The following is a 122,039-nucleotide window of genomic DNA, read 5'->3' on the forward strand; positions in this document are numbered from 1 at the left end:
TCTTCTTCTTTTCAAAAGCTTGACGCGATTCTGGAGTAGGAGCAGTTTTCGCAGAGAACACGATGGAGATTTGAGAGATTTTGAGAGAGATTTGAACTTCTCCAGTGGCGGTTTTGAGGTTGAACAAGGAATGTTGTTTCATAATGAAGGCGCGAATATATGTTAAACGTTTCGGTGGTTTGGGCGTGTGAATACACGCTTATTTAATGGGATTGGATTTTTTTGGTGTTGGACCAGCTTGGATGGACTTAGGTGAAAAATTATATGTATGTGTAGTCCAACTATAATTTTTTTAAAAAATATTTGATAATAAAAAAAATTAATAAAAAAACAGTATGTTATTATTTGTCAAGTTATTATTCAGTATGTTAAAAGTTGATTAGGGAGCCTTTAGCTTTGTTATCAACAGTCTTCCGCTATATAAGTCTAATACTTATTGTAATCAATTAGCACTTTTTACTCATTGTCAATTTTGGTCAATTCAGTTCTTTTTTTTTTCATTCTTGCTATACTTTTCTATTTTCAAACTTTTTCTGCATCACTATTGCTTCTGCAATAACAGAAACTCTGTTAAGGTGCTTCTTTATGTTTTTATCTCGTGTTTTGACATAAACCTCATTATGGAACTTTATGAGTGTAAAAGCATAAAAAAAAGTCAAGTATATTTGTTATGAAAATTTTGGTGAAAATTGTGTTTTGTAGTGATTGTTTGATAATTGATACTTATGTAAATTTAATAACTTTGTTCACTAAGTTGTGATTGAATTGTGATTAGTCCAAGTTATATATTGAATTTATAATTCTTGATAATTTGTATTTTTGATTGGCTAGTTTTGAACTTTGAGAATAGATTCTTAAAGAATTAGTTAATTTTAACTTGTAAGTTCTAACTTAATTTTTACTCGGATGAAGATAGTGTTATGTGTTATTTTTTTATTTTGGTTTTCATTGTTTATATTTGCAGGTGTACAAAATTGATGCCAACATGTTAGACTTTATATTGACTGAAATATGCTAGAAGAGTCAATAATATAAATTCGATATGATATAATTTTATGTTAGGAAAAAATTGTGTTTAGTTGAATTTGTAGAACTTATTTTATTGTAAAAGAATCTTAATGACATGTAAAATGTTTTAATTATCTATATGATTATATATTATATAAATGTTGAGTTAGTGGGATTAGCAAATTAATTGATATATCAATTATTTAATTAAATATTTTAAAATAAATTTTCTTTTTTGTAACTAAAAGAATAAAAAATGTTACAAAAGCAAGTAGTATTTTGTAACAAAATATTATGATACAAAAATCTAAATTGTTACGAAGAATATTTTAAAAGTAAAAAAGTGTTACCACTTTTGTAATAAATTTTGTTTTTTGTATAAAAAAAATTTATTACAAAATATTACTTTAAATTGTAACAATTCTATTTTTTATTACATAATTTTTTTGTAACGGGACATATTGCAACGATTCCTTTTTTGTTATAAATTTTTTTATTTTAAAATTTTAATTTTTTATAATAATTTTTTTATTACAAATATTATTTTTTCTTATAATAATTATAATAATTAATAAATACTAAATAAAATAAATTCTGCTTAATTTTTTTATTTTCCTACCATTTTTTAATACATAACTTTAACTATTTCCCGAGTTAGTTCTTAATTTATTATCACTACTTGATTGTTGTCAACAGGCATTAATGTTTATTTATTCATCATTTGACTAGCTACATTAATGTTCATTCATTCATTCATCATTTGACTTACATTTAATGTTTGTTCAGGTAAAATATTGCATCAATACGAAGAATTTTTTTGAAGGAGTTAATTAATATATATCTTAAAAATATATGATAAAATTATTATTAATAAAAATTTGAATAAAGTAATAATTAAGTCTTTAAAGGTTATGATCTCGAATTAATTAATTTTTTTTAAAAAATATCAATTTAATATTTTAAAATAATGAACATGTTATGTTTTTTATCTATTTATAATGTAAAACTTAAAATAATGTTTATATGTACTATTAATTATGGTAATGTATATGTTTATAAAATATTGTCACATAAATAATAATTTTTTAGCATAAAACTTTACTTATTTGATAGAATTTGTAAGGTAAATAAAAAATAATTGATAAAAATTATATAAAAATTCAAAAGATAATGAATACTTTCTTATAAAAAATTATATTGTTTCCATGCTTATATGATAACAACAAACTACACGTTACTGTAAGTAACGAAATACATGACTCACTCTATTTCATTTTACATGATCTATTAATGAGAGGATATATATGTTCACCATTTACTATCATGAAAGACCTCATTAGTACTTTTTCCCCTCAAGGACTAATTAGTTTATTTGAGGTCAAAATTCTTAAAGATGTAATTATCACTTTACTCTAAAAGTTTTTAAATCTTTCTTTTACCAAATATAAAATATAATTTTTTGTATTTTCAATTCAAATTTTCTTAATTTATAATCTTAATACGTGTCTTTAGAACACAAGATAATTAAGAATGTGTTTGTTTATAGATACGAGACACTAAAATAAGAATACTAGAATACAAAATTATATTTAACAGATAAGATACAAATAGAAATATTATGTCTCAAGACACTAAATTAGTGTATTTTATATTCTTCTGGACAAAAAAGACAGAGACATTACTATACAAGATACACACTTTTTTATTTTTTTATTATTCTTATCAATTTTTTATAATTATATTTTCTATCATTATATTTTTCTTTTCAAATATTTTGTATGAAAAAAAGAGAATAAATTAAACTTTTATAATTTATTTTAATCTATCACCAAATAAAATATAAGAACACTCATTTTTATATCTTTATTTTTTATGTTTTATTTTTGATATCTTGTCTTGTCCTGTTTTTATAATTAATTATTTTTTTATATGATAGAATAAATTATCGAACTGATACTACAAAGTTTATGTTGTTAATAAAAATAATTTTTAAAGATATATACGATAATTAAATTTATGAATAATTTAAAAATATGAAAAAATAATAAAAATATATTATATACTTTTATAATTAAGAAAAAAAATTTGTATGTAGCAAATAGTTTGTGCATAAGAATCGAATTTTTGTGGTGATATTTGAATAATAATTTAAAAAGTGTATATTAATATAAAATATCAAAATAAAATTAAATCTTTATATTTTTTATTTTTTAAATAATTTGGTCATTCACATTATTCTTTTTTAAAAAATATACTTAATATAAAATTATCAAATTTTAAATATACAAAGGTATTATTTTTCCAATAATAATATCAAAATTTGAACTCTAAATTATTTTTTAACATATAAATCTAATATATAATTTGTCACATTTTTTATTTTTTCATAGACTTATTTATTAGTAATATAAAGTTTTATGTACCATTTTAATAGTATACCCTATATAATATATACACAATCTTATTATAAAATATAAGCAATTTTCATTATACATTTCTTAGCTTGTATATAAATAATTATTTAAAACATAATTTTAATTGAATAATTATATAAAATATTTTATATCGTACATAAAAATTAAACTACCTTTTTAATTAACAACAAATATATCTTCTGCAAAATATATATACAGATTATCATAATATTAACAAAAACTATCATGATATTAACAAGAATTGAGACATATTAAAGAACCAAGTTTTAAGAAATGTTATTTGCATATAAAATTTATTTCAATGTCATGATATTTCTTTATTTCCTAAATCTTTGATGGGATTAAAATATTTAAAAAACATTTAGTTCCGTAGAATATATATCATCAAATGCACCAAAAAAATTTATCTCTTGAAAATAATAAACAAATATAATAAAAATATATTTTTTTAAAAAATCATTCCCGAAATATATAAGTTTATAAACCTTGAAACAAATATTCCATTTGATCGATCGAAGAAAATTTTCCCCTTCTTTTGGCAAAAAATGATGAGTTTCATTAAATAAAGTACAGAAAGTTATAATGTGTGATGATATTTAAATGCCTAAATAAATATATATACTTTAATACTCTAACTAACACTCATTCCTTCGTTTGTATAGTGTATACTTCTTGTATGATTTTTGGTAGAATAATTGGTCAGAAGTATAATAATTTAAGATCAATATGATTGGATGCAAATAACTGTCTTAATACTACTGTATGTATTATACGTAGTGCAACCTGGTGTAAAATGAGACAAAAATCGAGAAAATTTGTGTCAATACTTAATAATTAGGATTAAGGAATTCAAAAAGAAAAAAAATGTAAGAAGAGTAAACTATATATAAAACTTTAAATCATTAAATTACTGAAAAAATATTTTTAAAATTTGTTAAAAATAAAAATATTTTAAAATTCTATAAAATCTGATAAAAATAATAAAATATATTTTTTATAAATGGTAAACGACTTTGTATTATTTGATAAGCTACTTTAGAATTTTATCTGAAAATATAGATAACTATTTAAAAGTCTATGTAAAAAATGGAATAAAAAGTCGATTTTTAGATATTTATTTTTATTTTTAAATTATTTTAGGGCACTAAAAATATGCAAAAAAAATTATTTTACACAAAATACCAAATTTTGGAAAAAAAAAGTCCAATTTTTTTAATTATATTTGTAAAAAATTACGTTAAAATGCAATATTAGAAATATATAAACGTATTGTTTTATAAATATTATTTAAATTTAAAATAAAAATAATACTACTTAGGAATTAATATTGATTTTATATACATACACAACATTCGAGAAAAGAGATTTTTTTTTTCAATTATTTTATATACATGTAATTTCTGAAGGATCAAATAGATTGAACAAATTTTTTAGAGATAAAGGATTAATTTAATTATTAATCTATATTTTTAAGTTGGACAAAAAAAATATGTAAAAAAATAGTGGATAGTAAAAAGTTATATTTGACAAAGTAATTTAAAAAATTAAGAAAATCAATTTTCTAACGTACGATAATGTCATTTGATTTTTTAATAATTAATATTATTTAAATGACTGCAAAAAAAAAATGATACAAAATGACCAATGTTATTTATGTAGAAATAATGAATAATAGAGCGTGACTATTAACTAGGACAGAGGAAAGTCAAAGTATTAATTCTTTTTGTCAAATAATATGTGTTATTTTAAAAATTTAATACAATATATTAGTAGTTTTTATTAATCAAGAAAATTAGTTAGAAAAAAATGCAAAATCTAACTTTTTAATGTAATTATTATATATTTTTTAAGTTATGGTGCATAAATTTCAAGAAATGATACCTAAACTAATAAGTCTTAACCAGAGTACTTTTATTAAAGGTCGACTTATATTCGATAATATTTTCATTGTCCATGAATACATGCATTATTCAAAAACTAAGCGACAATGTGACAGTAGAAATGGCTGTCAAAATTGATATGAGTAAAGCCTATGATAAAGTAGAGTAGCATTTTCTATAGTTTATGCTAAACAAGCTGGAATTCTATAAAAAAAATCTTAATCTATCGTTGTGGAAGGCCAACTTTTTAGCTTTTTCAAGCCAAATAGAAGTATTCGCTAAGGAGATCCTCTATCCCTTATTTTTTTTATTTTGTACAGAAAGATTCTCTTTCTTACTACACAAGGCAGAACAAAACAATACTATTCAAGAAATTCAAGTCACTAGACGATGTCCTAGAGTAAACCATTTATTATTTACTGACAACTCTATTCTATTTTGTAAAGCTTCTATAGATAGTTGTGATAATATTCTTAATTTACTAGCATCCTATCAGAGCTTTAGCGGGCAGCAAGTTAATTTAGCCAAGTCGACAATATTTTTTAGTAATAACACCCTGAACCTAATTCGAATTCAATTGGCATAGGCATTGAACATTAATCACATCGGGACTCAGGACAAGTATCTTGGTTTACCCTCTATTGTGTCTAAATCTAAAAAGGCAATATTCAGCTTCGTTAAAGAAAAAGTTTGAAACAAGGTTCAAGGGTGGAAGCGCAGCCTCCTCTCGGCAGGGGGAAGACAAGTCCTTCTAAAGGCGGTGGGCGAAGCCATTCCAATCTATACCGTATCTTGCTTCAAACTTTCGAATAGCCTAACCTCAGATATTCACAGCATTTTCACACAGTTTTGGTGGGGATAAAAAGGGAGTCAAAGACGTATGGCTTGGATAAGTTGGAATACGATGACAAGACTGAAGAGGAAAGGAGATCTAGGTTTTAAAGACCTTAAAGCACAAAATCTAGCCTTACTAGGAAAGCAATTTTGGAGGATTCTAACACAACCTAATTTTCTTGTAGCCAAAATATTCAAAAAAAAAGTACTACAAATATACGGATGCACTAAAGGCAGAGATAGGAAGCTCACCTTCATAGGGATGGAAAAGCCTTTTAGAGGGGTGCTCTATAGTTGAAAAAGGGATAACGTGGCAAATTGGCTCGACCTCTCAGCTGCGTATCTATGAAGACCCTTGGTTTCCTCCTTCGTATCCGTTCACTATCACGCGCAGCCCGCAACACCCAAATCTGGGACAACCTCTTTTCTGGATTAAAGACCTGTTCACAGAGAACCAACAGTGAAATCAGACATTGATCCATAAAAACTTTCCAACAGATATTGCTAACAAAATATTGATTATGAAAATTGAACCTGGAGATGATGAATTTCAGTGGGTATTGAACAAGGGCGAAAAGTATGACACTGCATCAAGTTATTCGGTGGCATACCAATTCAAGCACGATCCAATTGAGTTTTCCCTCAATTAATGAGACAAAGGGATGTATGGGTCACCTTGTGGAAGCTGGCTCTCCCCCACAAAATCAAGATTTTTTTTTTGGAAGAGCATCCACCAACGTCTCCTAGTCTGCTATCTCCTTCACCATTGCTTCCCATCAACATCTGGAATCTGTCCGTGCTGCTCAGAAGAAGATGAAACAGTGCTCTACTGCTTGATGACATGCAAATATGCTAAAGAAGTGTGGAACCAAAGTCCACTAGCATACCTGCTAGCAACCCCCTTCAGGTACCTTTACCCAATGATAGATATCATCAATGAAAACCCTCAAATCTAGCCCCAATTGACAGACCCATTCTCATTTTCTTGCTATTTTTTTCTGGTTTTTGTGAAAGGAATGAAATTCATGGATTTTTTAGCACAAACAAAAATTCTCCGTTGAAATCTTCTCTTCAGTTTGCAAGTACCATGATGAACTGCTGCGACTTTCAAGCTCCCTTCTTATCCAACTTTAATAATATTGGTCTCTATTTCTTGTTTAAGAAACGCTATTTTTTACCTTCACTTACTGAAGGCTTGTTTGGGTTATGACCCTCTCTTCTTTTATCTGATCTTAGTAGTAAGGGACTGTTGGAACCAAAATTGATACTGAAAAATGATTTTTTGCTACATATCTATTAGCTTTAGGTGGAATATATACACATACACATTAGTCTAACAAACTAACAAACTAGGCTAACAAACTAGTTAACAAACTAACAAACCCCTAATCTAATGGAAAAGATTCCTCTCTAAATAAGGCTAACTAACTGCGTGCAGTAAATAAATAACAATCTGCTAATACTCCCCCTCAAGTTGGTGAAAAAATGTTAATGATTTCCAACTTGCTGATCAAGTTCTTAAACAAGGTAGGTTGTACAGCTTTTGTTAAAACATCAGCAAGCTGATGTCCTGACTTCACATGCACCAACTTCACGGTACCGTCCTGTACACGTTCTCGAGCAAAGTGACAATCTATTTCGATATGCTTGGTACGCTCATGGAAGGTGGGATTCTCTGCAATGTGAATTGCAGCTTTGCTGTCACAGAAAATGAAGGGCGGATTAACTTGTATCTCAAAGTCCTAAAGCAGCCGCATAATCCATACAACTTCAGCCGTGACATTGGCAAGTGCTCGATACTCTGCCTCAGCCATGGACCTCGAAACGGTGTCTTGTTTCTTCGACTTCCATGAGATTAGAGAATCGCCAAGGAAGACGCAATAGCCGGTAGTGGATCGTCTGGTTTCGGTACAGCTTCGCCAATCAGCATCCCCATATGCCTTGACCAATAAAGGGGAAGAAACCGAAAAGAGCAAGCCCTGTCCAGGTGCAGCCTTTAAGTACCTCAAAACATGATAGACAGCATCCAAATGGGTAGTGCGAAGAGAAGACATGTATTGGCTCAGCTTTTTCACAGCAAAGCAAATATCCGATTTTGAAATAGTGAGGTAAAGCAACCTGCCAATCAACCTCCTATATTGCCCCGCATCCTCGAGCAAATCCCCATCAGTGGCAGTAAGTTTTATGTTTGGATCCAAGGGTACAGAGGCAGGTTTACGATCCAAAAAACCAGTGTCTTCAAGCAAAGACAGGGTGTAATTTCGTTGAGACAAACAAATGCCTTCCTTAGATTTTGCAATCTCCAATCCAAGGAAGTACTTTAAGGGGCCAAGCACCTTGAGTTTGAAAAGACCCTGCAAAGTTTGCTGAGTTTGGGCAACCATATCACCAAGTTTACTAGCAACAATGATGTCGTCGACATATACAAGCACTATAACAAGTGAATCACCTGTTCCTTTATGAAATAGAGAATAATCTGATTTGGATTGAGTGAAACCAGCACCAAGTAAAGCAGTGGAAAACTTGGTAAACCATTGCCTCGAAGCCTGTCTCAAGCCATAAATTGACCTGTTTAGTTTGCATACAAGCTTCTCCCCCTGCTCCCCCTTGCTGGCATATCCCTGAGGTAGTTGCATATACACCTCCTCATCAAGATCACCATTCAAGAAGGCATTATTAATGTCTAGCTGCAATAATTTCCAATTCTTCACAGCAGCAACAGCAAGGAGTAAACGAACAGTGGTGAGTTTGGCAACCGGTGAAAAAGTATCCTTATAGTCTACACCAGCTTGTTGAGTGTTTCCTCTAGCAACCAAACGAGCCTTGCATCTATCAACTGACCCATCTTGCTTGCGCTTCACCTTATATACCCATCGACAACTAATACAATATTTTCTGATCGGAAGCGGAACTACCTCCCATGTACGGTTATTCTCCATAGCTTGTAATTCCTCAGCCAAAGCTTGTTGCCATTAAGGATACTTGGCAGCTTGGTGATAAAATTGGGGTTCATAAAAATCGGAAACTTGCATACAATAATCCTTGTATGCTGGACTCAATCTCTCATAAGAACAAAAATGCACCATCGCCAAAGGATTCACCACATTGTTGCAATGGTAGTCTGTAAGATAGGTAGGTACCCTATGGAGTCGCTGACTTCTTCTCAACGGCTGTGGGTTCTCAGCTTGTGGCTGTGTCACAACAGGGACAGGTGTAGCTGGAGCAACAAGTTGAGGTGTATTAAGGGAAACTTCAATTGGCTTAGGAAGGACATGATCATCAAAAGGATCAGGTAAGGAAGAATAAGTGCTGCCAAGCTTGAAGGGAAAATTCAATTCATGAAAAATCACATCCCTTGAAATAAAGAACTTTCTATTCTTGAGATCATAGAGTTTGTACCCTTTGTAACCTCGTGGGTAGCCAAGAAAAACTGCTGGAATGGCTCTAGGTGAGAACTTGTTCCTAGAGGAAGGTAAAGTCGAAGCATAGGCAAGGCATCCGAACACCTTCAAGTCTTCATATGCGGGTGCCTTATTGTAAAGTAATTGATAAGGGGACTTCCAGCCAAGAGTAGAAGAGGGAGATCTATTGATCAAAAAGGCTGCAGTAGCAATACATTCACCCCAGAAATAAAGTGGGACACCGGATTGATAATACAAGCTCCTTGCCACATTCAAAAGGTGTTGATGCTTCCGTTCCACCACCGAGTTTTGTTGTGGTCGCTCAACACAACTGAATTGGTGAAGAGAACCTTTTGATTTTAAGAAATCAGTAAGAGCTAACTCAGGTGCATTTTTTCAGACCGAATCTTCTTAATCACAGTGCCAAATTGAGTGTGAACCATGGCAAAAAATTCTTTAATGATGGTCGTAGCATCAGATTTGGCTTTCAACAAATAAATCCAGGTATATCGACTATGATCATCTACCAAAATGAGAAAATATCGCTCCCCCAAATGCGTAGCAACATGATAAGGACCCCAAGTGTCACAGTGTATCAATGAGAAGCATTCGGACTCCTGATTATTGTTGGAAACAAATGGCAACCGTTTTTGCTTGGACAAAGGGCATATGTCACAAAGGAAATTTTTATTAGAAGATGAAGAATTACAATTCAAGGGCAAATGTTGCAAAACAGGAAAAGAAAGGTGGCCTAATCTATGGTGCCACAATTTTGCACTTATTGCATTACAAGAATCAGAAATGGCTAACGTATTGGCACAATCTGCACTATTACATGTAGGTTCATTAACATTGACAACTGGTGTGTGTGTGTAAACATACAATCCGTGTTTCAATTAACCTTTCCCAATCATCTTGGAGTTCAAGTGGTCCTGAATCACAAAGCCAACATCAGAAAGAAGAATATAAAGGTGCTGCTTTAACAACAAGGAACTCACTGAAACCAGGTTAATTTTGAATGAAGGCACATACAAAACTTCAGTGAGTGTGAGGGTTTGAGATAATGAAACAGAACCAGAAGCAAGCACAGGTATGCGAGTATGATCAGGGAGAACCACAAATTTATTTGCAAACCAAATTGAAGGTTTGAAATTGTCCAAAGTACAGGTCACATGACAAGTAGCGCCAGAATCTAAGATCCATGATTTAACTCCAAGTGCAGAAATTAAAGCAGCAGAGAAAAGTTTACCTTTCCCTGCGCTTGAAGCTTCAGCAGTGATAATAGGGGGCATTGTGGATGGGACTTGTGTAGATAGGAGTGATATTAATTGTTGATACTGTTGAGAAGTGAGCTGAAGAGGAATGTCCTGACTTGTGTCCACATGATTGACCCAAACTGTGGCTGGACTTTGCTTCTTGTAATTAGGTGGATAACCATGTAACTTGTAGCATTTATTCTTGGTGTGGCCGAGTAAACCGCAGTGAGCACAGAGCGGCTTATCTTTCTTCACTGGACGGATCTTGGAGTTATAGTGTGTGTTCTTCATGGCAAAAGCCAATTGCGTCTCATTGCATGTTGGAGGAGCAAGAGTCAGTCCTCATTGCCGCTCTTCTTGAACGATTAGCGAGAAAACTTCAGAGATGCTAGGCAAAGGCTTCATCAAGAGAATTTGGCTCCGAACTTGATGGTACACATCATTCAACCCCATCAAGAAGACAAGAACATATTCCTCATCAGCATGAGCTAAAAATTCACGAGCACCACCACAATTACAGCGTACTGAAGGCCGAAAATGGCATAATTCCTCCCACACACACTTCAGCTTAGTAAAAAACTGAGAGACAGAAAGAGAATCCTGTTTCAGATTGATTAACTCTTTTCGCAGTTCATAGATTCGAGGACCGTTCTTTTGCTAAAATCTGTGACCTAGATCTATCCAAATCTCATGAGCAGAACCAGCAAAGATCAAGCTCGATGCGATCTCCTTGGAGACAGAGTTGAGAATCCAGGTGCTGACGATGTCGTTCAGACGACGCCAGCGGAGCTTGGAAGAGTGAGACGCACCTTCCTCAGGCGGCGGAATCGTGCCGTCAACAAATCCAAGTTTGTTTTTGCCATTGAGCGCCATTTCCATCGATCTCGTCCATGAAGGATAATTGTCTCCGGTGAGCACTTGCGAGACCAAGGCAAGGTTCGGTTGATCGGAGGAATGGAGCAGAAAAGGATCGGCTTCATCAATCGCCGCCATTGCAGAAAGAAAATTGAAGGTTGGAGAGAAGGAAGAAGAGAAGAAATAGAAGAAGGTTCGAGAATAGAGGGAAAGTGAAAGGGGAAAAGAAGGTTCGAGAAAGAGGGAGGAAGATCAGAGAAGAACGCAGAGAAGTAAGAGAAATTCTTCTGATACCATGTTGGAACCAAAATTGATACTGAAAAATGATTTTCTGCTACATCTCTATTAGTTTTAGGTAGAATATATACACATACACATCAGTCTAACAAACTAACAAACTAGGCTAACAAACTAGCTAACAAACTAACAAACCCCTAATCTAATGGAAAAGATTCCTCTTTAAATAAGGCTAACTAACTGCGTGCAGTAAATAAATAACAATCTGCTAATAGGGACTGCTATACTTTTTTTTTCTATTAATAAAAGTTTATATCTTTAAAAAAATTATATATTTCTTAAAAAAACTTTTTATAAATAAAATCTTAATTTATATTTTTCTTTCACGTCAATTTATCACATTCAACTAACAGCTATTTTTATAATTCTTATTCTAATTCTTTAGTTCTTTGTTAACAGAATACTTTTGATTTTTTTTAAATTATCCATTTAATAAGTTATTATAATATACTTAATTTTTTCCAGTCATATCTTTTGTCACTATACTCCAACTAACCTTAGTAATAATGTCACCCTACGAAAAGTAAGCGAGACTAATAAGTCGGAAAAGTATTATAATTCAAAGAGTAATGTTTAGTGGTTTTAGACTTTTAGTAAATTTAATATGATTAATTTATGGTAAAGTATAAGAAGCCAATAAAATATTTATACAATGTGTATAATAGAGGTTTAGAGAGTATTAGAGATATAACCATTAATATTATCTTTTCCCATCAGTTGAAGCTTTTAGAATGAGTGGTATCATAACATGGTATTAGAACTTTAGATCCAAAAAGTCAAGAGTTCAATCTTTGGTGAAGCTCAAAATGAGTTTAAGTTTTTGGGAAGATGTTTATTATCCCTAGTACTTTGGATGAATGTTCATTTTGTAACTCAATAGTCCATTGTCTCCCTAATGGAACTCTTAATTTATTATTCGTTTAGTATTGAATTTATGGGACTTTTTTACCTATATACGTAGAGAAAAATCATTTATTCCTAAAATACGCATGCATGAAAAGAGATTTCAAATTGCACAGCTCCATTTCAGTTGAGGTACTCACGAAATGGTTTAACCCACCATTTCCATTCTGCTCCACACAAAATGGGAAGAAATGGACCTGTGCATGTCAGAGGCTGCATATCAAGCCAGCCAACCACGAAATGGAACACCTCAGATGGAACACCCATGAAGTGGCCTAATTCGTCCCTGACACCCGCGAAATACAGACCTCTGAGGAGCCAGCCACAAAATGTCCTAACAAATGACTAGCGCACGCGAATTGTTGCATGAAAGAAGCAATATCAGCTTCTCTAGTTCACAACAGGTTCCGTTGGAGGTGTCTCTGGTTGCTTTTCTTGTTCTTTTTCTATCTTAACAATAGGTTCCGTTGGAGATGTCTCTTCCAATTTGGGAATCATAGTCACTAACTCAGGAATCAGTTTCTTATTCATCAAATTCACATCTTGCAAAGCAGAATCATCCTTCTTCTCGTCTTCTTCGCCTGATGGAACCTCGTGGTGTTTCGCATCAGCTGGAGAATCATTAGGCTTTTCTTCCTCAAGATTGATACTCTTGTCAGTTGCTTCAGCTTTAACTTCTATCTTGGATAGAGGACTTGCTTCTTCACCTTGTGCATCATCAGTCTTGTCAGTTTTGTCATCACCGTCTTTGTTTGCTAAACTAGCTATCATCTCTGCAATGGCTTCGTTCTTTTTCTTCTTCACAATTTGCTATACAAGATGGTAAATTTTTTTTATCATTAAACAAGAGTGCTCAAGTGCTCAATGAGACAAGTTATGAAATATAGAAGAAGGATAAACAAAAAAGGTTAATTATCAACATAGTTCTAAGTTTTAAGTTCTAGGAGAAAATATTCTTAGTGAATCTTTGCATAACTTTAGTGGATGTACGATTTATCAATACTTTTTTTTTTGCATATTCTAACTGATTTGATCTGTCCATTTCGCGTCTGTTGTTCCTAATTTGGTCTGTCAATTTTGCTGCTGCCACGCATGAAATGGGATCTCCATTTCGTACCTGCTATACCTGATATGGTGCTCCCATTTCGGGACCGCCATACATGAAATGGAGCTGCGCATTTTGAGAATAATTTTCATCTATGTACATTTTGAGAATAAATAAATTTTTCATGCATATATAGGTAAAAAAGTCAATTTATAGAGTTATATACTAATGATGAGTATTTTAATTTTTATTAAAGAGTTATTTAGTTATTATTTTAATTTAATTAAATAAATAATTATATTAATTTATATAGAATATAATTATTATAATTTTTAATAACACTAAAAATATAATAATAATATAATAGCTAAGACTTTTAAATAAGAATTGAGAATAATTAATTATTCTAATTTTAAATTTTAATTTTAAATTTAGATGAAATTTTAACTGATTAAATTAAGTTGTAATATGATTTATAAAATTTAAAAAATTCAAAATTAAAAAAACAAGATATGATTTAAATTTAAAATATATATATATATATATATATATATATATATATATATTAATCAGAGTAAGAAGATATGTATAAGTTTTATTCTTTTTTTTTTATACATATAAATATATGTGAATTAAATTTTTATAGAAGAATTTTTTAGTGTGTAAAAAGTTACAAAAAAAAAAAAATTTTAGTTCAAAATTTCAATGATCAAGGAGTTGACAGAAAAAATTAATTTTAATATTTTTTATACCATTAAAATAAAAAAATTACTTTTACTAGCAGATATTTATTTTTAATTTACATTATTCGAATAATATTTAAATATAAAATAAATCATTAATATCATTCTATTACTTTCGCTTCGTATTATTTATGGGAGCCACTAAAATAAAGATGTCAAAAACGTATTTTTTTTAAAAATTTTTAATAATTAAAATTTAATACATATAACCGATAAAACTATGTTATTTTTATTAAAATTAGATCGGACAAATCAGTTTATCTAAAAAATCAATAAATTAAATTTTGAACCGATTTAAATTAATATATATTTTTATAAAAAATGACTACAATATCCTTATTATAAAAAATAAAAAAGTATTCCTATATATATATATTAATTTTGAAAACTCTAAATTCTAACCCTACGACGACAGAGAAGAAAAGGGCTATAGTAAGGGTATTGTAATCATTTTCTAAAAGATATAATATTAATTTAGATCAATTTAAAATTTGATCCACTATGTTTTCGGTCAAATTAATTTGTTTTACCTAATTTTGACAATAATAAGTACTTGTTTTAGTGCCATTAAATCGATAATTTTTTTTTTCAATAAAAAAGATATTTTTTAATGTATTTGGTAAATTTCTAATAATAAAAATAAAAATACTAAAAAAATTAAAAAATATTTAAAAAAAACTACCATTTATATTTTTTTAAAAGATTTTTTTCCTTAAAAAAATATTTTTTTTAAAATTACTATGTATCATAATAATATTATGTGAATAATATTATTTACAGAATACAATATCATATAGAATATGACATAATAAATACCTTATTTATAATATTTTGAACAGGTTTTATACAGTACAATTGTATTTTATCAAGCCTAACAAATGCGTCAAACGGACCATTAATTCGTGATGAATATAAACCCTATTTTGTACAATATTCATGAACCTGAAGCTAATAATACGGAAATAAATGTGCAAATGTCCAAATGACCTAATAAAAAACTTAAAAGAATAAGATTCAATTTACTTATATATTCAACCAAAAAAAAAGGATGCATTAAATTTTAAGAAAATAGAAAATGCAGCATAAATTTTCATCACACAAAAAGGAAATATATCTTTTGCAAAATCTTGAATAATAAATAAAAAAGACTAAAATAAATTAAAAAGAAAACAGAAGGAAATAAAATATTGCAAATAATTGGTGCATGTACAAAGTGTTGTTACTATAAATAAGGGTTTCAAGTTTCTCTGGTGAATGAATACTAAACCACACTACAAGCATACTCATAAGAAGTTCAATTCACTGATTCAGTGCTCAGTTTCTTGAAGTTCATAACATAACAACTGGTGAGTTCATCGTTCAGTTTCTCATAAGCAACAAGTTTAATATATTAAAAATGTTATTTTTACACAAAAATCTATTATATATATTTAATTTTACAGCAAAAAATTATTACATGACATATTCTTAGTGTATCTAAGTTAAAAATATTTTCCGCCTTTTTACTTCTTTTCGCTCTTTTATTCCAATTGCAAATCTTTAATTACAAATCTATTATCTATCATTTATCATTTATTTATCATATATTATATCTCTAATTTTACAATTAAAATATGTCACATATTATTTTTTATTACAATTGAAATTAAACCTTTTCTTCCAAAATTAAAGAATTTTCTTTTTCTCCTTACTAATTTTACAACCAAAATGTACCACATATCACTCTCTCATTATAATTAAAATTAAATCTTTCTCTCAAAAATTAAAGAATTCTTTTCTCTTCCTTACTAATTTTACAACTAAAATGTGTCACATATCACTCTCTCGTTGTAATTGAAATAAATCTTTCCCTCCAAAATTAAAGAGTTTTCCAATTCTCCTTCTTCCTTTCTCTATTTCTCTTATTCATTCAACCACTCTATTTATTTTATATATCATTATCAATATCAATGACTAATTACTAATTTAACAATCAAAATGTGCAACATGACATTCTTTAATTGCATTAAAATTAAAATTGAAATATACCTATATAATGTATCATATATTACTATCTAATTTAATAATCAAATGTATCACATGACACTCTCTTATTTAAATTAAAAGAAAATATTTTTTTCCAAAATTAATAAACTCCCTTCCTGAATTCCCTCATCTACCTCTCTCAATTTTTCTATTTCTCTCTACTATTTTTGTCATCCGATATTTTTTTACAATTAAAACAAATATTTTTCTTCTAAAATTAACAAACTCTCACTCTCACTATTATTCTTCATCTTTATCATTCTCTCTCTTTTCTCTCGTTCTCTATTTTTTTTTATCTTTCTCTTTTACAGAAAAAAATTAATAAAATAATATAATTTAAATAAAATTATTATTATTATTATTATTATTATTATTATTATTATTATTATTATTATTATATACATAGTTTTTTAGTTTTTTATTTAGTTTTAAATTTTTACCACTTATCTTTCTAATCTATATTTTTATTTCTCTTTTTTCAAATATTTATTACATATAATTTGGAGAAAATACTAATGTTATAATTAAAAGTTAGAATCAAAATTCAATTATTTTAAAAAAAATTAATTGAGTTAATTTTATAACTATCAGTATAATTTTTTATACTAATATCTAATTATATTTTTATATACACAAGGAGAAAAAATATTATTTTTAAATAGTAAATATAAAAATTATTATTTTTATTTGTATAACAAACTTAATAGTTAACACCTAATTAAATGTAAAAATATACACGTTAAATTATTTTAAATTTTAGATAATAAATGTTAAAATTAATTATTAATAAAAAAATTAGGCTTTTTCATATAAAAATAATAACTAAAAATCTTATTATTTAATTTTTTATGTACAGATACCTTGGTCTTCTTAACGAGAGACTTTTGTCAATCTACGACTTTTTTTTGTAAAAATAGTTTAATTTTATAAATATTTTGTGCCATACATAATCTATACTGTCAGAACAAAGTTGACCGTAGTTTCAAAAAATTTATATTCACGTAATGTTATTACGGGTAAAAATACTAGTAAACTACTAAAATCAGTTATTAATGTATTTGTGTATAAATACATGTGTAATTTAATTTATTTTCAATATGTATTTATATTTCAACATGTATTTTATACTGGTGACTGATTTTGGCGGCTAATTTTTGTTTAATATATATATCTCCACCTTTTTTTTTTAATATGACTCTCTTTTTTTGTGTTTAATTTCTAGGTTTTTAAAATGGCTCCAAGTTGGAGTGTTTCGAGCTTGGGTAAGAAGAAAGTGTTGTTCATAATGGGAACAACAGGATCTGGAAAATCGAAACTTTCCATCAACTTGGGGACCCAATTCCCCTGTGAAATAATTAATTCAGATAAGATCCAAGTGTATAGAGGGCTGGACATTGTGACGAACAAGATGGCACCTTCCCAACAAGGTGACATACCCCATCACTTGCTAAGCATAATTGATGATCCTGACTATGATTTCACGGCTAATGAATTTTGCAAACATGTTCATGATGCCCTTGAACTCATAACCGAAAAAGGGAACATACCCATCATTGTTGGAGGCTCAAACTCTTACATTGAGGCATTAGTGAATGATCCCAAGGGTGAGTTTCAATCCAAATATGATTGTTGCTTCATTTGGCTTGATGTGTCTCTCCCTGTTCTGTATGATTACTTGGACATTAGGGTTGATGAGATGGTTGATGCTGGTGTTGTTGATGAGATTCGTCGTGAGGCTTTTGATCCCAAGAATGCTGATTATTCTCGTGGGGTTAGAAGAGCCATTGGAGTCCCTGAACTTCATTACTATTTTCACATCCTTCAGAATGATTCAAGTGATGTTGATGAGGCTTATAAGACTCGGGTCTTCCTTCATGCAATTGATACCATGAAGATCAACACTCATAAGTTGGCTAAGAATCAAGTCACCAAGATCAAAAGGATGGTCAATGAACTTGGTTGGAAGATGACCAGAATTGACTCTACACAAGTTTTTGAGGCTGTTTTAAGAGGAGAAGATTACAACCATCTTTATCAAGAGATTGTGCTCAAACCAAGTGTGGAGGTAGTTCGGAGGTTCCTAGAATATTGATGATTGAGACAAAAATTGTTCTTCTTTCTTAGAGGTGCTCTTTGAATAATAAAATCTTTTTATTCTACTTCATATATTATTTGTCACATTTGATACAGTTTCTTTATTCTTTTGATGAGAAACTTGTATTTTTTATTGTGACGAATACTATATAGAATGGAGTAAAATATTTTGCTTATTCTTAGAGCACACTTGAAAAACAATTATCATGATAAAAAAAAAAACAATTTCTCTATATAATTAAGAAAACAAAGGACTATTTACTCTTAATGAGTTTGTAGTTCCTATATATTATTAAAGAGTGTATTATGTCAATAATTATAATAATAAAAAAATAAAGGGGTTAGTAGTACCCTATTTATATATATTTACATACATTTTTTTTGTTATTAATTTATAATTTTATATATTTGTTAATCTGCATTAATAGTGGTTAGAATTTGATGGGTTATATTTTTTTTTCTTTCTACAACATTTTTTAATATTTATTTGAACATGTAATGTAAACAATATTTAGAAAATGTTTTTTTTTACGGTATTATCCAATTCAACAATTTAAGTCTAATTTGTTGTAGATATAAATTTTATTTAAGAATTATTGACTAATAAATTATTAGATACACAAACAAAATTTAAACTCTTAACATTTAATTAAATAAACTAACAATGCTTAAATTTTTATTAAACTTTTCATTATAAATATAGCCTAAAATAGGTAAAAAAATTTACACTTAAAATTTGTTTCTTCCAAATATTTTAACAAAACTTACTTTTTTCCTCTTTTAACTTAATACAAAATACATCTTTCTAGTTCACATCTTTACTAACTCAACATTATTCATTCACATTTTTACTAACGTAGAAACAAACTTCAACCCTGATACACTAATGAGTTATAGTTCAAATGGCATAATCTTTTCGTACTCACTTAAAAAATCTTAGGTTCGAGTCTCTTTATTTTTGATAAAAAAAAAACTCCAACCCTTATTTTCAAAAGGCTTGAAATTCAATTATATATTGTTGGTGAAATCTAAATTTGAAGGATTTAACATTGAATTTATCTTAATAGTGAAATTTAATTATAGAGTTGAAACACAAATAGAAAAGAATTAACAGGGAATTGTCGAAGTTTCAAATTAAATTGGAAACGCATCTTGTAAAAATAGCTAAAATAAAAAAGAATTCAATATCTTAAGAAATATTCTAAATAAGAACACGCAAATTTAGTAGGTTTCCAAATACATGGTTTGATTTTGACCTTTTATATTTTTGTGATTTTGTAGTTTTTCTTATATTAGTCAAACATGCTCCATTAATTCTTGACTTATTGCTTCCTCTAATAGAAGCTGGTACTTTTGTTTCCGGAAAGAAAATTTATTGAAACTGTGTTTAATTCTGAGAACAGGATAATACAAAATATTGAGAATAAGATATAAAGAATAGAAATACAAAATTTTGTGTTTTTCTATTTTATTTTGTGATAAATTAAAATAAATTATGAAAATTCAATTTATTCTCTTTTTTTTTTCATCCAAAAAATTTGAAAAAAATATAATAATAAAAAATATTATTATAAAAAATTAACAAGAATAATGAAAGAAAAAATAAAAAATAAGTTGTGTTTTTTGTTAATGTATCTGTATTTTTTGATGGACACAAAATATGCTAATTCAATGTCTCTTGACACAATGTCTTTGTCCATGTTTTATCTGTCAAATACGATTTTGTATCTCTGTATCTCTGTCTCAATGTCGCTTTCCTATAAACAAATGCAGCTGAGTTCTCAAATAACATGTTTAATTTTCAGAATAACCAAGATGTTAAACTTAGACTTGGCTATAAAGTTTTTGAATAGGTTTCTCTTGTCTAATGCCAAACATGCATACTGCTATACCCTTGGTGGTTTGGTAGTATAGTAATTTCGGTGAAAACTCATATACAATCGACTTCACGTGAAGTTGATAGCTGAGAGCCGTCAAATAAGTCAAATCATCTAACGGTTCTCAGGTATCAATTTCACGTGAAGTCGACTGCACCTGAGTTTCTACCAATTCCAAATCTACCTCTCCATACTTATTGTAAAAGTTCGCTGAGTTACATAATGTTGTACCTCCAAATTTTTTTGTTAACTAATTTTTTATAATAAAAAATTATCAAATAATGTTACACATCCAAACTTTTTTGTTAATCAAATTTAACTAAATTAGTCTAACATTACAAAAATCAATTATGACTAACATTATTCAAAGTTTTATTATTTAATTTAGTTGAACTTGATTCATAAAAAAAAAACTTAAATTTATAGCATTATTCAAATTTATCAGAAATGTGACTAACAACCTAACTACCAGCTGTGACATCAGTTAACTTATGTTAACTAACTATTCTTCTCCACATCAGCCTCCTTAACTTAGTCTATTTACAATTAACAAATATATGAGAGAATAGCAGTGAATAGCAACAAGCTTCACTCTCAAGTAACACTTATATCCTTTTATTCTCACTTTTTTTTCATTATTCATATCCTCATTACCAGAGATTTCAGGCTTTCATTGCATTGATTAACTTCTGAAATCAATTCTATCAAAACAATATCCTTAAGAATAAAATAATTCTGTGAATATTTGTTCCTAATATAATCCCTATGGTAATGCTCTGCAACTCAAGAAACATTGTTAATTAGGTTTATGCTAATTTTTGAGTTTACTATTTGAGTATCTGAATTTATGTGTTTTCTAATTTAAAGTTTTTGCTTTATGTAGTATGTGAATTATTAATGTTAGGTTGCTGATGTGAAGAAAAACTTAGAAGGCGCACAAGGTGCTGATGATTATTCAGCTTCACAACAATGCTTATTCATCAGGGGAAAGTGCTTAAAGATGACACAACCCTGGGAGAGAATGAAGATGCTGAGAATAGCTTTGTGGTGATCATGTTATATAAGCTGATTACTGATGATTAGTGTTATACTGACATTTTTGGATTGAATTGTTTCCTGTGTTTGTTTAGAATGATGGAGGAAGGAGAGTATCCCTTCTTTGAAATCATGGTTTTAATTTCTTGAGGCTATATGGAAGGGTGCAGAAATTATAATAAAATGCAATTGACAGTAATCAGTGGTAAATGCCTCAAAATTGTAGTGAAATTGTATTGATAAGTATAAGGATTGAGTGACAGAGCATAAGTAGGAGAGGAAAAAGAGTAAGACAATATTATGAAGGTATAACAATGGAATTATTGAGGTAAATAAAAAGGGGTAGCAGCCATGATGCCCTGCTAGAACCTGCGAAAGGAAGAAAGGAGAGACTATAAGAGGGAAGGAAGGTAGAGAGAGATGAGAATTTAGAAATGGGAGAAAGACAAATACCACAATGATCTACTGCTCATGATTCTCCCATTTCCTACTAATAGTGCGCCTTCTGCTACTGCGTCTCACACCCTGTACATTCGAGCCTTGCTCCACGTGTCCAATTTCTCTAACTAACTCTGCCCTCTTTTGGTCATTTTGCCCCACTATAATGTTTCCCTTTTTTGCTACTGCTCCTTTGTTCATTACATTACCCCGCTCTTCAACTTCAACCTTGTCCTCAAGGTTGAAATCTGGGTAAGCTTGGAGGAATTCTGCTGCATCCTCCCATGTCCTCTCTGCACCTGTACCTTGTCCCCATTGTATCTGTAATTGCTGCACTTCTTGGCCATTTTTCAAGATGACTCGGCGGTTCACAATGGTATGCGGACTAAGGATAGGGCCTTCTTCACTCGACCGGAGTGGCAGTGGCAAGTATTGCTCTTGTTTCTCGCCCCTGAATTTCTTGAGGGCAGAAATATGAAACACATTGTGGATTTTGGCCTCGGCTGGTAACTCTAGGCGGTAAGCTACTGAACTCAGCTTTCTGCAGATGGGAAAGGGCCCAAAATAACGCATTCCCAACTTTTGGCTCCGACGTAATGCAACCGAGTGCTGCCTGTATGGCTGGAGCTTAACCAATACTAAGTCTCCTTCTTTAAATTCGACGAATCGCCGATGCTTGTCAGCTTGAGTCTTCATGAATTGTTGAGAGCGTAATAAGGTAGATTTAAGTTGCTCAATCAACTTATCCCGAGCTAACAATAGTTCCTGTAATGGAAGTTCATCCCCTGCAGAAATTTCATATCTGACCAAGGAAGGAGGGTCACGTCCGTATAGAGCTTTGAATGGGGGCATCTTTATGCTGTTGTGATAAGTGGAATTGTACCAAAATTGTGCCCATGGAAGCATGTCAAGCCAACGCTTGGGATTCTCAAAACAAAAGCAACGAAGGTACATTTCTAAAGTCTTATTCAAGACTTCACTTTGGCCGTCCGTTTGCGGGTGATAGGCTGAGCTCATCGCTAAAGTGGTTCCTTGAGCGTGGAACAACTGCTGCCAAAATTTACTAATAAACACTTTATCACGATCAGAGACGATCGACTTGGGAAAACCATGGAGTTTAACAATGTGCTTGATGAAGGCATCGGAAACTGTCTTGCTATCAAAATCACGACGCAGAGCAATAAAATGTGCGAATTTGGTGAGTCTGTCAATCACAACCATGATCACCGAGTATCCATGAGAAGGAGGTAAGGATGTAATAAAGTCCATGCAGATGTCATCCCATACCTGGTGGGGAATAGGGAGGGGCTGCAACAGTCCTGCTGGCTTGGTAGTTTCAGCCTTAGCTTGCTGACATATCACGCAATTCTGGACATACTTTCGAGTGTCCTTATGCATATTTGGCCAGTAGAATGAGGAACGGATCCGATCAAGAGTTTTAGCGATACCAGAATGTCCCCCGCCCGGACTATCATGGTGCTCATGAAGGATAAGAGGAATGAGGCTGCTGTTTACCGGAAGCACTACTCTATCTTTCCATAATAGAATACCATTTCGGACCGTATAGTGTGGATCAACCTGCCTGTTTTGAACGCATTGTTGCCACAATTCTTGTAATTGTGCATCTGCCTCAATTTCCGATTTAAGAGTCCCCATCCATTCAGCCTTGGGATGAGACCAAGCTGCAAAAAAACATCGTGACAGGGCATCAGCAACTGCATTTTCCTGCCCCGGTTTGTACTGTATCTCATAATCATACCCCAGAAGCTTGTGAAGCCACTTTTGTTGCTCAGGCGTATGCAGAGTTTGATCAACCAATGCCTTCAAACTCTGCTGGTCAGTACGAATGATGAATTTTTTTCCCAGCAAATAATGCCGAAACTTTGCTACAGCTTCCGTAATTGCATAGAATTCTCTAACATAAGCTGATTGTTTCTGTAGCGAAGGAGACAATTTCTTTGAGAAGAAGGCTATAGGATGCTTTTCTTGAATCAATACAGCACCAACCCCTGTCCCTGAGGCGTCAGTCTCAACTTCAAAGGGTAGCTCAAAATTTGGAAGAGCTAAAACAGGTTTGGATGTAATGGCAGCCTTCAATTTATTAAAAGCTAGTGTGGCTCCATCATCCCAAGCAAAGGCATCTTTACGCAGTAAATCAGTAAGAGGACTAGCTATGGAGGCATAGTGACGAATGAATCGACGGTAGTACCCGGTTAAACCCAAAAATCCTCTTAGTTGTTTCACATTGGTTGGTTGAGGCCACTCCATAATAGCTTGAACCTTGGCTTTCTCCATGTGAACGCCACTGTCTGAGATAGTATGCCCTAAATAATCAATTTCACTGGTTCCAAAAGAGCACTTTGAGAGCTTAGCAAAAAGGCATTCCTGTTGCAGTAACTTTAACACAGTCTCTAAGTGCTGTAAATGTAAAGTAAAGGAAGGGCTATAAACAAGGATGTCATCGAAAAAACCAACACAAATTTACGCAAGTAAGGTCGGAACACATCATTCATCAAGTTCTGGAACGTTGCTGGGGCGTTAGTGAGGCCAAATGGCATGACCAGCCATTCGTAAAGGCCTTGGTGAGTGCGGAAAGCAGTTTTGTATCTATCCTCAGGGCTGACCAGAATTTGGTGGTAACCCGAACGAAGATCAAGCTTGGAGAAAATGGAGGCGCCAAACAGCTCATCAAGTAATTCATCAACCGTAGGAATTGGAAAACAATCCTTAACGGTGATATTGTTTAACGCTCTATAGTCCGTACAGAAGCGCCAAGTACCATCTTTCTTTTTGACTAGTAATATTGGAGAGGAAAAGGGACTCCGGCTTGGTTGAATAATCCCGTCATCAAGCATTTGTTGGACCATGAATTCTATCTGTGCTTTTTGACTGTGAGGGTAGCGGTAGGGTCTAACCTTAACAGGGTCAGCACCCTTGGTTAAAGGAATACAGTGATCATGACGGCGCTGTGGTGGTAGGCCTGAAGGTTGCGCAAACACCCCTGCATAAGAGTGCAGCAATTTCATCACTTCTGGGTGTATGTCGTCAGATAGAGTCAAGGAAGAATGAGCAACTTCAACCTGAGGCTGCAGCTGCAATGTGAAAGCCTCAGCAATAGAATTGGTATGCACAAGTCTCCGGATGTGGTGGAATTCTGCCTGAGCTATAGCATTGGTCTTCTCCCCATGTACCGTGATCAAACTACCCTCATGCATGAATCGAATATAAGCTGCTTCATAGTCCACAATATGGGCTCTCAATCGTTTCAACCAAGTGGTTCCAATGACGAGATCACCACCAGCAACATTTAAAACAAATACATCAGGGACCAGCACTTTATAACCCTGTAATGTCACTTCTAGCAAAGGGATGCGACCTTCAACCTGCATAATGTCAAAATTTCCCACTACAACTTGGACTCCCGGAGCTGGCTCAATGGAGAGATTCAAAAATTTTGCAATCCGCGGCTGGATGAAGCAATCAGAGCTCCCACCATCAATGAGTGCTTGGATTTCTAGCTCACCAATGTGAGCTTTGATTCGAATAGTGGAGTGGCCCGATGCACCATGCATGGCATTGTAAGAGAGATGATGGTCTATCACCTCTGCATCCAGCTGTTGTAAATTTTCTCCTTCAGACACAACTATGTCCTCACTATTCACTACTACATCTACCTCATCATTCTCAACTTGCATAAGCATGAATTTCCGATTTGAGCACTTATGAGCAGCTGTGAATTTGTCATCACACCAATAACAAAGACCTTTCTCTCGTTTACTCTGAATTTCTGCCGGAGACAAATGGCGAATGGGATTCCTAGGTGGTGGGAGAGATGGCTTCTGAGACGGTGTAGGAAGCAAGGGAGGCAAGCTATTCCGTTGAAAGGTACGCACAGGTGTAGAGGAGCCGTGTGATGGAGACTTAGAGGTTGCCGGACCTGGAGCGTTCCGCGGAGATGTCGAAAACTTGTCTTCATAGAGCCTAGCCAAGCTTACGGCACGCATCAGTGAGGGTGGACATTGAGCTTTTACCTCACGTCTAATATCGGCCCGGAGACCGCTAATGAAACAGTCGCGTAATGCATCAGCAGGTTCGATATGAGTTCGATTAGCAAGAGCTACGAATTCAGCGTAAAAGTCACTTACGGAACCCTGTTGTTGCAGTTTGAACAAAAGCTCCCTGGGAGACTCAAATAAGGAGGGGTCAAACTCTAATTCAATAGCACGCTTGAGCTGCGTCCATGAACGAAACTGAGCGGAGCGCTGTGACATCTGAAACCACGGAATCGCGGAGCCAGTCATGTGCATCGCAGCGAGGCCGATTTGCTCTTCCGGAGGTACTCTAAAGAATTCAAAATACTGATCTGCGGAGAAAATCCAACTCAACGCATCATTACCGTCAAATTTAGGAAGATCGAAGCTCACCCTTCGAGGCTGTGACCAAGGACGCGAGTAATTGTCAACTCCAGAGTTCGAACCTAGCGGGGACTCGTGAGAGATGGAGTGTTGTCGGGACCGATCGGAAAGGAGCTGAGTGAGGGATGACTGAATCGTCTCGAATTTCAGATTCGTCGCCTCTTGCGCTCGAGTACGTTCTGCTCTGTTCTCCTCAGCCACCGTTTCTATCATTTGAGACAAACGCTTCAATTCCGCTTCCATCGTCTTCATGCGAGTGTTTTCCGCCATGGCCAATGAAAGCACCAAATGGAAGGGTGCAGAAATTATAATAAAATGCAATTGACAGTAATCAGTGGTAAATGCCTCAAAATTGTAGTGAAATTGTATTGATAAGTATAAGGATTGAGTGACAGAGCATAAGTAGGAGAGGAAAAAGAGTAAGACAATATTATGAAGGTATAACAATGGAATTATTGAGGTAAATAAAAAGGGGTAGCAGCCATGATGCCCTGCTAGAACCTGCGAAAGGAAGAAAGGAGAGACTATAAGAGGGAAGGAAGGTAGAGAGAGATGAGAATTTAGAAATGGGAGAAAGACAAATACCACAATGATCTACTGCTCATGATTCTCCCATTTCCTACTAATAGTGCGCCTTCTGCTACTGCGTCTCACACCCTGTACATTCGAGCCTTGCTCCACGTGTCCAATTTCTCTAACTAACTCTGCCCTCTTTTGGTCATTTTGCCCCACTATAATGTTTTCCTTTTTTGCTACTGCTCCTTTGTTCATTACACTATATGGGAAGAACAATGATAGGAAAGTAATGAATTTGTTGGAGTAATGACTGATAAAAAATGGTTTGATATGTTGCTTCTTTTGTTGATGAGGATGGAAAAAAGAAATATTGTTCATGTTGTTGGCTTGCTGTTAAAATGTTTAGGTGTGGCCCTGTAATGAACAAAGGAGCAGTAGCAAAAAGGGGAAACATTATAGTGGGGCAAAATGACCAAAAGAGGGCAGAGTTAGTTAGAGAAATTGGACACGCGGAGCAAGGCTCGAATGTACAGGGTGTGAGACGCAGTAGCAGAAGGCGCACTATTAGTAGGAAATGGGAGAATCATGAGCAGTAGATCATTGTGGTATTTGTCTTTCTCCCATTTCTAAATTCTCATCTCTCTTCTCTACCTTCCTTCCGTCTTATAGTCTCTCCTTTCTTCCTTTCGCAGGTTCTAGCAGGGCATCATGGCTGCTACCCCTTTTTATTTACCTCAATAATTCCATTGTTATACCTTCATAATATTGTCTTACTCTTTTTCCTCTCCTACTTATGCTCTGTCACTCAATCCTTATACTTATCAATACAATTTCACTACAATTTTGAGGCATTTACCACTGATTACTGTCAATTGCATTTTATTATAATTTCTGCACCCTTCCAGGCCCATGCAGAGTAAGGTATCATCAAGTGGAGCCTCAATGCATGTCTTGTCTCTCAAGTGTATATGTTAATAATAATCTGTTTAATCCAACAGAGATTGGATATTTAGGCATCTTTTGTTAAAAATCTAAACTACATAATAACATTCCATAGTTTGATTCCTCTCTTATTTAGTATATCATTATAATTATTGCACTATTATTTATTGTGTTGTTTCCAATCTCTTGTGACATAATTGTTTAGGCAATAACTCAACCTGCAAGTTCTTTGCCTGCCACTTCAGTGCTATCCTCTACTTCGTCCGTGGGACAGTGAGTTCATGTTTATCTTTCTTTCTCTCCAAGTTTCAGTGCAATGTAAAGTCTTTTTTTTGAATCATCTTGTATAATTGTCTATTTCTTATACTTTTGGTTTTCAGAGGAGTATCCAATCCTGAGAAAATTCCTGTTATGACTCCTGCTAGGTGAGTATTTGGCATTTATCTATTATGGTTTAATTTAACAACTATTTTGTCTTTCAATATAGTTGGTTATCTATCATGGCTCAGGCCCAAGTTGCTCCTTCTAGTGGGCCCAACACCAACACGAAGATATGGGATTTGATAGAGATCTTGTATTGGAGGTGTTCTTTGCATGCAACAAAAACGAGGACCTGGCAGCCAACTATCTTTTAGATCACCAGAATGAATTTGAGGACTAATCAAAGATTCTATTTCATTTGATTCTGAACTCTGGACAAGTGCCAATGTTAATATTTATTTACCTTGTTATTGTCCTTAGGAACCATAATGTCAGGTAGATTAGATTACTTCACACCATTGACTGGAAAATATATTTATCTTTACCTAGAAATCAATTAATATGTTCCTTTGTTACTATATGAATTGATTTAAATCGAAATTATATATGGTAAACAATATAAAAAGAAAATATTATACCCATGGTGACAACCGTCTGAAGATTATTGTTTCATATTTATTTAACCAATAATTCTAGACAATAAAAAATAATAATTTCTGATAAATTTTGTATAATTCAAAACTCTTTTTCTTTTTCTTCTTTGTTATCGTCATCATATTTTTCTCTTTCTTCTTTATCTTCTCTTTTTTGTTTTATCTTCTCATAATTTTTTTGTTTCATTCTCTTAAAAAGAATAAAAAAATAAATAAAAAAAGAAATTAAAAATATCGCAATAACATCAAAAAGAGCAGGAGAAGAAATAAGAAAAAAGTGCAACAACAACAATAAAAAAATAAGAAAGAAGAAACACGAAAAGAAGAAAGATCACGAACAAAAAGAAGTGCATAATTTACGCACACTAGTGAAGTAATAATTCATGATAATTATGTTAGATTTACTTATGTTGAAGGTTATTCTTACAAAATTATTGTTGGAATAAATTATTATCATCCGTATTAAATCACCAAAAATATTTCATAATGCGGAAGGATTTGGATGTTAGAACCAAAAACCGAAGGCACTATTTATATTTGAGCATGACACCTGTTAAACCCCTAAAACCCAAATAAAATAGTATCTAAAGTCCAAAAGATAATATATCTAAAATCCAAAAGATAATTATTTAAAGAACAAAAGATAATATCTGATTTTATTCTCATTTAATTTCAAATTAAAAATAATTATGACTTATTCAATTTAGCATCTATAACAATAAATGAGATCACCACACCATTATATAAGTCATTTAATTTGAAATAGCATAATTTGTGATTATAATTAATATATGTATTGCCCACAAACAAGTTAAAAAATTAAAATAATTTTCTAACAATTATTACTTAGTTAAATATTTTTAAAAATTAACCGTTAAAAGTATATTTGTTATAAATAAAAAATTTTAAAAATAAAATTTAAGAATATTTTAAAAATTTTAACAAACTTCAACCAAAATTTTACTAATTTTTTAGGAAACGGCATAACTTTATATTAACACACTTGCTCCAAGTTATGAGGACAGGTATATTCTTTGCTGGTTTGCCTTGCTTTCCTTGTTGCGTGTTTTAAAGCTCTATTTCAATTCTATCCAAAAGGTGAGAAGAATTTAGAAATTTCTTTTATTGATTTGTTTTCAACATTTCTTTTAACAATGAAATGGTTCGTTAGTGGCATTCTTTTTCAATTTTCATAATTCATGGCCATACAACACTTTTAATTAATCCCATTTTCAACTATTTTTCTTGGAGATTAAGCAGCTTACCACCTATTTAACAACCTATTAGTGTCTCAACATCTTCAACCATCAAAACTTTGAAAAATGATCATGGCATCGAATAGCCAAATTTCAACCAATCTAAGCAAATCATTTTTTTTTCTTTTTTAATAAAGGCTTCATATTCTGTGATATCAAAATTATATATATGAGGGTTTTGTGACCAATTCCACAAACACATAGTTTAAAAGCTACTGAAAATAAAAAAAAATGTTATATATATATAAAAAATAATTATTAAATTAGTCATTATATATATTATTTTATATATTTTTAATATATATAAAAAAATTAAGAATTTGTAAAATTTATTATTTTTTTATTAGTATTTTTAGTTATTAATCTAAGTTTTTTAATTTAATAATATATTAATATATTTTTAGCTTATATTTTAAATATTATTGATTAATTGTTAATAAAACAATAAATTTTATTAATTTTTTAATATTTTTTATATATTTTATATAAATGGTTGATTTGGTAATTTAATTTTCAGACGTAACACTTAAGAATGAAGCCAAAAATATTTAACGTATGTGAAAAGAAAAAAAAAAAAAGACTATCTGAGAGCTGCAAAACATTGTTGCCACGTGGCATGAATTTAAGTGTGATAGAGTTACTTTATGGTGTGGTGAGGTTCACACCGGATAACTCCCCAGTTGACATGGCTATCCCGATAAATATAAGTGCAACAGAGCTTTCCACACAAAGTTCCAAACTTGTTTTCCCCAAAAAGAAGCAAAGCACACAAAAACTAACCTCTCTCTCTCTCTCTCTCTCTCAGCCCTGCGGTGGTTACCGGTGCTCCGAGAAGCTCACCGGAAATATACTGCAACATGAAGATTAACGTGAAGACCCTTAAAGGAACTCACTTTGAAATCCAAGTGCAACCCCAAGACACGGTAATGCTCTTCTACGCCAAAAACATTGTTAATTAGGTTTATGCTTTTCCCTATTATGATTATTATTTTTTATGTCACTGTTGGAGGATTTGATTTTCGTGAACATATTTTTTGTGTATTTAGGGTAATTGACTACTTGAATATTGGAATTGATATATTATGTATATATTGAATTGATAGATATTTGGATTGTTAATGTTAGGTTGCTGATGTAAAGAGAAATATAGAGAGAGAACAAGGTGCTGAAGTTTATCCAGCTGCACAACAAATGCTTATTCATCAGGGGAAAGTGCTTAAGGATGACACAACTCTTGAAGACAATAAAGTTGCTGAGAATAGTTTTGTGGTGATCATGCTATCTAAGGTGATTACTGATGATTGGTGTTATTCTACTTTTGGATTGAATTGTTGATTTGTTTCCTTTATGTGTTGGACGAAAGAGTACCCATTCTTGGAAATCCTGATTTTAATTATTTGAATTTATTGGGGAGAAAGAATATTAATAGGAAAACAATGAATTTGTTGCAGTGATGTGTGATAGAAAACTTGATGCTTTTGCTTGTGGTTGAGGAAAGGGAACAAGAGAAACCTTTCATGCTTTATTAGTATTTATTTACCTTTAGCTTATAGCTTAAATATTTGTAATGATGTCATTGTAGAGCAAGGTATCATCAGGCGAAGCCTCAACTGCATCACCTGCATCCGCAAAACAGGTGAATACGGCTATTACATTTTCAGCATATGATTTGTCTTTGCAACTACTTTCAGTTTTCTCTAACGCACCTTTTTTACTTACTTATATAAGTGGACTCGTCAAACGTATTGACTCTTGTTAACTATAACACATGGTGAGTTGATGTATATATGTTCATTCATGTTTTGTCTAGTCCTCTCAATGCACGTAGGCGACATGTATAAATGCTTTTGTCGTGCTCTCTGGAAGAGTTTATGCTGATATGTTTGGTCAAACAGAAATGCCACTTTTGACGACATGTATAAATGCTTTTGTCGTGCTCTGTGTGGAAGACTTTATGCTGATATGTTTGGTCAAACAGATATGCCGCCTTTGGCAACATGTATAAATGCTTTTGTCATGCTCTCTGTGGAAGAGTTTATGCCGCCTTTGGCGACACGTATAAAATGCTTTTGTCGTGTTCTCTGTGGAAGAGTTTATGCTGATATGTTTGGTCAAACAGATATTGGACGTCGATGCCATTTTTTTAATATCACCAGACGTAATAATAATATTCTGCAGTTTGGTTTCTCGTTTATATATTATATTTTATAGTTTCAAAATTTCCATTGTTCTTAGCTTCTTGTGTTGTTTCATTTGGATGTGACTTGCACGTTTAGGCAGCTGAACCGGCGAGTTCTTTGCCTCCCACTTCATTGCCATCCACAACATCTCAACCTCCTGCTTCAACTGTAGGACAGTGAGTTCATATCTGCTCGTCTCCAAGTTTCAATGCAATTGAATATTCTTTTTTCAAGTCTTTATGTAAAATTCTCTATCTCTTGTTCTTCTCTTTGCAGGGGAGTATCCAATTCTGAGCAAAATCCTGTTACAACTCCTGCCAGGTGAGTACCTACCATTTTCTCTACCATGAACAGCTTTTTTGTACTTAAAGATAGTTGACCATTTGTGCCAACCTTAGCAATGGCTCCCCTAATTTTAATTTTTTACGTGTAAATTATATGTAAATTATATGTAAATTTCCGCCTCTGGTCTTCTGTTTCTTTGACACTGCATAAGATGAATATTTAGCTTAGTCATCATCAAATGTGGGTACTTAAATAAAGATTTTGTATATTCTGGTTGTTGCAGTGATGTGGCCGGCATTTATGGCCAAGCAGCATCAAACCTCATTTCAGGAAGCAATTTAGAATCGACTATTCAACAGATTCTAGACATGGGGGGAGGTAGTTGGGATCGAGATACTGTTATCCGTGCTCTTCGTGCAGCGTTTAACAATCCTGAAAGAGCTGTTGAGTATCTCTATTCGGTAAGTATTTCTCAAACTGTGGGTTTTTTTATTTGTTCATGTTAAATATGGATAAATGATACAACATTTATCTGTTAGGGCATTCCTGAACAAGCTGAAGTACCAGCAGTTGCCAGAACCCCCGCTATTGGGCAGGCAGCAAACCCTTCAGGTGAGGCTCAGGGTCAAGCTCAGGTTGCACCTACTGGTGGGCCCAACACCAACCCACTCAACCTCTTTCCCCAGGTATATAGTAGCCATTTAGTATAACTTAAACAATATGAATATTGGGTGGTAAATTGGCAATATTTTGAACAGGGTATTCCCGATATGGGTGCAAATGAAAATGCGGGCGACTTGGATTTCCTGCGGAACAGTCAACAGGTATTTTTACTTTCATTGTTCAGATATGGGTGTTATGTCACATCTTAAATTTATGTATTTATTATTTGTTGTTGTTGATGTTGTTCTGACTTCTGAGATTGTTTGGCATTTCAGTTCCAAGCCCTGAGAGCGATGGTGCAAGCAAATCCCCAGATTTTGCAGGTAATATTAGTGTTTGTTGATCCACTTGCAATATTATTGTTTAGGGTCTCCTCTAGTTAAAGGACGTTGTTAATTATTTTCTACTTCCATTGCAGCCCATGCTTCAGGAATTGGGTAGACAAAATCCACACCTAATGCAGCTTATCCAAGAGCATCAGGCTGATTTCTTACGCTTGATAAATGAACCTGATGGAGAAGAGTAAGATGATGAATTTCTAAAGTCTGCAGCTTTGCTTTTTTTTTTTTTTAAAGTTTTCCATTCATATTTATATTGTATGAGTAAACACATTCTATAATCCCCGCGTGTATAAATGCAGAGTCCCCAATGTATCTGGGATTTTATTGACTTCATAAGACATGGGTATGCTAAAGCTGTTGTTTTGAATTGTTTGATCAGGAATCTACCAAGTGAGTTGGCTTCTGCAGTGCCCCAGACCATCACTGTCACCCCAGAAGAGAATGAGGCTATTCAAAGGGTAAGCCATTGAGAATGCTCTCCGTTGAAATTTGTTTATGATGTACTACTTGCTAGTGTTAGTATCTTATTCTTTTCCCTATGTTGTTCTTTTGCAGCTTCAAGATATGGGATTTGATAGAGATCTTGTGTTGGAGGTGTTCTTTGCATGCAACAAAAACGAGGACCTGGCAGCCAACTATCTTTTGGATCACCAGAATGAATTTGAAGACTAAGAAGATGATTCTGTTTCATCTTCACCAGCTATGCTCCTTTGATGTCGTTGCTTATCATCTGAACTCTTTGGAGAAGTGGCAATGTCAATACTTATTTGCTTAGCTTTATTATTGATCCTCGTGAACCATACTGCCTGTAGATTATTAATTTCAGACCATTGACTGGAAAATATAGATGCCAAGAAATCGATAGGTGCTTTTATTCTTCTGCAGCCGTAATTTTTTCCAGCTTTGTTTTCTCTAACTTCATTTAACTTATTTTATTAAGTGAAGGATATGGAAACTTGAAAATGATGGAACAAATAGTTATGTTATTAAAATCTTAGAACGTGATTGTTGAGGGTGATGGATTGCGTCTGTCTTTCTCCATCAAATAAATTATCGTCAGATGAAAATATCTACCTATAATCATAGAATGTGATTTAGTGATTATCTAACTAGGTCTTTTAACAAAGCGGTGTGAATTCAAATCATATCTGGGTTCAGTCGCTGTGTAACACTAAAGCAAAGTTCTTTGTTGTGAGCAGTGGATAGCTGAGAAACAAAAAAGCTATGAATTGACAAAGAAAAATAATAACAAAAATCATTGACGGAGAGTATTTGCATAATAATTCACTGAAGTTTAACGTGAAATGTAAATCTATGTTGAATGATTTATGTGCTTCGTTTGGACATAACCAAAATAGGCAAAGACCTTGCAATGACCAACATTTAATTATTAGAATCCGTGGGTATTGTTGATACCTGATTGCTTAGGGAAAATGTAACCAAGCTTTATGCTAAATAATTATCTCGCTATCATCGTTTACTGGCGGTGCTCGTAGTTTGATTGATTCACACGCTAAGAAACCGTGAGCCAAACAACATTTGAGTTAAAGAAAATCTAAATCGCGTAAGCTTGAAGAAAAATACTAGTTTTTGCAATGGTTCTAAATAAGGGTATACCATATATATGCATCAAGTGCAATCACTAGCAAGTCACGTCTATTGGGAAAAAAAGAAAAATCATTGTACACTCAAGCATGCAAACTTGGTACGTTAGTACTTGCTCTATAATCCCAGACTAACCCAAAAGATCCAGACTTATTTCCATGTGTATTATGCATCTTGAATGTAGCAGTGGTTAACCATACTCCGAATGCATAAGTTATTTGCATGATGATGCAACCTTGATTGAACATAGGACAAAAATATAACTTCTATGTAACAGATAACACAACACTGATCCCAACTATAACAAATGTGGAAGTATAAGGGACTCAGCGAAAGGAAACGATGGATTCCAATATTTGTGCCTCAAGATTAGCTTCATCGATCCACATTGAGCTTTGTCGACGCAATAACTCTTTCTTTTCTGCCATCTTCTCACCATGCTTTTTGACCTTCATCCTCCAATTTTCAAGTTTCTCAGCTCTTTCTTTTAACTGGATTCATAAGAATGACACATCAGTAAGCGCATCAAAAGACTGTAAGAGGTTTAACTTAAACACATGAAATCAAGGCTGTGTGCAACAATAGGTCGAAGCATCTCTCTAGCACACCTGAAAGATTCGAAAACTAGACTTCCAAAATATAAAAACTATACCTCCAAACTCCATGTCAGCTGATTATTGACTTATTTTTATTGTTTCTACATGTTGCATAATCAAATATGAAACTAGTTCCTATTTTATTACTGGATTTTTTGACAGATTAGCAATGTAAAGTATAAACCAGAATGAACCAACTAACAGCTAAATACAAAACAAAGACCATAAAGGCAATAATATTAGAAATGTTGATTACGTAGCTAAGTAATGAACAATGACAATGAACAAGGGCGAATCAATAATGTGGTATACAAATGCAAAAGATAAAATCTAACCTTTTACATTTGGCCCAAGCAAAATTCAAAAGAATATCACAGAAAGGAAAAAAGGCTTAATTACTACGAGCAGAAGCTAGTTACTAATGCCTAAACACCCCAAAAGAAGCAAAATCAAAGCCAGATTGAGGCCTAGTCAATTTTCAAAAAAAGAAAACATCAAGCCATTGTGGCTCCAAAGAAAGAAAACAACACTTATTTCAAAAGTAGTTCAGTCATTAGATCAAGCACCTCGTCTGCGAGAACACAACATTGAGCACATATATCTACCTAATTATCCACTGAGACTAATTAACAAACATTTGACGTGCATATTAGCTCAAACCAACAAATAAGCAAACCATCGAACACTTGGCGTGCACAGCGAAATTCATAGAGGGGAGAGAAGAAGAAAAAGAAAAACGCACGAGTGTTTCTCTGAATTCTTGTTGTGCGATCTTGCGCTCCTGAGCCCTGATTTGCGCAGCTTCGGCCTTGAGCTTCTTGCGCTCCTCATTGGCAACTCTAAGGGCTTCTCTGCGAGCTTCGTCCTTGCGCTGCTTCTCGATCTGAAGCAGCTCCATTTCGTGGATGTACTGCTTCCGAACCTCCTTCATCTGCTTCGCGTAGTCCCTTCGGAGCATCGCCAGCTTCGCCTCAGCCTCCTTCGGGTCCTTCGGAGGCTGCCAGCTTCCGAGGAAGGTATTGGAATCCAGGAACTTGTGGTTCTGGCGGTGGTTGTTGTGGTGCGAGGTAGTGGCGAACGACCGAACAATGGCAGCGGAGGCGGCGGAGGAGGATGAGGAACGGAAGAGAGCGTGACGAGTCGCCATTGTTGCGAGCCGAGAGTGGAAGGATCCAAAACCTAATTACTATTAAAAAAAAAAAGAAACTGTATAAGGTGGTGTAAATATTATTTTATTATTTATTTATTTCTATTTATTTAATTTTTTTCGTTGCTTTTTATGTTAACGTAGCGAAATATAGGATTTTTAAGTTTTAACTTGGTTTTAACTTTTAAGAAAGGCTTGAATCCATTATTCATACAAAGAATGCATGGAAGCTTAGCATAAAAAATGTGGAAGAATAGAAAAAGGTAAATGATATGTTTAATTTTCTCTGTTTTCGGCTTCTGCCATTTACCAAACACGTAGGCTGCTACTCTTGACCACAGCCACCGCCACCACCATTCACCACACCTCATTACAGCTGTAAATAGTAATAATCTATTTTATTTTTTTTTAAAACCGTTAAATTAGATTAGATATCATATATAAATGTGGGTACGATAGATACATTGTGTACTAATTTGTAATCTCCTTTTAATTTCTTTTTCTTAGTTATATTTCATTACATGAGTACTATGCATTTTTGTTTGTGACTGCCTAAGAATTAAACTCTACCATGCAAGAATTATTATTGATCTATTTTACTTTAGTAGCAGCCAAAATGGCAAATAAAAAAGAATACTTAATGACATGGTAATGTAGCTTACCGAAGCTAATACTTCTTCAACCAAATTGGACTAAATAATAAATTATTATTATTACTACCTCAAAAACGCGAACTATTAAGAGATAAAGAGAATGATGCTTTTGAGGTTTTGACCTTTCAAACAAGTTTCAACTTTCAAAAGAAATTGAGAAAAGGTCGTATCCATAATGAGTCATGAAAGCTCTAAGAAACAAGTAAACAACTTCCTTAAAAAGAACCTATCAACTATTTCTAGACATCTATGAATTAAAAATAGAAAAAGAAGGACCTAAGTATACATATAAGAGCTACCCAAGTTCAAGACTAGACCAATTCAAAACTCTGAAATCATTCATATATATTAATATATATATATAAGTGCTAGCAGGTTTTGGCATTAACATATTCAACTTGAACTCTTGTCACAGCATCATAGTCATTTTTGTTTCACCAAACAACAAAGAAATTGAAGAGGAAACATCAAAGATGGGTTTGCTTGGAAAAAACTTCACTTCAAAAATAAGAAATATGGCAACACTTGCCGTATCTAGGATTGCAATCTTGAAGAACCACCACAAAGCTCGAGCTTCTTATGCCTACTCTGATGCTGCTCAACTCCTTCGCCTTGGTTACCATGACCGTGCTCTACTTCGAGTAAGCATCAACCTCATTATCCTTTACATGAAAACCATGGTTTCTGAACTAATCTTGAGATCTAATGTAAAATTCAACGCATGAAACGTTCATGTGAAATTTTCGTATCAGATATTCTATTATCGCTTGGAACTTTATAATAGGAAACCCAACAAAAATATGTATATCTCTACATATATGCCTTTATTAATTTGTGTTATTCTTACAAATAGGTGGAGCATTGGATAAGAGAACAGAACATACTGGATGTGTTTGATATGATAGAAAATTACTGTCACTACCTAAGAGAAAGTGCAGAACTACTTGAGAAGAACAGGTTCATTTTTTAGTCTTGTCAATTCTATGGTGGTTGAGTGAATATTTGGCATCAAACTAACTTGTTATTAATGTTTACATTAGGGATTTTCATAATGAGCTCAAGGAAGCAACATCTAGCCTTATCTTTGCATCTTCAAGGTGTGGAGAATTTCCAGAACTGCACAAGATTCAAGAGATTTTGACATCAAAGCTTGGGAAAGAGTTTGCGGATGAAGCTATTGAGTTGCATAGAAATAATGGAGTGAATGCTAAGGTGCTGGCTCTATCATGATATTGCTAGAGCATGATTTTAAGAGAATGATTGCAGCATTCTGATGACTTTTAAATTTGCTTGCTTTACACAGATGATAGAAAAGCTTTCAACAAGAGGGCCTAACATGGAAATCAGAATGAAAGCGCTGAGGCAGATTGCTGCGGAAATTGGTGTTACTTTGCATTTTGAGCAGGAACCTATATTGACAAATGTGGTAAGAAAACTGAAAACCTTTTCCATGAGAAATAACATGCACTGATTGAATAGCTTCATTTCAAAGTGAAATGAAATTTAATTTCTCTGGTAAAATTGCAGAACAAATGGCAAGGTGAAGTGAAAACCAAACAAGGGAGTAGTGCTAATGATCCTAAGCATGAAAATGTAACCGTGGAAGAGGGTTCATATGATAGGAACAAGGATAGAAGCAAAGAAGCCTTGGAAGAATTTCATTCAATTCAAAATCCAAATTCAAGAGATAGCATGAAAACATCATCAAGGAAATCTAAGTTAATTCCCAATGAAAAGGTCAAGGGAGATTCAAATCATGAAGATTCTGTTGAAGAAAGAACAAACCCTTCTATAGTAACAACTCATTTTCCAAAGCAGAATCGAACGCAGCATGATCATGTAGATTGGAAGATCATGTCAGTTAGGACAAGATGAACACAGAGATGAACAATTGTTCTATTTATTTTTGAAAAACATTTGTTGTTTCATTTGTATAACATTTGGAATTAAGATGCAAAAGTTTTTGGATATGGTCCTATGAATGAATAGAGAGAACGAAATTAGAACTATACATATATGATAGTTAAAGGTCTTGTCATCCTAAATGCACACACAATATACCATCTACAGCAGGGTCGGTTTTTCATTTAGAAATTTCCAAATCATAATAGTTTGAACAAAGTTGATTGATTTTTGAATTTCAAATGAAAATCCAACACGCATAAACACTTGGTTCTTCTTCCAATTTCAAAGAATAGCATGCACTAGTAGTCTTCTAATTATGAACTTAACCTTCCAAACTGCATTGCATGCACTTAGCTATTTTTTAAGATCCACCAAGTCCACATGACGAGGCTGGTGGCCGGAGCTGGAAACCAACGAGTTTTCCGGCGGAGTAGGGTAAACATCGTACTTGTTTGGCCGCCATTATCTTGATAAAAAAATTATTTTTTCAATGAAATAATTTTTTTTAGCGTGTTTGGCAAATTTCTAGTAGTAAAAATAAAAGTATTAGAAAAATAGTCACAAAAAAATACTAGAAAAATAAAATAAAACATCTTTTTTGAGAAGCTGTAATTTATATTTTTTTCTTAAAAAAAAAGATGTTTTTCATATAATAAATAGACAAAAAAAAATTTTATATTGTTATACCCAAATATAATTGATAGATAAAAAAACTTTTTTACATAAGATATCTAAATATAAAATTACTTTTTACTTTTCTATAAGATCTTTTAAAAAACTCAAAAAAAATTTTTTTTTAGAAACTCACCCAAACAAATCTATCGTTATGTTGCTCCTAAGTTATTTGAATTTTTAAATTAAATGTAAATTTTTTAAAAAAGAATATAATTTTAAAAGGTAAAAAACTCAATAGAATTGATAATTGAAAAAGTTAAATAATTTGTATGATTTGATTAAATTTTAATTTAACGAGTCACCAAAAAAATTTTAATTTAACGATTCTTAGATATAATTAAGTTTCCACCTTTTTAAAGAGTAGCCTTCTTCGTTTTCCGTTTTCGTTTTCCTATCCCTCTCGACAGTATTTCCAAAAACAATTCTGCTATGTTACTAACACCATTTCTGTCAATATCTGTCAATTCTTATTTATAATTGTGTTTAATGGAGGTGTCTTTGTGGATGTGTCTAATAAAAATATTTTTTTTATAGCTGTATTTAATAAAAGTGTCTTTATAGATATATTTTTTAGATGTGTCTCTTTATATATGTGTTCAAAATATAATAACTAATCATTATTAACAATAAGTTGGTAGATAATATGTTGGTACCTGTACTTTTCCTTCCAAAAAACCCTTCTGAGTTCTAAGAGCCTTCACCGTTTCCACTCCCTCGCAATTTCCATGGTCACATACCTCCACATAATGCGCCGAATACCAAAGCTTCTAAAGCCCTACACAACCCTTCAACTTCCCCAAACCCAACAACAACCCCTCACAACGCACCAACTCAAATCCCTCGTCCTCTCCCACTACTCCCATGGCAAGTTCAATAACATCCTCCAAAACGTCGTCGCGTTACCCGCTGTACTCCTCACCGCCTGCCACAACCTTTCCGCCTCCGCTCGACTGCCCGGTTCGCGCCCTCTCCTGGACTCGGTCTCGGCCCAGTTCAGCCTCGAGTCAATGTGCCGAGAGATCCGGGAGAACCGGTTCGACGTGGCGGGCTCCTGCGTCGTTCTAACCGGAAACGGTTCGCCATTAGGACCGTTGGTTCTCCCCAATTTGAAGCTGAATGTGTTGGTTGAGGCTGTTAGGATGGTTCTTGAAGCAGTGTACGATGAACGGTTTGTGACGTTTTGCTACGGTGGACGCGTCGGAATGGGAAGGCACACTGCTGTGAGGTATTTGAAAAACTCAGTTGAGAATCCTTCTTGGTGGTTTAGGGTTAGGTTTAACCGTCATAGATTTGGGAATGAACATGTGGAGAGGCTGTGTTCTGTTATTCAGCGGAAATTGAACGATGTCGTTTTAATTGGATTGATAAAGAGGTTGTTTGAGTGTGAGGTTTTGGTGATTGAGCTTGGTGGGAATTGGATTGGGAGAGGGTTCCCTCAGGAATGTGGATTGTGTTCTGTTTTGATGAATGTGTACTTTGATGAGTTTGACAGAGAGATTCAAGAGATACGGCTCAGGGAGAATCGAGAGAGTCGCGAAATGGAGCCAAAGCTGGTTTGTTCTAGCGATGGTGGCGTGTATTACAAGCCTGTGAAGGTTTATGCTGTGAGGTATTTGGATGAGATACTTCTTGTGACTTCTGGGAAGAGGATGATGGCAATGGAGCTGAAGAATAGTTTGTTGAGGAGTTTGGAAGTTGATTTGTGTTTGGATGTTGATAAAGTGAACACGGCGATACATAGCGCAACGGAGGAGAAGATTGAGTTTGTTGGGATGGAGCTGCAGGCTGTTCCGCCGTCGGTGTTGCGCCCGCCTATGATGGAGAAAGCAATTAGGGCGAGGAAAAAGTACCTTAGGCAGAAGGAAGTTAGAGCCATGGAATTGAGAAATGCCAGACAAAGGAACAGAAGGATATTGGGGTTGAAGATATTTAAACATGTTTATAAGAAGACAAAGCAAAGTGATGGGTTCAAATTTGACTTCAGCATTGAAAATGAGGTCCGAGAAATTTTTAAATCTTGGGCTGATGAAGTGGTGCAAGAGTTTCTGGAGAACATAGATGAGTGTCAAGAATGGCATCGAAGGTTATCGGGTGGTGATTTCCTTTCTTTAGCACACATTAGGAATCAGTTACCGCCTGAGCTTATTGATGCTTATGATAATTTCCAAGAGCAGGTGGATAAATATTTAAATCCGGTAAAAGCTAGGAAGGCAATAGAGGAGGAAGCGGAAAGAATAAGGGAAGAAGAGGAAGAAAGATATGCAAAGGGAACACTTGAAGATTTGACTAGGCTTTGTATGAAAGTTGAGGCGCCAATAATACTCATAAGAAAGGCTGTGAAGTTGGTTGGTTTTACTAATCATATGGGTCGTCCGAGGCCGATTGAATTCCTGTTTGCACTCGAGGATACAGATATTATCAAGTGGTATGCTGGCATTGCTAGAAGGTGGTTGGATTTCTATTGTTGTTGCCACAACTTCAAGGCAGTCAAAACTATTGTGAGTTATCATTTGAGGTTCTCTTGTATCTTGACATTAGCAGAGAAGCACGAATCGACTAAGCACGAAGCCATAAAGAATTTCAGCAAAGATTTAAGAGTCTATGACTTGGATGGAAATGATGAAGTGCATTTTCCAACCGAAAAAGAGGTTAAAATGATGGGAGACAGAAATCTCTCCGATCCAAAGCCTGTAGATGGGGCTTTAACTTTGGCTGTAATAAGATTGGCATCGGATGAGCCTCCGACGCCTTGTATTGCCCACTTTTGTGACAACACAACTACAGTCTTCTATAGGGTTCGGTTGCTGCAAAAATGTTTGAATATAAATCCACTAGATAAAGAGAAATGGGTGCAAGGGATGGGTACAATTCATGAAAGCCTAGACCAAAAGTGTCTTCCACTATGTGCTGATCATATACACGATTTGTACATGGGGAGAATTAATCTTCAAGACATTGACTGTGCCTCGTTTGCAGATGTGGATTGATTGATGCTCGTCTCATTTTTACCTTGATTGGCATTGCAATCAATGAAATGAGCACTTTATACTTTTCTAAAATTCAACACATCATTTTCTTGTTAACTGCTCCTAGAAGATTAGGGAATTGATTACTTTTAAAAATGAGCAATTTAATGGGATAGAACCAAAGCCTTGGAAGAATTTCATTCAATTTAAAATCCAAATTCAAGAGATAACATCAAGACATCATCAAGGAACTCTAGTTAATTCCCAATGAACAGGTCAAGGGAGATTCAAATACTTAAGACTCTGTTGAAGAAAAAGATCAAACCCTTACCAAGATAGACGGTGGAAACAGCATGGGCCTCAACCTGATCCCAACCTAACTCCAATAGTAACAACCTATGTTCCAAAGCAGAGTCAATCGCAGCATGATCATGTAGATTGGAAGATCATGTCAGTTAGGACAAGATGAGCAGAGAGATGAACAATTCTTTTATTTATTTTTGAAAAACTATTATTGTTTCATTTGTATAGCATTTGGAATTAAGATGCAACAGTTTTTGGACATGGTCCTATGAATGAATAGAGAGAACGAAATTAGAACTATATATATATATATATATATATATGATAGTTAAAGGTCTTGGCAGAGTTACAACATCCTAAACCGAAATTAGCACCCTAAATACACACAAAATATACCATCTACAATAGATTGATTTTGGAATTTCAAATGAAAATCCAACACACATGTTCCAATTTCAAAAAACAGCATGCACTAGTTAAATATCCTTTCTTTATGTTACCCTCCTCTTCTTTCCTGAAAGTATTTCAAACAAGCGAGCAGCATCAACACCAGCATCAGTAGCAGAAGCCGAAGCTTTCTGTGCTTTCTGTGCTTTCTCTGCTTCTGCTAGAGTCCTCAACACATCGAAAACAAGAGAGCTCTTCTTCTTCTTTACATTGTCTGCTTTCCCCGATGGTGGCTCCAAAAGTTTCGGTTTTTCCACCTGCAACTCATCAGAACGCAGTTCCCTTTCATTAACAGCATTTCGTTTGATTCCACCAAGTTCCACCTTCCGAAACCCTAAAGCAGAACCCGAACCCAAATTGACGCAATCCGATTCTTCGGAATCATAATCATCGAGATCCACAACCTCCACTTCTCGAGGCTGGTGGTCGGAGCTGGAAACCAACGAGTTCTCCGGCGGAGTATGGTAAACGTCGTGTTGCTCCTGAGTGCTTCCACCACCGTCGGCGACGGTAACAGTGGCCTGACCACAAAATGGAATGCTTTGCAAGAGTTGTTTCTGTGAAGAAGAGTTTTCATAGAAGTTGAAAAGGAAGTGAAATGGGTCGCTTTCTTCCTCCATTTCTCGACACCAAAGCTTCAACCTTTCTCCGTGGTAACACGCACGCACACACACGCGCCAAAAGTTTCACTAGTGCTTCTATTTACAACGTTGACGCTTCACTTTTACAGTCGTATTAGTGGTATTGGGCTTATTTTCCAGTCTTTGAGACCCAATGTAAATAGCCCAACTTGAGAATTATTTAATTTTTTTCTAATAAATTATTGAGAAAAAGTGAAAAACCCAATTATCTCAAAAGACAACGAGACATTTGACAAAAGTTATCAATTCGGCCCCTAAACTTTATTTTTATGGGATGAATTAGCCCCTGTTCAGTCTTAAAAAAAATATCAGGGGGCAGGTTGAGTGTTCTTTTTTTCTTCGTTGTCCTTTCGAGATCGAATCCCGTCTTGTGCACGTAGCAACCTATTGACTAGCAGCAAACTCTTAAATAGAGTTCTGATCCGTGACAAATTAGTTCTTGATCTGTCAGGCTACTTAACATACACTAAAAATGTTATACAAATATGATATATATATATATATATATATATATATATATATATATACAAAAATTTAATCACTAAATCAATTATTATATATTTATATATATAAAATAATTTAATAGTTTATTTTATAATGTACACATAAATATTTACATCTTAATTAATAATTACCAACTTCATGTAAATAACTATCAATTTTTGCTATGGAATTATTCATTTCCAAACTAAGAAAAAAGAGAAAGTCTAAGGAATTAGCACTTTTATTAAAATTTAGCCGGTATTTAATCAGCAAAAAAAAAGTAATCCCACACCATTAAAAAATACTAATAATAACTACAAATCACAAAACCTACTAACCCCTAACACTTCTCAAGAAAAAGTCCTTTAAGAGAATGTTAGAGAAACTATCTTACCTCATGTAATTTTTTTTTTTTTTTTGGTTAGATGGATAATATCTTACCTCATGCAAATGAATTGTCACTATGTCAAGGTCTCCACAACTTACCTGCATAATTTGTATCTAGTCTTTTTTGTTGTCTACACAACTACACATGCATAAGTGGTATATTTTCTCAGAACTTGGAGTAAAACCATAAGAAAAAGATCAAGCAGAGCCTTTTACCGCTAAAACAATATTGGAAATGGGGGTTTACAAAATTCAGATATAAAGTAAAGATTCATCTAAAAGAATTGGTGACTTATGTGGGATAACATAGCAACATAGCAGAAAGAGAGAGATGTAGAGTGCAATGCAATACAACAGAATAACCATAATTTTAAGAGGGGAACATTCTATTGACACTAAAAACATTAAACAAGAAGAATGAAAAATAAGAAAAAGGTTTGGTTTGCATCCACAAATATTGTACAGTGAAGCTTATGCGAGGTTGCCACCACTCTGCTGCCATAAATTGATGATATCAGTGGCTTGATTGAGGAGAATGATCATCTGCTTCTGAGATATCCAAGGCTTGCTCTCAAGCAATTCCTTGAGCTCTTCCCAAGCATCTTTCCTTGGCCAAAAGTAATAAGGGCTCAGAGGGATAGTTCCATGTCCTGGTATCATTTGATCAAGTGCAATGCCAATGTTCTTCTCCATCCATATGAACTTCAACACAAGTCTTGGCTTCTCCGTTGGCTTCACTACCACTCCAAGCTTCTGAATCACACCAACAACATCAAAATGCAAACTGTCAGAATAATATTATTATCTATGAAAAGGTAAATTTAGGTAATGAGCAGTTGAGCACTATTTCCATTACTTAAAATGCTACATTTTATCGTGAGATTCCTGCACCCTTTTAAAGTACTGAATATTGTACTATTTCAAATGGAGCGTAAGTCTCAAATGAACACAGAACTTGAGATTTAAAAAAATAAAATAAATTAGAGAATAAAAGTGATATTCATGACTCTCCACATATATATTATCCTGAAATTTCTGCACCCCTTTTGAAAGTACTAACAGGAATTACAAGAATGTCCTACATACATATAATCAATTATGCTTATCTACAAATAAGTTAATCATAACACAGAAAAAAAAACTTTTAAATTAATCAGAAAAATGTCCCTTTTGGAAGGGGTGGATGAACCTGAGGCTGAGGCTGAGGCTGAGGCTGGGGAGGGGAATCTGAAGAAGTGGCATCATCTTCGGCAACAATTTGTGGAGCAGTTTCAGATTGTGCCGCAAAAGCAGAGAGCTTTGAAGGGTTTGGTGTTAAAGAAGAGAAGAAGGGCTTTGGATTGGGAAAGGATGAGGCTTTGAGGGGTCTAAGGGTGAGGCTTTGAGATTGCGATGGAAAAATTGAAGGCTTTAGAGAGAGAGTGGGAACCACGTTTGGCTGAAGAAGTGCCATGGACAACATGTCTGCCTTCTGAGTTCTAAATGCTGGTTTGAAGTTTGAAGAGGACAGACACAGAGATAAGCAGAAGTGAAACTGAAGTGAAGATAAGGAAATACCGTATTCGGATCCACCCGATTTACTTTCAATCGGGTACCTACTAACATGTAAAAAAAAAAAAAAAGCAAAAGAAAATTTCTTGTTGAGGTTAACAGATTGAGTAAGAAATAAGAAACTTTTCTAACCTTATTTATTTATTTTTATTTTAAAGAACTAGGTTTTTTTATATATTGTTAATGTAAATATAATTTTTTTTATATATCATTATTATTCTAAAAATTACTTAAAATTTGGATTTAATCGTAAAGTCTAAATTCTTTCTGATGAGGATTTTAATGTCCTTTCCAACAAGACAAATCAGTAATTAATTTAACAAATATTTGAGGTAGATTTTTATAAATTAGGATTGAAAAATATGTGTGTGATGGTTTATATAGCTAGATCAAAAAATTTACTTTTCTCACTGATCAAACACTAAAAAAATATATTTAAATCTTTGTAAAATGAATTTATTCTTTTAGATTTGGCTTTAATTTTGCATCAAGGTATAAACAATTATCTAATCATATATTATTATCTCTTTGTTCAATAATCATTATTTGAAAAATTATACATATAATAGCAAATAATCAAATTGCAATATAAAAAATTCTCCACATAAACCATATATCAAAATTAAGAATTTTAATCTAAGTCACTCTCTCCCTTTTTTTTTTTTTTACCCTTTTCTTTTTCCTCCTTGCAAACATTTGTCAAACGCATATAATAGCTTCTTTAAATAATACAAACAACATAACCACCAAAAATAATACAAACAATATTATCTACATCACTTCTAGGGTTGATAATGTCACTTCTAATTTAATAAAATTATATTATAATTGCTTTGAATGGAGGATAATATCTCCTAAATTGGAAATAACATGAACACCCAATTTCTCTATATAGCCTAAAATTGTAAAAGACCATAAAACGAAAGTTCCATTTTTAATTATGAATCAATAAGTCAATATCAAGAATTTTTTATTTTTAATATTGAAGTGGTAGTGGTGTTTTTTTAAAATGTGGATTGTTGGGGTGTTATACTCAAATGTGGAATCGTTTAACTAGAAAAGTAGAAATTGGACTGTCCGATTTATTAGAGATACAGAAATCGGACCGTCCGATTTATGAGAGGTACAGTCGGACGGACCGTCCGATTTGTGTTAAAAAAAGTTAAAAAAATTTGAGATACAGAAATCGGACCCTCCGATTTGTGTACTTCCACAGTTTTGAAAAACATCAAAAATTACAATGTTAAAGTATATCACCACTTATACTTCCATAACAAAAAAATTAGCCCAATATCAACTAAACCAGCAAGTGAGCCCCTCATGAACAGAAACTTGGTATATTCTTGATATCCCTTAAACTTCGTCTAAGACTCTTAAGGCTTTTTTTAAGACCATGCCTCAACGTGAAATCTACCATGCTTTTCTAGTGACCTAATCCACCTAGCTGCATCTTCCCTTGAAACCTCATTTTCTTTAGATACAATGTCCTCAAAAGCTGACGTTACATCTGCAGGCATTTTGGTAGAAGAACCGGCTATGTAAATAGCCGCACCCTGGGCTAACAGGTTCCATATCCTCTGGCTTTGTTCCCTCATCTTGTGCTGAACATAAACCTTTTGCGGCTGGTCTCTTGAGAAAGCAACATAGAATCCTCCACCCTTTGCTTCCGAAAGTACCCCATTGTTCTGTGAATGAGAGAACCAAAAGTCTCGGTACAAAAAGTCAATGTCTTCATTTCGACAGCCAAAGAAGAAAATAATTGGAGCAACTGAGTTAGTTTCACTTTGCAAGGCTCTTTCCTCGACAAACCCGCGAAAAGGTGCACATCCTGTCCCAGGTCCAACTAGTACGAGGGGAAGTGATGGTGGCGGTGTAGGAAGACCACCTTTATGAATCCAGGATGGAATATATGTGACTGCTTGTAACAAAGAAATAATTAGGCACACCAACAGGTGAAGAGATGGTTATTTCACTAAAATAAATAGAGAGAAGTGGCTTATACCATCTTGAGGATCTAATGCAGCTAGCCATGAGGAGCATAGCCCTTTTTTCTTCTTCTTGTAAGGTGTTGTCCATGATACCACATCCACAGTCAAGTGTACTTGATTCGGGTGTGCTAAGTGAGAAGAAGATATGGAGAATGCTCTTCTTTTCAATGGAGGAACCAATTGCACTAGCCACTCAAATGGCATTTGTACAGAAGAAAAATCCTCTAATACCTTGGTGCAGAGAAAAAGAACAGGCATATATGTTAAGTTAGACTCAGGAAATGCATATAATCAACGAGTAAACAAATCATAACTGAAAGCCAAATAAGAAAGCTATCATTTGTTTAAAGAGGCTATCTTATCCTCCTCCTTTCCACTTTTGTTCAATTTAATCTTCAATTCATAATCATTCGCTACTTAATTGCACAGCACATACCATACTGCTAAAGCACATCAGAAAGAAGAAAAATAAGTGCATATTAAGCTGTATGTAGAATTCAATGCATAGAAAAACTGTGACACATGGAAAAATAATGTCTGACGCACCACTCATTGACCTTACCTCAAGAACTGTTCTCCTTTCCTTCTGGTTGTATTGATACAGGTCATCTCTTCCTTCAGGTGAAGCAAAATACTGGAGTCTTTCCCTCTCATGTTCAGCTGTTGCAAAAAAACTCATAACCTGCAATATCAAATTATTCAAGTTAGATTTTAATCAAGGAAACTACAGGCACATAAGAAGACGTTTACAGAAGACTCTCAATCCATTATGAATGACAGAGTAATTGAAATTTTAAACAACGCTAAGATTAAACACCAGAGTGTTCATCACCAAGATCATTTTATCAACTTATTCAATTGCTTCATCCAAGGTGAAAACTTCAAAATCTGAAGAACATAAAAGAAATACAGGGGAACATTTGATTCAATTAGGTAATATTTCTCCGTGAAATTACATAATAAAAGAACAGGCAAAACATAATGCATCTTGCCTCAAAGAAATACCGTCGAGGGGAAGCTGAAGCTATATCCATTGTGAACTCAACAAAAGTTCTTAATTTTACAGGGACTCTAGAGTTACTATCGGTACAACCATCCATTTGTCTTGGATTAACCTGAAATTTAGGGGATTGGTAGCAAAGTTTAGGCACATGTGCACCACACATATATGGGAAGGTAGGAAGCATAGTATAAACTCAATCCATGCCGAGAAATGTAGAAGAACCTCATCCTACAGAATACAACATAATTCATATTAAAAAGACTCACTGTGATTAATGAATCAGGATCCAAGTTACAACGTCGTATGAAAGCATCAACTGAAGCTGACACCTGACCAGGGAGAATTTCAAGGACATCCCCAGTATCATATTCAATGGCCTGAAGAAATCAAGACGCATCTTTTAATTAAAATGAGGAAGATGAATAACCTAGAAGCTATTTTACCACATCAGGTGAAAAAAAGTTTGAAACATCATAATCTATTCTTAATATGTTGTAATATCATACCAAAAGTAATTAAATAAGTAATAAAGTTATAGTCTATATATTAAAAAGACACAGGATGACCTACATTTGAAACAGATTCAAATTCAAAATGGCGGACATCTTTTCCACCATTTGGCCTGGTCAAAGGGAGATTCCTTACCTGCACAAACAGAATCAAATAACTTGAAGCAAGCAACATATATTGAATACATATATAGTTTTGTGACTGAGTTTATAGAAGTCCCCATCTTAATGGATGTAAACCTCTACACAACTATGCAATAATAAAGTGTCTTAACAAATACCATCTTGAGAAAGCAGTCGGGCCTACATTTGTCAGAAGATAATTTTCCAGGATGCATTGAACGTGCACTCCCAATTTGAATATCAAGATTAGTTAAATCTGAAAGTCACATGTTAATCTAATCAATATAACACAAACAACAGGAATAAAAAAGCGTAACATAAACTGTTAAAGGTGCAGCTCAACAATGAACCATGCTTTATATCATCATAATAGTAGTATTTAAGATGATGCCCAAGTATGACAAGAACCAAGATGCTCTTTACAGATTAAAGACCAATTAATTGGGATCACATAACAATTGCTACGGGAACATTGAAGGTCAACCAAGATCTTAATCAGTTTGGGATACCTGATGCAGTAGAAAAACTTGAATCAACATTTTCAATATTGTGATATGTGATTTGGACTTTGGGTTGATCAATCAATACTTTGTCCTGAATCACAACATCAGGACCATTTGGGAAGAATTCTGGTTTAATGATATTCAACATTCCCCACAGAGAAGACATCCAAGGATCCAGAGAACCCTCATAGCTACAATCAGTTATGCAATTTAGTCATCCAAAACAGAAAAATTATGTAACAATATCTGAAGAATGAAAAATTAATTTTTGATTTAAGAATAGATGAATTCAATTAAAAATAAAATCAATTTCAAAACATGAGACTGAGTACATTAAATTATCCATAGCTGGTAGTTGATATTACAAGTCTCATGTCTCTCAAGGATAAGTCTCTAGACTATTTATAAGTGAGGAGCATCCACAGTTAACAAACTTTAATGAAAAAATTTTAAAAGGTAGAGTTCAAATAATGCCTTCAATTAAAAAAACCCTGTTTCTGGCATGAAAAGAATATATTAGTCCTTGGTGAACTTTGGTGTGTTGTACTGTAGAACAATTTCTTGAAATTGAGTTTTCACTATAGAAAATTTTGGGGCAACCCGCTGTTTCTAAATTTTCTAATCAAAGAAGCATTTACAATACAGGAGCAGAACAGAACCATTTTCTATAATCAATTATCCAATCAAATCAAACTTTTTAATACTCCTTTTAACCAAATCGAGCAGAACTTTATTTACAAAGAGCAGAATCCACAATCATACCCTGAAGGGTGCTGATCATCCCCCAAGCCTCTTTCTATGATAGCTGTTCCTCCAAGGTCCATTAATCTTTTGTCCAGCTTCTTTGCAACAAACTGCAATGGTTCTCACTTAAGTCTTTGTTCAAAACATCGAACTAAAGAAAATATTCCCAATATCACCATTCTCAAATCCACATCTTTTTATTTTCCCTCCATGATTTAGCAGAAGGTAATGAACTTAATAAAGTAAGTAGGTAACAAGTGATGCAGCATTTAAGTTCCAGTAAACACAGAACCATGAAAAAATAATTATTTCCTTTGGATAAGCAAATAAAAATGATTACGTTGTACTTCTGATAACTAGAATCACCCAAACCGAAAACAGCATAAAGAGTCCCTTTCAGCCAATGCTGGCTTAGGCTTCTCTGAAGAAGATACTTCCAAAAGACCTAAATATGCAAAAGAAGAATCAGAAAAAGAATGAAGGAAAAAGAGAGAACGAAGAATATACTAAAAAAGAGCCTCTGAAGTCACCTTCATGGAGTCAGGAGTATCACCCTGGCCAGTGGTAGAAACCACAAAAATCACAGCCTCCTCATGCGGCAACATACTCTGTATACAACAAGAAAACAACATTGCACTCAATTCAAACCATAAGAAAAGACAACACAACAGCACACGATGGCAGAGGATTAGAATTCACCAAATAAAGTTCAATTTTGATTGTTATTGGGGAAAATATAAAAAAAGATGGGAAGTGAAGAGGAAGATAAGTAGATACAGGTTGATATTGATCAAGAGAGAGGAGAGTAAGGGGGCATGATCTTCGTTCAGCTTCGCGAGCAATGCGTTCAGCTGCGTCCAAAGCGTTGCCAGTCTGTGAGGCATAGAGAACCAGAAGCTTCTTGCGGTGCTGCTCTTCCATTGGATTGGACTGTCTACGCTCTCCAAAACAGCAGCAGCACCACCCAACCACGACTTGCTATGCTCAGCTCAGCTCAGATGCACCCGGTTATGCTAACTTGCTAAGTTATCAGCCGTCAGCCGCAGCATTCACCTCTCTCGAGTCTCGAGTCCCAAGTCCCAACTCTCAACACACACTAAACTCCAAGGCTAATTTTTTTCATAACATTTTTGGTATTTTTTTTTTTTTTTTTTGGTGAACGATCATTTTTGGTATTTTTAAAGTTGTACTCTCAGAATTCGATTTTTGTATTCCTTTCCATTTCTATACTCCTAAAAATCGGAGTACCCAAAAATTAAAAAGTGAAACTCGAATGCTCCGCTCTTTATTCACACTTTTTTTTTTTTGGTGACTTAAAACTTTTTTTTGTGACTATTCACACTTTTCTTTTAAATAAATAAAAAATTATTAATGATTTTTTTTAGAAAATTATAATTTACAAACCTATTCTCATCATAAATCATTTTAAATATCTGTGTTTATTCTTTCACATAAATTATCCATTTACGCATAAATCATCCTACCAGACATATTTTCAGATAAAAAAACACTAATCTCTTACTCTGAAATGATTTATATTAACTAATGAATTATAATTCAAATAGCATAATCTTTCTATACTCATCTAAAAGATCATATGTTCGAGTCTCTCTACCTTTGATAAAAAAAAAATTATTTGTTATTTTGTGAAAAAATTTCTAGGGACAATTTATATAACGACTATATTATGTATATACTAAAATCGCCACTAGTATAAAATACATATTGAAATATAAATATACATTAAAAATAAATTAAATCATACATATATTTATACACAAATATATTAATGGTTAATTTTAGTGGCTGATTTTAGTATGCGAATAACATTTTTATTTATATAAATATAAAAAATAAGAGATTCATGTGTTGAAATTTCATTTAGGAAATTCATAGTTTAAATTTTTCTTTATTTTATTTAAGTAAAAAAACCAAAAGAACATATATAACTAAATAAATAAAAGTTTCGAAAGTAAGAACTAAAATACATTTACATAGATGTTTCTGAAGTTGCACCTAACCCTCAACCCATATTTTAAGAAAATCTGTCTAAAATCTAAATATTCTCACTAAAAAATATTAAACTTCATAGAAAAACTAAATGAATAAAAGCTTCTCAAATAATAACAGAATAATAATACAGATTAACAACAGAGCTAGAGAATAAAATATGTGCAACAAAAATACAATTAGTTGGAGCGCAAAAAATGGTACAAGTAAATTATACACGCATCTTTTTAATCGCGATTTTCATGCAGATGTGGGTTCGTGGGATTCATAATATTATAATCTCGTGCGGTCGTGTCATGGCCTTCAATTGACAACGCCTCACTCATCACGGTGGTCACCAGCTGGTTCTAACTTATCACTATTTTTTTCACTTTCTATTGCACTTTGGGACATTCCTGGCTGCGGATCTGAGTTCTGTTCATTTACACCGTCTTTAGCATCTTCTGATTCGCAATAACCCTGTCCAAGTGGCGGAGAGTGTGAGACAAATGGTTCAGGTGAAGGCTTTCTTTGCAAATTATCTGATGATAAGTCGCCTTTGGTCGATCCTTCAGCTTCTGCCTCAGTTCTATGATAAGAAGAACCTTGCTCATTTCCTGGGGTTGATGTTGCCTCTTCCTGAAGCTCAGAACTATGCAGTTCTTCTTTCATCTCTTGATGCTCGTTACTGTGCAGTTCTTCTTCCATCTCTTGATGCTCGTTACTATCTACCTTGTTAGTGTCAAGACTTGTTTGAGTATGTTGCAGTTCTTTCTCCATCTCTGGATGCACATCATTACCTGACTTCTCAGCATCGGAATTTGTTTGATCACGTGTCTGTTCATCAGTCTTTAGACAATCAACGCCATTGAGGTCATTTTCACCATTGATGGAACGTTCTTGAAACTCATCAACTCTGGTGGAACGTTCCATATCTGATGAGCTTTCAACCAGGCTGAGATCTTTGCCTTCAGCAGCATCCTCTGTTTTCGGTTCTGATGAGCTTTCAACCAGGCTAGGATCTTTGCCTTCAGCAGCATCCTCTGTTTTCGGTTCTGATGAGCTTTCAACCAGGCAAGGATCTTTTCCTTCAGCAGCGTCCTCTGTTTCTGGTTCATCTCCATCCTCATTTTTAGACACAGGAAAAGACTGAAAAGCATCCCAATCATCTTCACCAAATTCATCATCTTCCTCATCATTTTCATCTACGTGTGCCGCGATAGCAGCCGGTGGTGCAGAATGCTTATCTTCACTTTCTGTTGATGGCTTTGGTATTTTAATGTCCAAAACTGGTACTTTTAGTTCCATTGGATTTTTATCATGCGTTACTACAGAAGCTCGGATTACCCCCTGCAGGTAGTGAAATAACAGCAGTAAGCAACAGGAGATTACATCAGAAATTTAAAAAAAAAAGCTTATTATTTCTGTTGACAGGAAAATGGAATTTGCCATTTGCAAAAATATAATTTCTATCTTGGTTGAGGTGATCAACCAGTGATTGTAGAAAAATATTAAAGGATTGCTAAATAAATTCACAAAACATGCACGTTGGTAGCATAAAGTACCTGGAGTTGTTCGCGATGCAGAGGAGGCATTGATAGCAAAACATCCTTGAAATGAATTGCTGATGAAGGAATTTGAGCAAGGCGAGAAACAAGCTTAATGGCCGTGTTTCTTAAATCACTGACTTCCTGTCGTTTATTTGCACGATCAAAAGAACAATTTTTTTAAGATATTAATAATAAGAAAAAGAGTGCTAAGCTGGCAATAATCTCAGTTTATATTACCTTAGAGGATCCATCTTCCGTAGACAAGAAAATTATGACAATGGCCTCCAAAAGAATGTTCATAAAACTTCGCTGGCAATCATCACCTTTTGACAGGGTTTGTAATAGCACCATTAGACTCAAGCATTCGCTAACTATGGTTACGGATTCTCTTGTTATGGGATTCTGCCAATGAAATAATAAAATCTTTTAGCTAGATTGAATTGAAACAATCTGCTAAGAAACTAACATAATATTAGGTGTTACCAATGGCACCACAGATGCAAATGCTTCTTATACCTTGAATGTTTTTTGGATCAAAGTGAATATATTGGTTATTAGCTCCCCAACAAGAAACATTATGAAAGACTTATCTTCTGTATTAGCATCTCTTTGAACCCTGGCTTTAAGAAATTGCAAACCTAATACTTGAATCTGTCGAGAACAAACTTTTGTCATTTGGGTTTCTTTCCAGGTAACAGCCATGCTAATTTTTTACATAACACATACCTCTAAATTTGAATCATTAAGTACGGTTTGGATACATCGTATGCAATATCTGAGGGCATTAGCACATAAAGAGTTACTTGTTTCACCATCAGCAACACACTTTAGTTCAAGAGCCAATTTGGCAATCGATATACTTTGTTCAAGAGAAAACACAAGCTTCATTTGTATTAATTTGCGCAAGTTGGAACCCCTAATCTCCTGCAAATGGAATCCCTCAATGCAATCCTTAGTCATAGCAGCAACCACACTCAGACAAGTTCCAAACAGTTCTCTTAGTTGCAGAGCGCCATCATCAAGGTGAGCCTCATCTATAAACAAATTGAGGGAAAAAGTATAAGTTGTACTGTTGAATGAATTATAGTTGATTCACTACTATGGGAGCTTGATATTGAGCGACAATTAAAGAATCTCAAATCTGCAGAAGTAAAATGGTTCATATACCCACAAAAATACCTATTATACCAAAACTACAGGAACACAAACAAGCAGAAACAAGAAAGAAATAAATAAAGGTCAATATAAATATTCAAAGTAGCTATTTACAAGGGACCATAGATTACTATGGATTAGCTACTTTCAACTATAAAGGCTTACCATTAATGATTTTCTTTAATAAAGAACTTGAACAGTTAACCATGTCAATTGCTTCTGATAAGCAAACTTCAGTTGAAGCCTCCCTAATGCACTCGTAGCCCATTAACACTAATGCCAGAACCACAGATTTTGCGTGTTTGTGTGTCTGAAGTAGTCAACGTATTAGATCAGCAATGAAGCTCACTTTTCAGAATCAGTTCACAAAAAAATGAATTTAAGATAAAAGCGAATTGCACAAACCCTTCAATGAAGAATAATTTTTAAAAAAATAATAATAATACTGATATAAGATATTGGCTCATAATTTCAGATAATAATAAGAGAACCAGTTCGTACACAGCAGACACACCTTTGTCTCAATGCGTTTAATAACTTCCCTTGTTGTGCTACATAGTGTATGTATCACATTTACATCACATTTGGGACGCGGCACTGAAATTCTCTCACTGCTGGACAACAAAGCACAGAAACCATTTAACAGATTATATATATTCGACGCATGTCATCTATCTGGGAGTTGAAACTTCATATTAAATTACCAATCACAGAAAGATAATTACCTCCGGAACACTTTAAAAAGGTAATCTAAACAAAGTTCTGTTATTATCAAATCCAAATTTTCACTATTGAAGATTTCTTGTGGGCAATTCTGTGCAACCTGTAGAGAAAACAAAAGAAACGAAATTCATTAGTCACAAATACTGGCCAAAGCACCAAACAGCAGACTAGATGAAAATGTCATACAGGCACAAGTCAAGCTTCATCAGGAATAAAGTGCTTTAAGTGTTATCATAAATTTAACCGAAAAACGTAAAATATAATACACACAAAAAATCAGTCCAGATAGCAATTTATCTAATGCCTACCTGTGATAAAATGGATATTGCAAGACTATTCCAAGAATTATCCATGTACGTGGAATATGAAAGAATCTGCATCCACCAAATATAAGAATTCCATGAGTATTACTCATGACCATTCAGCATAAGAATTACTAAGAATTCCATGAGTATTGCTCATGATCATTCAGCATAAGAATTATTTGGTCTTGTGAATGTCAAAGAATCTCATAAGGAACAAACCCACCTGTAGCAGTTCTTTGCAAATACCCATGCTAAGTAGTCCCGCGCCAAAAAATCTTTCACTAGAAAGAAGTTGAAACATAGGTAGTACAATTTCATATAATTTCAAGCCCGAGGTGTTGACTTCATTATTTGGCGAGTTTCCTCCATGCTTAGCATCACTGAATGCCAGCTGTAAAATTGGCCTGCAAAAGATAGGATGTTGTGACTGAAACAGACCAAGGAGGGAAAAGCCCCACAGGAATTTGAAGTCTTCACTCTTCAACTCAACCATGCTATGTTGACTTGTAGAGACACTATTTTTTTGGGTGTTTGGGACTGAGGCTTTGGTGGAATCATTTCTGCCTTCAGGATTCACAGGAACTGCATCAAATGCAAGTGCTTGCAAAATTACAGGCCAAGATTCATCTAAGCACGGGCGCAACTTTGAAGAAACAATACGTGATTGGATCCCATCAAGGAACAAATTCCACTGCAAGAAAGTGCAAGTAGAATGAGAAGACAACCATGAACATATAACTAGTTTCATATTGATCCACGTTTGTCTTTCAATAAAGAAGTACCCTCTGAGGCACTGAAGTATAAAGAGAGTTCAAGTCCCGGCTTACCTCCTTCTTTGGGATCAGGTACAAGCATATATAACTGTAATCCTTCAATGTACGGATCCAATACTTTCCCAGAATACTTGAGCTCTTTTGGAACAATGGTAATAATGCCAGGTAATCATCTGGAGCTCCATTTTGGTGCTTTCTCATGGATGCATAAATATAACATTTAAGAGAAGCATGAGCAGCCAGAAGCCTTATCTTGATCTACAATAAAATTAATACGACGACAAATGAGCTGATATAAACATATTTGAGCCATTGATAACACAGAAATAAAGTAAGCATGCCTTGCTTGTGACCCATTCTGCAAACGAAGGATAATAAATGTCCTGAAAATCATTCAATGGACGTGAGATTAATGAGAATATACGCTTGACCACCGCTTGATCCCCACTGATAATTCCACTTGTGAGTATCTGAAATTTTCACATAGTATTGTGTTAAATTGCATATTGTGGAAAACCTTGCAAATATATTTCTAACTTCCAAAGAAATATTAGATACATGTTAGGGAGCCCAAGGCCCACAATTGGCTATGCAGAAACAAGTTTGAGGGATTTCCAAATTTGCAAATAAACCAAACCTTGGTTGCCAAATGCAAGCCTGCCTCAAGTAAACTAGGACTAGCAGATGTGTCCAAGGTTGTACGAACTGCAGATACTAGTTGGGCCTGTGTTTAGAACAGTTTTGGTTATTCCAAGCAATTCAACAAACTCAAACTTGACATAACCATATAAATGAAGCATCAGTTTTATGGGACCTTTCAGTAGGCAGAAAGAATTATGATTGTGATTTGCCACATATCTTGCTAAATACCTGAAACTGTTCCAGTAGAAAATGCCCAGGAAGCTCGGGGTCAGCTACTTTTTCAAACTGTTGGTCCAAATTCACATAAAAATAAATTCATCAAGAAGAAATTCCATCAACCATAGAGAAAGCATGAGATTAAGCAAACATCAAAGACTGATTAGGATTTCCCAACATGAAAGCCAGATAATTGATACAATAAAACGGTTTAGCTCTTGACACTAGATCAAAAATAGCATTTACTTACAAAGATGTATTAGTGTCAAAAGGAGAAATACTATTCCATTAATACAGTGAAGAAATTAAGATTGAGAAGAGAATAAAAAGCATGTGGCTCAAGCCATAAAGTCGAGTACGACAAAGAGAAGTATAGCCAGCAGACCACCATAATCCCGCTCCTTCAATTATGCCATAGACCCAGGGATTAATAACAAGATGCTCTTATATGAGGGGAAAAATATGGAGAAGGAAAAACTTCTGATCAGCTTAAAAGACTTATCTCAAAGAAATAAAATTTTCAGCATTTGAGCAACCTCACAAAGGAAGAGAACAAAAGGTGAGAAAAGCCACAACATTCGCACAACCATCGTGTTTCATAGAGAACAAACTACCTTGTCCACAATGGTGCCAAGAAGACTAACGCCAACCGGCTGCATGTTCTCAAATTGAATTGTGCTTATCTGGTAAGAGAAAATATGAGAGGCGACCAGTTAATAAATTATTGTTGTCTTCAATACCAATCAAAGTGCAATAGGTAAAACATTTATGCTAGTATATTCTAGTATGTAAGCAGCACCTGATAAGCAAGTGATATCAACTCTTGCAAATGAAGTACTAGCCAATCACCAGTGTCCGGCCCTTTTCCATGTTCTTGCCTTGCCAAAATCAGGTCAAAATGTGCAGGATTTCTTCCTACAGCTTCTGGAAGATGGCTCAAGCATCTGCAAGAAAATTAATTACTCAAATAACAACAAATAATATAATCATCAACAGCTACGCCTTGCTAGGCTACATGAAACAAACAGGAAAGCCCAACCATAAATGATGCTTACATCCATTTTACATTCAACTTTTAAAGGGTATATATTTTTTAAATTTTATTAGTTTCACCTATAGTTTTTCTAGGTCTCCTGGCTAGCTCTCTCTCTAGTGATGGAGTTACTCCCTATCTGACCAACTTGCCATGTGGAGCTTCTATTAACCCTCTCAACTCATGCCCACCTAAGACAAGACTTCATCATCTTTTGACCAATAGGTGCGACCCCAACATATAAATCATCCTCATGCTAATTCTTCACCAAAGGATGAAGGTATATTTCGCATTAGATGCATTAAAATCACATGAAAGAAGCCAAGAAAACATAGGGTTTGAATCTAGGATAGGTTGGCATTTTTGAAACATATATATAAAAACTAAAATTACACAGCTAAAACAAACATACTCTGCAGCAAAAAGTCTGGTCCGGTATCTGAGGTACTTCTCTCTATTAGGATCAACATTGGAAGCTTGAAAATTGTAACTCTGCTTGCTGTTGGAGCTAGAAACCATATCTTCATCATCCCCTTGGTTCAACTGTGTATCACCATCTATGTTATCACTTGCTGAAGTACTAATATTTTCAATGCTCCTCATTGAAGTAGCAAGGACCTGAGTAATCCCACAAAAACCATTGTCAAGTATCATTAAATAATAATAATAATAACAAGGGTTAATTTCACTTGTCCCTCCGTTAAATGTTACACCATGTGCACCTTACCATGAACTGTAAAAATGTCCAAACCAATCCCAAACTTCCCTAATGTGCATTTTAAACCAAAACCTCATTTACTAGAAGTGAAAGGGCAACTCAACTCCAAAAGCTCACTCAAGAGATGAGGGTTTAACTTTTTCAAACTATATATATATATCATGCTTGTTATATTTTATATATTTTTTAATATAACTGGGTCAAAAGGTTCGACCAATGACCTACTGGTTGAACCACTGGCTCAGTACCCCAACCTAGCTGATTGTCGTGCCAAATTTCATAACCATGAGGAGAAAGAGCATTAGAGCATCAGGTCAAGAGGGTTGATCAAATGCAATAGACCAATAGTTAGGGATAAAGAAAGACCTAAGCAGACTCTAAATGAAATGATAAAAGAGATGCATCTCTACCAAATAAATCCTTCGATAGCATGACCATAAAAAGTAAAAACCTTAGGTGCTTGTGCCTATACGTCAAAGACAAATGACAAGGCAACTATTTTATTACATTTGGACCTTTTTACAACATCTGCCATTGCAGGTCTGCACTTCAAAGAATATTCAGAAAAACTTCAAATATCTGTGTCTTCCACATGGGTTTAACACAATCTCTTGTAAACATTGTATTAGTTTCCAGACACTGAGAAGCATATAGACAATCCAGCATTTTGAAATAGAAACCTTACCACTTTGCGACATACTGCTATCCAATGTGAAGGACATGAAGGAGATGATGCATGGAGTAGTCTCATAATTGTGGTCCGCACTAACTTACCGATTCTGCACAGGTTAAAGGAGTAAGAAATAAGCAGTCAAAAAGCCAAATGCCAATAGCTATAGATGGCACTGACCAATTTTTATATTAATATAATAATATGGTTGGCCATGCCAATCTTCTCATCCTCGTTTACCGTCTCATCAAATTTTTCTTTAAAACCACCCACACCCAAAAATATATTTAAAAAATTGTAAAACCTGAAACAGAGCCAGGTAGAATATCTTATCCCAAAACAAGGATTACCAAGATTTTCTTCAAAGAATAAATCTTTTAGTCCCACGAAAAGAAATCAATGGAAAATAAACAAACTAAAAACGAAAGAATGATTAAGAAAACTTTTCTGTCTCAGATACAAAAGATACAGAGCTGGAGGAATGTTTGATGTTATGACACTAAGTATATGGGAATTTTAAGGGTTGATCCATCAAAGATGCAGAGCAATGCTGAAGTAATTAAATGATTTTAAGAGACACTGTCTTGTAATGAATAGTCTAGGAAAATATATCATGCCATTGTATTACTTCTTACATTATTCTGGCTCTCTGGAAAAACCATATTTATTAAAATAATGAGACAAGACAACCACATAAAAATAATAAAAGAAAAAGGTGCCTCAACCCAAATGATTGGTAGTAAAGAGAAAGAAAGTAACATACTCAGAATCAGTTTCCTCGTCCAGCATAAAGAACAACTTATCTTCAATCTGCTCAACAATAATGGAAACCTGTATGATTAAAATTAGCTGTCAGTACAAAAATATGATATGCTAATGCTTTATATTGAGAACACCACTAAGAAGAGGGAACCAACCGGGTCTTTCTCCACTAAATGCCTTAGTGTTGACACAGCAAGATGCCGTAAATTTGGCTGCATCAAAGAAAAGATTAAACAGAAAACAAGAGTGTATAATACATTATCTAAATGGAAACTGTACAGGAAACAAACCTGTCTTGAGGACAGAGTGGAGAGAAGAGTCTGCACATGTGAGTGCACAGAAACAGCTTGGGGTGCAAAAAGAACAAGTTGTTGTGTAAAGCGTGCACTCCTGTAGTTGAGCAAGCAAAACTTCAGATGACCATCAAAGAAGGGATTGCTATAACTTAAAACATAACTACCCTAGTCAAAGACTAGATAACCACAAAAAAATGTGTGGAATAAAGAAACATACTCAAGCATAGTTGCAGTTTCTTGCCAACAGCTTATCTCTGCCATGGCAGACTGGACAAAGAAAAACACTGTGAACAACAATAACAATAACAATAACAATAATAATAATAACAATAATAATTGGCTGAAAACCTGAAAATGAGAATAAGAGTATAATTGGTCAAAATCTCCTGTACAGATACCCTAGGCAACTTGAGCAACTTTCTGTGATTAGGTAATGAATTTGGCCAAAGTAAAGAGGCTAAAAATTTTGTTGGAAATAGGGAAACTGTGCCAAACTTGGGTGCATATTTTTTCCAGCGGCAGGCAGGGGTTGGGTTTGAAACTCTAGCATCTTCATTTACACATCAGTTGTTTAGCTTCTGCTTGGTGCAAAGCTTATCAGTCATTTAAACATGTTTCCCAAACAAAAGTACTGAGGTTTCTTTTTTCATATTGTTATTTATGTTTCCCTTTATGTTAAGCAAGACATCATATGTTTCAAATTATTTCTTTTATTATCTTCTCTTTCCTCTTAATGAATTTCTTGTTCTTGAAACAGGGACAAAACTGAAAAAACATCTACCTTGGAGCGAGAGAAAAATATGCTTCCAGGGACAAGCTCAGGACCAAGAACAGCAACTATAGCATTGATAAGGCGGCCAACACCTTGCTGAATGTCCACTAAACCATTCTCATCAGATAAAAGAATGTCCATAGCAAGAGAAAGGGTTGCCTGGCATGAAAATTAAAGAGAACCATGTCACCATTAATAAATAGAATATTACACACAAAAATGTCACCCTAGTTAAAGGGATCCCTATGTTTTGAAACCAAATGGCTATTGCATTAAGGGACGAGTTAGAGATGAAGTCATTTGTGACACATCACCAAAAATGTCTTACCTCATATGTCTTATTCTCTTATTGTATAAGTGAGTTTGGGCTCGTACTAGTAATACCTAACTAATAGAGTAAAGACAGTAGTGCTTTGCATTTTACTCACCAAAATACTTCAGATTATTTTACACACACCAAAATTCTCTCTCACCAAGGCACCTCCTATGTTAATGTATCATGAAATAGCTTCCAAATGTGGAGGGAATGGAAGACATGATTATTACAAATTTACATTATCAAAAGCAGGCCATATTACCAGGAGGAGACCCAAAAAAAAATTCATTAGCTGAGTGTCAGCGATATTATTTTGATAATTAAACAAAATAATGTGGAATGGCTCAAATGAACCAATTAGTGACATTTCCAATGGCTTAAAGTTATTCCTTAACAAATGTTATCTCAATAAAACAAGGGAAAAGCTCTTCATGCTGTAATTACCCTGACAGATAGATATTACTTAATAGTTATATGCATGGAATAAAATAAAAATATATTCGGGTCACAATGAGCTGTCATTTGAAATTGGAATACCTGGACGTGAGAAACAAAGGATAAACCAGCAGCTTCAATAGTTAAAAGCAGCCCATGCATAGCCCATATCTGAAGGTTAGCTACTGAACTTTTAGCCAGTGATGATAGAGAGCTCACTGTTGCAGGAACTAAAGTTGACAATGCAATCCCTCCAGCACTGCAACCAAGAAATACAAAATAAAGAATGTCGCAAAATATATGGAGAAAAAGATGGGTTGTCTACTTGCCACAGTTCAAACAAATTCATACCCATCAGTGATTAAGAAAGAAATATATCCTGGGAGATTAAGAACAAAGTGAAAAAGCACAGGAAAATTATTAACTGGCATATTAATAAATGACCTGCGATGAATGCAGCCAAGTGCCAAAGCAATAGATCCAGTATAGTGGGTATCGGTTGCTCCATTTAGGTCACCCAGTAGTGATCTTGCCTGATTATCACCGTTATGGGAGAAAAAAGAATAATCAGAAATGAACATAGTACATAGCATCACAAAGTACAGAAGCAAAGAAGAACAACCCCACACAAAAGAGGGAAAACTTTTCGTAATAAGCCACAAATGCAGCAGAAAAATGAGTCATAAAATTCAGATTAAACTGAAGAAACTTGCCATTCTTGCAGTAAAAATATCATTTCCAAATCGAGCTAAGTATCCAAGACCTTCTGATGATGCTCTACGCTGTGATGCACAAATGTCTCCCTCTGCCAAAATACTCTTCCATGCAAATTCAAACCGGAAAAAGAAAATTAGGACATCACATATATAGAGCAAATAACACAGAATAATAACATTTAATGCAGATAATATGAAATTAAAATTACCTACCTGAAAAATAGATTGCGCTGAACTCAAAATCTCTTGTCCTATTGTTTGTGGTCGAAAAGAATGTAAAGCCTACAAAGATAACAAAACCATTATATCTGGAGAGATTCACACAAGAGAAGGGTACCGACAAAAGAAAGAAGAGAACCTTAAAGCCTGCTAGTAAGCCCACACAAATATTGGTGATACTAGCTGCACGCCAGTGTTGCTTTTTCCCAGCTTTCAGACACTGCTCAATGATGCCAAGAAGGGAGAGCATGCCACCACTATCCTGAAACATAACAATTCAAATGACTCGCTAAACAGCACCCTCTTGATTCTGCATCCACACAATGAGATTCATACCATTACTGACATAATACCTGACAAGCAAACGTGATCCCAAAAAAAAGAAGCATCTGGTTCACCAAAGTCTTGCTTATTGTCTCCGGCTTCATAGGTCACATTAAGTTGTTAGTGAAGTAAAACCCCATCCAAAAATATCACACACAAAAGAATAAAATAAAGCAAGTGGTACATTAAAGACATTAAGAAATAAGCTGGATTAATAAAATGAAATATATTTTTAAACTAAAGACAAATATAAAACTGTTAAATGTTTATTCTCACTGCACATCTCAGTACTTGACTCAAGCAACACCACTGTGCCCTATCAAAAACCAAGTTGATTTGATTGAGGTCTTCTTAAATGTTTTCTTTTGGAATTACACTATGCAATAGTACAGTAGCATTTAAATAACCAACTGTTGTGCTGACTTAAAGTTATACACAGTAGCATTTAACTCAGGGCAGTCCTCATGATGGATGAACAATCAAAACATATTTTCAAACATACAAACACTTGGAACAATGTTTTTCTATAGATTTTCACACACAAAAAGAAAGTAACACAAGGACTACTTTCTGCTTTCATTGTGATATCAAAACCTTCCAAAAGCTTATCAGGCAATAACAAGGTATGTTCCACTAATTAGCTAATAATATTTTATAGGAGGGCACATGCAGTAATCACCATAAAAAATAATAATAAGAAGAAAGCAAAAGAAGAAACACAACCTTTACCAATAAAAGGAAACAAGATTCAGTTGAGAAGAGAAATGTGAGAAATACATTAGAGGAATTCCAGAGTAAAAAAGAAATCCAGTCTTGTATAAATTGAACAGATAAATGATTAGCTAGGCCAATATATAGTTCACACACTAAATACTAGTTGGATATTGTTAATCACAACATAGGGTGCTCGTTATGGATTTTCGCGTTGAGCAAAAGTTGAGGAAAAGACATCATACGAAGAACCCAAGGACGAGGTGGTGGTGGATGAAAGGTGAGGAACAAAGAAGCTTCCTAAGACGGGTAGGAGAAGAGGCAAAGTGGGATGGGAATGGAAGCGCGGAAGAGATGTGGAGGGAGATGACATAAGTTATTAGAAGAACAGCAAAAGAAAGTTTTGGTGAATCTAAAGGAATAGGACCAAGAGACAAGGAGTCCTGGTGGTGGAATGCGAGTATACAAGAAAAGATAAAGATAAAAAGGGAATGCTTTAAAGAGTGGTCTTTATGCCGCAATGCAGATAACTGGGAAAAATATAAGGCGGCTAAGAAAGAGACAAAAGTGGCTGTAAGTGAAGCAAGGACAAGAGCATATGAGGGTCTCTACCAGTCTTTGGGCACGAAAGAAGGAGAAAAATGTATATATAAAATCGCAAAGAGTCGGGAAAGAAGAACGAGAGATTTGGATAAGGTTAAGTGCATAAAGGATAAGGATGGAGAGGTGTTGGCTCAAGAGGAGAAGATTAATGAAAGGTGGAAGAGCTACTTCTACGAGTTATTTAATGAGGGACAGAAGACTCTTCCGAGCCTTGGTCGATTATGCACAAGGGAAGAAGATCAAAACTTTGACTACTATCGAAGGATTCGAGACTTCGAGGTAAAAGAGGCTCTAAAGCAGATGAAAAATGGCAGGGCAGTAGGACCTGATAATATCCCGATTGAGGTTTGGAAGGGTCTTGGAGGAAAAGGCATCAACTGGTTAACCAAGCTTTTTAATGAGATTTTAAGGTCAAAGAAGATGCCTGATGAGTGGAGAAAGAGCACTTTGGTACCTATCTACAAGAATAAGGGGGATATACAAAGTTGCGGAAACTATAGAGGGATTAAGCTTATGAGTCATACTATGAAGTTATGGGAAAGGGTGATAGAACGGAGGTTGAGAAAAGAGACACAAGTAACAGAGAACCAATTTGGATTTATGCCAGGCAGATCTACCACTGAAGCGATATACCTATTAAGAAGGATGATGGAGAGGTATCGTAGTAATAAAAGGGATCTGCACATGGTGTTTATTGATTTGGAAAAAGCGTATGATAGGGTACCAAGGAAGGTCTTATGGAAGGTTTTAGAAAAGAGGAGAGTAAGGATCGCATATATTCGGGCAATCAAAGACATGTATGATGGGGCCACAACTAGTGTGAAGACTCAAGGTGGTGTGACAGAGGAATTCCCTATTGGTATAGGATTACACCAGGGATCATCCTTAAGTCCATACCTTTTCACATTAGTCTTGAAAGTACTCACAGAGCACATCCAAGAGCCTGTGCCATGGTGCATACTTTTTGCCGATGATATCGTCCTTATGGGAGAGTCAAGGGAAGACCTAAATAAGAAGTTGGAGTTATGAAGAGAAGCTCTAGAAGTGTATGGTCTGCGCATAAGCCGTAACAAGACGGAATATATGAAATGTAAATTCAGTTTGAGAAGGAAAAACTCCAATATAGAGGTGAAGATTGGAGAAAACATCCTACGAAAAGTTAAAAGTTTTAAGTATCTTGGGTGCATCATACAGGATAATGGAGAGATTGAACAGGATGTAAATTATAGGATCCAAGCAGGTTGGTCAAAATGGCGGAGTGCATCTGGTTTTATATGCGACAAAAAAGTGCCTTTAAAACTTAAAGGTAAATTCTATCGCACTGCTATAAGACCGGCTATGCTGTATGGTACGGAGTGTTGGGCGGCTAAAGGGGAGTACGAACATAAGCTGAGTGTGGCAAAGATGAAGATGTTGAGATGGATGAGTGGTCATACGCGATTGGATAAAATAAGGAATGAAGATATAAGGGAGAGAGTTGGAGTAGCACCCATTGTGGAAAAGATGGTTGAATCGCGTCTCAGGTGGTTTGAACATGTGGGAAGAAGACCGATAGAACATCCAGTCAGGAGGGTGGATGAGATGGAAGATGGACAAAGAGCGAAAGGCAGAGGAAGACCTAAGAAGACCATCCGTGAGGTGGTCAAACGAGATCTACATATAAACGGTCTCTCTGTAGACATGATACATGACAGAGCACAATAGCGTCGTTTGATTCATGTAGCCGACCCCACTTAGTGGGACAAGGCTTTGTTGTTGTTGCTGTTGGATATTGTTAATCACAGATGTAGTCTATTGTTCATAATAAATAAGTAAATTATTTTCTTGGCGTTAACTAAACTACAATTATCCAAAGAAATAATACCTGAGGAAAGCTAGAAATTTCATTCTCCCATACACACGGCATAAGGCCATCTTTTCCGCCTTGAAAAGCTCGAAGCTCATCTTCAAACCAGTCCCTTTTTCAAATAAATAAATAGGTAATGCAAGTAAGTTGGAAAACAAAGAAGGGAAACGAAAGGGACTTGGGAGAAAGAGGGACCACCAAAGTTAAGAGAAATGAGAAGGAGCTCCACTTGTTTACAAAATATGCAGACATGCACAAATAACAGAAGAGTTGCTGTAATTGCTGACATCAATTAGTTTTGTTCCCACAAATACAATTCATGACATCGCTAGATTTTGTTCCCATAATTCAGGACTCTGTCAAAATTATGTCTATTCATGTGACATCTTGCTGGGTGCACTTGAAACATGATATTGCAAGTTAGTCTAAGGATATATCTCTTTGGTACATGGTTTTATTATTTTAACATGAAAGGGGATCTGAATATTATTTAACGTTCCCACATTTGCGACATTTGCGAATGACACCAAATCACTAGACTAGATTTAATACCAGTATTCCATAATACATATCAAGCCAACCTCCTCAGTAAGCTAAATATGATGATAGAATGAACAGAGAAATATTATAGATAAAAAAAAAGGAAAAGAAGAGAGAAATATATTGGAGACAGGGAGAGAAAAACCAACCAAATTGATCTATCTTAAAAAGATTGAGAATAATCCAAAAGACCATACCACTAAGTCAAAATCATATACAGCAGATCATGTTATTCACTTGATAAAAATGGACTTTATAACTTAGCAAATAAGAAATCTTTGTAATTTCATCTGACATCAATGACAGCATGTAATTAATAAAACAAATACTATGCTGCATAATAAGATAACAGAAACAGACCTTCCGGGAACCCATGGACCCAACCAAGAATCTCTCTTGTCTAACAGAAACCTCAAGCATGAACTTTCTTCACATTCTGAGGCATATCTTATACAAACAAGCAACAAAAGAATTACTCAGATCAATCAGTGATTATCAATTAGTTTTTCACAATAGAAATATAGAAAATAATTAGTTATAACAGCGAAGTAAAATGCCAACCCCCCTCCCCCACCACAAAAAAAAAAGAACTCTTTAGAATCATTCCAAACATATCAGCAGAATCATTTCTACTTCAGAGGCATTTCATAAATCATCAAAATTATATCCATCTTTTCATATTTCTAGCTTCCTTCTGCATCAAATCTTCCAAGAGAATATTTTCTTTAAATATTAGTTTAAAGCCTCTTTATCCAGGATAAGGTTGGTCATTGGTATCTATTTGGTGTGAATGAAGCATTTAACAAGGAGCTCTAGCATATATGAAGAAGGATTGAGAAGCTTAGTTTGCACGATTTTCTCATTTTCCATGGATATTTGTTTTGTTCTTTCTTTAGGGTGATCCTTTATCCTTCTTTTTCTTTGTAGTTTTTATTCTTTCTTGTCAAGAACCATGACTAGAAAGAGAAAGGCATAGCAATGGCATTTTACAAATTCTCTCTCAAAAAACAGAAACATCATTTATACAACAACTTGAATGAGAATTAAATCAAGACAAAAGAAAAGTGTAACATCTTTTTTTATGTTTCAGCAGTGGCTGATCAATACAAAGTCAAAATAGTAAATAACAGACAAATACAATTTACACACTACCTGAATGGAAATGTACATTGTTGAATAATCTGAGGATGGTCATTTTTAAATGAAACTGGATCAGGAAGAGCTTGGTAAGCAATCAAAGTTTTGATGATGAAGATGTCCACTGCAGGCTTTACATGTGCCAATCCCTTGGCTCTTAATGCTGAGATGTATGATAACGCACTGCTTCCAACATAAGTTAGGAATTGAAATCAAATTTCAAACGACATTACAGTCATAAATAAAAAGACACAAAGATGGACTTGTAGCATCGAAGAAATCAAATCTTGAGGTTATCATACCTACTGAGGTATACAAGAACTGGCTGAAGTAATACTCCATCATTCACCACATCGGGAGCTATAAAGCACTTTATAAATGCTGTGAGTGCATGAATAGCAGAAGACCATACACTACAAAATACAAGAGAAAAGTGGCGGACAATAATAAAGAATGCTGTAAAACTTCAACTTTAAAAGTCCATATGATAAGAAAGGTCTTGGTCAAGATACTTAAAAATAATAGTAAATACTTCTGAAAAAAATAATTCCCTCAAATTTTTCTTGGTGATAATAAGAATAAATTTTTTGTCAGGACATATCATAGGGAAGGAAACTGAAAAATAATTCAAAATACTCAACACAAAAATAATGTAGTTTATTTTTCCTTTTTTCTTTTTTTGGGGGGGGGTGGGGGGGGGAGCGGGGAGAGGGGAGGGGAGGGAGGAGTACTTTATGTTATGAACAGTCTCTTGCGAACACTGCATAGGGCTAGTTTACCTTGTGGTGAAATTAAATTTTCGCGAGCAATGACATAAGTCATTTCTCATAAAGCTCAAGTTGCTAGATAGATGTATTCAAATGCTTGTCATATCTGACATTCTAAAACAATTTGACCACAAAAACCATATACGTATTTTCATAGGTGCTTACTATATTGTTGACACTAAATCTTCAGTTTCCTTGAGCTCATTTTCTGGATTGCCAGTAAAGAGGGTAGCCCATAAGGCAAGAATATCAAAGACCTCCTGTTCAAGCTCCTGCGGGCAAGCACAAATACCATGACGTGAATTTCGCTTAGAACAAATCACATGGAAACTAAGATCACAATCCTGCCTATAATTTTCAATTTCATATTAACACATCACATGAAATATACATAGAAGTTCCCTATTATAATTTTCAAGAGGATATACAGCTACAGTAAATGGACAAGGGAAGGAAAACCATGTTCTACAGCTTGGCGTCATAATTTCAATTCTATAGTAATGGATAATGAAATAACAGGTGAATACACACCTCTTTTGTTTTCAATAGAAAAAGAAATTAGTACAAAAGATGATAAAACATCGTCACAAAGAAATTGACAATAGCAAACCAAATCCTAAGTGCATAAAACATGCATGCATATTGATAACTTTGTATTGTCTCATTTAGATAGGATTCATCCCTACCTAAATGGGTGGGATGTGAATACACCAGAAGTTTCATAAATAATTATAGCATAAGATCATGTTGATCCCAAGATGCATTATGTGTGAAGCATGCATACAGTAGGTAATGTGACAGTCTTGGAGCACAAGTTCCTTGCAATTTTAACAAAAATACTAACTTTATACCTCCTTTGGTAAAGAACCCAACAGAGATGATAAAAGCAACCACCCCGCTTCCTTTTCAACTATAGCTGCCACAGGATTGTGACTGTGTTGGGTTAGCATTTCCTTTGAAACTCCAAGCACTAATTTAGGAAGTCTGTTTATGCAACATAATGACTTATTAGCGCAGCAAATAAAGCAAGCATAACACTTCAAGTATGACAATCTACTATAGTTATCCAGCTTGATGAAACAAAGAAAATTTCTTTTTAATTTTATTGATAACAGAAAAAACTTGAGAGGAATAGGGGGGAAAAAAAGAAAGAAAAAAGAGTGCATGCACACACATAACCGATAGCAATATGTTGACTAATATTTATATTGAGTATACCAAATCGCCAAAACCAAAAAGTACAAAGTATGCTGTGACACCTATTTATTCATATGCACACTAGAAAGTGTATCTTTCAAATCTTTGGACAAAAATTAAACAAAGCAAAAGGACAGATCCATATCCATGTCCTCGCAACACGATAATATAAAAACAGTGGAGGGGATAGGGGGAGGAGATCATGTTACCTAGCTGGGTAACCAAGAGGGAGTTTTGGTGAAATAGACACTAAAGCTGCCAACACAGTAGCCTGCCCATGCAACGAATCTAGATCAAACTGTAAACTGCTTCCCTGGACACAATGCATCATTGTCAATTCATAAAATGTACTTTTATTGAACAACAAAATAAGGAACTGAAAATGGAAATACAACCTTATCCTTGTTTAAATATAATGAACAAAAAAATAAGAAACTGAAAATGGAAATACAACAAAACACACTAAAAAGGGAAACATAACAAACTACTCCATCTTGATTCAAGGAAATAAACAGCTGCTACATTCATCTTATTTACACAACCGTGTAAACTGCCAACATGAGGTAGAAGCAGATAGCTAAGCAATCTGCATTTACCGTGACTCTCTTACATTGCCACACACCAACTACAGTAATGGGCAAATAACATTCTATCTTTTGGATAAAATATCAGATTTGAATGCTGTAGCTTATAATAACCTGCCTTCATTTTTACCTTTATCAACATTTCTCTTATCAACAGTAATAATACAACTACCAAACCTTTTTTTCTCACTAAATGGGGTTAGCTACACAGAACAAATATCCTTATTGTATTTTATTGTGAACCATGTCTACAAAGTACAAAAAACAACACCACAACATTTTCCAACTAGAGTAGGTTAATGTAAACCATTTGTACAAACAATTCATGTAAATCAAATAATAATAATTGATGCTATATACTAATTATTACAAACAATGAATTATAATGTAGATTATCATCAAATTCATGAATCTCACCTTTTCAAAGGATATATTCTCCCTTAAAGCAGTAAGAGCAGTCACCCCATATGAAGTTAAGCCACCCACACAAGTTGGATCAACTTCAGCCAAGGTACGCAAGGCCAAAGCAGCCTCTATCCGAACCTAACAATACATATATTTCAGAAATCCCAAATGCTTTTACACAATTTTTTATTTTCATTTATTTTATTTTATTTTTTATTTTTTATTTTTTTGATAAAATAAGAATATCATTAGGAGAAGAAAAAATAGTACAAGGAAGTGGAAGATAAGGGATCTTCTATACAACAAGCAAAAAGCAACCAAAAGAATGGCTATCTATGGAGCATAGGTTTCAAATCTCTCAACATGTTTGATAGGGAAATTCTGTTAAATAGATTCTGATTTGCTCATCAAATGGAGGTCAAATGTCTAATTGTGTGAGATGATTTAAAGTGATTGTTGAAACCACTAATTGTGAAATTATTTACCATCAGCCTTTCAATCGCATCTACATTAAGAAATTATTCATAAGGTCATATCAGATTCTTCCTCTTTCAACCTACTCCATGGTTATGAAGATGATGTGTTTAACCAAAACAAGTAAAGAATAAAAAATATAAAACTAAAAAAAAAGGCATAGAGATATATGCTGAAAATATTTTGGCTCTTGAAAAATAGGAAGATCATGAGCTCACTAGTTTCGAAGAATGAGACACAGCTGAAACTACAGATTCGTCAAGAACTGCCTTGAATTCAAGTGGAACCTGCAAATTGAAAAATCCCAGTAATACTTCTTCCCTTTCTAACAGTACTTGACTTTCTTTTCTGTACAGAAAGATAAGCAGTTAAGCCTTACCTCTCCCAGTGTTTTTAGAGTATATGATAGTGTACGTAAAGCTGCCACTTTCATGTAAGGACCGGCTTCAGATGACTGGAGCTATAACAAGCAAACAGGGTGGGAAAAAGGGGGGGGGGGGGGGGATTGGAAACAATTCAATAAACATCTTACGATGATATCAAGGGTGAAATAGACATCTTGAAAATTTTATGGCAAATAAATTATAGATTTAATTAAATGCATTGCACCTGCTTTCCCAAAAAAACCAAGAAGTTCCTCTGTGTAGGTTCAGTCATTTGATCAGTTATACCAACATGAAGGATATAAAGAACACATGCCTGCAGCAAGAAATAAGAAACTCTTGTTAACAGTCAAGAAGATAAAAAATTCCTGTAACTGGATTGTAACAATGTAGAGGCAAATGGATAGTTCAGAAATTAGTTGTGCTATTGACAAGCCAAATTTGAATGATTACCACCACAGGTCAGTTCAAGATGCTGAGCCTGTGCTGGTTCAACGTTCAAACCATATCCTGCTCAATCCAATTGTCAATCTACCGAAGGATCTAGTAGACCTATTCATTTTAGTGTAAGCAATAAAACTCCATTAGCTTCACAATATTGTTTAATATTATCTATGACACTGAAACCAGTTATTCAATTCTTTCACTCAAAAAAATAAGAAACTTTATCAAAAAAGGATGAGGCTAAATTATCTTCTATTTTCTTTCCAATAATTTTTTTTCTTTTTTTGACAAGGGAGAAGGACAATAGAAGATTGTTGACAAGAGTTCCCCTATAGAAAAGCAAAGCAAAAAAGAAAAAGATTTATTTATAAAGCATAGCTTTTCAATCTCTCAACATGTCTGAAAGGGAAAGTACTCTATAAAGATCATGAGTTTTACACCAAATAGATTCTAGGCATCTCATCCTATCCTATAAACTTGCTTGTCAATCTGTCATTGAAGGTACGAGCAATATGTTCCAACCAGATAGAAGAAGAAATATTACTAACAAGGGGAGAAGGATATTACAAAATCCATGGAGGAAACTAACTGAAAGAAATAATTCAAACTATGATTGATTGTGAAAATACCAATGCATGGGCATCTGCAGAAGCATCAGCACGGAGCATTTCCATAACCTGCAATGCAAAATTTTGAAGCTCGCTATCTGGATGCTGATATTTTATGCGCATGGCCTGCGAGAAAGAAATTGATAATAGAATCACTACTTGAACAACCCCACAAACACATATTTTATTTCTGTTGTGTTTAATAATTACCTTAAAAGCTATGAAACCAACAAAGGAATCTACCAGCAAACATATAAAAGAATAAATAAATCAAAGATCTCTAAAGACTTCTTCACTGCTAGAGACAACCCCATCCCAAAATATATGAACATTAATTTAAAAAAAGCGCGTGGGGGGGGGGGGGGGGATCAATGTTAAGGGATCAAGATTTCCATTTTTGGTTATGGATTTCAAGAAGCACCAACCACTAGCAAATTAATAAGACTCCCATAAAGCTTACAGTCCACAAAAGGATGAATCATACATAGTCTGTGTTTCGAAAACTAAAATAACTGGGTAACAAACAAAACTAAAAGATAAAAACAAGATAGAAAGTGAAGAATCAATCAATGCCTAAATACAATACAGAAGAGTAAAACTGAATATTCCTAAAAGTTAAAAAAAAAAAAAAAAAATACTCCTAATATAATTATTAGAACTCCCACATCACTTGGGAATATGACCATGATAACCTTTATAAGTGCTAGGCAACTCTCACTATTTGCTAGCTTTTAGGACTGAATTCTAATAATGAAACAAAAATGCCATCCAATCTCCAACTATTCACAAGAATGCCTATTAGCTAACTGAAAGCTTAAAAAATCAGTCTCAAGCTTCACCTGTAAAAAGAATACCCAAGATAGAGTTAGGCCAACCCGAACATCCCTAGACCGCACTCCACTTGCTGCAATAGAAGTAGGAAAAGTAAGTTACAAATTTAAACAGCAAATGCAAAGAAATTTAAAATATATATATATATATATATATATATATATATATAATGGAATCATAAAAAACACATGAAAATAAATTTGAGACAAAATGAAATTTTTCTACCGGTGTAAAACAAATATTGAAAAGCCTCTAAGCCAATTTTGTCAGTCTTGACTTGTCATTTTTGCTTTTAGCTTTGTGCATTTTAATTGGTTAATTTATAGATACAGAAGATGAGAGTATTCATACTCTTTAGGTTACATGAGATTGAGATTATGATAGGTGTTTACGAATATGAATGACATTTTATAATGTTAGAAACTCTTTAAAGGAGGACAGAACTTGCTGCATGAGTAGTTGGGAGAGTACAAATTTCGGACTTTAAGCAAGCCAGGTTGGGAAAGCACATGTTATTCACAAGTTTATTGTAATGGTAGTATGTCATCATATTGGAAAATGAAATTAGGTGATATAGAAAAACACAAACCTTTTGTGAAAGCCAAAGTCAAATGCTTCTGCAATCCACCTTCAAGTTTTTTGGCTTGAGGTAAAGGAACTTTTCCCCTAGGTTGAACCTGGTAAGATATAGAAACAATTATAAAAGATGCAAGAATTAACGAAAAAACAGAGAAAGCCAAAATATGAAAAACCTGTGCCTCAGGATTCATTCCAAGAGCAAGCAAGGAGCCCAAAGTCTCAGCAAAGGCATCTCGAACAGATGAAACAGGATCTTCAAGAGCCTATCAAAAGCAGCAGTGACAGAGACATGTAACCAATAATATAATTTTGCATGTGAAAGAGATGAAATTGAAATAAAAATACCTGCCTTGACACAATAGGAAGCTGAATTGTCAAGTTCTGCCACCCCCAATCCTGGACCTCCAATGGTAGCAAACGCCTTCAAACACCTTGCAGCAGCTATTCTAACGGCAAAGGACTTGTCCCCAGTGGCAGATCTCATTATGATACGGAATGCCTCAGAATATGCTGTTGAAGCAGCACTTCCACCACAGCCTTCCAAAGCATTCTGAAGCATATGCAATGCCTGACGCCTTACAAACTCCTGAAGTTTGAGTGACATCAAAACTTTATTAAAAGAGACTAGAGGGCATGGCATAACAAATTATCAGCGAGATAACTGCCTCCATTATGTGATAAAAGTATGCAGAAAGACAAAATCAATCGATAATATAATGAAACAAAGGCACATTACTAATTCATGTATCCTACCAAAAACAAATAGAATATTGAGGAATGATAAATCTAGGAAAGTGGGAGAGGAATGAATAAGTCAGTTAGACTTTCCTTTCGTTGGTGAATACAATTAATCTTAACCAAATTGGCTTTGATTTCCTCTAATTTCACTTTTTCAATGAAACAACTAAGCTATTGGAGCAAAAAGAAGTTTAATCATAGGTTGCGACATGCTGGAAATACTAAAAGCATTCAGGCCCTAATTTTTCTGCCCTTGTCTTCATTGTTTGCTAAAGCACCTGCCACATAGCATATGTCACTCTTAGGCATTCTCTATTGCACTTTCTAAGATATGATTGCCCACTTTGATCATATCTCTCTGTGTTGTATGGAGGATGTTAAAAAGAGATTTTCCACTTGATTCTTTTTCTTCTTCCATTTTTGAAATACTAAGTAATCTTTCCATTTCTTTTATATATCCAGATGACCCTAGTTCAAACTGGCAGAACCAAATCTTTAGTTTGCATTTCATTCCTCTTTTGTACTATTCCTTCTCTTCTAATAATATTCCTCTTTGCTACAAAGAACAATCTTTTTCCTATTTTAAATAAGGGTCTTGAGGGCACTTGTTAAGGAATCAATTAAAAGAAATTCTTCATAGAAAATTCAAGTTTTGATATTTCCAATACATTGACAATGTATTAAATGCATTAAAAACTTCAAAAGTTACTATTCTTATCTCCTTAACAAGCGCCCTTAGCTAAATCCTTTAAATAAAAAAAAAAAACCAATAGTTAAGCCTTGTCCCACTAGATAGAATCCGCTACATGGATTGAGTGAAACCATGTCCATAGTCAAACTGTTAAAATCTAAATCATTTTAAATTATTTTGTTTATATTTGTTTTTCTAAAATCTAAATAAAAATACAATAAAATCCCCAAATGAAGTGGTGTAAATACTGTTTGTAACCCAATGTCAAAATGTTGTGACCATTTTTATCCAATTAACAATTATATAATTTCATTCAACACTTCATTTGGAGACATCTAAATAATACAATGATAAAAAAAAATCCAAATTAAACAGAAAACAGAAGCAAATAAAAAAAAAGAACTCATTAACTATATACGTATGGTTTGTGTGCAAGAAAAACATGTATCGTGCATGCATAAAACGATGACATAGACCAATAAAAAATTTTTTGTGCCTTTTCATTAGGCCCTTCAATTAAAGTCCTTACTAATTTAGAATATCTAAAAATACTCACAGAAAGAAAATACCTCACTAAATTTCAAAAGCTTTGTTGCTATGGTCGTTGTTTCAAGTAAACCTGCAGTGATTCTTCTGCCAAAATACTTATACAATTCTCCCAAGCATTGTGCAGCACCTAAAAATTGGTTGAAATAAAATAGTAAAGATAAAACACAACAAAGACTGACACATCTGAATAAATAAATGCAAACAACATTGAAAACATTATTTACAAAACGTGTGCAACATGAAAGGTAGATGTAATACCTAATCATGTTAGGAGATTTTATTCAGTCATAATTTTATTACCTCTAGATTTGTTTTTAATAGGATTAGTCCATATAGCTTACCATGAGCATGTGCTAAACATACATAGATATATGAAACTAGACAATTTGTTCACTGGACTCAGGGAGAGGAAGAATATTTTAACCAACAACAATATTTCCAAGAATCTTCTGTATCAGTCAGCGTGCTCAAACAATAAATATTGCAGCAATTAATTAGCCATTAAACATTGTTAGAAATGTTCTATTTTAACCAACCAGCAATTTTCTGAGGTTCACTCCTCTTCCCATCAGAAAGAAATCCTTGAAGGCTGCTTGCTCTAGCATAAACTGATATTCCATCTCCCTTGGATATGATCTTTGCCATTGCAACTGATGCCAAGTGACGCACAGGCCGTCGAGCACCAAAAGTGAGTAGGGAATACAATGCATCCTCACACCGTCTTTGCCACAACAAAATATTTTCCTAGAAGATATGATAAATTTTAACATCAGAAAACACATTAAGATTTTTAATGAAAACACAAATCAACAACAACAAATAATATCAAATGAATAGCACCAAACCTTAATTAAAAGCCAATTCTCAAAAGCAACAAGCTTAGCATTAGGTTACTACCTCATGTTATAAAACACACACACTCTGCTATAGTTCTCCTAATTTCATAGGTGTAGTACAATGACTCAGATCAGCTAATTAGATTTAGTTGCAACAGTTTCAGCTGTCATACGAGAATCAGAGACATAAAGATGAATTATAGCACAAGCACCAAGATGCAGTGCTATTTTCCTCTCTCTGAATTCTCCAAAACGCTCTTCTGCTTTCTCTCATTTCTTGCTCCTTGAGAGCTTGCTAATATGCATATATCAAAATTGAAACTATAGTTCAGCTAATCACAGACCGCATCATACGAACAAAGCAATAACTAACGCAACAAAATGCAGCTTGTTCTCAATATCGAACACTGTCTACTACAGACAAAAGCATTCATGAATTCATATTTCATAACAAACTCATTAAACTAAAAAAGGAAATTCGATCTGCAACAACTTAGTTTCAGCTTATATATACAAAATGATCCGAATGCACACAGCTAACGATGTTCACAAGTGCAGATTAGCACAATCCACTCCCTAACTAGCCATAACTGGCAGTAACAAACTTAATAACCAGCTCCGAATTACATCATACGCGTTAACGAAATGAATCAAGATGAAGTGAGGTACGAAAGGTAGCTGATCTGAGAAACGAAATTTCATAACAGAATCGGAAAAATAAGCAAAAGAAGAAGAGAGGAAGTACCTTGGAGTCTTCGTCAATGGCGGATATGAGATCGGAGAGGAGATCGAAGCAGAGGAGTGGCTCCGGAGATTTGTGAACTGCGGAAGCGACTATGGATTCCAGCTGCGCCACGAGCACGCCGAACCGCGAGAGCGGCGCGTTGTTATTGTTACCTTTGTCTCTGACGGTGTGATTGTTCTTCGCCATTGAAAGGAGCAAATGCTGCTTTTAAGTTTGCGGTTAATCCAAGTTTATGTTCGTCGCATTGAGCTATGTTGCAGAAAATGCAGCCAAGCCTCTCAGCTGGGAATGGGGAATGTTTTTTATGTTTCGCGGTGAAGGAGAAAGAGGGTCTAATACATTATTAAATTGCAAATTACACCTCCAAGTTGGAGCTAATATTTATGTTGAGCATATACCCATTTGGGTCTTCAAAATAATTAGGACAAGACATTTTACTCTTTAACTAAAAATAATTATTCGATTAATTCTTAATAATTAATTCTATCAAATACTTAGATTTTTTTGTTTCGCCAATTTTAATGGAGAATAAAATGGTTTTTAAAAATTCTAATAGAAAATAAAATAGTTCCTGACAACCTCTATACAGAAATAATACTGTTTTTTTTTTAATTTTCATCATATCTCACATAACCCTATCAGTCTAACATTGCAACTTCAAGCTACATATGTACACTCTACAACTTCAATGTTCACAAAAAAAAAATTCTCAACTAGTTTTCAAGCAATTCATACTCAGAAAAACTAATCACTATATCTCTCAAATACATATCGTCTTCGATGGATCCCATGAATTTAGACAGCAAATCCGATTTGTTAAGACTCGTTGTTGTTGTCGCCATCTCCCTCCTCTGACCTATTATTTTCATTGCCACATTGTCTACCACTCTGATCGCTTCTTTAATTTTCTTCTCCAAATTAATGTTCAGTAATTACTTCAGTTTCCATATGAGCGATGACGGTGACGGTGACATTGCCTGCTATACTAATAACTTGGATGCAAGGTTGAACCTGTCTACCAGTTTGGACCTGGGAAAAGAAGGAATGAAGTACTTGAACTCCATTCTAAATGATAATTTACATATGATGTCGAAGAATAATCTTTTCGTGGTGTCTTATTGAGGATGTGGAGGTGTATGTTTTTTGTGGGCGAAGTGGGGAGGAGGTGGGTATAGTAATCACAGATATTTGGAAAGTGTGTGGTCCATGACATATTGAGGTAGGTGTGACATGCCTAACATTTACACCATGGCTTGATCTTTGAGCTGAAGATGAGGAAGGAGAAGACGGAGAAGAAGACTGTGAAGGTGAAGAAGGAGAATAAGAATGTTAAGGTTATACGAGATATGATGAAAATTAGGGGAGAACAATGTCGTTTCCGAACAGAGGGGGCTAGAGATCATTTTGTCCTCTATTAGAGTTGTCAGTGACTATTTTGTCTTCTGTTAGAGTTATTAGGAACCATTTTGTCTTCTGTTAGAGTTGACGTAGCAAAAGACTTAAGTGTCTGACGGAGTTAATTATTAGAGACCAATCGAATAATTAATTTTAGTTAGGAATTAAAGTGTCTAGTTTGAAATTCTTTGAGAACCAAAATGGTTATATACTCTATTTATTTTACACATAAGTAGTAGTTAGCAAAGAAATAATATTTCTTAATTTTATGCAAAATCTTTATTTTATTTAACTCAATAAAATTGTATCCAAACTAATGAGTTATACCTCAAATGACATAGTCTCTCTATACTTACTTAAAGGTTGTGAGTTCGAGTCTCTCTTTGATTAAAAAAAATTGTATCCACGAGAAAAAAATGAAGGCAATAAACCACATCTACATGATATAGAGCTTAATAAGTGATAATATAAGAGAAATATTTTTATTTAATATAGTTTAATATTTACATTATATTATGCTAAAATATTAAATATTAAAATGAAAAAAATTTTAATGGTTTACAGAAGAAAATTGAATTTAACTTTTTTTTTTAATTTTTAAACTGTGTCCTCAAATCTCTTTTGAAATAATGAGAGTGATTTGATTTATCAATTATACATAATATAATTATTTTTGTCTCGTAATGAATACAATAAAATGGAACGAAAAAAATTTACATCATTATGTATCCTCGTTCAATCACTTAATACAATAGCGTATATTTAGTTTTCAATATAATAATGATAGAATTTTCATTATATTTTCAAAAATTATAAACACCAATTATTTAAAATTCACCTAATCCTACCAAAAAACTCACAAATTTTTAATCAAATTTATTTCGGTTAAACTCTCTAGAGTAAATTCTCAATACTAAGTACTTATTTAACTTTAACAAAGAAAATCTCTCTAATTCATGATACAAAATAAAAAATTATGCCAAAAAAGTTTGACATAATCTAAAGTTTTTTTTCCAAATTCAATTTTTTTTATTTTTTTTAATGACTTTTACTAATACTTCACTAATATATCTTTTTTTATTGAAACAACAAAAGATAAATTAAGAAAAGTTAAATATTCAATGTGTAGCAATATTTTTTATTTGATTAATGGTTGTTAAATTGAATTCTTTATCGCAGCAATCTCTTTCTTGGCCCAAAACTTGAAAATTGAGAGGGAGCTGACAAAAAAAATAAAATGAAACCAAAAACTCATCAGACCCACCAAAAAAAAAACAGAGCACACAAAGGAGAGGGTATTGGCCAAAAACAAAAACAGAGCTCACAAACGAGAGTGTCTTGACCAAAAAAAAAAAAAACAGAGCTCACAAACGAGTTTGTGAACTGTGAAGTGACGAGTGGCGAGTTCCAGAGAGTTGAAACTTGAAACCCCTAAAAAACCCTCTTCCACCTCCTCCATTTGTATATTGCTTCTACTTCAAATCACTGCACTCACTCACTCACTCGCCCTATACATCAAATCACGGTCGAAAAAGGAAAACACAGAAGCGAAAACGATGTCGCTGCGAGTGCTGAACCCTAACGCCGAAGTGCTGAACAAATCTGCGGCACTTCACATGAACATCAATGCCGCTAAGGGTTTGCAAGATGTCCTCAAGACCAACCTCGGCCCGAAAGGAACCATTAAAATGTATACACTTCTTCTTCTCTATTTCTTCTGTTCCTTTTTCTTCTCTCACTTTCATTCTGTTCCGTCATTCGTTCGTTTTCAGGCTCGTTGGTGGCGCCGGAGATATTAAACTCACCAAGGATGGCAACACTCTCCTCAAAGAGATGGTTACCTTCTTTTTTCTTTTCATTTCTTTTGTTTCGTTAACTGTTTTAGTGTTCTGATCTGTCTATACACGTTTGAGTACCTTAGCTTATTTAAGTTCAGATTAGCTCACAATAGAAAGCTTTTCGGTGCAACTTTTATAGATTCCATTTTTGTTTCCTTATATTTTTATTTGTCAGAACACTGATGATGTTTGATTTGCTGTTGTGGGTGCAGCAAATCCAGAACCCAACTGCTATAATGATTGCTAGGACGGCGGTTGCTCAGGATGATATTAGTGGAGATGGCACCACTTCCACTGTCATCTTCATTGGTGAACTTATGAAGCAATCCGAGCGTTACATTGATGAAGGTTAATCAGTTTCTGATACTCTGATGCCTGTAATTTTACTCCCAAATGGCAATGAAGTTTTGGTTGCACACCTGGTAACTTATTGTGTGTTTGTAATGAAGCACAGTGGATTTATCTCTTCTAACTATTGTGGTGAATTTTAAAGGGAAAGATATTAGATCTCAAATAGTTTAATTGAAAATGAAAAATCAATGTTTAGATTATTTCAAACGATTTGTGGTGCTGACATCTATATCTTGCATAATTTCAAACTATTAGTTTGCTTGTCAACCGTTGAGATTGTTCACTTTTTCACTTATCTTTTGAAATGCACTTCGAACATTTGAGGAAATCAAATCCACTACAGTTTTTGAAGTACTTTAGCTTCTTGTACTGCACCTGAACAATGTGGTTTAACAATTATTCAAGGCCTTCTCTTTCAATAAGAAAAAGATAGTTCACTATGGGCAAGGTGATATTAAATGTAAATATGTAATCATATATAGTATCCAATAAATAAATGTAATCATATACTATAAAAGGTTTAGTTGCAAAGAGATGTCCTTTAAAATGTGTGTGGAAGTACCTAATTATTTCATTTCCCCCATCTACTCCTTACAGCATGATTAAGATGACTATTTGCATCTTCTAGGTATGCATCCACGCATGTTGGTTGATGGTTTTGAGATTGCTAAAAAAGCAACCCTGCAGTTCCTTGAGAAGTTTAAGACTCCTGTTGTGATGGGTGACGAGCCTGACAAAGAGATTCTCAAGATGGTAGCAAGAACAACAGTAAGGACAAAGGTAAACCATAATTTGTCTTATCTTTGTTTTAGATGACATTTGGTCATATTACAGACCAAATAAACAAATAAATACTTTTCATTCTCAACATAACAGTTGTATATTTTTTTAATTCATTTCTGTCATGTTTGCAGCTTTATGAGTCACTTGCAGATAAATTGACTGATATAATTGTGAATGCGGTGAGTACACATTGAGTTGTTAACATTTTCAATCCTTGTTTACAAATTAAATATGATGCATTTTAGTTTATTTATTTTGCTTGGTCATTTGAATAAGCAGATTTTGAGACTCACTGGGCCTCCTACAATTGAGTGTTTAGTGAATTTTGGTTTTACAATGATAGGTTCTGTGCATTAGGAAGCCTGAGGAAGCAATTGATCTTTTTATGGTGGAGATCATGCACATGCGGCACAAATTTGATGTTGACACACGCTTGGTATGCATGCATGCTAACTATCATTGATTATATTTGTTATGCTTCATTAGTAACATTGCCCTTTAGGTGCTAATTTTACCTTTGCAGTTCATCAGATCAATATTTCTTGCAATCAATCAGTTGATTAAATGGTTTTCATTTTTATAGGTTGAGGGTCTTGTCCTTGATCATGGTTCTAGGCATCCTGATATGAAGCGACGTGCAGAGAATTGCTACATATTGACTTGCAACGTGTCTTTGGAGTATGAAAAAAGGTAATCAAGTGAAACTGATACTAGTGATTATGATTTATCAAATTGTGTTTCACCAAACTTACATGCTTATGCCCACCTTCATATATGATGTCAGGCCATTGTCTGTTAGACTGATCAAATGAGTTTTTCCTCTACAGTGAGATAAATGCAGGCTTTTTCTACTCAAATGCGGAACAGAGGGAAGCTATGGTTGCAGCTGAAAGGCGTTCTGTTGATGAGAGAGTTAAAAAAATCATTGAACTGAAAAATAAGGTAGATATGTAGAAGGGACTTTCTCATATATGTTGGTACCTATAGTTTACTTTGTAGCCACAAATTTTTGTCTCTGCTGTAATGGCATTAACTTTAATTCGATGATTCAGCTCTTCTCAAATTGACCCCATACTTATGTATGCAGGTTTGTTCCGGTAATGATAGCAATTTTGTTGTGATCAATCAAAAAGGAATTGATCCCCCATCACTTGATATGCTTGCAAGGGAAGGAGTAAGTAAAATTATTATCTCTAGATTTTTTCTCCATTTATTTTAAATTTTACCAATATTGTGAACATAGCTCTTTTCCCTCTTCTTTTAATTCTTTACTGTTTTTTTAAAAACCTTGTGTATTCTGTCTGCTGATTGATTTTTCTTTTACTCTAGATAATTGCCCTTCGGAGAGCAAAGAGGAGAAACATGGAAAGATTGGTTTTGGCCTGTGGAGGAGAAGCTGTAAACTCTGTAGATGATTTGACTCCAGAATGTTTGGGTTGGGCAGGGTTGGTATACGAACACGTTCTTGGTGAAGAGAAATATACATTTGTGGAAAATGTGAAGAATCCTTCTTCCTGCACAATCTTGATTAAGGGTACACTATATATTTTAAACGAGTTTGTTTTTCATCTTTTTTGTTCATCTTTCTAGCATTTTGTTGATTTGGTTCTGCTGGTGGATTTAAGATGAGATAATATGGAATAATGTTGTACCGGTACAGGTCCTAATGACCATACAATAGCTCAAATTAAAGATGCTGTTCGTGATGGTTTGAGGGCAGTCAAGAACACCATTGAAGATGAATCTGTTGTTTTGGTAAGATTCGTTCCCCGCTTAAATATTTGTTCTTGTGATTCCTGCTCTTGTGTATTATAATATTATAACCCCCTCATGTATGCTTGAGTTGGATCTAAGGGAAAATGAATATGATTTTACGATTTCTTGGGCAAAAGTGTTTTTTATTTGCCAGTCATTGATTGAATGGTTCTGAGAGTTTTATTGTTGCCTTTAAATATTTGTGCTTGAATCCAATTGTTTGGAGTAGTTAATGAACGGAATGAAAGATTTATAGCTAAATTCATGTTGAATAAAAGGAATTATGCTTCTACCTCTTTATAATAGTATTTCATAGAATTCATACCTCCTACAACACACAACTATGATTTGCCAGTTCGTGGTTATGATGTTTATGATAGGCTTGACATGTATTTACTTGTCATCTTCAGGGTGCTGGTGCATTTGAAGTTGCTGCTAGGCAATATCTGATTAATGAAGTTAAGAAAACAGTCCAAGGGGTAATACAAATATCTCATGTCTTCCAATTATGTACTGTTATTCAATTATCATTTGCATATTCTGATGATGATGCTTATCAACTCAAAACAGCGAGCCCAACTTGGTGTCGAGGCTTTTGCTGATGCACTTCTTGTTGTGCCAAAGACGCTCGCAGAGAACTCTGGACTTGATACTCAAGATGTGATTATTGCCCTCACAGTATGCCTTCCTCTGCCTTTTCGCGCTTGTCTTCACCTGAATGTTATTTTGTTTATATTTATTCTGTAGGAGCGAGATTTGTAGTATTGTTGTACATGTTGACTGCTGTTTCAGGGAGAGCATGACAGAGGGAATGTTGTGGGATTGAGCCAAAACACCGGAGAACCTATTGATCCTCAAATGGAGGGTATTTTTGACAACTACTCTGTGAAGCGTCAAATCATAAACTCAGGGTATGTTTGAACTTTGCTATTGCTCATTCGTTGGATTAAGATATAATGCATCTATTATATCCTATTTTATATTTTCAGAATGGGCAACCATCTAAAATGTTCTTTATGTTTGCACCAGTTTGTTTACAATTGAATTTGATCAAGTAAATGTCTTTTGCAGGCCTGTAATAGCATCGCAGTTGCTATTGGTGGATGAAGTAATTCGTGCTGGACGGAACATGCGGAAGCCAACTTAGATTTCTTTCTCACCTGAAGCTTCTCTTTGGAATTTGGTTGTTATTTTCCTGAGGTGACAACAGCTATCGTTCGGATTGTTTTGACTCCTTCCGCTCTAATTTTAACTTGAAAATGAACCTATATTTTGTTTTGATTTGGTTGTCTTTTTTGTCCTAAGATTTTGTAAAATATCAGATTCTATTGTGACTAAATGTTGGATCTCTTAAAATCTGTAAGCATAGTTTTTTACTTTATTTAGTGGAAGTGAATTTTACCTGCGAAAGTAGCTTTGGTTTCTGGGGTTTTTGTCATTTTCATTTTGGTCTTACAGTTCACATTGCTCAAGGTACGACATTTTGTTCCAAAATGGCAATCATCTCGTGTTTCTATAATACAAAGCATTCCAATCCAACTATCCAAGTATTAGAAAATCTCAATCGGCTTACAATACAGAGAAACTAGTTTAATATGTGTTCAATGTAAAAACATAAAAAACAAGAAAGCCAATTTGTTTCGGCTAAACGATGAGTCATGAGACAACAGCTCTGTCTGGATTATTCAAGCCACGGAGTGAAATAAATGCATTGGAAAGCTTTAAACAAAGAAAATCAAGACTTAAACTCAATATATCTATTTCCCCTCAAATAACCTCTCAAGTCCTGACTTCAATTCCTTCTACTACTAGAATATTTCATGCGCAAGAATCATCAAACATTTTGGAAGTTCTTTCATTCTTGTTCTAACTGAATCCAAATTTCTGGAAAGTTTACAAACACAAGGATGGTTCGAATGCACCATGCACCAGCTTAATTGAGCATATGACAATCTTTGGCATTCGCATCGGCATTTAACTAGGCTAGACTCTAGCAGTGCCCTCCACACCATGTTGTAGCATGTAGTCTTTCTTCATTTCCTCCAGAACTGTATCATTAGTGCTGTGAAAAATAGAACACAAAGAAAAGGGTCCATCACTACATTTACAACACTAGAATCTAAATTGTGTGTGCATGTAAAAGCAAGTTGATGATAATGCCACAGGAAAGAGCCAATGACAAATCAAATATGCAGGAGGAATGAGTATTGCTTGTGTTTAGAACTAAACGAAAAATAATGCTTATATCTATTCGGGCACCTGATCAACTACGTGTGCTGTATTTCAAAGAAACACATAATTCTAAACCACAAAAGTAATAGTTCCAAAAACACCTAACCAATACGTTGCTAAGAACTCTGAACTTTGGGCCACTAATGCAAAACGGAGTGTGCGATTCAGGCAGTAGGGAACATGATTACATATACTTCTAAACCATAAAAGGTGTTCAATATTAATGGAAAGGTGAGCTTGAAAAATAACCTTTTTAACCTTAATGTTAATAGTTAGTTTTCCTTCATGAGCCTTGAAGGTGAAAAGTCCATTTAACTGAGTTACAAACATTCTTAAACTTTGCATATCTTGTCTGAGCAACAGAATAACTAGATGGAAGATGCAAAACAAGTTAAGAAATATCCAGAATCCGAATCATATAACTAAAATGGCTTATTAGATATGCAAATATAACAAAACAACAACAACATTCACACAACACTTTATCGAGAGAGAGAGAGAGAGAGATACAATTGATGAAGACAATCATTCAATTCTTTAGCTTGCTTCCGACACTGCCAAACGACAGAGATGGTTTTGCCAGAGGCGCATTGAGCATATTTGGAAGTGTATTGATCACACTCTTTCAGGGCCTTCTGTTTCATTTTGCTGCGCAAAGCTGCACAAAAACAAAAAGAAATTCATGAGTACAAAAAGCGTACAACTGCAAATTGATTATGAAAAAATTAGGGCTTGGAAAAAATATGCAGTCGACCTTCTTCCACTTTCTTCTTGACATGATTCTCTCGCGCCTCTTGTACGTACCCCATTCAGATTCCTCCTCTTCTTCTTCTTCTTCGTCAAATCGCAGTAGCAATCCCTCAAACTCGAAGAAGAAAACGACCGAGCACCTAGCTAGCTGCATAGCTTTCTCCAGCTCCCATACGGGGTGGCCCAAATAATTTGTTTGAGGCCCAATATGGCCCAAAATAAAAAGCCCAAACTGTGAAGAGCCCAACAACTACCTACCCTGTGCTGGCTTGCTTTTTGGTAGAGTGGTAGGTACGTAGCTTCAGTACATTGAAGTCACACGTGCTTCTATATAGGTTTGTAATGATCGAAGAAGAAACTGAAAGAAAGGGATCATGTCGGAAGAAGCTGTAGTAATGGAGAACAAGCAGGTTATATTCAAAGGCTACATAGATGGAGTTCCTCACGAAACCGACATGGAATTGAAGGTCTCCAAAATAGACCTCAGTAAGGTTCAGGGATCAGGATCAGGATCAGGATCCATCCTCGTCAAGAATCTTTATCTCTCTTGCGACCCTTACATGCGCGGTCGCATGCGTGATTTCCGTGAATCTTATATTCCCCCCTTTGTTCCTGGCCAGGTGAATCAGCAAGAGCAAACTATATATATGATTTGATTTTTCTTTTTCTTATCTGGTTCAGTGAGTATAGTATGAGTAGGAGCATACGACACGTGTAGGCAACAAAAAATAATAGGAATTATTTACAGGATTATTGTTGTTACTAACAAGAATAGCATGTGTATTTTGATGATGAAGGCGCTTGAAGGATTCGGGGTATGTAAAGTTATACACTCTGATAATCCGAATTTCAAGCCTGGGGATTACATTTCTGGATTTACGGGCTGGGAGGAGTATAGTTTGATCCAAAAAACTGAGCAGTTGAGAAAAGTCCAACCAGATGATCACATTCCTCTCTCCTTCCATATCGGTCTTCTTGGTATTGTCACACTTTATCTGCTTCACATTATTTATTTCTTTCTAGTGTCTTCTATCTTGGATGCTTTCTCTTCTCTTGTGTATGGCTGCGTTTGTTTGTTTTTAAAATAGGATAAGACAAGACACTGAGAACATGACTAACGGAGAGAAATACAAAATTTTGTGTTGTATTCTGTTTGGTGATAAACTAGAACAAATTATGAAAATTAAATTAAATTTTATTTTTTTTCATTCAAAAAATTTGAGATGAAAAATATAATAATAAAAAATATAATTATGAAAAATTAACAAGAATAATGAAAAAAAATAAAAAATAATTTGTGTCCTTTGTTAATGTCTCCGTGTCCTTTCTGTCAGGATGAACACAAAATATACTAATTCAATGTCTCTGGACACATTATCTCTATCTATGTCTCCTTTGCCAAATACGATTTTGTGTCTCAGTGTTCTGTCTCTTTAAACAAACGCAGTCTATAGGACAATCGTTGAGGTTCCTGTTTCAAAACTATAGTTAGGGAATAAAATTGTTGAGGAATTAGCTTCCTTTGAGTTCTGAAACCACCTTGTATATCATCTGGCTATAGTATACTGGAGTTGTGTTTTTCCTTCATTCTGATTTATTTATGGCAATGAAATCAAATTTTGCAGGAATGCCAGGGTTTACTGCTTATGCAGGATTTTACGAGGTGTGCACGCCGCAGAAAGGAGAATATGTTTTTGTATCAGCTGCATCAGGTGCTGTAGGGCAGCTAGTAGGCCAACTTGCCAAGCTTCATGGCTGCTATGTAGTTGGAAGTGCTGGCTCAAAGGAAAAGGTAAGGTATTATTTTTAGCATAATCATTGATGCATACATATATATTATTGCTCCAAAATCAGCCACCAGTATAAAATACATGTTGTAATATAAATACGCATTGAAAATAAATTAGACCACACATGTATTTATACACAAATACATTGGTGATTGATTTTGGTAAATAGTATTTTTGATATACTATATATAGTTTAGTTGAGTTGCTCTTTGAATCTGTAATTAGGTTGACCTCCTAAAGAACAAGCTTGGATTCGACGAAGCTTTTAACTACAAGGAAGAATCGGACCTGAATGCAGCTCTACAAAGGTAGGCATGAGTCATTTGTGTTAACAGAGTGATATATGGTGGAGGTGATTATGAAAACTTGCATTGGTGGTGGGTGAATTGACAGGTATTTTCCGCAAGGAATTGACATATACTTTGACAATGTGGGTGGGGAAATGCTTGATGCTGCACTACTCAACATGAGGATTCATGGTAGGATTGCAGTTTGTGGGATGGTGTCTCAGCAGAGCCTTTCTAAGCCCAAAGGGATTTACAACTTAATGAATCTTATAATAAAGCGCATCAAGATGCAGGGGTTTTTGCAGAGCGATTACTTGCACTTGTATCCGCGCTTCTTGGAAGAAGTTTCCAGATACTACAAGGAAGGAAAGATTGTTTACATTGAAGACATGAATGAAGGCTTGGAAAGTGCTCCATCCGCTTTTGTTGGACTTTTCCTTGGCAAGAATGTTGGCAAACAAGTCATTCGTGTCGCCCATGAATGAATGATCACTTTTCATGCTTACTATGTTGTAATCATATATATATATTCATTGAAAATTTGTTGGGTGAACTTGACAAGCTGAGAGAGAGACAGAGATTCTACCATCCTAGCAAAATTCTTGCTCCATAGTGTTTGTGTAATGTGCTATTGCCTTTTATACAAAGCCTTATTTTCTCAAGTCGCTACCAAAAAATAATTGTGTATTACCTTTCATTGAATGAGATTGATCTTCGCACATGAAGCTTTGAGAGTAGCAAGTTTTCACAGTTTTGTGTAATCAGAGATTCAGAGTATTTAAATATTCGTTAAGTGCTTGAATAAAGTTTTTAGGAAAAATCAATTAATTGTTCACTATTTTTTCCTAAAGAGTGAAGATTACCCAATATTCATCTATAGAAAATTAGAAATAGGTAACAAGTGATGGCTTGTTTAAACGATTTATCATAAATATCCTCTAGTATTCTTGTATATTCTTTCTTTCTGTGTTTTGGTTTCCGATAAGTCAGATACGCACGAAATTCGAACTTCCGGCACTTGTTTAAACCGACGAGTGAGCTAGTCACTCGACCAACTCAATTGGTTTTTTTTATTTGTTTTTGGGGCAGATATGTACTCTTTTTATGTTTTTGGTCAGAATATATTCTTCCATTCTAATTTGGAGTTATGGCTACACTTCCAGAACTTGATCCAATGAATATGGGCTTGGCTGATATGGTATAGGCTTCGGGTATCAAACTGAAAAAGGCTTTTTGATACTTCTAAAGTCCAATTATCAACGGGCTAGCAACCTTTCTAGCCTAGGTTGTTTTTGGGATAGAACAGCTTCGGTAGTACACTTAATTTTAATCACATCAATTACTTGAACATCAAGATAAGTTCAGACTTAAGAATTAACACGAATTTGAATTCTCTCGATTTTTTTTTTTGTCACTTGATAGAATAAAGTATGATCTTGCACCATTAATTTATAAGTGAGATAAAAAATATAAAAAAAATTATTAAAAGATAAATCACACTTTTTTTTTCAATTAAAAAAAAAAGTCCTATATCATATCATACTTTTCGTGCATGGTTTTATTTGAGCCAAAAGTCCTATATTCACAATGCACATTCTCGAAGCTGCTTGTTCATACACCACCCAAATTGAAGATTTTAGCATATCACTAAATAAATGAATATTGATAACTTAAATTTTGGTCTTTAGTCAATAAAAAATTAATAATTCCCTTAATCTATTAGTAGGAGGAGGCAAAAAAATGGATGGACCCTATGAGAAGAGACAAGACCCAACTCACTTGCATGGCTGGCTTTTCGGCCATTTAGGAAAATCCAACATCGCTGATTCTTTGACCCAAAAAAAATCAAGAGAGAGAAAACGGTGACCGGTGATAGAGGATTAGCGGGTCAACTCTTCAATGGAATCTCCGCTGCCCCCCTTACGTGTCTCTTTTCTAATTTCAAAATCAAACGCACGCACTCTCTTTCTTCATAGCAGTTTTTAATTTCAACTCTCTTTATTAGGGTTACGGTCGTTCTCTTTATTTCGCTCTTTACCTCTCGATTCCCTTTGTTCTTCTCTGGTTCCATTCCCCGAGATCTGCATCTCTAGGTTTTCATCTTTCTCACCCAAAACCACTATTATTATTCTGTTTAGCTTCTCTAAAATCGAAAGTAATTTCCGTATAAGTTTAAATTCACGTTTTGTTGTTTCTCGTTCTGATTTCATGTACTGAGACTCCATTTTGTGGTCCTGCGTCTTGATTATTCCGTTAGTGTAATTCCGAACATGTTTGTTTCCCCTGGAAAATTTTCCAAAATAAAACCGGATAAAAAATTTCTGAAATTCCGGAAAAAATTATGCGATGATAAGTAGCTACTTGTTCTCACATTTCTTTTCTTGCTTTGTTTTTTTGTTAAATTATTTTGTACTTTTTTAGTTGCAGGAGTAATCGTTGAGAAACTCGCGAACTGAAAAAAATGGCGGAATCATCTCGCGAGGAGAACGTGTACATGGCAAAGCTTGCGGAGCAGGCGGAGCGATACGAGGAGATGGTGGAGTTCATGGAGAAGGTGGCGAAGTCTTCTGACAACGAAGAGCTGACGGTGGAGGAGAGGAACCTGCTGTCAGTTGCTTACAAGAACGTTATCGGTGCGAGGAGGGCTTCGTGGAGGATCATCTCGTCGATTGAGCAGAAGGAGGAGAGTAGGGGAAACGAGGACCATGTTGCAACCATCAAGGAGTATAGGGGAAAGATTGAAGCTGAGCTCAGCAAGATCTGTGATGGCATTTTGAACCTCCTTGAGTCCAACCTTGTGCCCTCTGCTACCACCCCTGAGTCCAAAGTGTTCTACCTCAAGATGAAGGGTGATTATCATAGGTACCTCGCTGAGTTCAAGACTGCTGCAGAGAGAAAAGAAGCTGCTGAGAGTACTTTGTTAGCTTACAAGTCTGCTCAGGTGTATTCATGTTGCTTTCATGATCTGAGGAATTATTCTTTATTAGAGCAGTAATCTTAGTTTGTCAATTATAAACCTTAATTAGTGTGCGACTTGCGACTGTGCTGTTATAGCTTTTGTGATTGTTTAGATGTTTTAATGGGATAGTAGTTGTTTCTGAACTCTAAATGTGTGATTCTTTGATGCAGGATATTGCTCTTGCAGACCTTCCTCCTACTCACCCGATAAGGCTGGGTCTGGCACTCAATTTCTCTGTGTTCTATTATGAAATTCTTAACTCACCAGATCGTGCTTGTAATCTCGCCAAGCAGGTATTGTTTCTACCCACTTTATGTTCTATTGTAAATAAAGTCCATTTTTGAACATAGTTTATATAGAAATCAGAAAACCTGAATGTCAAATGTAATTGTAAGCTTTTTAGTGAGAAAATGCAGTATTCTAGTTCTCTTAGTAGATTGAATTTTGCATTTTTGTATTCATTTCATTATTATTTAAGAATGCTGATGCAGCAAGCAATATATTTATCTTAAGTGTTTGCCAGTTGCATCAATATCCCATTATGATGATGATGTGTCTTAAAAGCTCTAAACTATACACCGTTTTTTCATGATAACTTGGCTGTTATTCCCTGCGAACTCTTATCTGTTCTCTTTAGTGATTACTTAAAACGCTTATATGTGGCAGGCATTTGATGAAGCAATTGCTGAGCTTGACACCTTGGGTGAAGAATCATACAAGGACAGTACCTTGATCATGCAACTTCTCAGAGACAATCTGACTTTGTGGACATCTGATATCACGGTCTCTCTCTCTCTCTCTCTCTCTCTCTCTCTCTCTCTCTCTCTCTCTCTCTCTCTCTCTCTCTCTCTCTCTCTCTCTCATGTGTGGGTGTGTGTTTTTACACTGAATATTTCTTGACTTGTCTGTGGTTGTTAAAGATTAACAACAAAGTATATTGTCTTTTCAAATCTTTATTCAAAAGCAAACTTGTTCTATGGAAGAGCTTGAAACAAATTTAAACAAGTTTAGTTGTACTATTTTGTATTTTAAATAACTTTTGTTTTGAGCATCATTTCTGTCTCAAGCTTTGTTCCTGGCTTGCTGCCTTGTAGTAGTGTCTAGGTGTTAGGCTCATTTCTTATTGACTCGCAAAATTTCATCCTCGAACTTGCCTCAACAATGAAACATACCATTCCACATATTCTTACTGTAGTTATAATGGATTACTTGTGTTTGTTTTAATAATTTATGTAGATCTTTGTGTGCCCCTGCACACACGCATAGTAATAGTAATTGCAATTGACAGTATCTCAATCTTCTCTGTCAATTCTCATCAGTTTGAGATAATACTCTATGTTTGTGTCTCCCAAGTTTTTTAATTTGAATTTGCTCTTAATATTTCAGGATGAAGCTGGAGATGAGATCAAGGAAACATCTAAGCAACAACCAGGCGAGGGGCAGCAGTAGCATGGTAGTTCATGGGATATGAAATTCTGTACTTCACTGGTTAATATAGATTCCGTCTGTGTTGCTATAGTAGGGTTGTATTTACAGATTTCTATCATTTCAAGTACGGGTTGTGCTTGTGATTTCCAATGTTTCAATGAATTCATGTATGTGTTTTTTATTGATCAGAATGTGTCTTGGTTGTTTAGTGATTTACTCATTTTCGATGTTTTTAAATAGAATGTTTGGCGTTCTTTTGATATCATCGTTCACCTATATTGCTGCAAGTTTTGGTTGCTAGATCACTTTTCGGGTGCTTCTGTTGTATCAGGGTAATATTGTTTTACCAATTCAGATTCTGAACCCACTTTATGGTTAATGTTATAAACACAGATAAATCTGTGCATGTCATGCGCTGAGTGATTTCAACTTTGCGGTGACTCGAGAAAATGTCAAATGTTTGGAAGTAGTTAATCAGTTTTTTATTTGGAGGATCAAATCGCTTACATGTAATTTTAGGGATCAGATACATTTTGGGTCAACAAGGTGCATACTCTTTAAGAGGGTTAAACGTCTCATGTATAAATGGTTTGTAAAATGGATCTTCCACGATAAGATATTTGATGAGTGATGAGTGATGATTATAAACAAACAATTGCTCTCATTATTAGCGTGGGCGCCTGTAATGGTAGTATGGTGCTAAACTCGGTCTACATTAAGAATGTTGAAAGTCATCGCATCAAAATATGAAATCTACACCAGAAAAAAAAATTGAAATGGTTTCTTTAAGCTTTACTACATTTGTCCGCTACTTTAGCTAGATATTGCAAACGGTGGATGGCTTTCTACATTTTGTACTGAAATGGATAGATGAAGATGAAGATTAGACTCTGATGATATTATCTTGTTATGTGGACTAGGGTTGGGAAAGAGGGTGGCTTGGATTTGGTGATAGGTGACAAAGACAGTGAAATGGTACATTCAACTGTTTCTTCATAGGATTAGGCAAAGTATGGAGCATCTGTATTAATTAAGGTTGCAATCACTAAAGTACTAAAACCCTATTGTGGCATTCTCTGTTGTTTTTTTTTTTTTTGGGTATTGGCCCGGATTCAATAACAGCTCACTGTCCAACCCGGCCCGGTTTCAACCTGCTTTCCCTCTCCTAATACGCCTGAGACCTGTATCCATATCCTCCATTGATGGTGCTCTGATTAATCAGAATCGTCCCGGTAAGGGTATGCTCTGAACGATGGCCTCCGAATGGAAGCTCCCAACCCCTTCCATCTCATCAGTTTATGTTCCCTGTGACTATATTACATCTCTGCATTTATCTAACTCATGCTATCAATTCTGGCTTTCATTACGAATGATTGGCATAATTTCTAAGGGTGGTTGCATGCTCCAGTTTGACTTGGAAGATATTTTGGTAGATATTTTATTGGGTAAAACCAAAGTGGGCAACTGCCAACTAATAATACCTAGCCCATATTAATACGCGTCAAACCCAATAGGGGCATAATCGTCAATACACACAGAAAATGGCATTACTCTAGTGAACTGAACAGTAGCTATTAGTGCTTCTTATTCTTGGCTAATGCTTCAGCGTTTGTGTGTGCTGCGAGTAAGTGGTTCAATCTTCTCAGCTGCTGCTTCATTCCATCGCACACAACACTCACTCTTTTCTTCAGCTTCTTCTGCAATGGCCGCTACCGAAGAATCGCTCCGCAAGGCCCTCGCCGAAAAGCAATCTGCCGTCGAGGCTCAGGGAAATGCTGTCCGTGCACTCAAGGCCGCTGCAGCACCCAAGTCTGACATCGACGCCGCCATCCAGTCACTCAACGCACTCAAGCTCGAGAAGTCCGACGTCGAGCGCCACCTCCAGTCCATCCTCTCCGCCGACGGTGGACTAAGCAGGGAGGCGTTCCGTCAGGCCGCTGTCAACACGCTCGAGCGCCGCCTTTTCTACATCCCGTCGTTCAAGATCTACCGCGGTGTCGCCGGCCTCTTTGACTACGGCCCTCCCGGATGCGCTATCAAGTCCAATGTTCTCGCCTTCTGGCGCCAGGTATCCACAATTTCTTCAATAACTGATTTGTTTTAATCGATAACTTAGGGCTTTCGAATTTCGTTGCATCTTGTGTATTGTAGGAGGAATTGAGTGAGACTTGAGTTATTTCACTTATTTGAGATTGCTGATTGGCGCATGCATGTGGTTACAAAGTTAATCATTATGGTTACGATATTATTAGCTTAGTTAGTTGAGCTTTCAGTCGATTAAGTTTTTGCACGCTTAAAATAGAAATAGAAATAGAAATGGATGTGTTTATGGTTTCTTTGTTAAGCTGAGAGGTTTATGTTTTGTGTTGTGTCGTTTCACTTTGTATTTGGCAGCATTTTGTTCTTGAGGAGAACATGTTGGAAGTTGACTGCCCCAGTGTGACACCCGAGGTTGTCCTCAAGGCTTCAGGTCATGTGGATAAGTTTACTGATCTCATGGTTAAGGATGAGAAGACCGGGACATGTTACCGTGCTGACCACTTGCTCAAGGACTTTTGCAATGACAAGCTGCAGAAGGACCTCACGATGTCATCCGAGAAGGCTGCGGAGCTTAAACATGTCTTGGCAACCTTGGATGATCTCTCTGCTGAAGCGCTTGGTGCCAAGATTAAGGAGTATGGAATTACAGCTCCTGAAACCAAGAATCCACTATCTGACCCTTATCCGTTCAATTTGATGTTCCAGACATCTATTGGTCCATCTGGCTTGATCCCTGGGTAAGTAACTTCCCGGTCAAAGCATGTGCTATTTTCTACAAATTTACTGCGGTGAAGACATTTATCTCTTGTTCAAATGTGGCAGCTATATGCGTCCTGAAACTGCACAGGGCATATTTGTGAATTTCAAAGACTTGTACTATTACAATGGAAACAAACTCCCATTTGCTGCAGCCCAAATTGGGCAGGCATTCAGAAATGAGGTTGGTAATTGTTGCCTTGTTTTTGCTATACAAACACCTAGATGTTTCTCTTTGAACTTGTTACACTATTCTTTACTGTGGTGACAGGTTTAGATCCTTTTCTTAATTCGATTTGTTGTTTATGTATAGATATCTCCCCGACAAGGCCTTCTTAGAGTCCGTGAATTTACATTGGCAGAAATTGAGCACTTTGTTGATCCAGAAGATAAATCTCATCCAAAGTACAAAGAGGTTGCTGAATTGGAATTTTTAATGTTCCCAAGGGAAGAACAAATGTCTGGTCAATCCGCCAAGAGAATTCGCCTCGGTGAAGCTGTGTCAAAGGTCAGTTTGAGCTATGATGAGTTCAAGCTTTCTTGTTTTCTTCTACCCTGATTTTTAGTCATCTTCTGTGGTGTGTTATGATTCTTTTTTCCAATTCTGTTTTTTTATTATTATTATTATTATTTTGTTATCAGGGAATTGTCAACAATGAGACTCTTGGTTATTTCATCGGTAGAGTATATCTTTTCTTGACACGTCTTGGTATAGACAAAGACCGGTTACGATTTAGGCAACACCTTGCTAATGAGATGGCCCATTATGCTGCTGACTGCTGGGATGCTGAGATTGAGTGTTCCTACGGTTGGATTGAGTGTGTTGGCATTGCAGATAGGTCTGCATATGATTTGCGTGCTCACTCGGTAATGACCATTAATTAACATACTGAGTGATATTTTTATTAAACCAAGTTACAGTTCTAATAGATTAATAGTATGGTAACTTTGGTGGTTGGTATAATTCAAATTGTGTATGTTAACTACAAGATTAAGGAAATTTGATGTGTATACTATAAATATAATTCATGTGCTTTGTTGAAGTTGGCATATTGTTGAGTAAAATGCATTTTTGTCATTGAAAAATTTATTTTCCCCCTTCATCTTACCATTACATGATAAATCATTTGATCTATCACTTGTTCTACTCTTGAAGTTTCGTTTTTGACCGTCTAGTGCTTACTGTGCATTTGATTCATAAAGCAGAACTTTCAACTTTGAAACAACTTACATGGGGATTTAATGATCGCAAAAAACTTGAAGGGCACTATGTTTACAAGTAGCTATACTTAATGGGTCATACTGTATATTGTATTTTACCCTCTGTTGTAATATCATGATCACTAAATAGATCTTTTGGCATATTATTATACGCCTGTGGTTTGTTTCTTTCTAATTGCAATTTTTGTATTTGATATTCAGGATAAAAGTGGGGTTCCATTGGTGGCTCAAGAAAAATTTTCAGAGCCTAAGGAAGTGGAGGTACGTTTTAACATTAGTAGTGTTTATACATACATATATATATATATATACTGGTCCCTGAAACTTGATATGCAACAGTAAAAAATCTGCGGTACCCGTTAGTTGACATGGTTTGTGTATGATGCCAGAAATTGGTTATAACTCCCGTCAAGAAAGAGTTGGGTCTGGCATTCAAGGGGAGTCAAAAGAATGTGGTTGAAGCACTTGAGGTAATGGATAGTGTAATTCCTTTAATATGATGACACTTTGTAACAGCTACTGGGATTAATTTTGACACATCAAATTCTTCTGCAGGCGATGAAGGAGAAAGAAGCTTTGGATATGAAGGCTGCTCTTGAATCAAAAGGGGAGGTGGAGTTTGAAGTTTGTACACTTGGTAAAACTGTGACTATTACAAACAAAATGGTAACTATTCAGAAGGAGAAAAAGAAGGAGCACCAACGAGTTTTTACACCATCCGTGATTGAACCATCCTTTGGAATTGGACGGATTATTTATTGTCTCTTTGAGCACTCTTTCTACATGAGGCCAAGTAAAGCTGGGGATGAACAGTTAAATGTATTTCGGTTCCCTGCAGTTGTGGCTCCTATTAAGTGCACAGTTTTCCCTCTGGTTCAGAATAAACAGTATGAAGATGTTGCTAAATACATTTCTAAGTCATTGACTGTTGCGGGTATATCAAATAAGATTGACATTACAGGTTAGTCAATAAATAGAAGTTCTCATTAACACCATTTGTTGAATACAATTTTAGATTATAGAGATTCTTATTGTGAGGAGCACAAATACTAGATGCTTGCATGAAGGAAAGTTATATCGTTGTTCACATGCTTTGCATGGTCGATTTAATTAGTGATGGATTAATTGGTCTGATCATACCTTAAGACTAATGTCATGCATTTGTTTACCTTTTGAAAAATATTAACAGGTACATCAATAGGAAAACGGTATGCAAGAACAGATGAACTTGGTGTGCCCTTCGCAATCACTGTAGATTCAACATCTTCAGTAACTATTCGAGAGAGGGACAGCAAGGATCAAGTGCGGGTTGATGCCGAAAAGGCTGCATCTGTTGTTCGAGAGGTAACTGAAGGCCACAAGACATGGCAAGATGTGTGGTCAACCTTCCCCCATCATTCCTCTGCTTCCACCGAAGAATGAGTTTCACTCCTTTCCCTGTCTGGGTTGACCTCTTAAACTTTTTTGCTGCAGAAGTTTTTGCCATGTTCTTTGTTGGAAACAGTCGAACTACAGGATTTTTTTTTTCCAAACTAAATGTGTCTTCTTTTTATGAATGAGTTCCTGGCTTTCTGCTACATACGGGCTTATTGACTCGCACATTTTGTATCTGTTAAAAGATATAGATATGTTAATTTAACTAGTTTAATTTCAGTTTGCTCATTGCTTCGCGAGGGTTCAAGTGGAGTGAGTGGTGTATGTCAGATAAGAAAATGATTACATGTTCGTTAAATGTCTGAATTGACAAGGTATAGCACTCAGATAAAGCATAAATGCATAATCCAAAAACAAGTTCAAAATTCTCGGGACTGCCTCCCATTAAATTTAGAGGGGTTTGGTTTCAAAAGTTTTATCTTGCAAAAATTATTAAGTACTTAATTTGTTTGTGGAAAAATCAATTTCATTTTCAACTTCGCGAGTTGCTAGTCCAGCTGGTCAACCAACCTATTTTACCTTTCTCCAGTCCACTGCTGGGGGCAGATGTGATGAGTTTTAATGTGTTCTTTTATGCGCCAAATTTGTTTCTGAAGAGTTTACACTTTGAAATTAAGAAATTTCCTCCACGTGGAATCGATAGCCTAGTACATATTTGCTTCTGCTATTTAAAAGAAAAGCATTTTGTTGAATTCTAAGGTGGCCAGGTATGATGTCATTATTGGTGCAATTCAGCTACAGGCTACAGGTGCGAAAAACTATTTCTTTCATATTGCTCCCATTGTGGTCCTATTGCACAATTATACCCTTGCAAAGCATCATTCGTTCAAAGGAAGGTCCTATGTCCCATAGTCATATTCCTCCACGAAGAAAGAGTTCAATATGGCATTCATTCAGAGCATGGTTAGTTAAAGACGAATTCCAAAAGAAAGAATAAAGATACTCACAAATAATTAGGCCCATCTCCCTTTTACGATTCTGTTTCATTTCCGTGTTTTTATCGTGTTGCATTGAAACTAGTTCAACGTAGCTGTAGTTACTAGTTATTGTACCAAATAAGTTTATCAATATAAATAAGACTCCTATTTCACAAATCATCATAATATAATAATAATAACACTAGATCAATTTTGAAAATTCCCAGACTCCTATCATCTATATTTGTTAAAAGTTTAGTGACAAATATATTATATCAGAACTAGCATTCTAACATGTTTAACAGTATCAGTATAAATTTGTTGACATACAACTAAAACATGCAGAAGAAGCTTCATCAATTCATGCAGTGCAGAGTTATTGGTTAATCAGGAATGCTCTGATATGAGATATCATCTCTTGTGTCCGAGAATGTGAAAGCTGATAGTTATGAAGCACTTGGAATGCATGGCCTACACCTTTGTACATAACTGTTTCAACCCTTTTCCCTGCTCTTGCCAAAGTAGTTGAAAACTCCAAGTTTCTGTCTCTGAGTATATCCAATTCTGAGACACATACCATAATTGAAGGAAGCCTCAGCTCCCTCAATCTGGTTGTGCCATTTGCAAGAGGGTTGCAATATGGATGGTCACGGCTGGATCCAATAGGAAGTGCTAGGCGCCAATAAGTGTCAGAAACCGGCAAAGTTAGCGCCGAATTCGGCGGCTGCTGATGAGAATTCTTCTCGGACAATGTTCTTTCCTCTCCTCCAAAGAAAGGTTGGATCAATATGACACCCTTTAGAGACATATTGGTGCTTGATGGTCCCATTCTTGTCGCCACATTGAAAGCTATGTTAGCTCCTGCACTATCACCACCTAGGAACATGGAATTTATGTTGCAATGGCTCAGCCACCAATTTTGCACACTAGAGGGATTGAGTGCTTCTCTTTTCACCCAATTGAGAACACTGGTTCCATCATCGTATGCGGCCGGAAGGCGATTCTCCGGTGCCAGTTTGTAGTCTATGGACACAATGACACAGTTTGCTTTGGCAGCAAGATTGATCAAGAACTCATGGTAACAAGACCAAGCTGCCGAACCAACACAGAATCCTCCACCATGGAAGTAAACAAGCAAAGGAAGCTTATTGTTGCATTGATAACTTTGTAAGGGCAGGTAAATTCGTGCCCATAAATGGGTCTCTTTGTGGATCATAATGTCTCTAGCAGTGACACCGCGTTCTGGTGTCACTGCAGGGGAGACATTAGGCACAATTGGTGGCCTTTCCACTCTCCCATCTCTTCGAACTCTTATGAGTCCTTCGATTTCCTCAGTGATGACATCACGTTGGAGTTGAGCATTGTTGTTCACTTGTGTGTTGTGCCTAAGCGAAATGGCAGCCATGTTAATTATGCTAAATGCTATCTATACAACTCTTATAACTAATAAGAGAAGCTTCTATTTTGTGATGGCATGCATGGTGTTTGTGGTTTGGTCCCTTATATAGAGAAGAAATGAAGGTAGAGGAAGCTTCCTTATGCTCTTCCCTCTATGCATGCAGCAAGTGGATGAAGCTACCTATATGTCAATATCTTCTTCTGCATGTGCCGCCAAGAAAATTCTTAGTCCTTTTTATGTTTTGACTTTTCCAATTGTACTTATTATATACTAAGATTGCCTTTTCTCAAAACCACCGTCTTGTCAAACTCAAATCCATTACTACATACTCTTAAAGCACACTAGAAATTTTATCATGAAGCTAATAAACGTGGAGAATCTGATTGAACGAGAGAATGTTCATGTATAGGAGAAGCATTATTCTTATCCGGTAAAGTTCAATGCAGCATTTCACGCCTTACTTTTCTTGTAAGCATGGTATACTACCAACTTGCACTACCATTGTTATTATCAGCTTTAACTTCATTCTGCCACATTTTGTAATATGTGTATACTGTCACTATATATATATATATCAAGTTAAAAACCATCTTTTTAACATCAAATTCTTATATAATAAATATATAATATTCATGTCCAACACCGTATTCTCTTAATTACTTTAGAAGTTAGAAAACCTCAAACTATTTGTTTTTTACCCCTAAACATATTTAGTCTTCAATGTGCAACAAGTATATATTAATATGTCCAAAAAATGTTGGCAAAAGCATGTTGGAATTAGTTGACAAAGTAGTATACTCTACAATTTCTGTTTTCCACAATTTTGACACATTATTCTCTATTACTTTAGATTGTGAGATGGTTATATGTATAAAATGCGGCAAATATGGATTTGGCTTATTTTCAGATTTTGATGCCTAGCTAGCTAATCGATGAACTTAACTAGGACACCTTTTTTCATTCATTATATTCTACAAACAAAAATGTTATTGCTACACTAAAATCAACCACTAAATCAACCATCAATGTATTTGTATATAAATACATATGTGGTTTAATTTATTTTTAATATGTATTTATATTCTATTGTATATTTTATACTAGTAATTGACTTTGGTAACTAATTTTAGTGTATACGCAGTGTATAGTCGTTTTACAAATGATTTGTTTGAGTGAGCTTTTAAGAAAATATCTTTTTTTAAGTTATCTTTTTTCAAAAGATCTTATAGAAAAATAAAAATAATTTTATGTTTAGATATCTTATATAAAAAAAATTTATTTATCATCATTATATTTGGGTATAATCATATAAAAATATTTTTTCGTTTATTTATTATGTGAAAATTATTTTTTTTTATTTTTTAAAAAAAGATGTAAATTATAACTTCTCAAAAAAATATTTTTTATTTTTTAGTACTTTGTTTTACTTTTACTATTAAAAATTTATTAAATACGCTAAAAAAATTATTAAAAAAATTTTTTTTATCAATTTAATAGCATCCAAACAACCCACAAAATCATAATCCTCCGAAAGAGTACACCATATTTGCATGTGTGAAGTGTAAAGTCCTTTTGTAACATGCGTGAATATTGTGCCATGTTCCTTCCATTCCATATTAGGAACCAAAAGTTAGATACTATTTTAGATTTTAGATATGTAAGCATTGGAGTATAGATAATCAGGAATTTCATCAGTCATATTTTTCATGAATATGGTAGACAAAGAGTAAGATAAACATAATGATTAATTTGATATTCTTTTTTATATGTGTGTATTCACCACCACCAAGATAATCTAAAATCCTTATCCCTCAATAATATAAGATTTCGTTGTATTTTTGCACAGTAGGCCAATCCAATAGCAATATAAATAAAATTAGTGTCCAATTATTTGTATGTAAGGATAATGTACCAATCTCAAATAACACAACTGTTTAAGAAATCAATCAAAAGCCTCTTGACCAAGTTGAAATGTGTATGGTTTAGTCCACAAAACGACGATAACTTTCTGCTGCCCTTTAATTTTGAGTACGTAGCGCAAATAGAAAGTTAACTTTATTCGATAAATATACCATATCTTTTATAGAAATATGCTTTCCACATAGGTCATGCATGTTATTCTCTTTTTATTTTCTAATTATCGGTTATAACATTTTCTTCAAAAGTGAAATTATGGGAAATGAAACAATTTGTTTCCTCGAGAAAACAGAAACAAGATTAAAATAAACTGCTTGAAAGAAGAAAAAAAAAATGCTTCCATCCATATATGAGTAACATTGAAGTCTTTGAATAAATACTATATGTTTTTTTTATTATTATTAAAATAAATATATTGTGTATTGTGATTAAATTGGCATCATCAAAAAAACAATAATATAGTATACGTGAAGATTAATCACAAATCAAATAAAATTAAACATGTATGTGTGCATGTGAAGTATGGTGGGCTAGTGGGATTCATTCGCTCTGGTTTTATGAGAATCCTTAATTACTTCCTTTCGTCAATATATTTCATCAGTTTAATATTTAAGTTCAAATAAATTATTAACATTAAATTAATCTAATAATTATTGAAATATTGAATAAGTCAGAGAGGGTAACTATCCTTTATTTATTTATAAGATGTTGACTAGAAATTACCTTCTTTTAATATCTACAAAAATATAGTGTCTAAATAAGAATTTTGGCAAAATGTTGAATTTATTTATAAGAAATTAAAATATATATGTTCATTTAAATAAATAATAAGTTCCATGAAAATATCTATCGAATATTATCATCAGTTATACATTCACCACCTACATTTCATAAAATTTGCAAATTTAAAGTGTTGGATTAACTTATCAAAATAAAGTGACATATCATTTGCTTATAAATTTAAGATTTAAAATTAAAATTTTTTTTCTCATTAACTACATATTATGGAAAAACAATACATTAATGCAAATCTAAAACTAAAGGATAAGGAAAAGAGAAGCTTGATAGATATCAACAACCACAAGTTGCATATAGAAAAGGAATTCACAAATTGTGTTGAAATGAAATAATGTTAATAATCATCACATACAGTTTTAATTTAGGTCATGTTGGGAATAATAATGCATGTGAATTATCACATGGCAGTTAGCACTTGTGTCTTGAATCATATGTCAATCAACGTTGCATCTATGAGATGAGATTCTTCATCTCTCCTTCAATTTAATTAATCAAGCTGTGCACATATATATTGTCATGGATTATTCCCTTACGGAATTGAAAGTTTGTCCCTGGATTTTACCAATAGTGCTAACAACTAACTATTGGATGATGATGCTTCTAAATCAATGCGCAAAAGCATAATTAAATATTTTTGTATCTTTCCTTTATTCAATTTAATAAAGCCTTCTGTTTATTCAATATATATATATACACATTGAATTATTATTATTAATTATCACTTATATTATCAAAATTTTGATTAATTTTTTTTAAGTAGGGTCTTGGATAGGTTTGAATTTTGTGAAATAAAAAAAAAACCTAAACAATGAGGCGCTCGACGAAAAAAAATATCCAATTCGGTTCCTGAATTTTATTTTTATTGGATTGATTAGTCCCGGTGCTAAAAAAAGTCAATGTTGTTTTTTGTATGTGTTGTTTTTTGTTTGCATACGGGCTAATCAGTCCTAACAAAAAAAAAAGATCAGGGACCGAATTGGATATTTTTTTTGTCAAGGACTTCGTAGTCCTTTCGAGGTAATTATTAGTGGTCGGATGAATATTCACTCAAAAAATTTTTTTGTATAAAATATATATTAAAAATTAGTTAAAATATATATGTATTTTTAAATAAATATATCATAATTGATTTTAATGGTTGATTTTGATATACAAATAATATTTTTTGTTAATTTTATTATGGCGTACGTAAATATTTTTAGTTCGAATAAAATGGTGTCATATTTAAAAAATAAGGATGACTTATGCCAAAAACTAAATATGATGCTTCATTATTCTCATGAGAGTATTTTTGTAGGTTTTTAGCTTAAGAGAGAGGAGAGATTAGCAAAGCATATTTGATTAGATGAAGCTTAATTAGGTTGTTTGAGGAATGGTTTCAAACTTTCAATAATACATGCACATACATATATTTAGTAGGTCCCATAGGGAAGATTTTCTATGAAGAATCTAAATCTGCCATGCAATGACTCAACGTCGTGGAGGTCCATCATCCATTGAAGTGAGTAGTAGGAAAATACCTATAAAGAAGAAAATTCGAATCTCTCGTGAACTAGATTCTGATGAGGTGGAATGTAACAATATAATGTAAGCAATGCTAGGGGCCAGCAATTTTTGTGATTGTTAACCATCAACTAGCCATCAATGATAATTTAATGGTGTGAGATTGGTGTGAGATTTCATCCAATGGCTCACCTTCCTCTGTTGGTTACATGCTGGCCAAAATTCAATAAAACTGCTGCTCCCTAAACTTTTCCATAATGTAATGGGTCACATTAACCTCACACAAGAGCCATATTGTACATCGAAGTAGGGCGGAGCTAGAATAAACTTTAGGAAAGGATAAAATTTAATTTTATAATATAAGAGAGATTAAATTAAATATTTTAGGTGAATTAAATTAAAATTTTTATGTAATTTATAATGGAAAATTAAGATTTAGGAGGACCATTATCTTCCTTTCTCTGTATGAGGCTCCACCTCTAGAACGAAGCTAAGTTAGTCAATATTCTTCACAACTTCTTCAAAACCATATATATATAAATATATATACATGAATGAGCTTGTCAAGTTTTGGAATTGAAGCCCATTGATATGTATATGAAGAACGGTTGCCATCTTTCTTTATTCCTTAGGTTAATTATTCCCATCTTTAGTTTCTTCTCCCCCTTTTGACCGTAATGGATCAAGTTGGGTGCCTTTCACCTAATAAATAATGCGTCACCTTTTGTGCTCTAGATTTCTGTCAATTTTGTGTTTGGTTAGTTATGTATATATCAAAAAGCTTGAGAGTTTTTATTGTACAACAGTTATTTTACGTGTATACTAAAACAGCTATTAAGATTAGTTACTACTATATATAAAATATATGTTGAGATATAAATATATATTAAAAATAAATTAAACTATATATATTTATACACAAATATATTGGTGATTAATTTTAGTAGTTAATTTTAATGTATAAATAATATTTTTTATTGTACTATCTTACCTTTTTTTGTTTGAAGTAAAGGAACTTAAGAGAATAAGGTAGAACAACAAAATTCTGTTTAGTTTGTATATGTATTGAGACATAAATATTAAGATATATATACTGTATTTGTGTATAATATTTAAACATGACATTAATGTAGTGTTTAATATTATGTTTGATTGCAAAACACAAAAATACTATATAACTAAAAATGACTATTTTATCCTCATAAATTAAATTAAGATTTATAAAAAAAGAAAAAAATATTTAGAATTTTAAAAGCTCAACGAAGATAAAATAGTCAAAAAAAAAATTGAAATCCATGTCCATGACTTCATTTCCATGTCTCATCAATTAAGTGAGATATAAAAAATATGTATATTGTGTATGTTTATAGGTATCTGTATCTCTCTCATTTTTGTGTTTCACAAATCAAATAAAGGACACATTCTATCGTATCCATGTCTTAGCTAGACACATACACTAAACAAACGCTATGCAACAGAACAAAAAATTAAACAGTAAATACAAAAATGAATTCATAATCATTTTTAATATTATCATCGACAATTATTAAAATCAACTCCATTTCATTGTTTTGTACCTCATAAAACCTATTAATAACTCTTCAATTCCTATTTATTGACTCTTGAAATTTCTACTGTGCTATCTTACCTTAATATACTTTTTGGACGTTTAACTATCTTTTTCAACTCAAAATGTATACCCAACTAATTAAGAATTATTAATAAAATTTATTGAAAGCCGTTGAATGATTGACATCAAATTTCCAACATTGATGCCCCTTTCTAAATCAAATTCCAACCCAACCATTTTTGCTTACCATCTTCCTTATTACACCTGGCAACAGAAGCTGATGAATAACCTTAAGAGGGGCAAACGTTTAACTTGAGGGATATCATATAATGTCGTTATTTATTCAAAATGAAAAAGTCTAGGAGGCCAGCAGTTTTATTGAATTTTGGCCAGCATGTAATTAGCAGAGAAAGGTGAGCCATTGGATAAAATCTTACATCAATCTCACACCATCAAATCATCATTGATGGCTAGTTGATGACTAACAATCACAAAAATTACTGCCCCTAGCATTGCTCATTGAAAATTATCTTAATTATTTCTGCTGTTGAATATGAATTAAGAATAACAAAAATATTTAATTGCATTATATTTAAAAAAAAGGTGGCAAGACATGCTATGTGGGATAAAAACAAATAACGTGTGGAGCTTGAAAATAATTGTTTGGAGTGATGCATTGAGGTCCCTATAAGGCAGATACGTCCTTAACCTTCTATCCAAGTTAGGATTAGGCTTAGAGATTTATTGTCCAACCACTAAAATCTAATTTGAACCACATGAAAGCCCAAAGGATTTCGCATCCACTCGCCACCTTATACATTTATCAACCATAAAGATAGCCCACATCGATTTGTTACTTGGTTAAGAAAAAGATAAAGAAGATAAATAGCCCAATTCTAGACATACTGGTTGGTTCAGTGAAGTGGGAGTCCTCTCTAACTTGTTACCGCATAAAAGGGACTTTGTCTTAAGCCAAAAAAAAAAAAAGGACTTTGTCTCAATGAGTCATAATTCGTATTTTGTCTTTTTCCCATCTCAAGGGTCTTCAATTGTAACCGAGAAAAAAAAATTGGTAAGTATGTGAGAAGTGTGTGAGTGTGTATTGTGTATCTAAGATTGGAAGTTGTCCAATCTATCGACCAAAAAAAGAACTTTGTATTCATCAGTTATTACAATAAATAAATAAAAAATATTTAAAATTAGACTTTACAAATAAAGACAATGAAATACTAATCTGGTAATAATAAATAAATAAAATATACAAAAATATTTAATAACCAAAATAAATTAATCAAAAATAGTTAGAAATTATTTTATTTAACCTTCATTAATGATTAATGAATACTAAAATAGAATAAGTTTTCGTTGTGTTTTTTTTTTTTTTTGTTTCTCTATATGTAGTAGCTTTTCTTTGAGAAGGTAATGCTTTGAGAGACTTTTCCCGTTTTCATTACATGAGTTTCTAAATAAAGTTTACAAAAGCTAGTCTTCATATAGTAAATGCCATATTCTACTGACTCAACTCTTGTTTCTTTGTTGTCCCATGCATTCCTGAAATCTATATATATTGACCTCTCCATCAAATTGCTTAGCTAAGTCTTTCATCATCAGTTGACCTTGTACTCTTACTAGATTCTGAATGCTACTTTACATGGTTGACTTCCATCTTAAATCATACACATTATTTAATTTGCTTCAAATCTTATTTTAGTAGATGTAACCAATTCATTGGCACAAAGTCTTATGAACTCCTTTTTTTAAATTCAGAAGAGCTTTTTAGGTTACCTGCTTTTTAGTGATTGTTGGTTCTATTATACTCATTCCACGCTAGCATTCTTATACGGCATTAAGAAATTACCCTTTGTTGACTTATGAGTAGGGACAAATAGAGAGAAGTTGTTGGGCACGACTAGGCTACCGGTAATATATAAATATAGAACTAATATAAATTGTACATTAATAATAATGTGTCAAATGTCAAATGCTTACTTAGCTTATATATATAGAAATCTACTATTTAATACAAATATATGTCGTAGTATGAACAAAAGCTGCTCCATATATAATTGGAAAATAGATGCTGCTACTCTTAATATTATATAATATATGCATCCATATCATCCATGCATGACTCATTTTATCTTTCATCAAGTGAATAGAGAAGGGCATGGTTCACGTCCTTGTGCAAAAAGGCCTGCTCCAAAATTCATGTTCCTCTTGCATTGTAGCCGCTACCTTCATAGACAGCGACACAAAAATATGTCTCACCATCTGATTCCGTATATATATTCCTCTAAACGAAGTTTATATATATGTGTTCCTTCGTATTAAGTACCAACTCCAATTAACCTCAGCTGTCATAAAAAATTGCAATGAGATCACATCATTCCATGCAAATTGCAAAACAAACAACAACTAGAATAATGGAGTAGGACATGGGAATTACAATGTTATTCTGAGGCTTTCCCCAATAAAATCCCTGGATGAAAATGGGAAAAACATTGCAAGCAGCAAGAATATAAATCATTAATGCGTGCTTGCCCATCCATTCCATAATCATAGTCAAGCGACTATACCCACATACATCAACCTGCCAAGGAAAGAAGAAATAAGAGAGAATAAAATTCACTAACATTGCAAAGAAGAAAACTAATGCTATATGATGCATCAGTATATGATTACAAATTAAGATAAAAGATAGATAGCATGAAATCAATCAATGTGTATCTAACCATCAAATAAATTCCAACAAAGAGGACACCGGAAGCGCCAGCAGTGACACACATATAACTGAATGTGTAGAGAGCCTTGTTTATGTGCATTCCTACAAGATCAACATCAAGCAAGGTTAATATTACAAGGAACAGAAATGTCAGTGGCACAATCATTCATCACATGAAAGGAATATGTGAAGAGATTACCAAATAAGTCCAATGCAAAGCCAAAAACTACAAGAAAAGAGGTTGGGATCATCCAGTATAGGATTCTAACTCTATGGTCCTGCATAATCCAATAAAAAAATAACTAAGATTCTGATATAAATCAAAGACAAACATAACAAAGAAAAAAGTGAGGATTACCTTGAAATGGACAATAATATGTCCATAGTGCAAGCCAACCAAGCAAGTAACTATAGCCATCACCGAGCTGTAAATCCACAAAAAGAAAAAGAAAATTAGGGCAGATAAAAAACAGTCGCGTTCCATGTATATCTTTGTTATGCACCGACAATGTAAAACAATTTAAGAATCATCTCAAATCTTATTAAGAAGACAGAGTACCTCACCTTAAGAGTCCTTCAGGGTCAAAGGGGGCCTGACACCAAGAAGGAGCATCAGGAGGCAATGGTCCATTTTCAGGGGAATTAATACTGCATTCCTGTTGATAATCATTACAAGAAAAGGTAACATATATGTTCAGGAAAATGCATCAAGTATTAGAAAATTAGTGTAAACAATGTCAGAATTGCGAGGAACAACATACAGGCGTCCGTGCATATATTGGTCTCCCATACAGATGTTGTATACCCAATATTGTTCGATCAATCATTCCAACAGCGTTGCAGCCTGGTCCAGTGTCACCCCTTACTCCACATTTAACCTACGAAATGGGTATCATGTAAAAACATAAATCCACCACTAAAACAAGTTAAATTAATACTTCAAAGTTTTTTACTTTGAAACCCTATAAAAATAAGATGACATCAACACTCACTGAAAATATTTTTGGCTCTGAAGAAGACTCAGTGGCAATCCGATACACCCAATCAGGAACATATAACCCATACAGCAAGGAAAGATAAATTCCAGATACAAGCAAAGACACAGCCCTGTTGTAATCAAACAGATCTATCAGATGTGACGCATAGATATCAAACTAAAAGAAACTAAAGCCGGGAGGAAAAATTGAACTCACCACTGGTATCGATACTTCCTTAATAGGGATGATCCTGAGTTAACAGTATCATCACTTCTGAGCCAAATTTCACACAGTGCTGTCACCAAATATGCTAATGCAATTCTCTGGCATCCACCGAGTAAAATAGTCAATGATCAGTATCATAAAAGGAAATATATTAATATAGACTATTAAGTGAAGAGAAGAAGAAGACAGAAAACAAGCTGCTAAGGGAATACCTGCAGTATTCCCATCAATCTTATGCGCTTAATATCCACCCCGAATGACAGGTCAGTCAGGCGATGAAAATAACCACCTGAGGAGCGAAGAGGGTTCAAATTTAGACATTCAAAAGAGAGATAAATTACAAAATGCAAGTTCTCAACATCAGAATACATATTAGTAAAGTCACCAATGCTAACTTGACTTCAACATTTGATATTCTTCAAAAAGTACAATGCTGACAAACAAAGCTTAGAATTTAACCACAAACAAAGCCATAGGTTCAGTTGACTACCTTGAAGAAAAAGGCCCAATACGAGAAGCTTCAGAGCTCGTAGAAATGCTTTTCTTGTCGCATCAGTTCTGCAAGATGGCTTCTGTTGAAGAGAAAGAGGTTCATCTAGTCAAATGACAAAAAACTATCCAGATAGCATGCTTCATAGAGTCACTTTACTGAGTGACATTGTAACAGACTCATTGGTTTTTCTGAATCATGTTAATTAATAATTACGTAACAGTTTCAAGTGTATACCTTGTACGTGAGGGCAAGTGCAACACCAACAATGAAAAGAAAGAATGGCATGACAAAATCTGCTATTGTCAAACCATTCCATGGGGAGTGATTGAGTGCCGGAACAATACCACCAGCATCATCCACCAGTATCATCAGCTGCATCAGCAAAAATAGAATGTAACGAGAAATACAACATAGTATTAAAGATAACATTTATCTGAAATATAAGGAATTAAGGACTAAGTCTTTGATGCGCACATAACACATTTCATATGTTACCTGCCCCAAAAAAATCATATATCACATTTCTTAGATAATGTTAAGACTATTGAATGATTGGTTAATTGCTGAATGCAAGGTCTAAGTTATCTTCTCCATTAGATTACAATATTTGTTGTCTTGTGCCTTAAAAATGAATTATGAGTTAAGAGTGATTAGCTACACCATAGTGTAGAAGTTATCTAATAAGATACTTGCATTTGTATGCCTCCCACCTTCATTGTCTTCGAGGCACATGGTTGGGTCATATTTTGCAACGAAGAAACACCATGTGTACACCACCATTAAAATAAAGCTAAGTGGTAGCTTGTCTTATCCAGTTAAATTCAATAAGGCGCACTAAACAAGGTTCAGATCTGACAAAATTACATAAGGAATTTGGTGGTTGCAAAAAGATTTGACAAGTTAAAATATAGAAAGACAACGGTTGCTTATTCAATAGTCACCTTGTAATGATGCATTTTTTTGTTAACAAAAATATGATATGCATGCAGCTCCTAACATGGAAACAATGATCCAATAGACAGATAGATGCTACTTTCTAAAGCAAACAGAGTGTGTGTTATGCGTTTCATTGTCATATCCAAATAATAAAGTAATAATAAAGCAAGTGATAGTGGCGAGTCGGTTAGCCATTACATCTAAACCACCTCTCGTTTCACTATGAAGCATTAGTTAACGTATAAACTAGAAAACTAATTTATGTAAAGATTAGATTAGTGACACGTAGTTTCGTATTAACCTAGTACTTTAAACTTTTAGAATTATTATTATGGGAGTATTATAAAACGTTTATGTGGCCCTTCTAAATTATTGAAAAACAAAAAATAACGAGTGTGGGAAATTTGTTTGTTGCCTAACTAACGGTTCGGAGATTAGCGAATTTACCTAACAATTATTATCATTATTATGAGCAATCGTGTTGAAGATGGTTATGATTTTTCAGTTAATTTGGGTGCTCAAAAGAAGGAGCGTTAGCGGGTATATATCCCGATTTATTGGGCTTTTAAACAATAATTATATCTTGATTTAGTAATATATTAAACTACTAATAAAATTTTTAGTTAAATATCAATATTTCAAATTTTGACTTAATAAGTAATAACGTAAGAAAATCATTTTTTCAGGAAGGAACTTAGGAAGCCAAATAGTAATGAGTTACGGCACACAAGATAGAAGTGTACGCATATCATTGCTTTGCATTTAGAATGGGGTATATTCGTTTATATCAATAATATATTCTCACATCAATAATTGCAAAAAGAAAATTGTATAGTTTTTTTTTCGCTATTTTTAATTAGAAAAGCAAATAAAACGAAATAGAATAAATAAATAATGAAGAAAAACCGAAAAACAAAAACGGAGGGCGGTTATTTTTATAACAATATTTGTTATTAAAAGCAAAGATGATAGAGTATTTTAATTTTGATATAATAATATAGGAGAGAATAACGGAAAGAGCAAGTAGAGGTAGTGCAGTTTAATTGGACGGTATTCCGAGGGAGCTGAGAAAAAGAAAAAAAAAAGCGACTAGGAAACACCAAATGCAATTCTTTCCTTCAAAGTAAAGCATCATCAAAAAATACTTGGGATGCCAAAATCAATCAAAGCCTTTTTAGTTATGGCAATTCTAAGAATCTACCCCCCCTCTACATTCAATTATTAACACATTAAATAACAATAGCAACTTGCGATTCAGTAAGTAGTGATTGGTGTTAGATGAGCAGCAACATAAATGCCTATCTACAAAATGGAAAGATTTTACTACTTGGCTCAACAAATTTGCTCACAAACCCGTAATGTTGCATATGACCCTTTTAGCCTTGTAGTTGTATGTACTACAATAATTTTTGGCCTGGCATGCCATGCCACTTAATCCTGATCTAAAAATCTGAGGGATACGACGTCGTTTCTTCCTCCAAAAAATATCACTAATGGTGTTTTATCTTTATTAGTTGTTATTGTTATTACTACTACTACTAACTTTCTGTCACAGCAGGCAGCAGTCACAGCACATATTAATTAATTATTAATAGCGACCAAAATTAAAATAAAAAATAAATAAAACTAGAAAAAAAAAGAGAGAGAGATTCGAGAAGGTGAAAGAGGAGGAGGGAGGTGTGGGAATGTTACCGCAACAGTGAGGCCACGAAAGACATCAAGTGAAAGAAGACGCTGAGACTGAGATGGAGGTTGGTGCTTTGAAGAAGAGACTTCCTGAACAATCTTGGTGCTGTTAGGCCTTGTTTGGCGTTGTGGTGCAGCAATGGTGGCGGTGCTGGCAGATCTTGAATCAGAGATCTGCTGGACTGCCATCTCAACATCCTCATCGTCTTCATCGAAGTTCTTGATAGCTTCGTACTTCTCCATCTCTCTCTCTCTCTCTATACCTCTCTCTTGCTAGCTACCATCTATTTACGCAGGAAAATAATGATTATCTGGAAGCAAATATAGAGAAAGATTGTATGCTTTATATGCGAGAGAGAGAGAGAGAAATGTGATGCGACGGGATGAGAGAAAGAGAGGTCTTAGCAAGAATAAGGCTAAGGTGCTCCAAACTCTGAAGAGTAGTGTGTGTTTCTTGCGCTGCTTCTTTCTTTCCCTTTCCTCTTCCTCTCACTTTTATAGCGCACTTCCACCTGCGCCACAAACAACCCTTTTTACCCCCCTTTCTTTTTTATCTTTTATAAACTATTTTCAAATTAAAATATAAATACAAGAATAAAAAAGGTTAGTTATTAAAACGCTAATGACTTCTTTTCTAAAAAAAACACATGAAATTATTTTCAAAATTCGTATTTTTTTCTAATATAGAATCTATTTTTTTGAATTGATAATTAAACAAATCAGAGGTTCGATTTTATAGTTGTCATCCACGAATAAAAAATCAAACAATTTAATTTTATGGATATTAAAATTTAAATTGTAGGAGACATAAATTGAAATATCTAATCTTAACGATGATTCTTTTTTTAAATTGGTATCTAACTCTGATTCTCAAATTTTAATATCCAAATCTGACGTTTAAATTTTTTTTAATTGTTCTCTACAATTTCATGATATAATACTCACTTCAATAATAACAGAAAAGAAAAAACACACATTCCTCCCTGATATCAAAAATAAAAAACGTCAAAATTCTGGTTGTATTGCATCATGAACAAGTATGATAATATGCAAATGACGAAAACAGGCACTCCGAGTTCCGATGCATATTTTAGATGATCAATAATTTTTATAAGGGTTATGCTAGATAATTATTAATTAATAATTTTCTTGAACAATATGAATAATTATTAATAATATAAAAATACATTACACTTTTAAATTATTCTTTTAAATTTTAATATTAGAATAATTATTTATATACCTAGTAAAATAAATATCTAATTTATCTATTGTTCATATTATTTAATATTTTTATTATTTACCGGTATTTTTTATATATAATTTGTTTTGTTTCTGGTAAATTTTACTTGTCTTAGAAAATGGTAAGTTATAAAAAGAGTTTCCACATGCAGACTCCAACTTCTATTATTTTCCTTAAAAAAGGTTAGGCCCGAGGATCGTTCTTTCTAAGGGCCCAAACTTCTTATTTGTCAATCTAATCATTTCTTGTTACCTTAAAATTAACACTATCAAGCTTTTATATATATATTCACAACATTTAATCTATAAGTATATACGACGTAATACAAAATCCATGGTCCACTCGTAAATTCAAGATAAAGTAAATCCATACAAAATTTATAAAAGACAATCCAAGCTAATTAAAAGTATTTTAGTAAAATATTAAGATTTCTTTCCTTTTTTTGTTATGTGTATATTGAAAGGATAGTGTTTATATTTTGACCCAATAATATAACCAGATTTAAAATAAATAGAAGACTATTTAAGAGATTTAACCATTTTTAAAATATCTCTTACTTATTTAAAAAGAAAATTTTAACAATTTATCTAAAAAAAATAATTGTCTACTATTAAAGTATAATTATTTTAAAAGATAGATATCTTTTTTATTATAAATATACTAATATCTTCAAGTATATTAAGAAATTGATCTAAAAAAATTTGACCTGTTAACTTAAACACCAGAATTTTTTGTAAATATTATCTCATTTTTTCATAAAAAATTCAGACAATAATACCTTGACATCAATAAAAATTAGACACAATCTTAAAAAAATCTAGACCTCACCAAAAAATAACCCAATTTTAAATAACCCTCAAAACAAGATAGTTAATTAAGTTAAGTAACTATCCTCTCCATTTTAAGTAATTTTTGCATATGCTTGCTTCTATGAAGATCTTTTTTCATCCCTATTCCGGATAATATTTTAAATTTAAAAAATAAATTTTCATTGGATAAATTATTGTAAATTTTAAAAATGGTTTTCGAGATTTTCAAATACAGTACAAATTTAAAAAATAAAAGTATACGCCATAATTTGAATTTCGAAACACTTTTTTTCAAAAAATGAAAAAATATAAAAAAGGATTAAATTAAAATACATACTACAATTCAAAGCAATTTTCTAGACAAATTGCACATAAAAAAATCCAGCAATAACTTTTCACGATTTCATATTCATGCTCATGCCCTATATATCTTTTAGAATGTGTAACTTCATTATACCATCCATATTTAGATTATCTATTAAACACAGCATTATTCAATGTTAATAAAATGACATGCCTTTATAAAAAAGTGCGCATAATATTAGAGTATTTTTAAAAAGGTAAATGCTACCATGTTTTTTTTTAAATAAAAAATAAATTATTTTTGTAATATATATAATATTTATAATTATAATTAAATTAAATATTAGGTATAATAATTAGGTATATATTTTTTATTTTTTTTCTTGTGATTATTTAAATTTAGTTTAGTACCACTAGTTTATGGTGGTGGTGATGGTTGTCACCGTTGAAAAAAATTTTTGCGATAAACTCACAGACTCATCAACAAGATACATACATATTCAGCTCGTTATACGTAACAATATTTGTGCTAATATAGGCACAATTTCTTTTCAACCTCAGGATACACCTACTGCGCCTCCTCCATCCTTTTCTGTACGGTGATAATATCCTCAAAATTTACTATCCGCATAATATAATTATACACAAATATATATAATATTTTATTACTAATTTCATTGTAAATTATATATTTATTAATATAAAACATGACTCCGGATTAGACCAAATCTATTTGAAGAATGACCTGAATCTTAATCCGAAAATTACATTATGTAACTTAAAAGTAATAGAGGTATGCTATACATACAAGTCTTTTTGCCTTACAAATCTTATAAGTTGGGTAAAGTCTAACAAAAACTATATTTACCCACACGCGCGTCACTCAACCGTTTCCAAAGCGCGCTTTCACTCACCATTATGGAAGACACCTTTTTCACGTTCCTCCTTCGGCTCCTTCTCTTCCTTCTTCTTCTTCTCCTTCTTTTTTGCGTTTCTCCTCCTCTTTCTATTGATTTTGCAATATTATGTATTTTTTTCTTTGTTTGATTTTTTTCTTACGAAAAATTATAAGAAAACGAAATAAGAAGATGAGGAAGAAGAAGCAGTAGAAGATGAAGATGAGAAGAAGAAAGAATTTTGAATTATGCAGAATTTATCAGAATAAAAATGCACCAAAAAATTTTTAAAATACACCCAAATATCTTCGAGTTATACCCAAATATTTTCGTGTTACACCCAAATTTGCTGCAAAAATAGAAAAATATTTTCTCTAATACTGCATTTTTTCTTCTTCTTTTTTTCTTTATTTCTTCCTTTTTTTTTAGTTAAATGAATGTAAGTTCATCATCTTCTAAGTAATTCTACAGCATTATGTGTTTCTTCTTTTTTTTTGCTTGATTTTTTTATTTTATTCTTGTTAAGAGAATAAAACAAGAAGAAACTTGAGAAGGTAAAATAAAAAGGAAAAGATGAATAAGAAAAAAGAAGAAGAAGATAGTGATGATGATAAAAAAAGGAGAAATAGTAGAAGATGAGAAGGAGGAAGAGGAAGAGTTTTAAATTATGCAAAACTTATCAGAATAAAAATATACCCAAAAATTTTTAAAATACACCTAAGTATCTTCGTGTGTTACACCCAAATATTTTCGTATTATATCCAAATTTACTGCAGAAAAATCTTTCTTCTAGTGTTATATTTTTTCTTCTAAATTGAACCACACCTTAGCCACTTGATTGGATTCAAAACAATAATCAATTTCATTCTGGTTCAATTGACAATTTGAATATGAATTATTTATTATCTTCAACAACGAGATAACTAATGAGGAAGAAGAAAGAGAAAAAGAAAAAAAGAAAAAAATTTAATGAAAAAAAAAGGAGGAAGAGAAAGAGAAAAAAAAGGTGGTGTTGACGACGACGATAACGAAAAAGAAAAATTATGAAAAAAAAGAAGAAAAGACATGAAAAAAGAAAAAAAAAAGCATAAAAAAAAAAAGAAGAAGAAACACACAAAAAAAACGTTAAAGCGCTTAAATATAAATAACTTATATAAGTTATGTAAAAAAATACTTATACATAAAGAATAACTTAAAGTAATAAATGCAAATCTAATCAAATATATTTTGCATCCGGGTCAAGATTTGAACACTCCTATTCTCTATATAAAAAAAGAATTAGAATCAACAAATGACGTTAGTATTGTTTTAAGTAATGTTATACAACTCATTGAATCACAATAACATATAACAAATATCATTATATCAAATTACATTGAGATCAAGCATTATTCAACATTTAATCGAAGAAATTTTTTGTTTATATATACTTTGAATAAATATATATTAGTATATTTTTAAATATATAAAAATATATAACAAACTATTTTTTATTGATATGGAATTCTTTTTAAATTATTTATAATAATAAATTTTTAATAATTCAATTTTTTTAATTTATATAAATATAAAAAGTTATTTAATAATATAATATTTACTTAAGTTGACACATGCATCATTTGGTCCTAATTCATAATAATAATATCTACAATATATAACGGTTATTATAAAGAATCAAACAGAATACATTCAAGTTATTATACTCTCCATCAATTTTTTAACAACTAAATTATATCTTTTAAAAAATAGTCAATAAATAGAGATAATAGAGATAATAACAATAATTAATAAATATGGATTTTGTAGACTCTTGCAACAAAAAATACTTTTGCAGCCATTGTGGTTTTTTTTTTTTGTGTTAAAAATTTTTTTTTGACGTGGGGCCATCGCTCGTGGCTACTAGATAGACATGTAAAGAGGAGACAGAATAATTCGCTATCCCATAAAGATATTTTAGCATGATCACCGTAATATGGTGCTCCTCTAAGAGCAAATAATTTTTTGCAATAATTAATATGTACAATAAATTGTATAAGAATGCATTATCATTATCTCGTGATATTGCAGTATCTTGCATATAAATGTATAGTAGCAACTAATTAAGAGCACGATATAAGTCCATCACATGTAAATAACAACCTGAAAAGTTAGGCTAACGCAACACGAGACAAGTGTTGTAGGAACTACGTTAATTAAAGGGTGAGATTCAAAAACCAAGTTGGGTTAGTATAGTAGATAACTCATTAATTTGTTTAAATAAGTATCGAGAGTTTAAATTCCTCTTTGTGCATGCAACTAACAATCCATTAGCAAATGACAAACTTTTAAATGAAGTTTAGAACTGTGACGGATTAGTTCTTGACACAAAAAAAAGGATTTGAATCCTCTAAAGTTTGAATTTCACTTTAGAGAGTAAAGTGTGATCTCTCACTATTGATTTTATAGGTAGAACCAAGAATAAATAAAAAAGAAAAACT

The 122,039-nt window shown here is 33.9% G+C and overlaps 15 protein-coding genes across 17 annotated transcripts; 8 read left to right on the top strand and 7 right to left on the bottom strand.

The window, feature by feature from the left end:
- The first annotated feature begins 17,913 nt into the window (after positions 1 to 17,913).
- On the top strand, positions 17,914 to 18,774 carry LOC130975974 (adenylate isopentenyltransferase 5, chloroplastic-like). Its single transcript, XM_057900683.1, has one exon. The coding sequence runs from the start codon at positions 17,914 to 17,916 to the stop codon at positions 18,772 to 18,774; it is 861 nt and encodes a 286-aa protein (XP_057756666.1).
- Positions 18,775 to 30,910: 12,136 nt separating this feature from the next.
- On the top strand, positions 30,911 to 34,522 carry LOC130974026 (ubiquitin receptor RAD23d-like). The gene is made up of 12 exons (XM_057898746.1): positions 30,911 to 31,092; positions 31,295 to 31,456; positions 31,752 to 31,805; positions 32,446 to 32,525; positions 32,626 to 32,670; positions 32,918 to 33,095; positions 33,174 to 33,320; positions 33,393 to 33,458; positions 33,573 to 33,620; positions 33,716 to 33,819; positions 34,018 to 34,096; positions 34,194 to 34,522. Exons 1-12 carry the CDS (start codon positions 31,027 to 31,029, stop codon positions 34,308 to 34,310), a joined length of 1,146 nt encoding a protein of 381 aa, XP_057754729.1. The 5' UTR covers positions 30,911 to 31,026; the 3' UTR covers positions 34,311 to 34,522.
- A 691-nt stretch (positions 34,523 to 35,213) lies between these two features.
- LOC130974027 (UPF0329 protein ECU05_1680/ECU11_0050) lies at positions 35,214 to 37,062 on the bottom strand. The gene is made up of 2 exons (XM_057898747.1): positions 36,582 to 37,062; positions 35,214 to 35,734 (listed from the first exon to the last, which is right to left on the bottom strand). The coding sequence occupies exons 1-2, from the start codon at positions 36,984 to 36,986 to the stop codon at positions 35,570 to 35,572; spliced, it is 570 nt and encodes a 189-aa protein (XP_057754730.1). The 5' UTR covers positions 36,987 to 37,062; the 3' UTR covers positions 35,214 to 35,569.
- An 893-nt stretch (positions 37,063 to 37,955) lies between these two features.
- Positions 37,956 to 39,936, top strand: LOC130976375 (uncharacterized). The gene is made up of 5 exons (XM_057901225.1): positions 37,956 to 38,280; positions 38,493 to 38,596; positions 38,680 to 38,851; positions 38,943 to 39,065; positions 39,167 to 39,936. Exons 1-5 carry the CDS (start codon positions 38,113 to 38,115, stop codon positions 39,512 to 39,514), a joined length of 915 nt encoding a protein of 304 aa, XP_057757208.1. The 5' UTR covers positions 37,956 to 38,112; the 3' UTR covers positions 39,515 to 39,936.
- A 1,017-nt stretch (positions 39,937 to 40,953) lies between these two features.
- LOC130976934 (nuclear intron maturase 3, mitochondrial) lies at positions 40,954 to 43,275 on the top strand. Its single transcript, XM_057901891.1, has one exon. It carries the CDS (start codon positions 40,966 to 40,968, stop codon positions 43,204 to 43,206), a length of 2,241 nt encoding a protein of 746 aa, XP_057757874.1. The 5' UTR covers positions 40,954 to 40,965; the 3' UTR covers positions 43,207 to 43,275.
- Positions 43,276 to 45,722: 2,447 nt separating this feature from the next.
- Positions 45,723 to 46,993, bottom strand: LOC130973583 (30S ribosomal protein 3, chloroplastic-like). Its single transcript, XM_057898193.1, has 2 exons — positions 46,636 to 46,993; positions 45,723 to 46,199 (listed from the first exon to the last, which is right to left on the bottom strand). Exons 1-2 carry the CDS (start codon positions 46,906 to 46,908, stop codon positions 45,918 to 45,920), a joined length of 555 nt encoding a protein of 184 aa, XP_057754176.1. The 5' UTR covers positions 46,909 to 46,993; the 3' UTR covers positions 45,723 to 45,917.
- A 1,052-nt stretch (positions 46,994 to 48,045) lies between these two features.
- LOC130973115 (NADPH-dependent diflavin oxidoreductase 1) lies at positions 48,046 to 52,990 on the bottom strand. The gene is made up of 12 exons (XM_057897526.1): positions 52,645 to 52,990; positions 52,398 to 52,475; positions 52,208 to 52,312; positions 51,886 to 51,977; positions 51,130 to 51,314; positions 50,779 to 50,876; positions 50,559 to 50,633; positions 50,255 to 50,365; positions 49,978 to 50,100; positions 49,548 to 49,667; positions 49,000 to 49,216; positions 48,046 to 48,912 (listed from the first exon to the last, which is right to left on the bottom strand). Exons 1-12 carry the CDS (start codon positions 52,786 to 52,788, stop codon positions 48,383 to 48,385), a joined length of 1,878 nt encoding a protein of 625 aa, XP_057753509.1. The 5' UTR covers positions 52,789 to 52,990; the 3' UTR covers positions 48,046 to 48,382.
- An 823-nt stretch (positions 52,991 to 53,813) lies between these two features.
- Positions 53,814 to 80,475, bottom strand: LOC130976232 (protein SWEETIE). Of its 3 annotated transcripts, none has more exons than XM_057901034.1 (48): positions 80,150 to 80,475; positions 79,105 to 79,312; positions 78,589 to 78,695; positions 76,940 to 77,176; positions 76,764 to 76,853; positions 76,601 to 76,688; positions 76,020 to 76,084; positions 75,202 to 75,306; positions 74,355 to 74,444; positions 74,125 to 74,205; positions 73,964 to 74,032; positions 73,284 to 73,409; positions 72,492 to 72,595; positions 71,937 to 72,069; positions 71,251 to 71,357; positions 70,621 to 70,731; positions 70,334 to 70,501; positions 69,542 to 69,628; positions 68,660 to 68,753; positions 65,511 to 65,579; positions 65,297 to 65,419; positions 65,152 to 65,220; positions 64,936 to 65,040; positions 64,667 to 64,755; positions 64,325 to 64,481; positions 63,481 to 63,630; positions 62,917 to 62,966; positions 62,694 to 62,793; positions 62,559 to 62,615; positions 62,405 to 62,472; positions 61,657 to 61,750; positions 60,666 to 60,871; positions 60,020 to 60,164; positions 59,835 to 59,903; positions 59,233 to 59,289; positions 59,000 to 59,086; positions 58,704 to 58,832; positions 58,417 to 58,620; positions 57,813 to 58,280; positions 57,593 to 57,658; positions 57,287 to 57,384; positions 57,076 to 57,172; positions 56,727 to 56,871; positions 56,133 to 56,440; positions 55,923 to 56,057; positions 55,644 to 55,808; positions 55,422 to 55,547; positions 53,814 to 55,206 (listed from the first exon to the last, which is right to left on the bottom strand). In XM_057901034.1, the coding sequence occupies exons 1-48, from the start codon at positions 80,333 to 80,335 to the stop codon at positions 54,196 to 54,198; spliced, it is 6,903 nt and encodes a 2,300-aa protein (XP_057757017.1). In that variant the 5' UTR covers positions 80,336 to 80,475; the 3' UTR covers positions 53,814 to 54,195. The 3 variants fall into 3 exon arrangements, with proteins under 3 accessions (XP_057757017.1, XP_057757016.1, XP_057757018.1); XM_057901033.1 differs by having other exon boundaries at positions 57,076 to 57,175; XM_057901035.1 differs by lacking the exons at positions 75,202 to 75,306; positions 76,020 to 76,084; positions 76,601 to 76,688; ... (3 more) ...; positions 79,105 to 79,312; positions 80,150 to 80,475 and adding an exon at positions 74,582 to 74,671 and having other exon boundaries at positions 57,076 to 57,175.
- Positions 80,476 to 82,939: 2,464 nt separating this feature from the next.
- LOC130973016 (T-complex protein 1 subunit zeta 1) lies at positions 82,940 to 87,681 on the top strand. Its single transcript, XM_057897379.1, has 15 exons — positions 82,940 to 83,234; positions 83,317 to 83,380; positions 83,595 to 83,730; positions 84,362 to 84,513; positions 84,648 to 84,695; positions 84,860 to 84,952; positions 85,100 to 85,206; positions 85,344 to 85,458; positions 85,604 to 85,690; positions 85,846 to 86,050; positions 86,177 to 86,271; positions 86,682 to 86,750; positions 86,842 to 86,949; positions 87,064 to 87,182; positions 87,343 to 87,681. The coding sequence occupies exons 1-15, from the start codon at positions 83,101 to 83,103 to the stop codon at positions 87,416 to 87,418; spliced, it is 1,608 nt and encodes a 535-aa protein (XP_057753362.1). The 5' UTR covers positions 82,940 to 83,100; the 3' UTR covers positions 87,419 to 87,681.
- Positions 87,682 to 87,779: 98 nt separating this feature from the next.
- Positions 87,780 to 89,411, bottom strand: LOC130973018 (uncharacterized). Its single transcript, XM_057897381.1, has 3 exons — positions 89,258 to 89,411; positions 89,014 to 89,161; positions 87,780 to 88,333 (listed from the first exon to the last, which is right to left on the bottom strand). The coding sequence occupies exons 1-3, from the start codon at positions 89,310 to 89,312 to the stop codon at positions 88,255 to 88,257; spliced, it is 282 nt and encodes a 93-aa protein (XP_057753364.1). The 5' UTR covers positions 89,313 to 89,411; the 3' UTR covers positions 87,780 to 88,254.
- A 150-nt stretch (positions 89,412 to 89,561) lies between these two features.
- Positions 89,562 to 92,051, top strand: LOC130973017 (2-alkenal reductase (NADP(+)-dependent)). Its single transcript, XM_057897380.1, has 5 exons — positions 89,562 to 89,873; positions 90,051 to 90,231; positions 90,879 to 91,045; positions 91,269 to 91,351; positions 91,437 to 92,051. The coding sequence occupies exons 1-5, from the start codon at positions 89,628 to 89,630 to the stop codon at positions 91,813 to 91,815; spliced, it is 1,056 nt and encodes a 351-aa protein (XP_057753363.1). The 5' UTR covers positions 89,562 to 89,627; the 3' UTR covers positions 91,816 to 92,051.
- A 1,115-nt stretch (positions 92,052 to 93,166) lies between these two features.
- LOC130973926 (14-3-3-like protein A) lies at positions 93,167 to 95,929 on the top strand. The gene is made up of 5 exons (XM_057898622.1): positions 93,167 to 93,423; positions 93,752 to 94,271; positions 94,460 to 94,582; positions 94,956 to 95,072; positions 95,676 to 95,929. Exons 2-5 carry the CDS (start codon positions 93,792 to 93,794, stop codon positions 95,736 to 95,738), a joined length of 783 nt encoding a protein of 260 aa, XP_057754605.1. The 5' UTR covers positions 93,167 to 93,423; positions 93,752 to 93,791; the 3' UTR covers positions 95,739 to 95,929.
- Positions 95,930 to 97,299: 1,370 nt separating this feature from the next.
- Positions 97,300 to 101,382, top strand: LOC130973924 (glycine--tRNA ligase, mitochondrial 1). The gene is made up of 9 exons (XM_057898620.1): positions 97,300 to 97,785; positions 98,112 to 98,494; positions 98,580 to 98,697; positions 98,827 to 99,021; positions 99,156 to 99,380; positions 99,936 to 99,995; positions 100,124 to 100,204; positions 100,290 to 100,695; positions 100,924 to 101,382. Exons 1-9 carry the CDS (start codon positions 97,315 to 97,317, stop codon positions 101,154 to 101,156), a joined length of 2,172 nt encoding a protein of 723 aa, XP_057754603.1. The 5' UTR covers positions 97,300 to 97,314; the 3' UTR covers positions 101,157 to 101,382.
- Positions 101,383 to 102,228: 846 nt separating this feature from the next.
- Positions 102,229 to 103,576, bottom strand: LOC130973925 (probable carboxylesterase 17). The gene has a single exon (XM_057898621.1). The coding sequence runs from the start codon at positions 103,488 to 103,490 to the stop codon at positions 102,462 to 102,464; it is 1,029 nt and encodes a 342-aa protein (XP_057754604.1). The 5' UTR covers positions 103,491 to 103,576; the 3' UTR covers positions 102,229 to 102,461.
- Positions 103,577 to 111,187: 7,611 nt separating this feature from the next.
- Positions 111,188 to 116,789, bottom strand: LOC130976332 (uncharacterized). The gene is made up of 13 exons (XM_057901177.1): positions 116,318 to 116,789; positions 113,924 to 114,061; positions 113,687 to 113,768; positions 113,409 to 113,485; positions 113,188 to 113,294; positions 112,987 to 113,101; positions 112,756 to 112,872; positions 112,559 to 112,650; positions 112,353 to 112,419; positions 112,194 to 112,272; positions 112,005 to 112,096; positions 111,719 to 111,862; positions 111,188 to 111,626 (listed from the first exon to the last, which is right to left on the bottom strand). The coding sequence occupies exons 1-13, from the start codon at positions 116,552 to 116,554 to the stop codon at positions 111,600 to 111,602; spliced, it is 1,374 nt and encodes a 457-aa protein (XP_057757160.1). The 5' UTR covers positions 116,555 to 116,789; the 3' UTR covers positions 111,188 to 111,599.
- Positions 116,790 to 122,039: the final 5,250 nt, after the last annotated feature.

The sequence above is a fragment of the Arachis stenosperma genome, chromosome 4 (assembly GCF_014773155.1).
Source record: "Arachis stenosperma cultivar V10309 chromosome 4, arast.V10309.gnm1.PFL2, whole genome shotgun sequence".
Classification (NCBI taxonomy): Eukaryota; Viridiplantae; Streptophyta; class Magnoliopsida; order Fabales; family Fabaceae; genus Arachis; species Arachis stenosperma.

What these genes read in the sequence shown, in the direction of transcription:
- LOC130975974 (XM_057900683.1), top strand. Translation starts at nt 17,914, where the DNA reads ATGGCTCCAAGTTGGAGTGTTTCGAGCTTGGGTAAGAAGAAAGTGTTG.
- LOC130974026 (XM_057898746.1), top strand. Translation starts at nt 31,027, where the DNA reads ATGAAGATTAACGTGAAGACCCTTAAAGGAACTCACTTTGAAATCCAA. An exon ending in TCCTGCGGAACAGTCAACAG is followed by an intron (nt 33,459 to 33,572) that starts GTATTTTTACTT and finishes TTGGCATTTCAG; the next exon opens with TTCCAAGCCCTGAGAGCGAT. An exon ending in AATGAACCTGATGGAGAAGA is followed by an intron (nt 33,820 to 34,017) that starts GTAAGATGATGA and finishes TTGTTTGATCAG; the next exon opens with GAATCTACCAAGTGAGTTGG.
- LOC130974027 (XM_057898747.1), bottom strand. Translation starts at nt 36,986, where the DNA reads ATGGCGACTCGTCACGCTCTCTTCCGTTCCTCATCCTCCTCCGCCGCC. An exon ending in AAGAATTCAGAGAAACACTC is followed by an intron (nt 35,735 to 36,581) that starts GTGCGTTTTTCT and finishes TTATGAATCCAG; the next exon opens with TTAAAAGAAAGAGCTGAGAA.
- LOC130976375 (XM_057901225.1), top strand. Translation starts at nt 38,113, where the DNA reads ATGGGTTTGCTTGGAAAAAACTTCACTTCAAAAATAAGAAATATGGCA. An exon ending in GAACTACTTGAGAAGAACAG is followed by an intron (nt 38,597 to 38,679) that starts GTTCATTTTTTA and finishes TGTTTACATTAG; the next exon opens with GGATTTTCATAATGAGCTCA. An exon ending in AACCTATATTGACAAATGTG is followed by an intron (nt 39,066 to 39,166) that starts GTAAGAAAACTG and finishes GTAAAATTGCAG; the next exon opens with AACAAATGGCAAGGTGAAGT.
- LOC130976934 (XM_057901891.1), top strand. Translation starts at nt 40,966, where the DNA reads ATGCGCCGAATACCAAAGCTTCTAAAGCCCTACACAACCCTTCAACTT.
- LOC130973583 (XM_057898193.1), bottom strand. Translation starts at nt 46,908, where the DNA reads ATGTTGTCCATGGCACTTCTTCAGCCAAACGTGGTTCCCACTCTCTCT. An exon ending in AGCCTCAGCCTCAGCCTCAG is followed by an intron (nt 46,200 to 46,635) that starts GTTCATCCACCC and finishes GGTGTGATTCAG; the next exon opens with AAGCTTGGAGTGGTAGTGAA.
- LOC130973115 (XM_057897526.1), bottom strand. Translation starts at nt 52,788, where the DNA reads ATGGAAGAGCAGCACCGCAAGAAGCTTCTGGTTCTCTATGCCTCACAG. An exon ending in CTCTTGATCAATATCAACCT is followed by an intron (nt 52,476 to 52,644) that starts GTATCTACTTAT and finishes TGTTGTATACAG; the next exon opens with AGTATGTTGCCGCATGAGGA. An exon ending in AATTTGAATCTGTTTCAAAT is followed by an intron (nt 50,366 to 50,558) that starts GTAGGTCATCCT and finishes TGATTTCTTCAG; the next exon opens with GCCATTGAATATGATACTGG.
- LOC130976232 (XM_057901033.1), bottom strand. Translation starts at nt 80,335, where the DNA reads ATGGCGAAGAACAATCACACCGTCAGAGACAAAGGTAACAATAACAAC. An exon ending in GAATGAATCCTGAGGCACAG is followed by an intron (nt 76,689 to 76,763) that starts GTTTTTCATATT and finishes ATATCTTACCAG; the next exon opens with GTTCAACCTAGGGGAAAAGT. An exon ending in CTCTAAAAACACTGGGAGAG is followed by an intron (nt 74,033 to 74,124) that starts GTAAGGCTTAAC and finishes TTCAATTTGCAG; the next exon opens with GTTCCACTTGAATTCAAGGC.
- LOC130973016 (XM_057897379.1), top strand. Translation starts at nt 83,101, where the DNA reads ATGTCGCTGCGAGTGCTGAACCCTAACGCCGAAGTGCTGAACAAATCT. An exon ending in ACACTCTCCTCAAAGAGATG is followed by an intron (nt 83,381 to 83,594) that starts GTTACCTTCTTT and finishes TTGTGGGTGCAG; the next exon opens with CAAATCCAGAACCCAACTGC. An exon ending in TCTTTGGAGTATGAAAAAAG is followed by an intron (nt 85,207 to 85,343) that starts GTAATCAAGTGA and finishes TTTCCTCTACAG; the next exon opens with TGAGATAAATGCAGGCTTTT.
- LOC130973018 (XM_057897381.1), bottom strand. Translation starts at nt 89,312, where the DNA reads ATGGGGTACGTACAAGAGGCGCGAGAGAATCATGTCAAGAAGAAAGTG. An exon ending in CAAGAAGAAAGTGGAAGAAG is followed by an intron (nt 89,162 to 89,257) that starts GTCGACTGCATA and finishes GTTTTTGTGCAG; the next exon opens with CTTTGCGCAGCAAAATGAAA. An exon ending in AATGATTGTCTTCATCAATT is followed by an intron (nt 88,334 to 89,013) that starts GTATCTCTCTCT and finishes TATTTTTCACAG; the next exon opens with CACTAATGATACAGTTCTGG.
- LOC130973017 (XM_057897380.1), top strand. Translation starts at nt 89,628, where the DNA reads ATGTCGGAAGAAGCTGTAGTAATGGAGAACAAGCAGGTTATATTCAAA. An exon ending in GTGCTGGCTCAAAGGAAAAG is followed by an intron (nt 91,046 to 91,268) that starts GTAAGGTATTAT and finishes ATCTGTAATTAG; the next exon opens with GTTGACCTCCTAAAGAACAA. An exon ending in CTGAATGCAGCTCTACAAAG is followed by an intron (nt 91,352 to 91,436) that starts GTAGGCATGAGT and finishes GTGAATTGACAG; the next exon opens with GTATTTTCCGCAAGGAATTG.
- LOC130973926 (XM_057898622.1), top strand. Translation starts at nt 93,792, where the DNA reads ATGGCGGAATCATCTCGCGAGGAGAACGTGTACATGGCAAAGCTTGCG. An exon ending in TAGCTTACAAGTCTGCTCAG is followed by an intron (nt 94,272 to 94,459) that starts GTGTATTCATGT and finishes TCTTTGATGCAG; the next exon opens with GATATTGCTCTTGCAGACCT. An exon ending in TGTGGACATCTGATATCACG is followed by an intron (nt 95,073 to 95,675) that starts GTCTCTCTCTCT and finishes TTAATATTTCAG; the next exon opens with GATGAAGCTGGAGATGAGAT.
- LOC130973924 (XM_057898620.1), top strand. Translation starts at nt 97,315, where the DNA reads ATGCTTCAGCGTTTGTGTGTGCTGCGAGTAAGTGGTTCAATCTTCTCA. An exon ending in GGCAGGCATTCAGAAATGAG is followed by an intron (nt 98,698 to 98,826) that starts GTTGGTAATTGT and finishes GTTTATGTATAG; the next exon opens with ATATCTCCCCGACAAGGCCT. An exon ending in TCGGTGAAGCTGTGTCAAAG is followed by an intron (nt 99,022 to 99,155) that starts GTCAGTTTGAGC and finishes TTTTGTTATCAG; the next exon opens with GGAATTGTCAACAATGAGAC.
- LOC130973925 (XM_057898621.1), bottom strand. Translation starts at nt 103,490, where the DNA reads ATGGCTGCCATTTCGCTTAGGCACAACACACAAGTGAACAACAATGCT.
- LOC130976332 (XM_057901177.1), bottom strand. Translation starts at nt 116,554, where the DNA reads ATGGAGAAGTACGAAGCTATCAAGAACTTCGATGAAGACGATGAGGAT. An exon ending in CACTTGCCCTCACGTACAAG is followed by an intron (nt 113,769 to 113,923) that starts GTATACACTTGA and finishes TCTCTTCAACAG; the next exon opens with AAGCCATCTTGCAGAACTGA. An exon ending in CAGAGCCAAAAATATTTTCA is followed by an intron (nt 112,873 to 112,986) that starts GTGAGTGTTGAT and finishes CCCATTTCGTAG; the next exon opens with GTTAAATGTGGAGTAAGGGG.